Source organism: Mytilus californianus, unplaced genomic scaffold (genome assembly GCF_021869535.1).
Source record: "Mytilus californianus isolate M0D057914Y unplaced genomic scaffold, xbMytCali1.0.p SCAF_23, whole genome shotgun sequence".
Taxonomy (NCBI): Eukaryota; Metazoa; Mollusca; class Bivalvia; order Mytilida; family Mytilidae; genus Mytilus; species Mytilus californianus.
Window position 1 is genome coordinate 2525968 of NW_026262672.1, and position 138576 is coordinate 2664543.

General features: G+C 32.1%; 1 protein-coding gene and 1 long non-coding RNA gene across 2 annotated transcripts; one reads left to right on the forward strand and one right to left on the reverse strand.

The window, feature by feature from the left end:
- Positions 1 to 6618: 6618 nt before the first annotated feature.
- On the reverse strand, positions 6619 to 8051 carry LOC127732331 (uncharacterized). Its single transcript, XR_007996191.1, has 3 exons — positions 7998 to 8051; positions 7083 to 7253; positions 6619 to 6652 (listed from the first exon to the last, which is right to left on the reverse strand). It is a non-coding gene; the product is annotated as an uncharacterized LOC127732331 (long non-coding RNA).
- A 36815-nt stretch (positions 8052 to 44866) lies between these two features.
- LOC127732258 (uncharacterized) lies at positions 44867 to 79523 on the forward strand. Its single transcript, XM_052241338.1, has 34 exons — positions 44867 to 45345; positions 45685 to 45836; positions 47647 to 47775; positions 48137 to 48280; positions 49116 to 49330; positions 54490 to 54579; positions 54965 to 55320; positions 56753 to 56858; positions 57364 to 57451; positions 58034 to 58236; positions 58930 to 59592; positions 60713 to 60765; positions 61535 to 61666; positions 62515 to 62580; positions 62969 to 63099; positions 63664 to 63798; positions 64113 to 64181; positions 64977 to 65065; positions 65715 to 65832; positions 66294 to 66396; positions 67149 to 67204; positions 68784 to 68897; positions 69800 to 69872; positions 70231 to 70307; positions 71279 to 71469; positions 71974 to 72151; positions 72807 to 72888; positions 73494 to 73869; positions 74686 to 74746; positions 75431 to 75565; positions 75993 to 76076; positions 76356 to 76945; positions 76997 to 77099; positions 77202 to 79523. The coding sequence occupies exons 1-32, from the start codon at positions 45219 to 45221 to the stop codon at positions 76467 to 76469; spliced, it is 4710 nt and encodes a 1569-aa protein (XP_052097298.1). The 5' UTR covers positions 44867 to 45218; the 3' UTR covers positions 76470 to 76945; positions 76997 to 77099; positions 77202 to 79523.
- Positions 79524 to 138576: the final 59053 nt, after the last annotated feature.

Sequence of the window (138576 nt, forward strand, 5' to 3'; positions counted from 1 at the left end):
GTAGGTTTAAATTTATATTTACGATTTTGATTTTGAATTTGTATTTTGTATTCCATTTTATCGTCACTTAGAAAATTTTATAAAAAAAGTGTCAAAGTAGTCACATGTGTAAGATCTTTAGACTTAGATTTTCTGAAACAATGGGTTTAATATGCATGAAGTATTTGCCACTGGACGTTAATCAGAAACCAATAAAATCATTCCGCTGTATTTGATCCAAAGCATACAAGAAATGCTATCAGATTAAAATGACATTATTTATAGTATTCTATGACTGAATTAAAGTACCTACGCCCTATTTTAAACCTAGTATTTTAGTATTCGTATTATCATTTGATAAAGTCATGCTGATTATAAGGTGTACAGTTCTCTCTGCTTTTAAAATCTTTCAGTTTGAATCCGTCCTGGTTTTCTTACTACAACCGGAAACTACTTGTAGATATATTTTTTCGGTCAAAGATTAAATGTAGTAGTGTCAATCCCTGTATAATAACGAAGTTCATGTTTGATTATGACCCGTGTGTATAGCAAATCCCATATACACCGTTTGGTGGTGCGCCTGACAAGAGGCGGAACGTACAAATAAGGTAACAGATACTATTGGTATCGGTATCGGATTTGACCCGGAACTTGTTAATTTTCATGATTATTGTTAATATTAATTACTTGGAAAACAAAAGAGCATGGAATAGAGTAATTTTCAATCAATTCAATAAATCGTCTAAAAAAAAACCAGAGATATAATCAAAGAAATCGGTATACAGTGAAACAGAAAGAATCAAATGTTAACACTGATGAAGAACCAGTTAAAGTGTTTACACCCAAACAGAATATTACAGAGGAAAACAATTGCAGATTAAAAAAAGTTCTTTTTAGAGTCGCAAAAACATTTAAAAAAGAGTCTGACTATTGTTGATATAAAAAATATCACGAAAAAAGGAGAGTTGGTTTTGTTTTCCTTTTCCTCTTCTTTTAGTTTGTGCTCATCTTTAATTGTCTCCAGAAAATTAGTAAGACTTACATAGCGCGTGCAAGGACGTCTGCGCTATTTTCCCAAAACTGTGTGTGCGTTAACACCTTTGAAGCAAGTGCAAGTGTGCGTTTCTGGAAATTTTGTTTTTCGTCACTCAAATAACACCCCAAAAAAGTGTAAAAGTAGTCACACGTGTAAATCTTAACACTTAGATTTTCTGAAACAATGGCATTAATATGCACGAGTTATTTGCCACTAGACGTTCAGCAGAAAACAATAAAATCATTCCGCTATCATCTGTACATCTGTACGCACGGAAAATTAAGTGCTGAATCAAAAGGAGATGTGAGGTATACGTCAATGAGACAGAAACCCAACTACAGAAATAACAGAAAGATATCTAGAGGTAGACGTGTATAGTCTTCAACAATAGACAGGTGTCATAAAAAATATGTCATACAAGTGCTATCAGATTTATATGTATATATTTTTACTGGCAGAGTACATGGAAAATTGAGTGTGAACTTGAAGGAGATTCAGATGTGGGTTAAACGTCAATTGAACAGCAGCCCAACGACAGAAATAACAAAAAAAATATCGTGATGCATACATAGTCTTCGAAAAATAGACTGGTGACCAAACATTGTCCATATGTCTCGATCTTAATTGTCTCGATTCCATGAAAGACAAATATATACAACAGAAGCAATCGAAGATCTGCCGTTAACACTAAATTCTCTAAATAGTGGGGGAAACATTACGATATGACATACTACCACTAACGATACCGTTCCTGACGTGGGATACTCACAGAAAATGTACCGGGATTAAACGAAAGTGTTTTTATATATATGTCAACCACCCCTCTTATCTAACAACATTACTAGAAGAGATATAGGAAAAGTTCAGGAAAAAACCATGATACAGACTCATTTTATGATTGAGTCGTTGTTTAATTTGTTTTAATACTATTTACACTACCAGGAATTTATACAGCGTTTACATGCAATATAAATGCCACTTCAAATACAATACTGGTATAAAAAGTCATCAATTAGTACATTTATTACTCATATGTATTCAGTACAATTAATTGTATGAATGTTTTCTGTAATATTGAGAAAAAGTTGTTTTCATTACTGCAAATTTCAGTCATTTTTCAGTACTGAATATTTCAGTCATTTTTAGTACTGAATATTTCAGTCATTTTTCAGTACTGCAGAATGCAGTCATTTTTCAGTACTGCAAAGTTTAGTAGTTTTTCAGTTCTGAACATTTCAATCAATTTTCAGTACTGAAATAGTATTCATATTTTATACCCAATCAAAAAGCCATCTAAGTTCTGTACTATTGCAAGATGGTTTTTGATAAGTATTCTTTCATTTAACTTTTCATTTTACTTTGAAAGTTCTTTCGATGAACTACATGCTTACGCTGCATTTTTTGTTTTATATAACTTATTGACCTTGTTTACATCTTGTTTCATTTTTGGCTGCTACTTTAATGTTAAAGTTGAATATTCAAATAGACACTTCAGCTAGAACAGATGTGTCTCCTAAAGGTAAGGAGTGTTACACTAACAGAGATTTGGGTTTCCATGCAATGTAATATCCTCATTGTTAATGTGTGTGAAAAGCAGATTTTTCAGCAATGTCATTTATAAGTCACAATGACACAGTCTTAAACCACAGGAATCGGAAATGCTATCAATAAAATTCTGTAAATAATAAAGTCGACTATCAATAGAGCTTCTCGTAGAGAAACGACAGGAATGCAACGCCTTTTTCAAGGATTGTCCTAAATCTATATTTAAACGCTAATCAGCATGGATTAAAGTATTGAATTCTAACTCTTGAGTGTTTACACTTAATAAATATCATGTTTTTATGTACTTACCCCGGCTTTTGTAGCAGTTTTCGAGAGTTTTTCCCTTTAGAGCCCTGTCACGGAATCCATGATGTGTAAACAGGAAGTGTAGTACTGCAGTGAATTTTTGAGGTCAGTATAATGCACAAAATATTCCCGGACCAATTTTCCGGACATTTTTCACATTTTCCCGGACTTTATTTTCCAAAAATCACAGAACAATTGTCAATATGTCACAAGAAGCTATGCAGTTGGCTTTAGCGGGTCACAACTTAATTGTTACAGGACAGTGTGGAACAGGAAAGACATATCTGTTGAAGTATATTAATTAATACAATGTCAATGGTTTTATAAGTACTACGCGGCAACCCTTCAACTGTTCAGCGTCTGCAACATTTTGCAGCCAAAATTTTTGGGCCAATCGTATTTATCTTGGTACACACGAAGTTTATAACATACACTTGGTTGTCAGTAAATTTTAGTTCTTAAGCAACATCAGTTAGCGTCCCTTCAAACAGACAACCACAGTTTTTTTCAAGACTATCCTTTCAAAAAATTCATCACAATTCATTTTATTTTTTTTGGTAGGCGGTTATAGTAGAATGTCTTTGTCAATATCGTAAATTGACATGTATTGTGTCGCATTCAGAAGCTGATGCATTTGAGACATTTTTACAAATATTGTTAAATGTTCCATGTACATGTACATGTATCTGCAGTTACATACAGTCTTTCCACGTAGGAATACAAGTCGAGCATTATTTATATTCTTGTGATGAAATAACCAAACATTTTGCTGAATTTAATGTGGCAATGGCATGTTCCAGTTTTCTTGTGATAAAAAAAACAAATCATTTTGCTGAATTTATGTGACAATAGTATGTCCTAGTTTTCTTGTGATGAAATAACTACAGTTTGCTGAATCTAATATGGCAATGGCATGTTCCAGTTTTCTTGTGATAAAATAACCAAACATTTTGCTGAATCCTCTCTCTATAATATTCAAGAGATAGCTTGGTCATTTTTTTCCATATTTAGGCTAATTTCCTTTTTTTGATGTAAGTGAACTTTTGATTTGTCCCAGTTTTCTTGTGATGAAATAACAAAGCATTTTGCTGAATTTAATGTGGAAATGACATGTTCCAGTTTTCTTGTGATGAAATAACCAAACATTTTGCTGAATCTAATATGGCAATGGCATGTTCCAGTTTTCTTGTGATGAAATAACTTAACAGTTTGCTGAATCTAACATGGCAATGGCATGTCCCAGTTTTCTTGTGATGAAATAACTAAACATTTTGCTGAATTTAATTTGGCAATGGCATGTTCCAGTTTTCTTGTGATGAAATAACTAAACATTTTGCTGAATCTAATATGGCAATGGCATGTCCCAGTTTTCTTGTGATGAAATAACCAAACATTTTGCTGAATTTAATGTGGCAATGGCATGTTGCATTCTTCTTGTGATGAAATAACCAAACATTTTGCTGAATCTAATATGGCAATAGCATGTCCCAGTTTTCTTGTGATGAAATAACTAAACATTTTGCTGAATTTAAAGTGGCAATGGCATGTTGCAGTTTTCTTGTGATGAAATAACCAAACATTTTGCTGAATTTATTGTGGCAATGGCATGTTGCATTCTTCTTGTGATGAAATAACTAAACATTTTCTGAATCTAATATGGCAATGGCATGTTCCAGTTTTATTGTGATGAAATAACCAAACATTTTCTGAATCTAATATGGCAATGGCATGTTCCAGTTTTCTTGTGATGAAATAACAAATCATTTTGCTGAATTTATGTGGCAATAGTATGTTCTAGTTTTCTTGTGATGAAATAACCAAACATTTTGCTGAATCAAATGTGGCAATAACATGTTATAGTTTTCTTGTGATGAAATAACTAAACAGTTTGCTGAATCTAACATGGCAATGGCATGTCCCAGTTTTCTTGTGATGAAATAACTAAACATTTTGCTGAATTTAATTTGGCAATGGCATGTTCCAGTTTTCTTGTGATGAAATAACTAAACATTTTGCTGAATCTAATATGGCAATGGCATGTCCCAGTTTTCTTGTGATGAAATAACAAATCATTTTGCTGAATTTATGTGGCAATAGTATGTTCTAGTTTTCTTGTGATGAAATAACCAAACATTTTGCTGAATCAAATGTGGCAATAACATGTTATAGTTTTCTTGTGATGAAATAACTAAACAGTTTGCTGAATCTAACATGGCAATGGCATGTCCCAGTTTTCTTGTGATGAAATAACTAAACATTTTGCTGAATTTAATTTGGCAATGGCATGTTCCAGTTTTCTTGTGATGAAATAACCAAACATTTTGCTGAATCTAATATGGCAATAGCATGTCCCAGTTTTCTTGTGATGAAATAACTAAACATTTTGCTGAATTTAATGTGGCAATGGCATGTTGCAGTTTTCTTGTGATGAAATAACCAAACATTTTGCTGAATTTATTGTGGCAATGGCATGTTGCATTCTTCTTGTGATCAAATATTGTGACCAATTAAAATAGGTTTTTCTAAAAACAGATAAAAATTCTAAAAAGTCTAACAGTGCTTTCTGTATAGAAATTGGTTCCACTTTTTCTCAATGAACGTACATAATGTTGGTAGTCTGACTGTATGTAATGCCAGTAACCCTGCTTGCCTCAATTTGTATGTCAACCTTTGGAATTACATACTTCTGAAATACATTCTCACCATTTTTTGCAGCAATCTGTGTAATGTCACAATTTCTTCCTAAGCCAGTAGTTTCAAAGTCAAAGAATACTTTGCTTTCTGAACCAGAAATCATAATTTGCTGAGGAATCTGAGGAACATTTTCTGTGTTATCCATGTTTAGTTCAAATTGTGTCTCATAAGTGGGTCCCTCTTTAATAGTGCTTTTCCTTTCATTTATATCCTTTTTTTTCTTAAAGGAAATCCTCCTTTTCTTAATTTCTTTTTTATTTGATGCCTGCTTTCTTTTCTTTCTTTTTGCATCCATTTTTGATGTCAAAGACGTGGTAAAATCACCAGGAGAGAGATTTGAAGCTTCATTAACCTAAAAATTACAATTGATTTATAATGCAAATAAGACAAAAAGAAGATTTATCAATACAGCTATAAATTAAAGACACCGATATTATACAATCTTGAATATTTGAAGTGGTTAGAATGGTATTGACAAAAAATAACACTAATATTGACTGAGTCAGAGCTGAGGTCAGTATCTAATTTTTCCTGTCAAAAACAATGCCATGTTTCTAAAAAATGTCCTTTATCATGTTTATACAGTAGAATATGAAGTTACAACTTACCATCAGGTTAGTACATGGATAACTTGCATCAAGTTTTTATCATTTGTGGTAAGGGGATAAGGAGTTTGAGCTAAAACGATTTTTGAGGAGCAGCTTATATATCGACATCAAATAATACAGAGTTTTTATAGACATAATATATCTGATCTAAGGGATTTGTCTGAAGCAATTTGCCTGGTCAAACCACAAATAACTAAAGATTTCAAGCTATCAGAATTGTTGCAATATCTTTAGCTTTGACATTTCATAAAGTCTAGCAAGAGCTCAGCTAGGTGAGACCAACATGGGGAAATATGATCAAAAGATGTGTGTTAATAAAACATAAAACCAATATCTTCTAAATTAATCCTTACACACATAAAGAAAATAAACATAAATACACATAAAGTTTTATTTTACCTTAGGCAAGTAGCTGTAGCCTTCATTTTTTTTAAGAACTGCAGCAGATAGTCTGTTTTTAAGGGAACATGATCCTCCATAATGTCTGAAATATACAATTTCTATACATACAATGAAAGAAAAAGATATGCAGAATGTATATTAGACAAAATTTCATACAAAATAAGAGGCTCCAAGGAGCCAGCAAATTGAGTAATCTATCACCTGAATTAAGTAGAGTGGTGACCTTTCATTTTTACATAATCAGATTTATTAATAAATATAGACAATGCATGTTCATTGTTGGCAAATATAAAATTAATTTGTATGAGCTCTTTTGTCGGGTTGTTGTCTCTTAAACATATTCCCCATTTCCATTCTCAATTTGATTACTGGGTTACAAATAACTAGTTTAATACTATAGTCTCTAAATAGACTACATCGTGGAAGATAACCAGGATACCTTTTTAAGTCTACAACTGAATATAGGCTGTAAATGCACTAGTTGCAGTATACATATATTTATGTGTGTTTACCTTGACTTTGGTGCTTTTGAAGATGCCATCTGATTGAAGCTTTCATTTGCCTGTGTTGATCCTAATTCTGCTATAGCATTAGACCGAGATGTATATTTTGATACCAATACCAATAGTTCTTCTTTCAGGGATTCATTTGTTAGTGGATTACCACCTGGAAGGCTCCTATACCTATAATTGTGTTGCATGCTACATCAATACATATACAACACATGGTTACAGCCAAACAATACTGAATTAATTTGACCAGCATTAGAAAACATCTTTCTCATTTGAAGCTCCTGGGTTTTTTTCAGAGACCGTGTCAAATAAATAAAGTATTGTTTCATAACAATAAAGTAAAGGCTTATTATTATCATTCTGCTACTTTTATATTTCTTTAAATTCAAAAATTATTGCGAAAAATGTGACAGGGTTAAACTCGCGTTAATTCTAACTCGCATTCTGAAATTTTTTATATGAATTAAACAAGATATTTCTCAATATCACAAAAATTAAAATCGCATTTTCGTCTAAAATGACAAAATCGCAGTCATAAATGCGCACAATAATTTCTGAATTTTCAGTATGTTGATTATTCCAATGGAAAAAGTTTAAATAAGATTAAAAATAGTTTTGGTATTAGGAAAGTTAGAAAAAAAAACTGCAGGAAATGGCAAGAGCCTTAAAGTTTATTAGGTTAACAGGAACATGATAAATAAAACATATTTTAGGTTTTTATTTCATAGAAGTTAACACAGACTCCGGGATATCTGATGACCCTTTTTACAGAGAGAGGCTTTATTATGCTACTAGCATAATAAAACTAAAGATTTCACATGTTTTCTAAGACTTTTTGTAAAGAAGGTTTATTGGTCATTGATAATTTAGAATTTTACCCATACTTAGTACCTTGTCTGAATCATAGAATCTTACTTAAAATTTGTTGGATTCTCCTTATATTTACACCATGTGACCTCTCTGCAACTGTCGTGATTGCCAAATATATGTGGTACAATTCTGTCTAGAGATACTTTTATATCATCTTCAGTTGTTCCTCCCGTAATTGCATACATGAAACATCTTAGTATATATTCTATGGTATCATCCTGTTTAAGTTCCTTGAACCTTCAAATAAAATTAGTTATTACCTTTGTTTATTCAATTAACTAGAAAAATATCAATTTTGTTTTTGTTTTGGGTTTTTATCCAATGAGAATGTGTTTCAAAAACAATGTTTTCAATGTTGTCAATATTTTTTTTCAAATTTATCACCAGAAAATTACACATCATTCAACCAACATACATTAACCCCTCCATGTTCTGTATGTATGTGTCTGTCCCAAGTCAGGAGCCTGTAATTCAGTGGTTGTCGTTTGTTGACGTGTTACACATTTGTTTTTTTCGTTCATTATTTTGTACATAAATTAGGCAGTTAGTTTTCTCGTTTGAATTGTTTTACATTTGTCATTTTGGGGCCTCTTATAGTTGATTATGCGGTATAGGCTTTGCTCGTTGTTGAAGGCTATACAGTGAGCTACAGTTGTTAATTTCTGTATCAGTTGGTCTCTTGTGGAGAGTTGTCTCATTGGCAATCATACCATGTCTTTTCTTTATATATAGGTTCAGGAATTCTGCTTTAGGATTATAAGTCAAATCTGAACCAAAAAAAAAAACAAAAACACTTTGTTTAAGTATAATTAGTTACTAAAGTGTAGCATTGGATGCATAGTGGTACATTCATATAGCTTACTTTACAGACATTTGATGCAAACTTTTTGATAAGCCTTTTTTCAAATGATTCTGATCATCTCTCTTTTCAAGATCTTCAAAATCAACTGTCAATTTTGAAGTGGTAGCTGCATCATTGTCAGCATGTATCACTAAAAGAATAAAAGAACATGCGATCATTATAGAAATTTCATATCATTGGGCATTTTTTTTTCAAGGTTTAACAGTTATGGATGCATGAAAAATAAACTGCTTCGGTGAGCGCAGCTGGATACGCCCACAGAGGTCCAACCCTGAACAGTTTAGGCAAAAAAGGACACAATATTCAAGCTTGATACAGGTCTGAATTTGGATTTCTTGTGTTGAGCAATACACTGTGCTGTTGCATAATACTTAGTAAATCTGTTGTCAGACTATAAACAAATAAAATCTTATAACTCGGAAACATAAAATCGAATATTTATAAAAATGAAAAGGGAGCTTACAAAAATAGATATAAACAATCTAATAAAGTTTCATAAAAAATGCTGAAAGCATTTTTGAGTTATTGTCCGAAAACTGGAAAATCCCCTTTTTTGTAATGAATAAAACCTCATAAATCAGAAATGTATAGTCTGAAATTTATAAAAATCAAAAGGGAGCTCATGTCCATAGAAATAAACAATTCACCAAAGTTTCTTGCAAATTTGTTAAATTGTTTTTGAGTTGTTGTATGAAAACTGGAAAATTCCCCCTTTTTTAATGAATAAAACCCCAAAACTCAGAAACAGTAAATCCTATATTTATAAAAAACGAAAGGGAGCTCACGTCAATAGATATGAACAATTCACAAAAGTTTCATGCAAATTGGTGAAATTGTTTTTGAGTTATTGTCCGAAAGCTGGAAAATCACCCCTTTTTTAATGAATTAAACCCCAAAACTCGGAAATGATAAATCTGAAATGTATACAAAATGAAAGGGAGCTCACGTCAACAGATATAAACAATTCACCAAAGTTTCATGCATATTGATTAAAGCGCTTTTGAATTAATGTCCAACATGTTGACGACGGACGGACGGACGGTCAACGGTATACCATACCGTCTTTCTTCACCTGAATAATGAATGGATACTATTATTTGTATATAGTTTAATGTAGAATGAGCAATATTTCAGCTATAGGAACATATGTAGTGCATTGAAATTGTCTGCTGAACAAGGTTTTGTAGGCAATATAAATAGGGACATCCATATACTTCAGACAAGTTCTTCTTCTATAACCAAATTTCCCTTGTAAAATGTACATGCAATTCAAATAGCATACCTTTTATTTCACACCCTTCATTTTTTAAAGTGTGTGCCATTGATACTGCCATATCTGATTCCATGGCCTTGCTTGACCCATACCAGTTTTTAGAACTAAGGTGGTCTAGAATCTGAGTTTGATTTGCAAGATGGTATTCACAGGTCTTGCATGATCTGCTTCTTTGATCCCAGAGCATTATTTTTCCAGTTTCTTTACCAATCATAGTTGTATGGCCTGTTAAAATTAAAACCTTCATTGTACTTATAAAATGTTCATGTTAATTTCAGTAAATATAATCTATCAACTAGAAAGACATCCTCTAATCTAGGGATAATAGCTGAACTTGGTAGACACACAATTTATGTTTACATTTTTTAAGTGAGATTGCCTTAGATAATCTTTTTTTTCAAATTTTTCTGATACAGAATAATAGTGATAATGCTAAATCAATTATTCTAAACCAAGTAACAAAAAACAGTTTCCCGTATGTCTTTGGAGCTAACGACAGCTTAATAAATTTAATAAATAAGGGACTCTTTTTCCTTGCGCATATTTATGTTTTTATACTTTAAATTATTTCTATGTCAGATGTACTTTTCATGCTTATATGACAACAAGGTTGATATGACGTGTGACATCCCCTCTTCTTTTACATTTGAATTTGTGACCTTGACCTTTGACCTTGAAAATCAATACAGTTCTAGATATTACTTAGTACTAAGTATTTACAAAGTTTAATTTTTAAAAACCTATTTAAGAATGTTGATTCTAGTGTTCACAAGGGTGTTTAAAACAGTGACCTTGATCCTGAGCCTTGACATATTCTTCAAGATTAAATATGTATAAAATTTGGTCAAATCCATGGAAGGATGTTCAGTCCAGTGTTTTAACAAGGGTGTTACACACAGATGAATTGATAAGGGTTCATTTAAAAGAATAACAAAATTACATGGTAATTCATGGGCATAGCCTATAGCTATGAGCATTACTTTTTAAAATTGTGAAAATCCTTTCTTTAGTCTGTAATTAGTTATAGGCACTTGAAGTCACCGACAGAAAAGTAATAACTAGATTTCAAGATTGCAGTTCTGCAAATTATTTTAAAAATCATAATTTGAAAGCTATAATATACAAGAGACAACAACAGTTTTTGCTGATTGTCAAATTTTCCAGCACAATTACCAGTATTACTGTTATAATTCCATCCAGATCCTCTTTTCTGCCAACCACCATCAAAACTTGCTGCCACCTGTAAAACAGATTAAAACCAGCAAAATAACATAATAAATCCATGGTTAAATTTGAAACCAGAGGCTTCCAGGAGCCTTAAATTGCTCAACTGGTTGTCAGTTGAGCTGAACTATGCACAGGAATTTTAAGAAAAGTTAGATTTTAGTAACTGTGACCATCTTTGATAATGATGGGCAAGGCTAACAGTAACAGGCAATCTTTTTATCCAGTTACTTCATTTCAGATTTCAGTCAATTCCAGCTAAAAATTTAGAAGTTTTTGGCATTTCAATATATTGTTATTTTTGTCAACTGTGGCTATCTTGGATGATGGTCGGGGCTGCATAACACAATTGTAAAAGGACAACCCAAGGATCATTGTTTCTGAAAATCTGTAATTGTTTGCCATTTGAAGATAATAATAGCCACCCTCTTGGATAGAGTGTCAGACAGGGACATTTGGTTTAATTTACACATGAAAAAACGACTGCTGAGTTCAGCAAAATACATGTAGTTGTACCCGGTAATAAATTAACACACAAAATGTAAATACAGTTAAATGCAAGCATACAATGTCTACTAAGAAAATTATTTTGAAAATATTGATATATACATATATACTGGCAACACACAAACTGTACTTTAAAACAAACAATAATGTACAAAACAACTTACATGTAAATTACAAGTTTAGTGAAATCCAGTCTATAGAAAAAAAATGTACAAAAACCCATTAATCATTTTGAAGAATGTATATCAAAAATGATTGATTTCTCTGTAAGATGCAGATTATATAGACCTTGATTTACATAATTGTATAATATGTTATGCAAACAAATATACAATAAGCTTTAAGCTAAAAGCAAAGACTTTAGCAAGCATTATGTTGTACATTTGTCCCAGTAGGAATTGAACCTACATACAAAAGTATTCTCCATGTCAGATGAAGACTTTAAAAGTTGTATACATAATTGATCAAGCAAATAAATACCAAGAAAAATGATTAGTTTGTAATGGTATTTGGTTCAAGTCAGTATTTATGCTGAAGGAATTTAAAAAAAAATTTTGCAGATGAGTAATTATTTATATATTTATATAAATGACATACTTTGCCATGACTTAGAAGTTTTTCTTGATGTTGAGCTTCTCTGCAGGAGGTCATAGCAACATTATGTGTTGTCTTACTGAACTCTTTCTCCTTTTTGCGCAATGTTGTATCACTAATTGGTGGTAAGTTGCATTCTGTTAAGAAGTTGTTTACATGGGATGGTCCCATTCCTGCATGTGTCATACCTGTGTATACAAAAGTTGCATGATAAATGTGTGTATATGTGGTGTTTTGTGGTCAAATGAGCAATATTTCAGCTATATCATGATTGGAATAAGGTGTCAGGCATTGAAATAAATGTCGGCTTTGGCTATACTAGCAACCAATGCAGGTTAGTATGTCAGCAATCAAATATGTTTTGCAGTTTCCATACTTTGTAAATAAAAGACAGTGTTTTATTCTATTGAAGTTTTCTTTTTTCAGGCATTTGGCCAAACAATTAATAGGCAAAAGATATAGATAATGTTAAATTTTAAGCATGGAATTATGTTATTTCTATTTCAAATTGAAGTGAGTGTGTTAAATGTTTATAAATGCATATGCAAGGAAAATAGAGTCAGGCAGTGTTTTTAAATATTGTTTTCACAAAGAAAAAATGTTTTAAGATGGAGATGATGGTACTAGAAACACAGTCACATATAATTTTACTTGACCAAGCTTAATTAAATCTATCATGAACACTTAATTAATTTTTTGGGCTAAATTTCTTGTTGGTAGTTCCAGTTTAACAAAAAAGATGGTGGCAAAATGATAGCTGTATTGCAAATACTACTTTAAATTAGACTTCCTTTGTCTGTGATAAAATATATCTTCATACCTATTGCAACTTTGGAATTTATGCAATAACTTCCATTTGGGGTTCTCTTGCCTGTATGCACATCTGTTGTTGCTAGACATGCAGAGTTGTCACATTTAATAAGTAATACACTTGCCAAACCATACAACCTACAGATGTAAATAAACAAAGGTTAACAACAATTACAAAGCCAGCCTCTATATTATAATTTTAATAACAATTCTTTATAACCAAGCAGGTGCCAGAGATACTTATTTAGCACTAGCTACAAATACCCCATCTGGGACATTTAGAATTAAAATTATTGATCCCTGCTTTCAGTTTACTATTTAATATGTTGAAATGAACTGGAACTATTTAGATGAAATTTTTGAATATGATATATATTATAAATCCATAATTTTATAATTTTCACTACAAAACAGATTAATTGCATTGCAAAATACAATGATTGCAAAATACAATGACTGCAAATAATGTTTCTTTTTCATGTTTCAAAATAATGGAAACTGGTTAAACTTGGTCCACTACTACTACTAAATTAAGCTTACATTTATCATTGTTTATGTAAAGAAAAAAAGGTACCCAACAATTCAAACCAAACGCGGGATACAATAATTTTAATTCTTTACATGCTAGAAGTCCCTGATATATTTACATGATATACATGATATGAGGATTCATAGCCATGGCTATAGTGCCTAGCTATTTCTGATACTATGGCGTTTAAGTAATTAATATTACTACTGGGTCACATTGTCAAGCTAAGTTAATTGTGTATAAGTCATTTAGAACTCAGTTGACACATCTTATTGCAGTGACGAATCCAGAAATTTTCATAAGTGCCAGTGGGGCCCACTCCAGTCATGCTTCAGTGATTCCCTATATAATCAACCAAATTTTTCTGACAAAAGGTGGGGCCCGGGATCCCTGCCCCCCCCCCCCCCCCCAAATCCGCCTCTGTTTTGTGTTTACCTCTCACCAACTGTATTGGATAAATGTAATGGCAAGTTACAACGGCAGCAATACATTTCCTTTGCCATAACATCGAGTTCTACCACTCTTCTGCCTTCCATCCAAGCATTGCTTTTGTTAACATCAATAATTTCTTCATCTATTGTTACTTCACAACCAATGCCAGTTAAATAATGTGTGTACTGGTTGTGGTCTTGTAAATCAGGGTTTTGGAAGGAGGTGTTTTTACGGTCATTATTCAACTTATTGAAAAATGTATGCCTTTTAGATTCTTTAGATTTGTTTCTTTTAAAAAAGCCACACTTGGTCCTTTCTCTGTCTATTATGTAGGTGTCTGATATTTCTGATATTAATCTTCAATCAAATGAACAGCTGATTAATGTCACCGGCGTCTTTTGTCACCATTAGATCTTTGTCGATTAAGCGCATGAAATTGCATTATATATTTAAAACACTTCACTGAATCAATTATTGTTGTCCGTTAGAAAAGAGTTATCTCCCTGTAGTGTAAGGTACTACCTTAAATCGGTCAAATCTTAATTAATTTCAAAAAAGTTCTGACCACTTGTAAAAAATAATTATATTTGATGTAACCTATAATCAGTCACTTTTTCTAGCTAATTGTATTTAATGTGACATGAAATCGGTCACTTTTCTAAATAATTGTATTAGATGTAACCTTAAATCGGTCGCGTTATTAGATAATTTTAGGAAATGTCATCTTTAATCTGCCACTTCCCTCATTGATAATTGTACTATATTTTACAATAAATTTGACAACTTTTTATAAATAAAGGTATTAGATGTAACCTTTAATCAATCAATTTTTTTTCTTAATAATTGTTTTACATGCGACCTAAAATCGGCAACATTCTTTATTGATCATTTCACACCAAATTTGACTTCTTTTTATAGATATTTGTATTAAATGAAACCTGTAAGCAATCACTTTTTCTAGATAATTGTATAACATGTAACCTGAAATCGGCCACTTTCTTTATTGATCATTTTACAATAAGTTCGACTCTTATATTGAGATAATTGTATGTCGCCTTAAATCGGCAACTTTCTTTAATGATAATTTTACTACATTTTAAATTAAATTCGAACATTTTTTTAGATAATTGTATTAGATGTAACTTTAAATTGTTCACTTCTTAATTGTTAGTTTTATTATATTTTACAATAAATTCGACTACTTTTTCTAGATAATTGTATTAGATGTTAAAAATAAAAATTCTAACCACTTGTAATAAATAATTATATTAGATGTAACCTATAATCAGTTACATTTTTCTAGATAAATTTATTATATGTGACCTTAAACAGTCACTTTTTCTAGATAATTGTATTAGAGTTGACATTAAATCGGTCACTTATATACATTATTTTATTAGATGTGACCATAAATCGGCACCATTCTGAACTAATATCTTACATTAAATTTGGACATTTTTTATAGATAATGGTATTAGGTGTAACCTTAAGCCGGTCACTTCTTAAATGTTGATTTGGTTATATTAAACAATAAATTAGACTACTCTTTAGAGATAATTGTATTAGATGTAACCTATAATCTGTTACTTTTTTTTAGATAATTGTAATAGATTTGACCTTAAATTGATCACTTTTTCTAGATAATTGAATTAGATGTAACCTTAAATCGGTTCCTTCTCAATCGTTAATTTTATCATCTTTTAAAATAAATTCCAATATATTTTTTAGAAAATTTTATTAGATGTAACCTATAATTAGGCACTTTTTCAAAATAATTGTATTAGATGTGACCTTAAATCGGTCACATTTCTAGATGACCTGATAAGATATATTCTTAAATCGGCAACTTTCTTTATTGATAATTTTACTATATTTTACAAACAATTTGACCTCTTTTTATAGATAATTGTATTAGATGTAACCTATATTCAGTCACTTTTTTCTAGATAATTGTATTACATGTGACTTTAAATCGGTAACTTTTTCTAGATAAATGTAGTAGTTGTAACCTTACCTCAGCTAGTTATGCATTGAACATTTTACATAAAATTTGAACATTTTTTTTTTAAATTATTGTACAAGATGTAACCTTAAATCGGTCAAATCTTAATTAATTTCAAAATATTTTAAAATGGTTCTGACCACTTGTAAAAAATAATTATATTAGATGTAAACTATAATCAGTCACTTTTTCTAGCTAATTGTATTTAATGTGACATGAAATCGGTCACTTTTCTAAATAATTGTTTTAGATGTAACCTTAAATCGGTCGCATTTCTAGATAATTTTAGGAAATGTCATCTCTAATCTGCCACTTCCCTCATTGATAATTGTACTATATTTTACAATAAATTTGACAACTTTTTATAAATATAGGTATTAGATGTAACCTTTAATCAATCAATTTTTTTTCTTAATAATTGTATTACATGCGACCTAAAATCGGCAACATTCTTTATTGATCATTTCACACTAAATTTGAATTCTTTTTATAGATATTTGTATTAGATGAAACCTGCAAGCAGTCACTTTTTCTAGATAATTGTATAACATGTAACCTGAAATCGGCCACTTTCTTTATTGATCATTTTACAATAAGTTCGACTCTTATATTGAGATAATTGTATGTCGCCTTAAATCGGCAACTTTCTTTAATGATTATTTTACTACATTTTAAATAAAATTCGAACATTTTTTTAGATAATTGTATTAGATGTAACCTTAAATTGTTCACTTCTTTATTGTTAATTTCATTATATTTTACAATAAATTCGACTACTTTTTCTAGATGATTGTATTAAATGTTAAAAATAAAAATTTTGACCACTTGTAAAAAATAATTATATTAGATGTAACCTAAAATCAGTTACTTTTTCTAGATAAATTTATCATATGTGACCTTAATCAGTCACTTTTTCTAGCTTATTGTATTAAATGTGACCTGTAATCAGTAACTTTTTCTAGATATTTGTATTAGTTGTAACCTTACCTCAGCTAGTTTTTGCATTGAAAATTTTACATTAAATTTGAACATTTTTTTTTAGATTATTGTACAAGATGTAACCTTAAATCGGTCAAATCTTAATTAATTTCAAAATATTTTAAAATGGTTCTGACCACTTGTAAAAAATAATTATATTAGATGTAACCTTTAATCAGTCACTTTTTCTAGCTAATTGTATTTAATGTGACATGAAATCGGTCACTTTTCTAAATAATTGTTTTAGATGTAACCTTAAATCGGTCGCATTTCTAGATAATTTTAGGAAATGTCATCTTTAATCAGCCACTTACTTTATTGATAATTGTACTATATTTTACAAAAATTTTACTTTTATCAAAAATTGTATTTTATGTAACGTTTAATCAATCAAATTTTCTTAAGAATTGTTTTACATGTCAACTAAAATCGGTTATTTTCTTTATTGATCATTTCACACTAAATTCGACTACTTTTTATAGATTATTAGATGTAACCTGTAAGCAGTCACTTTTTCTGGATATATTTATTACATGTAACCTGATATCGGCCACTTTCTCCATTGATCATTTTACAATAAATTCGACTCTTATTTATATATAATTGTATTAGCTGTTACCTTTAATCAGTCACTTTTTCTAGATAATTGTATTAGATGTAACCTTAAATCGGTGAAATTTCTGTATTGATAATTTTACTACATTTTACATTAAATTCGAACATTGTTATAGGTAATTGTATTAGATGTAACCTTAAATCTGTTGCTTCTCAATCGTTAATTTTATTATCTTTTACAATAAATTCCAATAAGTTTTTTAGATAATTGTATTAGATGTAACCTATAATTAGGCACTTCTTCAAGATAATTGTATAACATGTGACCTTAAATCGGTCACATTTCTATATGACCTTATTAGATGTCACCTTAAATCAGCAACTTTCTTTATTGATTATTATACTATATTTTACAATAAATTCGACTACTTTTTCTAGATAATTGTATTAGATGTTAAAAATAAAAATTCTGATCACTTGTAAAAAATAATTATATTAGATGTAACCTATAATCAGTTACTTTTTCTAGATAAATTTATTATATGTGACCTTGAACAGTCACTTTTTCTAGATAATTGTATTAGATGTGACATTAAATCGGTTACTTATATACATTATTTTATTAGATGTAACCATAAATCGGCACCTTAAATCTTAAATGTTAATTTGATTATATTATACAATAAATTAGACTACTTTTTATAGATAATTGTATTAGATGTTAAAAATAAAAATTCTGACCACTTGTAAAAAATAATTATACTAGATATAACCTATAATCAGTCACTTTTTCTAGGTAATTGTATTAAATGTGACCAGTAATCGGTCACTTTTTCTTAATAATTGTATTAGATGCAACCTTAAATCGGTCGCATTTCTAGATAAGTTTAGGAAATGTCATCTTTAATCAGCCACTTCCTTTATTGATAATTGTACTATATTTTACAAAAATTTTACTTTTATCAAAAATTGTATTTTATGTAACGTTTAATCAATCAATTTTTCTTAATAATTGTTTTACATGTGACCTCAAATAGGTCACTTTCTTTATTCATCATTTCACACTAAATTCGACTACTTTTCATAAATTATTAGATGTAACCTGTAAGCAGTCACTTTTTCTGGACATATTTATTGCATGTAACCTGAAATCGACAACTTTCTCCATTGATCATTTTACAATAAATTCGACTCTTATTTATAAATAATTGTATTAGCTGTTACCTTTAATCTGTCACTTTTTCTAGATAATTGTATTAGATGTAACCTTAAATCGGCCAAATTTCTGTATTGATAATTTTACTACATTTTACATTAAAATCGAACATTGTTATAGATAATTGTATTAGATGTAACCTCAAATCGGTTACTTCTTAATCGTTAATTTTATTATCTTTTACAAAAAATTCCACTATATTTTCTAGATGATTGTATTGGATGTGACCGTAAATCGGTCACATTTCTATATGACCTTATTAGATGTCACCTTAAATTGTCAACTCTCTTTATTGATAATTTTACTATATTTTACAAAAAAATTGACCTCTTTTTATAGATAATTGTATTAGATGTAACCTATATTCAGTCACTTTTTTCTAGATAATTGTATTACATGTGATTTTAAATCGGTAACTTTTTCTAGATAATTGTAGTAGTTGTAACCTTACCTCAGCTAGTTTTTGCATTGAAAATTTTACATTAAATTTGAACCTTTTTTTTTAGATTATTGTACAAGAAGTAACCTTAAATCGGTCAAATCTTAATTAATTTCAAAATATTTTAAAATAGTTCTGACCACTTGTAAAAAATATTTATATTAGATGTAACCTATAATCAGTCACTTTTTCTAGCTTATTGTATTTAATATGACATGAAATCGGTCACTTTTCTAAATAATTGTATTAGATGTAACCTTAAATCGGTCTCATTTTGAGATAATTTTAGGAAATGTCATCTTTAATCAGCCACTTCCTTTATTGATAATTGTACTATATTTTACAATAAATTTGACAACTTTTTATAAATTTAGGTAGTAGATGTAACCTTTAAACAATCATTTTTTTTCTTAATTATTGTATTACATGCGACCTAAAATCGGCAACATTCTTTATTGATCATTTTACACTAAAGGAGTAGGGGCAATAAGGCCCTAATATTAGGATAAAATGAAAAGTTACCATACATTTTCTTAAGGGGGCTCGCGGGTTCAAATTTTCGCGCCAACTGCGCAGGAAGTTGCGCATCGATATCGCAAGTCATCCTATTGTCGTAATTGTCAATAATAATTAATTTTGATTATTATAAATAATCTATTTGATTTAGATATATAACAAAAGAATGTTGTTATCGAAAACTATAATTCTAGAATTTTAAAAACAAATTTATTGCTATTTTCATTGTTGCAAATGCACTTCCGTTTTGTGGTAATGGCATGTTCTTGCCGGCGTGAGAAGATAAACACAAGATAAATCACAATAATCGAACACGTGGGCTGCTTTTCATGAATACTGAAACAAAGATCGATAATATTAGAACACGATCTTCATTTTAGTACCTTATGAAGCAGTTTCACACTGTTTTACACTAGAAAAGGACCCGGAAATATGCGTAAAATGTATGTAATATTTTGTAAACAAACAAGGCATATAAATGTGAGTTATTCTTCTTTAAGTTTCTACCGATGCGATCCTTCGTTTATTGAAGATATATTTTACATCGTGTTCGAATGATCCCAGCACAAGAATGATTCACGACCGTAAAATCATTTGAAAGTTATTTTTTAACGGAAATGGGGGGGAAAAAAAGCAAAAAACAGGGACAAACATTAATGTGTATTATAAATTATATAAAATTGAGAATGGAAACGGGGAAAATTACATGTCAGGACAACAATCCGACCAAATAGCAGAAGATGACCTGTGGCCACTATGGGTATAATGGGTCTTCAACACAGCGAGAGAATCCAGCCCTTGGAGGCTGGGTCTAGCTAGCCCCTAAACAATAATGTATTGTCCAGTGAAAATGGACGTCACACTTAACGCCAAAACATATAAATGAACCAAAAATTAAAATACATACAAGACTAAAAAAGACTAGAATTTCACGACTTGAAAATCAGTTTAAGTCAGGTGTCTGAGTGAGTCTCTAGGTTTCATAAAAAAGGCAAGTTTTATTACAATCAAGCAAGAGATACTAAAATTATCAACTGAAACCAGTGGTATTAAACAAGTGAACGAGCAGACAAACTAAGAACTATTTGCCTCAGGGATTCCATAGTCCATATAAATATGCAGGTTCTAAAAAAAAACACACCCCTATTGTAATAGATACTGCCTGATCATTTTTCAAATAGTTTGGTATTGAATTTGAACTGAAAATTTTAAAAAATCCCAAAAATTAGTGATTTTCCATTTTGACTGCTGGTTTCCATGGCAACCAATATGCAAATCAACTGTTTGGAAATGTTATATATATTATATATGGTCTTACATGTATAGAGGGTATAACAAGTTTTTATAACCAGGTCTCTCTATATCTGGTCTCAAAATTAGAAAAATGTGTAAAAGACAGAGTTATCTCCCTTTTTGAAAAAATGCTCATTATTTTTAATGATGTACATTTTTTGTCTTAACTAGACGGTGACTTGTTGATTTTATTTTTTATTATTTAAAAAGACTATTTCAGCAACAGAAAAAACACAAACATTAAAAAATCCTATATTAGGTTTCATGAGAAATTCTTCAAAAAAGATGGCTATGCATTCATTTCCCTATCATTTCCATAGTAATCTTGAATGAAAACCAATAAACTTGAACCCTTAAAAAAAATTTAACTAGACGGTGAACCCATTTTTTTATTTTTATTTTCCACTTAATATATGAGAAAGTTCATTTATAAAAAGTATTAGCCAAATCCTATATTAGATATTTATACCACCCAGCCACCTTAACTTTGTTCAAACTACACTAAAATCAAAGGTTTTCAGAAAATGAAAACAAATTTTATATTTATTGAGTTACCATGGCAGCAAATTATGACAAAATGTGTATATTTTGTAAAATGTCTTGATTTTCCTTGTTTAACGTCAACCCTTATGTATATATACGATTGGAAAAGTATGTGCGCACCCTAGAAACAACTTTATATTTGGTTAGAATATTTCAATAGTTATGATAAAGCTTCTCTTAAATTATTTTGTTGTTTCTTGTCTGCGCACGATGTTTCCTCGAAGCAAATAATGACGGAAAACTGCATAAACCTAGCAGTTTTCTATGTTTTATTTAAATTGGTGCATTTTATGACGTAATTGTGACGTCATAACAAACATTTTGTATAATTCTATTATATTTTTTATTTTTATGCATTTCCAAACATTATGTGCAAATTTGGAATAGTTCTTAAAAACTTTATTTATATGATCCTACTCCTTTGACTTCTTTTTATAGATATTTGTATTAGATGAAACCTGTAAGCAGCCACTTTTTCTAGATAATTGTATAACATGTAACCTGAAATCTGCCACTTTCTTTATTGATTATTTTACAACAAGTTCGACTCTTATATTAAAATAATTGTATGTCGCCTTAAATCGGCAACTTTCTTTAATGATAATTTTACTACATTTTAAATTAAATTCGAACATTTTTTTAGATAATTGTATTAGATGTAACTTTAAATTGTTCACTTCTTAATTGTTAATTTTATTATATTTTACAATAAATTCGACTACTTTTTCTAGATAATTGTATCCTAGATGTTAAAAATAAAAATTTTGACCACTTGTAAAAAATAATTATGTTAAATGTAACCTATAATCAGTTACTTTTTCTAGATACTTTTATTTTATGTGACCTTAAATCAGTCACTTTTTCTAGATAATTGTATTAGATGTGACATTTAATCGGTCACTTATATACATTATTTTATTAGATGTAACAATAAATCGGCACCTATCTGAACTGATAATTTTACATTAAATTTGGACATTTTTTATAGATAATGGTATTAGGTGTAACCTTAAGCCGGTCACTTCTTAAATGTTAATTTGATTATATTATACATAAATTAGACTACTTTTTATAGATAACTGTATTAGATGTAACTTATAATCTGTTATTTTTTTAGATAATTGTTTTAGATTTGACCTTAAATTGGTAACTTTTCCTAGATAATTGAATTAGATGTAACCTTAAATCGGCCAATTTCTGTATTGATTTATTTACTACATTGTACATTAAATTCGAAAATTTGTATAGATAGATGTATATCATGTAACCTTGTATCCGTCAATTCTTAATTTTTAATTCTTATCACATTTTACAATATATTCGACTACTTTTATAAATAACTGTATTAAATGTTAAAAATAAAAATTCTGACCACTTGTAAAAAATAATTATACTAGATGTGACCTGTATTCGGTCACTTTTTCTAAATAATTGTATAAGATGTAACCTTAAATCGGTCGCATTTCTAGATAATTTTAGGAAATGTCATCTTTAATCAGCCACTTCCTTTATTGATAATTGTACTATATTTTACAATAAATTTGACAACTTTTTATAAACATAGGTATTAGATGTAAACTTTAATCAATCAATTTTTCTAAATAATTGTATAACATGCGACCTAAAATCGGCAACATTCTTTATTGATCATTTTACACTAAATTTGACTACTTTTTGTAGATATTTGTATTAGATGAAAACTGTAAGCAGTCACTTTTTCTAGATAATTGTATAACATGTAACCTGAAATCGGCCACTTTCTTTATTGATCATTTTACAATAAGTTCGATTCTTATTTTGAGATATTTGTATTAGATGTAACCTTTAATCAGTCACTTTTGAAAGATAATTGTATAACATGTAACCCTTAATCGGTCTCTTTTTCGAGATAATTTTATAAGATGTCGCCTTAAATCGGCAACTTTCTTTAATGATAATTTTACTACATTTTAAATTAAATTCGAACATTTTTTAAGATAATTGTATTAGATGTAACTTTAAATTGTTTACTTCTTAACTGTAAATTTTATTATTTTTTACAATAAATTCGACTACTTTTTCTAGATAATTGTATTAGATGTTAAAAATAAAAAATTTGACCACTTGTAAAAAATAATTATATTAGATGTAACCTATAATTAGTTTCTTTTTCTAGATAATTTTATTATATGTGATCTTAAATCAGTCACTTTTTCTAGATAATTGTATAAGATGTGACATTAAATTGGTCAGTTATCTACATTATTTTATTAGATATAACCATAAATTGGCACCTTTCTGAACTGATAATTTTACATTAAATTTGGACATTTTTTATAGATAATGGTATTAGGTGTAACCTTAAGCCGGTCACTTCTTAAATGTTAATTTGATTATATTATACATAAATTAGACTACTTTTTATAGATAACTGTATTAGATGTAACTTATAATCTGTTATTTTTTTTAGATAATTGTTTTAGATTTGACCTTAAATTGGTAACTTTTTCTAGATAATTGAATTAGATGTAACCTTAAATCGGCCAATTTCTGTATTGATACATTTACTACATTGTACATTAAATTCGAAGATTTTTATAGATAATTGTATATGATGTAACCTTGTATCCGTCAATTCTTAATTTTTAATTCTTATCACATTTTACAATATATTCGACTACTTTTAAAGATAACTGTATTAAATGTTAAAAATAAAAATTCCGACCACTTGTAAAAAATAATTATACTAGATGTGACCTGTATTCGGTCACGTTTTCTAAATAATTGTATTAGATGTAACCTTAAATCAGTCGCATTTCTAGATAATTTTAGGAAATGTCATCTTTAATCAGCCACTTCCTTTATTGATAATTGTACTATATTTTACAATAAATTTGACAACTTTTTATAAACATAGGTATTAGATGTAAACTTTATTCAATCAATTTTTCTTAATAATTGTATTACATGCGACCTAAAATCGGCAACATTCTTTATTGATCATTTTACACTAAATTTGACTACTTTTTGTAGATATTTGTATTAGATGAAACCTGTAAGCAGTCACTTTTTCTAGATAACTGTATAACATGTAACCTGAAATCGGCCACTTTCTTTATTGATCATTTTACAATATGTTCGATTCTTATTTTGAGATATTTGTATTAGATGTAACCTTAAACAGTCACTTTTGAAAGATAATTGTATAACATGTAACCCTAAATCGGTCTCTTTTTCTAGATAATTCTATAAGATGTCGCCTTAAATCGGCAACTTTCTTTAATGATAATTTTACTACATTTTAAATTAAATTCGAACATTTTTTGAGATAATTGTATTAGATGTAACTTTAAATTGTTCACTTCTTAACTGTAAATTTTATTATTTTTTACAATAAATTCGACTACTTTTTCTAGATAATTGTATTAGATGTTAAAAATAGAAATTCTGACCACTTGTAAAAAATAATTATATTAGATGTAACCTATAATAAGTTTCTTTTTCTAGATAATTTTATTATATGTGACCTTAAATCAGTCACTTTTTCTAGATAATTGTATAAGATGTGACATTAAATCGGTCACTTATCTACATTATTTTATTAGATGTAACCATAAATCGGCACCTTTCTGAACTGATAATTATATTTGAAATTTGGACATTTTTTTATAGATAATGGTATAAGTTGTAACCTTAAGCCGGTCACTTCTTAAATGTTAAATTTATTATATTATACAATAAATTAGACTTCTTTTTATAGATAATTGTACAAGATGTAACCTGTAAGCAATCACTTTTCAAGATGATTGTATGACATGCACCCTGAAATCGGTCACGTTCTTTTATGATCATTTCACAGTAAATTCGACTCTTATATCTAGATAATTGTATTAGATTTAACTTTGAATCAGTCACTTTTGAAAGATAATTGTATTAGATGTGACCTTAAATCTGTCACTTTTTCTAGATAATTTCATAAGATGTAACCTTAAATCGGCCACTTTCTGTATTGATAACTTTACTACATTTTACATTAAATTCGAACATTTTAATAGATGATAGGATTGAATGTAACCTTTAATCGGTCACATGTGACCTAAATTCGGCAACTTTCTTTATTAATCATTTTACAATAAATTTAAATACATTTTATAGATAATTGTATTAGATGTAACCTGTAAGCAGTCACTTTTTCTAGATATGTAATTATTACATGTAACCTGAAATCAGCCACTTTCTTCATTGATCATTTTACAAAAAAAAATCGACTCTTATTTATAGATAATTGTATTAGATGTAACCTTTAGTCAGTCAGTTTTGAAAGATAATTGTAATAGATGTCACCTTTATTGGTCCCTTTTCTAGAGAATTTTATTAGATGTAACCTTAAATCGGCCAAATTTCTGTATTGCTAATTTTACTACAGTTAACATTAAATTCGAGCATTGCTATCAGTAATTGTATTACATATAACCTTCAATTGGTTACTTCTTAATCGTTAATTTTATTATCTCTTACAATAAATTACACTCTATTTTCTAGATAATTGTATTAGTTGAAACTTTGAATCGGTCACATTTCTAGATAATTTTATGAAACGTCATCTTTAATCAGCCACTTTCTTTATTGATCATTTTACACTTAATTTGACTACTTTTTCTAGGTAATTGTACTAGATGTAACCTGTAAGCAGTAACTTTTTCTAGATAATTGTAAAACATGTAACCTTAAATCGGCCACTTTCTTAATTGATAATTTTACAATTAATTCGACTCTTATTTATAGATAATTGTATTAGATGTAGCCTTTAATCAGTCACTTTCTATGTTGATAATTTTACATTAAATTCGAACATTTTTATAGATAATTGTATTAGATGTTACCTTAAATCGATCACATAATCGTTAATTTTATTATATTTTACAATAAATTCGACTACTTTTTGTAGATAATTGTATTAGATGTTAAAAATAAAAAAATCTGACCACTTTAAAAAATAATTATATTAGATGTAACCTATAATCAGTCAATTTTTCTAGATAATTGTATTAGATGTGACCTTAAATCGGTCGCTTTTTCTAGATACTTGGATCCGATGTGACCTTAGATCTGTCCTTTATTCTAGATGATTTAATGAGATATAACCTTAATATAGCCCCTTTTTGATCTGACAATTTAACATTAAATTTGAACATTTTTTTTTGGAAGATAATTGTATAAGATGTAACCTTTATTTGTTAACTTCTAAATTTTTTATTTTATTTTAATTTACAATAAAGGAGTAGGGCCACCAAGGGTTAAAAACGGCCCTGTCTCAGAAATTGACGAAATTACTACAGAAGGATCACTTACTAGTGTTGTTCATTAAATGATAACCATTAGACTTGTAATTGTGTTTGTATAATTTTCTAGGGCGTCAGGAAAGACCAAGGTACAATGGTATTTTAGCCATTTACGCGTAACGTTAAATTGTTTTCATTAACGTTCTAGTAACTTTGAAATCATTTCACCACAAGAATTACAAAATATTCCTTGAATCTCGTCCATATATATTGTTTTTATTTAATTTTATTAACAGAAACTTACTAATATTAAGGTTTAAGCTGCACATAATCGCTTCAATTAAATTTTGTATAAGTGGCCCGTATACTCGTTTTCTGCATTGATATTCACGAAATAGAAATTGCAGAGACCATGTAATCAAACATAATTCTATAGCATAGATTAAATTAAAAGTCATAAATGATTTTAAAACATAAGCAATGAATGTCTTCTATTGGGCAGAAGGAATTTAGATTGAAAGCTGTAAAATATCTTGGCGAGCAATGTACAGTCGTAAAAATGTATGAGGATAGTTGATCACACCACATCATCTTATTTGTATATTGAAAGAAAACCCGTGATTCACTTAAACACAGAAAAGTTTATTTTCTAGTAAATAAGTAAAGGATGAAAACACACATAAAGAAAACAATGTGTATATACAGTACATGGCATTACATGTACTTCATAATCATAGAACACATTATAATTGTACAAAAGTCATCAGCATCATTCTCATTCCGGAGGAATACATACTTGCTGTGTTACATATTTGTTTTTCATTCATTGTTTTGTACATAAATTAGGCCGTTAGTTTTCTCAATTGAATTGTTTTACATTTGTCATTTCAGGACCTTTTATAGCTGACTATGCGGTATGGGCTTTGCTCATTGTTGAAGGCCGTACGGTGACCTATAGTTGTTAATTTCTGTGTCATGTAAGCTGCGTCCATTCAGGTAATGTATTATCTATAACTATAATTAATATACTGTGAACTATTTCTTAGATAAACGCCAATGTGACAGTAACCTAACAATGATAAAATTAATATTCTATTCTTCAACTACACTCTGCTCACTGTCACTTTCAGCTATGGCATGCTGCATCTTCAAGAGAAGCTCCTCAATTCTGGACTCCATGTGTGATGTCCAGATTATGTCTTGTATTCCCTAGATACCAAAGTATTCAGCCAATGTGCGCAAATTAACATGTTCTCGTCCGGAATATGCATTTAACTTGCGCTGGAGGTATAAACTTGCGCTGGAGGTATAACAATCATCCATCATCATGAGACAAACAACTCATTTAAGTAAAATAGTGTGTTTCTTTCATATCCACTATTCTTTTATTTTCTTTTTTCCCAAAATAATAATATGTCAAAGAGACAACAACCCGACCAAAAAGCATACAACAGCCGAAGGCCAACAATGGGTCTTCAACGCAGCGAGAAAATCCCGCGTCCAGAGGTGGTCCTCAGCTGGCCCCTAAATAAAATTGTGTACTAATTCAGTGAAAATGGATGTCACACTAAACTCCAAAACATATAAATGAACAAAAATTAAAAAACATACAAGACTAAAAAAGGCCAGAGGCTCCTAACTTGGGACAGGCGCAAAAATGCGGCGGGGTTAAACATGTTTTGTGAGATCTCAACCCTCCCCCTATACCTCTAGCCAATGTAGAATAAAGAAACACATAGCAATACGCACAGTAAAACTCAGTTTAAAAGAAGTCCGAGTCTGATGTCTGAATAGGTAACAAAAGAAACTAAGCAAAATGACAATGATACATAAATTAACAAAGGACTACTAGCAGTTACTGACAGTGCCAGCTCCAGACCTCAATTAAACTGACTGAAAGATTATGTCTTCATCATATGAAAATCAAGTACAATCCCTCCCGTTAGAGGTTTAGTATCATACAATCATAAAATATATGAGAAGAACATAACCCGTATCATGCCAACAACTGGTTCATGCATATTTATGACAGACAGAAATTTAGAGAATTTATTTCAAACAGGAAACTAGAAATTGCATGTGTTGTCATTGAAAATAAGAGAAAAGGAGGGGCGTAATAAACAATCATAAGACCAAAAATTCGTAAGGGTTCCGCGGAACCCAGTGTCTCGCCTACTTTTGCTGTTAATCGCAGGCTCAACAAAAATGAGGAAAAAAAATAATAAAAATATTCCTCTCTATACTATCTTTTGATTGTAAGTAGCTTCTGTTCAAGTTTGGTGAAAATCCAGGATAGTTTATGAATCTAATAAATGTTTTAAAAACTTAAACTGCAGACTGTATGTAATGTTAACTGGAAGAAAAACTAAGTCTATTTATAAGTAAAATACGGAAAAAATGGAACAAAATTTTAATAAAATTGCCTTCTAGATACTAGCTTTTAATCATGAACAAGCTTCTGTCCAAGTTTGGTAGAAATCCAGGATAGTTTAAGAAAGTTATTAAAATTTCAAAAACTTTAACCACAGAGTGAATGTAATGTTTCCTGGCAGAAAAACTAAGTCCATTTATAAGTAAAATACGGAAAAAATTGGTTTTTTTTTTACAAAATTTACTTTTGAATATTATCTTATGATCATAAACAAGCTTCTGTCCAAGTTTGGTAGAAATCCAGGATAGTTTAAGAAAGTTATTAAAATTTCAAAAACTTTAACCACAGAGTGAATATTTGTTGACGCCGCCGACGACGGAATGTAGGATCGCTATGTCTCGCTTTTTCGACAAAAGTCGAAGGCTCGACCATAAAATCATACAATACCATGAAGATATACACGCGACAAAAGTAAAAACAACAATAACAAAATATAAAAACAGGTAACTACAGATTGAACACGAACCTAGGGCCACCACAAAAACCGAAAAAACTCAGAAATATAAAGATATCTCATAGATAATTTATTCATAGTAAGCAGCCATTTTTGTTGGTCGCTTGTTGCAGTCTCACCCAAATTTAAAAAGACCACCAAAAAGAGACCAAATAAACAATTGTTCCTTGTATGCATTCTGACCAATTATGCACGCTATCCCGCATGAATATCAGATATTTAATTGAAGTTACCCAAGCTATATCATAACTTTGTTTCATCTTTATTTCAGTTTGCATTGCAAAAAAATATTTGTTCTGGTTGAATGTCACGGACAGACAGTATACACCATGCCCAGCCTCTCATGGCGTCGTAATTTTTATTTTTATGAAAAAATATATTGAAAAGCTTATTCCACCACTGTGCAATATGATATAACAACTCTCACGTGATTTCATATGTCTTATGTCATACGATTTTCAATGTATGTTATTGTTCATAGCTCTGTAATGTGTTGCACCATCCGTAGTAATTATTTAAAATTAAAAAATGTTAACTTGGCATGCCATACTCGATAGAAAATGCGGACGTGAAAGAAAGCACGTCATCAAAACGTCAACATGAGAAAACATCCCATGGAGGTTACATTTCGACGATTTCGTCTTTATAAAACAAAATAAATACGTGTATCTAAAAGGACATTTGTATTAAATTTTAATGTTGACACCCATATCGATCTGCTGAATGTAGAGTTTCACGGAGAAAAACTACTGCTCTAATTTAAAGCTGTCCTATATTTGTTTCAACTTTGCAAAGCATAGACAGGGCTAATTATTACAAATAACGTGGAAACCAACTTTAAAATAATTTACAAATTCACAATATTTATTTCCAATTTGTCTTTTTTCTAATAAAAACAGTTATGAGGACGTATCTATCATAGTTTATATCTGTGTTTAAAACCCTCGCCGGGTCGGCAGTTAACAAAGCTTCGCTAAAAACAAAGACTTGCTATTCCATTTTTTTCTTTTTAATTTGTAATAAAGAAATAAAAAAAAATAACCATAGCATTTATTTCTATTTATCACGTTTATAGCAAGTGTACAAGTTCTTGGTACAGTTAATTCGTAACAGAATGTATCGTACCTCGGAAATGGCGGCGTTGAATCAGGATTTGCTTGTTAGCAAAAGTTAGATTTTCGATGTGGCCACAGGCCTCGACCACGCTAAATATTGTTGCAAACTGAGTCAAAATTTCAAGCAATTAAAATAAGAGTAAAATTACTTTGGTCGAGGCCTGTGGCCAATGCGAATTTTAACCAGGAAGCGTGAAATTCTTTAAGAATTTGGACATTTTGAGCGTTCCGGTTCGATACCGGGTATTATGTCACATTAATGACGTCACAAAAATATGGTTTTATACTATAATAACAAATAACGATATACATAGATATGTTTTAGCTATAAAGGATCCACATTATTTCTCTTTTATTTTTTGTCACCTCACAGAGCCAATATCGGCAATTCGTGGCCATACTCCTTTGACCACTTGTAATACATATTTTATTAGATGTTACTTTAAATCGGTCACTTTTCTGGATAATATTTATTAGATGTCACCTTAAATCGGCCACTTTCTGTATTGATAACTTTACTACATTTTACATTAAATTCGAACATTTTAATAGATGATAGAATTAAATGTAAACTTAAATCGGTCACATGTGACCTAAATTCGGCCACTTTCTTTATTGATCATTTTACACTAAATTCAACTTCTTTTTACAGATAATTGTATTAGATGAAACTTGAAAACAGTCACTTTTTCTATATATATAATTATTACATGTAACCTGAAATCGGGCAGTTTCTTCACTGATCATTTTACAAAAAATCGACTCTTATTTATAGATAATTGTATTAGATGTAACCTTTAATCAGTCACTTTTGAAAGACAATTGTAATAGATGTCACCATTATTGGTCCCTTTTTCTAGAGAATTTTATTAGATGTAACCTTAAATCGGCCAAATTTCTGTATTGCTAATTTTACTACAGTTTACATAAAATTCGAGCATTGTTATAAGTAATTGTATTACATATAACCTTAAATCGGTTACTTTATAATCGTTAATTTTATTATCTTTTTCAATAAATTACACTATATTTTCTAGGTAACAGTATTAGATGTAACCTTGAATCAGTCACATTTCTAGATAATTTTATGAAGTGTCATCTTTAATCAACCTCTTTCTTTATTGATCATTTTACACTAAATTTGACTACTTTTTCTAGGTACTTGTATTTGATGTAACCTGTAAGCAGTCACTTTTCTATATAAAATTATCAATTGAGAAATGTGGCGATTTATGGTTACATCTAATAAAATTATCTAGAAAAGTGACCGATTTAAGGTCACATCTTATACAATTATCTAGAAAAAGTGACTGATTTAAGGTCACATATAATACAATTATCTATAACAAGTAGTCGAATTTATTGTGAAATTTAATAAAATTAACAATTAAGAAGTGAATGAATTCAGGTGACATCTGATATAATTATCTATAATTTCTTTTCGAATTTAATGTAAAATGTAGTTAAATTATCAATTCAGAAATTGGCCGATTTAAGGTGATATCTACTAAAACTATAACGAAAGGTGACCGATTTAAGGTTACATCTAATACAATTATCTTATACAAGTGGTCGAATTTATTGTAAATTATAATAAAATTAAGAATTAAGAAGTAAACAATTGAAGGTAACAGCTTATACAATTATCTATTAAAAGAATTCTAATTTAAAGTAAAATTGTCAATTCAAAAAGTGGCCAAGTTAAGGTTTCTTCTAATAAAATTATCAAAAAAAAAGTTAAGGTTTCTTCTAATAAAATTATCAAAAAAAAAGTTAAGGTTTCTTCTAATAAAATTATCAAAAAAAAAGTTAAGGTTTCTTCTAATAAAATTATCAAAAAAAAAGTGACAGAACAGATCTAAGGTCACATCTAATACAAGTATCTAGAAAAAGTGACTGATTATAGGTTACATCTAATACAATTATCTTTCAGAGTAGTCGAATTTATTGTAAAATATAATAAAATTAACAGTTAAGAATTTAAGGTTACATCTTATACAATCATCTATAAACAATGTTCGAATGTAATGTAACATGTAGTAAAATTGTCAATATATAAAGTTGCCGATTTAAGGTTACATCTGATAAAATTATCTAGAAAAAGTGACAGATTTAAAGTAACATCTATATATTTTTTTCTGAGACAAGTTCGTGCGTGGATGATGAATAAATGACAGCAAATTCAACCTCACCGTAATAACTATTATATTGTAGTGATACAAATCAGTATACACTGGTTTGTTGTTATATATTATATTAATATAACAGTAACATGTATATATAATTTTCATCCATTTGTATATCATTCTATTCTACTATTCTAATAATAGTGCAGTGCAAGTGCATGGCGGACACTCTTCTGTAAAAATTCGATTTTATAAAAGATTGGATATGAGTATGAGTTCATATTTTCCCGCAAAAACAATTATAGAGTTATCGGTCCTTGCCGGGATTGTCGCACAACGTTCTTGAAATATTCTTCCGCATGCTCTTAACACAATTTGTCGGTACGTGTGCATAGTATATACATATATATATATATATCTAACGACAAAACATTTTCATATTATTAATTTATGTTCTTAACAAAAATATTTTTATCAGTATTCAATGAAGAGATGTATTTATAACAAACGATAAGGAATGTTAGTTCGCATTAATATCCGCGTATTTATCATGTTTATAGATCGGTTACAATACAAAAACGTAAGTTACGTGTGCAAAATTTAGGCGATAGCAATACATCGGAATGACCTCACGGTCATCTCGATGTAAAAATCATAAGCACAGAAGATAAAGCATATATAATCAACATGGAAAACGAAATCAAACTTCCAATCTTGCTAGCTCAAACACTGACGAGCAAAGCATAAAAATGCTTGAGTTTCAAATGATGCAAAACATGTCCATGAACAATATGCTAGCTAACCAACAAATGCAAATGATGATGCAACAACAACAGATGATGCAACAAACCTTTCTACAATTAACTGCTTTTTCTACATGTATCCACACATGACAATACCAAGGCATATTCCACCTCATACTGCGTATGTGCCAAATGTAATACAAAATCATATTCCAAATGGTGTATATGTTCCTAATGATCATACCCAATGAAGTCGTCCATTCCACTATATCCATAGTATATGACAGTAGGTGTAACAATTCATTTTATTTATATTTACATTTAAGATGTTAATTTTGTTGGGTGTAATGTATGTTAAGTTCAGATTGCACACAAACTGAAAATAAAATAAAACTTGTTCAGTCAAAATAATCGAATTATTTTATTCCTCCATGTAGTTGTACACAGTATTGATACGGGTATGACATTATGATTGATTGATTGATTGTTGGTTGCTTAACGTCCAGTGGCAAATATTTCATGCATATTCAGGACGAGAACAAATTAACAATAAATACAATAGGTAGGTTCTGTAGTAGGGGCGTCCGGGATTAAGGTCGGAGAAATTTAGACTGCCACGGGAAATGAGGGTATATTGGATAGGGACAGAAATTTAGCCTTGCAACAGGTCACCTACGGGCCCCTCAAAGAGTTGTTGCAAGGGTTCTTAACGTGCAAAGAGCGTGGCAGTCTCTTTACACGAGGCATCGGATTCAACGTCCCCATTCTGACCGGACGTGGCTGCAAATTTGTACATCCCGCACAGCCAAACGGACGCCCCACTTTTGCACGGGTTTTACTGCCGGTCGGAGGAAGACCAATGGTGACCATACTTCTATTCCCCAGTCACCCTTGGGGATGTATGACATTATGTGAAGTTCATATAACATGTATAAATATAAGATGCTTCTATATTTTGGGTATTAATAATACAAAATTACTTAAAAGGACACACACCTGTTGTATATATACTTATTTTTTTAATTTCAGACTCAGACTTGGAGAGGAATCATGGTGATGAGCAAGAGACAGAGGATGATGTACGAATAGGGGAGGCCTACACTAGGAAGGTATATGGTACAAACAATAAGTTCCTGTTTGTACACCAAACTGAATGGCAGAGGAGACTTCTTGAGATGTATGGGAAAGAGATCTGCCTTTTGGATGCTACATACAGGACAACCAGATATTCCCTCCAATTATATTTTAGGTGTGTGCCTACGAATGTGAATTACATCAATGTTGGAACATTTGTGACAGAGACCAAGGACAGTGCTTCCCTGGTGGAGGCCTTGCAGGTATTAAAAGAATGGAATCATTATTGGTTACCCAAGTTCTTCATGTGTGACTATGCCACTGAAGAGATCAATACCCTTGAAAACGTTTTTCCAGGTTTGCAACTTTCTATTACTTTATATAATAGTATGCCAAATTTATATCAACCCCAGGAGGGCAAGAGGGAGAGGTCCCAGAAGAGGAAGAGGAGCCAATCAAGTAATCGGATCAAATAGGGCAGGATTGTAAAAGATCACCCTGGGTATGCTTTTGATGTCATTGACTATGATGACACACATCATGGTAGGCATCATCCTTCACAAGACAGTCTAGCCCCTGACTGGTGTACTTGCACATACTGCAGGGAGATGCCGACTGAGAGAGAGACGTTTCAATGGCAGAGCAAGACAGAACTGCTGCTCTAGGCTACCAGTATGTTCTAAACTAACACCTAATAAATTGTATACCTGAACCAGATTTCAAGGATTGTGCATTCACCGTGTGTGCATAATATAGAAGTTTACAAACCAAGTTATACTAAGACAACTCTATATAATTGAAGTTAATAATTAGATAAAATATACACATTTTTTTTTATGTTTTTCCGTAACAACATAACTCATCAAAGATATGAGATAAAATTTAATTTTTTTTCAGGATTTCAATTTGATTGTCCTAGATGAGGCAGTCATGTTGCAAGAAGGCTTAGAGAGGAGTTGATGGTCATGTCCAAAGATGAAGATTTTAACAGATCAAACAGATTTGCTTCATTCAGACCATTTAAGGTGTGGGTTTATGGTAGACTTTGGGCTTGGGATCGACGTGTGATCCCAAGCTGTTGCGTATGGCGCATCAAGGGTAAATATCCCAATCCATTTGGACAGTACCAAGGTTTTGTAGGGGGAGGTTTAATTAAATGTAAAGAAAACATGTCTTAAGTTCTGTTTTTAAGCCAGGAAAATGTATATAGTAGGTATTTTATTGTGTTCCTAAAAAAAAATATTTTGGGATTTGGTCATTGTGATGAAATTAATGTGAACTCTTGGTTTTCAATTTTTCACTGTTATCTTAGGTGATGTTCTGTTTTTGCGGCTGCCCCATATATTTTTTTTACCTATCAAGTTATTCAATATAATGTATGACATATCAACTAAGTTATCCCTACAGAGCCCTAACTGACCACAGCAGTGCCAAGAAAATACACACATGATAGCAACAGAGGTTCACATTATTGGCGCTTTTTATAAAAAGTTGATTTGATCATGTTATTGTCAGAGGCAGAAGCTATCATAGTTTTCTGGCATATAACTATCAAGCTTTTGGGTTTTCACCAAACACACCTGTTATTTTTAATGGATAGGATGGAGATTCAACAGAACTTAGATAGCTACCATTTGTTTTTGAGTTTTGAGTAAAAAAAAAAGGCAGGATGACAATTTATGTAAAAAAAGCCAGGATAAACTAATAAAAAAAGGCAGGACGGAAAAGAGTGAAAAATAAAAAAGGCAGGACAAACATGTTTAATCCTAGCAACCCCCTCCCCTCCCCCCATAAAATTTAATCAAATGTAGCTCCCTGGCTCGTTTTTTTGGGGGGGATTTTTTTTAATTGTTATGAATTTTGGTCCAAGTAAGCTGTTTTCCACAAAGACAAATAAGTCAGCAAAAAAATAAAAACCCTATTCATATGGTTACCGGAAAGAAGTGATGGCCAGATATAGCTACCCCGAAGAGATGAGTCTGACTCAAATAGGAGACTATTTGTCCTGGTCTAAGTCATACTCGTCGTCTAATGGATATCAAACTCGGAAGGAACTTGCCAGGCTCTTGGGTCTTTTAAGCAGATCACAGGGAGAAAATGACATGTTAACTTGAAATCGGCCGGGACAATGTTGACAAATGGTAAGTTTAATCTTTTGGCTTTTGTAGGAGTTGGTTGGGAATAGAGGAACGTATTGAAAAGGCAATTACACGCTATAATCACATTATTTTATATTTTTGGTCAGGAACATGTGACATAAGTGCTTAATTTGGAAGATATACATTTGTATTGAAATTCGATCTACAAATTCTTCTGTAGTAGTTAGAGTCATTGAACAATATCACAAAGCAATAGGCATTTTAATTAGATAAAATTTGTGGAATGCCCAACAATCTCATTTCATAAATGGAATACAATCATGGAAAATTTTATTCTGAATTCTTCGGAATTATTTAAATCAAGAAATCAGAGTTTTAAATGGAACAGTCAAAAATTAATTCAGCATTTAACCAGTATTTCATAAGGAGCAGGAAAAATGAAAAAAAAATAACCATTCAGTAAATGCCTTATTACGAATCATGAGTCCAGTTAATATGTAAATGTGATAGTAAGAGCATTGCATGGTGTCCGTAAACACATTCTTTTCTTTATATATTGTATAGTTCTTGAATATATTGTTTATGTTTACATGTTAATCATATTTTTACAAGATTTCAGTCTTTATTTATTGGTATGATTGATTTTTATGATCTGTTTTTAATTTACATGCATCACTTCCTAATAGGCACACTACACATTCTATATTTATATATATTTGCTATCAGAATAGTTGTAAGAAAAATAGATCGGGAAAAAAATATTAAACATATAATATATATTTTCAATATTTAGAAATACAGAAGCAGACGACTGGACAATTTTACGGGAGAGAATTGAAATTATAACTGAGAATTCCCTGCATTAAATGAAGCAAATGAGATGCATATACCTCACAAGTACAGCTCTAAATCTACGTTAAAATCTGAAATTGTAAGTGCATGATCATAGTAAATAATTATCAAAGGTACTATTAAAGTGCATGAGGCCGGTGCAATCTATTCCAATCTCACTTGACTAGGATTGTTAGTACCAAAAAATCAGTTTATCATTTACACTAAACATCTTGGTCTGACAAGAATTTAGTGTTCTCTGTCTGACAAATATGTGTTCAGTGTCAATTGATTTTGATATTTTTATTAACTTAGCATTGCGTAATTTATATTTACATATAAATACTACATTCTTTTAATATACATATTCATTTGATGTAAAGGAGAAACAATGTAAACATATCTGACTTATTACTTATTTGACGCAATATTATCACATAACCTGTTCCTTTTTTTCCATTTCTTCCAAATTCTTTTTAATTTATGATTTATACTTACAGGTCAACCTTGGAGTGTTAAAAAAGGAAATCCATCGACTTGAAATGGTGAAATAGAAGTTATAAGATACCTACACAAAAACTATGAACCTGTAACACCAAATGGTATTCCATACACAATTATATGCCATGTGGACCCACGCAATATTGAATGAATGGTTGATGGAAAAGCACCAAGTACTGGTATTAGCTAAAACATGGCGCTATATTTCTTTTTCTTTAGTTTTATATGGAATTCATGACAGACGAAAACATTTCATTATAATTTTTGTATTACTGCCGACTCATCTTTATATGTATTATACTTTTGACATTTTCTCACTTGACATAAAAAAGATTTAACATTAACTTAAGTATCACTTTTAATGCTTCAGCAATTCAACATGGAATACAATTTAATAGGTATTGTGTTATCCAGGGAGCTGGCCAGAGATAAGGCAGGTCAGGGATGCTCCAAGGGACCCCTGGGTGACCTCTGTGGGCATTCACCCAAAGAAGGCTAAGCAACTTGATGACAGCACTTTTGGCCAACTGGAGATGTTGGTCAGGATGCCAGAGGTAGGTGCCATAGGAGAGGTTGGGGTAAACATAAGCCAGGATCCCCCTGTCTTGACAGCTCGGCACTCTCGGGTGGGACCTAACCCTATGTAGGGTAAGGGTACAAATGCATGTAGTGACAGCAAACCAAAGACACAAAATATATACATAATTTACACAATTTTGCCAACTGGGGGCGATGCTAAATGGGGCACACAAAATAACGAAAATATTGATTTTTAAATAGTTACTGGAAATTTTAATTTTTGATTTTTGACACTAAACAGTTATTGTCTGTATTATTTCTATTTCTTTTTGTACGAGCTATGACATTACATAAATATATTTTTTAGTTTTTTATATGATTTCACATTTATAGTTAATATGAGAGATAGTGGCAGTATTTGTCTTATTTGTATTGCTTTAAAGATCACAACTGGCTTCTAACTTCAAATAAAAGGCTGCTTACTATAACAATATTTATCTATATAAATAATGATTGATTGTTGGTTGCTTAACGTCCAGTGGCAAATATTTCATGCAAGAGTTGTTGCAAGGGTTCTTAACGTCCAAAGAGCGTGGCAGTCTCTTTACACGAGGCATCGGATTTAATGTCCCCATTCTGACCGGACGTGACTGCGAACTTGTACATCCCGCACAGCCAAACGGACGCCCCACTTTAGCGAGGGTTTTACCGACGGTCGGAGGAAGACCAATGGTGACCATATTTCTATTCCCCAGTCACCCTTGGGGAATATATAAATAATGTGGTTTGTCGATGTGTTTTTTTTATTTGTAATCATTTAGAACAAAATCAGTATTTTGCATGACACATGACGAATGTATGTATCTTCAAAAAAATATTTTCTTTCAATTCTAGCCATAGTGAAGAAAATGCTCTCCCTTTTAGAGGAAGTAAAGAGTCGGGTGTCCCATAACACCAAACTATTAAATCATGCCATTAAAAAAACAGAGCAAAATGAGAAAGATGGTTCCAACAATGCAGCCTTACCAGAAGGTGTCGCATTGCCAATTTGCTCAACTGAGCAGTTTCATGTTGTTGAGCAAAGGATGGATAACGAGGCAACTGTAAAAAAATTGGTAAGCCTGAATTTTCATTAGTTGTGTGATATCTGTTATACTAGACACATGTTCAGTGAAATTTTCTTAAATCGAGAAATGTAAAAAATAAACATTATACAAAGACCAGTTTAGATGTACTTCTGATTTTAGCAACTTAAACTTGGTTTTCAGAAAGGGATCATTGTCTGGTCTGCAATAAATATTTATTTTTTTATATTATGCAATTTTTCAGGAAAAAGGGGACATGTGTCATGTCTACTTTGCAATTCTTAATTAAATAGTTCTTTTGGTGTGACTGAACTGTTACAGTATCATATCAAAACAGCATAAATAGGAAAGAAATATGTTTCATGAAGAAAAAAAAAAGAAAAATGTAATCAACCCTTCTATGTTAAAAACAGTTCATTTGATGTATCGCGGAACCATTGAACTCTGTCAATTATATTTTTTATTAGAAGTGCTTAGGTATTCACACTTAAGTTAAAGTACATGTATCTCGCCAAATGAAGGTGTTATTTTATTTGTTCAAATTAACATGTCCGCAAAATAAAAGCATACAGAAATGAAGTCTTTATCATGTTCATGATATTGGATTGAAAATATAAGTTAACCTATGATAAATGCATTCCAAATCGCTAAATTTACTTAACTGGAAGGGTTCAGTACAAGAAACTGAAAAGCGTACAAACTTATTCACTGATTAAGATATAAATACATTATTTTTTTTCTTGTGGTAAAAGTTTGAAAAATTTCATTCACTTATTTAAGCTACTTTTTTTTCTGTAGGCCAATTTGTAAATGTTTTAGTTATTATCTTATCTTTCTCTTTCCGACTACACATCTTGGCACCATTGGAGGAGACAACGTTGCTGTCTGCACACGCAGAATAATGAAATGTGTCCTGTCTCATGAACTTGCCTTTACATTCAGCTGGAAAGGGCAGGGGAATAAGACAGGATGTTCATCAGTAATTCAAAGTAAGCTTTGTTTCTTTAACATGTTTGAACAAATATTAAATTTCTGATTACAAATGCCAAGATATTACTTTGGTCAAAAGTATGAATGTAGTAGAGTATTTTTTTATGATGCATACTGCTGATAACTCAATTCACATAGCAGCTGTCTAATGGCTCATTGATTTTGATGTATAATCAACCATTTCTAAAACAATACAACTCATTTTAGATTTCATTTTGATTTTTTACTCATTCAAGTCTATAATATTTATTGAAATGTGACTGAAGCATGGTGTCCTATGGTCATGTATTCTTGTTTACATTTTTTTCAAAATTTTTGTATTGTAGTTACTGTTAGAAAAAACAGATTAACTGCAACATCAGTGACAAAGCATAATCATTCGAGACTGGCTAAGATATGCAAAAGATAGAGAGGGAGGCAGGAAACCAAGGGTAGCAGAGGGAAAAGGATGCTGAAAATATAACAGCTGCTGCAGAAAGAGCTAGATGAATCTGTGCTTTAACAACATTATTATGTTAATCAAAGAAAACATTGATATGTAATTTTTGTTCATTTTACTTCAATAATGTTTTAAAAATAATAAACATCACAGTACAGTTTTAATTCTTTTCCTGTTTCAACTCTTGTTAAGTCAATAAATGACTGATTGATTTTTGGGTGTTTAATGTCAATTTCAGCGTTCCCTGCTATATTTATTTTATTTCATTGTTGTGTCCAATCATAGTCGGTGTGTATAAAGACATTAGATGTAGTTCGCTGAAAAAAACATTACTGCGCACGTCTTTCAAATAGACAACTTTCGTCAGTTTTCTTTCACTTTTACAGGTAAATTTTTTCTCTGATGCTGATAGTCAAAGCCAGCCAATATTCAGCCAAGACTCGGAGGTTTCTGTCTGTGGCATTCGAAAACTTGAGCAGCTTAATGCTTAAGACAACACCTTTAAGCACTTCCTGTGAAAAAAAACAAGAAAAAGTGTGTTTCCAAAGTTTTGGAGTGCCTTACTGCCATTTGCAGTACAATATGCCCAGATGAAGGGGAAGAATTAGAAAATATAGTTTTACAAGCAACACAGACTCTTCTAAATGAAAATGTAAAAATTTAAACTGTTAATATGGCAGTTTAACATGATTCATTAAAATCTTTAGTTAAAACAATTGTCCCTGAATACAGAACAAATCAAATGGAAATTAGCCTCCTAAAAGCGACCTATAATTGCTTACATTACTATATTTGAAATTTGGTGGATATGTCTCATTGGCAATCATACCACACGTCCTTATTAGTCTCCTAATGACAAAGGGGACTTTAGGTCCGTTCGTCCATCCGTCCCATAAATATTGTTCTTTCTCAGGAACTACAATACAAGGATTGATTGATTGATTGTTGGTTGCTTAACGTCCAGTGGCAAATATTTCATGCATATTCAGGACGAGAACAAATTCACAATAAATACAATAGGTAGGTTCTGTAATAGGTGCTTCCGGGATTAAGTTCGGAGAAATTTAGACTGCCACGGGAAATGAGGGTATATTGGATAGGGACAGAAATTTAGCCTTGCAACAGGTCACCTACGGACCCCTCAAAGAGTTGTTGCAAGGGTTCTTAACGTGCAAAGAGCGTGGCACTCTCTTTACACGAGGCATCGGATTTAACGTCCCCATTCTGACCGCACGTGGCTGCAAATTTGTACATCCCGCACAGCCAAACGGACGCCCCACTTTAGCAAGGGTTTTACTGCCGGTCGGAGGAAGACCAATGGTGACCATACTTCTATTCCCCAGTCACCCTTGGGGGTACAATACAAGGAATTCTGAAATTTGGTTTCAGGGTTTACATAAGTCACCTATACCGTGTGATGCGTTTTCATATTCATCACTAAACAACTTCCTGTTTACTGTAGACTTTTAGCGGGTGGGGGTATCATTTGTGAGCAGTAGCTCACAGATTCACTTGTTTTGTAATAATTTGATTGAGAAATGTTTTCATGGACATTATTTCATAGTATACATATTGTCCTCCACAGATTATTGTCCGTCGGACAAAATTTCATAAACATTTATGATTGTTTTTTTAACATAAATTTATAATTAATTGATTGATTGATGGTTGCTTAACGTCCAGTGGCAAATATTTCATGCATATTCAGGACGAGAACAAATTAACAATAAATACAATAGGTAGGTTCTGTAATAGGGGCGTCCGGGGTTGAGGTCGGCGAAATTTAGACTGCCACGGGAAATGAGGGAATATTGGATAGGGACAGAAATTTAGCCGTACAACAGGTCACCTACGGACCCCTCAAAGAATTGTTACAAGGCTTCTTAACGTGCAAAGAGCGTGGCACTCTCTTTACACGAGGCATCGTATTTAACGTCCCCATTCTGACCGGACGTGGCTGCAAGTTTGTACATCCCGCACAGCCAAACGGACGCCCCACTTTAGCAAGGGTTTTACTGCCGGTTGGAGGAAGACCAATGGTGACCATACTTCTATTCCCCAGTCACCCTTTGGGGGAATTTATAATTGAACTCTTAAAATATGTTCTATTATATTGTATTGTATTACATTGTGTTTAAAATGTATAATTGTTTGTTTGTATTGCTTGACCTTATGGGTGTAATTTTTGCAATAAAGATTATTTATAAAATATTGTCCGTGGACAGAATTTCAAAGTGAAATATTGTCCAGAAGGAGGTGACAAAATTTCATGGACTAGGACACTATTTTATAATAAAATATTGTCCTGGACAGTATATCATTAAGAAATAGTGTCCGCCGACAATATTGTACATGTAGTTTTGTCCGATGAACAATACATCATGGGGATATATATTTTATTTTTAACATTTAAAGGTTATTTAGAGTATCTTTCAAGAATATAATTGCTTAAATTTCATTGTCGGCTATAGAGAAACTTCAGCGGGGTGTTTAACGACAACTCAAATGGCTTCGGTCGTACTATCAACGACAAAATTATTTTACATTCACCTGTGCGACGTCACTAGACTTTGCTGTATTACTTCTTTTTGGGGTCAACAAGGCTTCAATACTGAAGAATACATGTTGTAGCGCATGCGTGATTGACAAAAATTTATATAAATTCAGGTTGGTGTTGGAAGGGATAGCATAGGAGTAGATATGAATATTCATGTTCATTCGGAAGTTCTCTGTGCAGAAGTAAATATGGGTCGTTCTAAAACAAGTAAACACAATAGAAAAACGCACGCGCACGTGCACGTGGTGACATCTATGCGAAGAAAGACTATACTACTTATGATTACAACGATTATTTTTTAGCATGAGTTAACAAAGCAAATAACATTTTAAATAAAGATTCTAACTGGTACGATGGTAAGGTAAGTTACGTTAGACGTTAACTAAGTAGTATAATTGTACGGACTTTATTTATATTAGATCAGCAGAAATTATTATGATCTCCAAATGTTTCCAAATATCAATGCAATGTACAGTCATAGGACAAAAGTGAGTTCCCACACAAAAAATGTCCTATCATTTCAACTAAAATTAATATTTTTCAAAAAAATATTACCAAATAACTTTATGACCGATTTTTATAAAATAGATAGGATACCATAAGATGCTGAAATGTCTGAAGTTTCATTGTTTATTTTGCCATAATTTTCATGAGGTTCGTTTTCATTATCTGATGGGTTAAACACAAATGCAAATTTTTACGATTTTAATTTGGTTAGAAAACATAGCAAACTTTTCAAGAAATATTTTTCATTATGTTCACCTTGTCAGAAAATTAAAATAAGTACGAATAATATCATGACCAAATAAACAATAAAACTTTAAACATTTCTACATCCTATGGTATTTATTTGTTATAAATCAGTCATGTAGTTACTTGGTAATATTTTTTGGAAAAATATTGATTTTAGTTTAAAAATATAGGACATTTTTTGAGTGGGAACTCATTTTTGTCCAATGACTGTACATACAAGTTTACAAATGTTCTAATAACATCACCTAAAACCAAACCTTGACAGAAAGTTAACAATTGGACGTATTGTCTCTTTACTTTTCATCGCTTTTTCAAACTTGTGTTTTCATTTTTCAACACAGGCCGGAAAAATTTCTTACATGTCTTAAATGGTAATAGTCAGCTTGAATCAATGTTACCTTTGCATTATTTTTTAAAAAATTCTTTGTTTGCATGATGGTTTTTGCGTTAACTTACACCATGTACACGAAGATGTATATATTTTGTTTTTCATTTCAGGTTTAAAATTAAATAAAATGTCTACCATAAACTTAAAATATCATCCAGATATTGAATCTGCTTATGCTGCAATTAGAAAGTATGAACTGGAGACCACTTCTAAGTACATATTATACTATAGAGAAGCTGGTTTCAATCAGAAAGGTAACTGTTTTGTCCCCTGCCACACAACAGCAGGAAATATACTTAATATTTGTTAAGCTTTTTTTCCATCCTGTTGAATACAACAATACTCAGATTTACACCTTTACTTATTTGTAATGACTATATATGACAGTTCACAGCAGTTAGAAACATTAAGATATGGCATAGTTATCTTCTTTCCTTTCATCATGTTCATACAACAGGCATGTTCTTGTTGATTTTGTAAATCCATTTAACTACACAATTGTGTGCCCAACAAAAGAGATATTGTGTTAAATTCTTTTATATATTGTGTGCTGGCAATATTGCATGTGCTAACATGTGCAGTTTCTCTTGTAGACTTGGATAATTTGGACAAGAAAAAAATTTGGTGGGATAACCATATTCCCTTCGATGGTATTCCATATTGCATTTTGGGGTCTGAAGTGTTGGACTGTCATCATGGGCCAGACAGACACGTTAATGATAAAAAGAAACTTGTTGCCAAAAAGGTATTTAAAAATTTTCTTTTACCAATAAAAAAAATTTCTTATTTATATCTTGAAATACATTGTACATTTTACAGATTGATGTTTTTAAATACAAACTTATATGTACTTTTTATGTCTTCACTAGTTAATATATTTTATCAGATTTGATTAAAATTAGTTTAATAATACTCCTATCTCTTACATAGGTTTGGTAGATTTTAGGAAGTACATTGTGCAACCTTTTTATCTCATATTTTATTCCAAATTCATTGAAAGTTATATTAGACAAGACTTTTTTGTTACTATAAAATTGAGAATGGAAATGGAGAATGTGTCAAAGAGTCAACAACCCGACCAAAGAGCAGAAAACAGCCCAAGGCCACCAATGGGTCTTCAACACAGCGAGAAAATCTCACACCCAGGGATAGGCTTCAGATGGCCCCTATACAAGAACATGTACTAGTTCAGTAAAAATGGACGTTACACTAAACTCTGAAACATATAAATGAACTAAAATTAAAAAAACATACAAGACTAACAAAGGCCAGAGGCTCCTGACTTTGGACAGGTGCAAACATGCAGCGGGTTAAACATGGATAAATAACAATAGGAAATGAAAAATCATCTCTTTAATTGTAAATTTTGGTATTAAGCTTCCTGTTAAAGATATAGATATCAAGATCCAGGAAAGAGCAGTGTACATTGTTAGTATAATTAGCTTTATTTACAGTCAGTTCAGCAGGATAGATCTCTTTAGTGTACATACTGATAAATGGAGTCAATATTTAGAAATAGTAAATTGTAAAAAACTCATGGTTTCTTCATTTACTTTATAAGATATCACCTTTACAATACACTTGCATGTATGATATAAAAAATCACATACATGACATAGTTCTCCTGAAAACAGTGGGATTATTAATCAGAGGTCGAAATTAGCACTTGTCCGGTGGTCCAAGACCAGTAGAATTTGCGTTGGACCAGTATATTTTGTCAGCTGGTGGTCCTGCGGACCAGTAGAAATTTGCCGATAAAAATCACTTATTGCATTGCAATCTCGGTTTGTTTACAAAAAAATTTACCTGTGAAATCAATTACACGGTACTGGCGGTACTAATTAGTATTACAATGATCAAGCTAATTAATATCTCGGGTAAGCGTCCTTCACAACAACACAAAATGTGGAAATTTTTGGAAGGAGTAAAACCGCTGGACAAAAAAAAATTAAATTAGTGACATTCAAAAGGAAGATCGGAATACAGTTTATGAAATTGACAAAAGGAAATGTGAATATCAAAAATCCTGGGAAAAAGTATGCGAATGGTTAAATTATATAGTCAATCGCAATGTAATGGATTGAATAACCTGTAAAATATTTGCAGTGACAAAGAAAGCATGAAAATAAAAGTAAACATCTATCATTTATATAATTTAGTGTTGGTCAAATGAATATCATTTTTGCAGGACCAGTAGATTTGGAGTCAGACCAGTAAATTGTTCAGTCCACTAGTACGGCTGGCCGGTTCACAAAAAAGGTTAAATTCGATCCCTGGATATAATGGATAAAAGTGTGAAGCCTGTTTTATTCAATTTATACAAGAGACAAATATTTTTAATTCCTTTTTCCAAATTATCTTTAAAAAAAATATGTTATTTATCATTTAAATTTAAATTAGTACCCTCACCATGTTATAGCCTTTTGGTACTTAAGGAGTCAACCAAAATCAATGAATTAAATTTAGTATTTAATTAGTTGTTTTAGTTGAAACAGCTATAATTAATTGTGGTACATGCATGGATGTTGTATTTGCATATTTCAAAAATTTTACAGGATGAGATGGAAGAAGAACATCCATACACCAACAATTCAAAGAAAAGGTTTTTAGTTCAGAGTACCAAGAAGATGGACTGCCAGTCCCAGATTATCCTTAAAGCTATTGTTAAGTTTCCTGACTTTAAGGTAAACTTTTCTTTTTCTCTCTTAAAGTAACTATGTTCCTTAATTTGAAAATACCAAAGTGTTACCAGAAAATAGTTGTATATGTTGCTTAAAATGGTTAATACTCAATTCATGGTATCCTGAACATGGAAAATTATAGTACGAGCATTCATTTTGTACTTAAGACACATATTCTTTTTCTACATCTTCTTTTCTAATACATTGAATTACAGGTGGGGATATAATTAGCACTACGGTAGAGTTCAGTTGTAGTAACTTTGAATAGTACATGTATAGCAATGTTCATTGTCCTATTATGACAAGAAATGTTTTTAGTTAATATTCACTTAAATCAATATTAAAAACTGATCCAATGTTACAGGTTGATGGCCCTGATAGCATTTACAGGAGAAAAAAATGTGCAGCCAACCTTAGAGCGGCCAATTTCAGTCATGTAAAGAAAGACTTGAAGATTGTCTTATTTCTTCCTGATGCCAACTCTCATCAGAATCATCTAATTGGTGAAGTAATGCATACATTTATCATTTTAATACAGTGCATACAAATAGTGTAATAATATTTCAAAAGTTTATAAAGTCACTGTAAATTTAGAAATTAATGTGTACATTTATTAATATGAATCCATGACAACTGACAAAAATGTGAAATATAATTAGAGCAATTACAAACAAAAAAAATTACAGCTGAAATTATGACTGCAGATTTTAATAAAGTATACAAATTTTGCAATAATTTACAGTTCTAAGTACAGTTAATTTGTTTGAGTTCTATTATTTCTTTCCTAAGGTCATTCTTTTTTGTCATATGTTGGTTCAGATGTGCAGTTTCATATTTGATTAAATATTTCATTCTTTATGTGCATATCTGATACAGTTTTACAGATAATTATAATTATTACATTGCTTGCAATGAATTACATTGATTTCCCAGTGAAATAAAAGCCGATAATTTCACATGTGAAATAAACTTGGTTATTTCATTCCTTTGATGTCATACAACTATAGGCGTTGCCAAGAGGTTTTGATGTGGCATCAAAGCAACTATGAATGTGTAGAAAAAGATATAGTTCCTTACATTTTCTAATTTAATTCCAATAAATATCCAATTGTCAATGTATAAATAAAGAGAGTAACTAATCAAAGAATTAAAATATCGAAAACATATTCAATGAGTGACCAAACAACACATTAATTCTTGAATACACTTAGAATTAATGTGTTGTTATGTTCTCATTGAATATTTTTCAATATATTTGAATTCTTCGATTAGTTATTAGATATATATGTTATGACATTCTCCTTTACTGTATACTATTTGATAGTAATTCCTATCCATTTCAGTTTTCAGGATATTCCCAACCACTTGATAGCCTTGTGAAAGAACACATCAGGGAATTGGTTTTTGATGGCGTAAGAAAAGTGTCTGAAATGAAGAGGCACCTGAACATCTTTGTTAAGAGAGAACTTTCTTTGGACATTCCATTAACCAACAGAAGATTTCATCCAAATGAGAGAGACATAAGAAATCATATGTATTTAGCATTAACCAAGACAAGGTAGGATAATAGTCAGTCTTATGGTCATGTGTTTGATTTTAAGTTTATCAGTCCCCTACCGAAAAAGTTGAAGGGGACTTTAGGTTTGCACTCTGTCTGTCTGTCTGTCATAATCAGTTTTCCACACTTGTTTTCTTTGTGCTTGAAGATATTGATTCGATAACTGGTAGTTTTTTAATGACAAGTTACAGATCAAGTACTAATTTTGTTCCAGTGTGATGATTTTGTGCAGAGTTATGGTCCTTTGACGGAAAATTCACTCAAATAATCAGTTTTCACACCTTTTTCATCATGCTTGAAGATTTTGTTATATTCTTTACATCGTGACAAGTTATAGATCTAGTATAGCATTTTGTTCCAGTATAATGAAATTTTAAACAGTAGTTACTAAGAATTGCCATGCAGACTCTCAGAATGCTTGTTTTAACATATTTTTATTCTTATCATTTTTTATTTTTTCATCCTTTTTCTTAATCATTCCAGTATTTTCTATAATTTAACAACTGAATATTGTTGAAGATATGGTTCAAGAATAAAGTCTCAGCCCAAAAGGGGGATACCATTGAAAAAATTGCAGTTTTTACCTTCTGATTAGTTTTACCTTCTTGGAACCAAGAAAACCTCATCAAATATAGGAGTGAGATTAGAATTAGGTAGACTTCCAATTGAAAATTTTATTACAACCCAATCTATTTTATACCTTGCTAGACTAAGTATTGTTTATTTAAACCCATTATTGAAAGGGACCTTTGAACTTTCAAAATCCCTTGATTTACAAGATGTATATTCTTGGTATACATATGCTAAAAATGTCTTACCAGACAATAACCTCATAGACAAAGCGGCCAATTGTAAGAATATTAAAGATGTAAGCCATTTAAAATCAGAAATTAAAAATGAAATATATGACTATTATAAAGATTTATATAAAAGTAAAATAGAAAAAAATTGTCGAAAGTAGCAAACTTTTTCTGTATAAAAATTTAAAACCTTCACTTGAAGCAAATTTTTACTTTTTGCTTAACGGTTTTTCTATCAGGAATATTTTTACTACACTTCGTATAAGTGACCATGGTCTTGAAATAGAAAATGGTCTTCACATTAAAATTCCTCGAGAACAAAGACTGTGTAAAACCTGCAAAGCCATCGTAGATGAATTTCATTTTATTCTCAATTGCAAGGTAAACAAAAATATCAGACAAAATTTATATAATGATATACAATTAGATGATGAACATTTAATTCATTTCCCTAATGATGAAAAATTATTTTATATATTAAACCCCACTTCCTTTAGAGATTTTAGAATTATTGGATTCTTTATTAAAAGTTCATTAGAACTGAGGACAGAAGTCTTATTATTATACCTTACATATATTTCAAACAATTCTATTGAGTAAAACGTTATCACGTGACATGGAATAATTCAGTTAATTTTCATTCAATTGCAAGGAAGAACGAATAACCCTAAAAATTTACACGAGCGTTGAATAACCCTATTATTCACCGGCGAATAACCTTTTTAGTTTGTTGATTTGTACTCATGAAAATGACGTCACAGACGTAAATAAACAAAATGGCAACGTTCAAGTTACAGGAAACCCATTGATCGAGAGAAGAGGAAATAAGGCTTTTGATGTGCATCTTGTGCTGATGATATCTCTAATAACGGTCCTTTTCAGGGCCATCAATATTTTACAAAAAGAATCTACCTTTGTTGTACATACGAGAATTCTAAGACAAAAATTACATGTATTTTTGAACGTCAACTTGTGTTTGTTACTGACTCAAATAAGGGTAAGTGCTTTTACAATGATTCAAAATGCCCTTTCACAGTTAGTTCGGTATAATAAAACAATTGTGGCCCCTTAGAAGCGATGAATATCCAAAATTGTCAACCCTTAAAAGTTATTTCACTTTGGGCTGCGCCCTCAGTGAAATAAAATTCTCGTGTTGACAATTTTGGATATTCACCTTCTCTACAGGACCTAAATTGTATATTGTAACATGGACATTGAATATTGTAATATTGTAAATTAATCACTTATGTTTTGTGTCTTTTTGATTAATTTTTGTATACTTTTTATACGACCGCAAAAAAATTTTTGTGGTCGTATATTGGTATGACGTTGGCGTCGTCGTCGTCGTCGTCGTCGTCGTCGTCGTCGTCCGGCGTCGTCGTCTGAATACGCATTAGTTTTCGCACTCTAACTTTAGTTTAATTGACTGGATCTCTATGAAATTTCACCATAAGGTTCAATACAACAAAAGGAAGGTGGGGATTGATTTTGGGGGTTATGGTACCAACAGTTAAGGAATTAGGAGCCAAAAAGGGGCCAAAAATAAGCATTTTCTAGTTTCCAGACAATAACTGTGGAACGGTGTATGGATCTCTCTGAAATTATACTACAAGTTTCCATACCACAAAGGGATGGTTAGGATTTGCTTTGGGGGGTTATGGCTCAAACCGTTTAAGAATTAGGAGCAAAAAAGGGGGAAAAACAAGGTTGTCCTGGTTAATGGACAAATACTTTAGTACAAAACATAATTTTAAGCAGTGTAAGGGAGATAAATCAAATACATCATTGAAATTATCTCCCTTACACTGCTTTTAAATTATGTGTAAAGTAATGGTTAATGAACAATTAAGATAATTTAAAACAGTGTAAGAAAGGTAATCCAACTACAACATTTTGGTTACTTCCCTTACACTGCTTTTAAATTATGTTTAAAGAAATGCATATTTATAAAGGAAGACCAGTAAAAATATCTGCAAATGTTGCATCTTTTTTATTTACAAAAAAAATCCATATGAAAGATTTGACACTATATTTTAAATTCTATTATAAAATAGATTAAGTTAGCACTATGGTAAATTTAAATGGGTAATTATGGTTTGGGGAAAAAAAGGGGGGGGGGGGGGTAAAAAGAAATTGTGGGGGGGGGTCAATTTTTTCTCATTTCAGATTTCAGAAATTAAAAAGAATTATTCTTCAAATATTATTTTTTTTTCAAATTTCAAATATTGAAAAATTTCAAGAAGTAATCTTTAATTGCACAGTATGGCGCATTAGATTTGTAAAATCTTTGACCACATTTATTTATTTGTTATGCCGAATCTAACCGTGTATTTAGATTTTTAATTTTGGATCCAGTTTTCAAATTGGTCTACATTAAGGTCCAAAGGGTCCAAAATTAAACTTTGTTTGATTTTAACAAAAAATGAATTCTTGGGGTTCTTTGATATGCTGAATCTAAACATGTGTTTAGATTTTTGATTATGGGCCCAGTTTTCAAGTTGGTCCAAGTTGGGGTCCAAAATAAAACTTTGTTTGATTTCAACAAAAATTGAATATATGGGGTTCTTTGATATGCTGAATCTAAACATGTATTTAGATTTTAAATTTTTGGCCCAGTTTTCAAGTTGGTCCAAACTGGGGTCCAAAATTAAACTTTGTTTGATTTCAACAAAAATTGAATATATGGGGTTCTTTGATATGCTGAATCTTACCTTGTATTTAGATTTTTTATTTGTGGGCCCGCTATCAAATTGGTTCATATTGAGGTCAAAAGGGTCAAAAATTAAACTTTGTTTGATTTCATCAAAAATTGAATTATTGGGGTTCTTTGATATGCCAAATCTAACCGTGTATTTAGATTTTTAATTTTGGGTCCCGTTTTTTAAATTGGTCTACATTAAGGTCCAAAGGGTCCATATTAAACTTAGTTTGATTTAAACAAAAATTGAATTCTTGGGGTTCTTTGATATGCTGAATCTAAACATGTGTTTAGATTTTTGATTATGGGCCCAGTTTTCAAGTTGGTCCAAGTTGGGGTCCAAAATAAAACTTTGTTTGATTTCAACAAAAATTGAATATATGGGGTTCTTTGATATGCTGAATCTAAACATGTATTTAGATTTTAGATTTTTGGCCCAGTTTTCAAGTTGGTCCAAACTGGGGTCCAAAATTAAACTTTGTTTGATTTCAACAAAAATTGAATATATGGGGTTCTTTGATATGCTGAATCTTACCATGTATTTAGATTTTTTATTTGTGGCCCAGTTTTCAAGTTGGTCCAAATTGGGGTCCAAAATTAAACTTTGTTTGATTTCAACAAAAATTGAATATATGGGGTTCTTTGATATGCTGAATCTTACCATGTATTTAGATTTTTTATTTGTGGGCCCGCTATCAAATTGGTTCATATTGAGGTCAAAAGGGTCCAAAATTAAACTTAGTTTGATTTTAACAAAAATTGAATTCTTGGGGTACTTTGATATGCTGAATCTAACCATGTATTTTGATTTTGGACATTGGACCATAATAGGTAAATTAAAAAAATTGAAGTTATTAGACCACATTCTTTCTGTGTCAGAAACCTATGCTGTGTCAAATATTTAATCACAATCCAAATTCAGAGCTGTATCAAGCTTGAATGTTGTGTCCATACTTGCCCCAACTGTTCAGGGTTCGACCTCTGCGGTCGTATCAAGCTGCGCCCAGCGAAGCATTTTATTAGTTTTTATTTTGTTGTTTATTGTTTGTTAAAACTTTTATTGCCACAAACATTGTAAATGTTTAATGACAATAAATAAAATTAATTAATCCTAAATAGGCCCAATGGATGCTAGAAGGTGTGGGTTTTCTTCTTCTTCTATGATAGTGGCCATTGCGACCACTTTATCCATAATGTGATAAATTTGAAATAGATCAATTCCAATTTCAGTAATGTACACAGATAAAAATTGTATGTAAAACCAATGTGATAAAATATGGTAAAATTTCTACAATTTTTATACTGAAGATCCTCATGAAACTAGAATAGGCCTTTTCATAGTCGCTATCTTCTCAGTTCACTGACAGTTGATGTATTTCTGCATTCTGGAAGCCATTTTTATCTTCAGTGTGTGAATGAAAACAGTTCAGCATTCATTCCAGTATTTTGTTCTTTTAGTCAGCTGAATGCCATATAAAAAAGCATACACTTGTTGCAGACACAATATCTGTGAAATTAAAGTAGAAAAGCCTCTTTGAAAGTATGAAACACCATTGAAGGCAAAACATGAAAATGTCACATTGCCCATTACAAGACCAGATCCTAATGGAGTTAAGTATGAAATTTGTATTTATGAAATTTGTATTTATGAAATTTTTCAGGTTTTCAAAGAATGATCAACAGAATTTACAATGTCTGGTGAGGAGATGGGAGGCTGAATATAAACTTGATACTTTTTTTTTAAGACTTGGGTAAGAATTATTAGTTACCTTATGAATATAAGAAATAGGAAAGATTATCAATGTGTATGATTTCTGTCTTTTTGTTTTGTTTATAGGAGATTGAAGGTTATGATATTGTTAGTTTTGATAGGAAGATATTCAAAAAATATTTGAGGACACATCCTTTATGTTCGATAGATTTAATTTACACTATTAAAGTTCCATTATACAGTAACATATCTTTTGCTACCTACACCCATTTCTTAAACTAATAGATAAGGGAGGGTTACTAAGCTTCTTCCTTTGACAATAAGTATGCTCTTTGTGAAAAAGATTAGTGTTAGATTGAGGTAAATGAGAGACTGCAATGCCAAATGGAGTTTCTAATTCTTTCTTTTTCTCTTACAAAATGCAGATCAGATGGTAAACAAAAAGAAAAAAGTAATGATGATATTGAGGAAGTTCCCCAGTTTCTTTTTGTACATCAATCCGAAACGCAGAAGAGGCTTCTAAATATTTATGGCCAGGAGATTTGCTTGTTGGATGCAACATATAAAACATCAAGATATGACCTTCCTTTGTTCTTGGTTTGCGTCAACACAAATGTTGGTTATAGTGTTGTAGCTTCTTTTATAGTTGCTAATGAGAATCGCTACACCATTCAAGAGGCACTCATCAAATTGAGAGATTGGAATCCCATGTGGAAGCCCAAATATTTCATGTGTGATTTTGATTTGAGAGAAATTTGGGCACTTGAACAAACATTTGAAGGTAAACTCAGGAAATACATTGTAACTGAATTATTAATTTCATTCTTTTACAAATTACCTTCTATATCACTGCTAACATATTTACTTTAATAAAAACAGAAAATTTTTGACAAAATCAGCAAAATTATCCAGAATAAATAGATTTTGTACAAATTGAAAATATTATACAAACTATTGATCATTTTTATTTGAATTTATGATTAACTTTAATTTTTGAATATGTTTCTAGATTATAACTGCTACTTGTTGGTATGTATGATTTGGTAAGTGGGTGGTTGTGCTTTTTAATTGTTGTACTGGCATTTATATCACCATATATTCACATACATACATACATACATACATTGTACAGGCTTTTTTTTTTATCACACACGCTTTTTTATCACCTGCTTATTATTTTCTTTAGATTCATGCTCTTTTCTTTATATCATGCAGACCACATTTTCATGTCAATCCTTTATATTAAGGCTGAAAGTTATTATAATGTTGTATACATATACATTGAAGGTAAACTTTTATAGCTTGGATAAAGAATTAGGACAGTGTTATTTTTCCTGATTAATTTATTAGCAGTTTTACCATTACTTCCTGTCTTAAAATTTAAAAATACTATAGATCTTGAATCAAACTTTCCCTTATTGTTTTCCTTAACAGTATAAATTGTTTATTTTATTTCTTATGATTTTCAGTTCTAGTTATCATAAACAAATTTATGGACACATTATGGAAATCTTTCAGCTTTAATATTTTTATCTTAATACTTTTCTTATTGGTGGCATAATGTTTCAATATATGTTGTAGATATATATATAGTGTACAGTGTTACATTCTTATTTTAAATGATTTTTAAGGGAAATAATTTAGTATGATTCCTACTTTATTTCTGATAATTTGATGAACTAACTATCAGAAAAGAAAACCTTCATTTTTTTTGAAAGTTTTTAAAGCACATTAAAATTGAGAAGTTTTTATATTCTGGCATATGGTTTTTATAAACACATTAAGGATTTTATTTAATTTATGTCAATATAGTTGTATTACATGCTTTTAAATAAAAAATTGTAGTGCTTGCTATAATACAAAATAGAAAATTTTACTGCAATTATATGATTTGTCTACCTTTGTTGCATCTTACTTTAAATTCCTTTTTACAATTATAAGCTGATATTTTAAATGAATATTATTCCTTAAAAATAGAAATAATTTTTTTACATGAAATAAAGCCATATAATTTACTCATTGCATTGATTTTTTAAAAAGGAATTTATTGTGTTTGCCAAATTAAAGTACGAGTGCATATTACTTAGTTTCAAGTGTTTAGATGTGTTGATTATGTGAAAAATTATTTCGGTTGTGTTATTGAGCACCTAAATACATAGCCTAATAAATTTTTTAGTTTGTAATTAAATTGGAAAGATTTGTATATGTTTTAGGTTTGATGGTGTATCTTTGTGACTTCCATAGGGAACAAGCCTGGCACAGATTGCTAAGAGAAATTAAGCATGATTGCATTGATGAGAAAGATGAAATTAAAAGAATGTAATGCTTATTTATGAAGCTAAAAAATTTTTATTCATGGTCACATGTTCTTCTGAATTCATAAAAAAATACTATAACTATATTATACAGTTGATGTTACAAGATGGTTAAAATTAAATGTTAGTTATTGCATTTTACCAGCAACATGCACACGTTAAGATATTTAATATATTGCCGACAATCAAAGTATTTAGTTTGCATATAGCACATGACTGTGACTAACAGTTTTCACTCCACGACAATTCTTTTAAAGTACATAAAAGTAAAATGCTCATGATTTAACAAAAGTAGGCTCCTTGAAAACATAGCCCTCAAGTAGTAAACACATATTAATTTATTTAAAAGTGCTGTCTAACAGTCAGTTGTGAATAAATTCTAGAATGCATCAATGAGGCAGTGAGACAAACATTTCAAAGTTATCAAATTGTGACATATCCGTTTGTTAGATACAAGATTTAGTTACATATTTTTTTCAAATGATTTGATCGAATAATTTTAATTTCAGGTTAAGAGAAATAGCTGATGCTGATTCTGCAGAGTCACATACAAATGCTTTGCAACAATTAAGAAGCAGTGATATTTTCAAGGCAAAGGTCTCCTTGAGAAATTGGCTCGAAAACAAATGGCAAGGTTTGTTAATTTAATATCAAATTTTGAGACTCCCTTTACCACCAGCTTAATTTTGTTGCATAGTATATTAAAGGTATAGTAGCTACAATTTTGACAAAAATTATAACCAAGTTTTATAGCTGCTATAATCAAAGATATGTACTTCAAATTCACAATAAGATCATTGAAATGTTAACATGAACTACAGAAGTGTTAATAATTCATTATAAATATTGTGTTGTGTGCCTAGTCATCTCATTAGTTACACATCGGGTTTACTTCCAAACCATGGCATTATACTATTATCAATTTAATTTGAACTTTTCATTGTAATTGTGATAGTTGAAACTAGGACCTTTTCATTTGTTTCAAAATTTATGATGTGCTTGTTGTAAACTTCTATATCATTTGGTCTCTGGTGGAGAGTTGTCTCATTAGCAATCATACCACATCTTCTTATTTTTATATTATCAAAAAACGGTTGAACAGTACAATTAACTTGCAACAATATCAATATCACACATTTTATGCTATTAAAAAGTTTTTTTATTACACAATGTTATTAGGTGTCTGTTTATTTTAATTTTTTTCAGAGATGGTCAAAACTTTTCAGAAATTCACTTTTTAACATCCGAGTGAATACAACCAATGGTCTTGAAAGACAACATAAAGAACTAAAGGAAAACTACTTGACAGAGTATATAGATAAATCTTTGTCAAGTATGGTGACATCATTGGTAACCAAATACTTACCAGATAGTTATGAGAGGTATTTTTTTACTCTAATAAGAAATTAATTTTATTGTTTGAGACCATTTGCAACCACTTTCAATCCCCCAAAATGATTACCCTTATTTTTTATCAGTAGTAAGGGAATACCTACTTAATGCAATCATTGACTGCATACATTCGTTTAAAACAATATGAATTTTTTGGTCAGTTTTTACTTGGTATATATATTGTAATTTGAATGCTTCTTTTGTAATCTAATAATGTTGTAAAAGGGTTGACTGAAGCACATTTTAAGAATGAATTGTTCTATCCTTCTTACACTTCATAATGTGTGTGCTTCTGTCAATGCTATGACTCCAATAAAATTACAAAAGAAAGCTTTCAATTCTTAGATATATCAAAGTGGGAGATGCTGATTAGACCAATACAGTAAATATTAATGCACATGAACAGTTCCTGTTATTCAAATTGGTTAACTTTTATTCAAACCACGTTTGTCCCCTTCCTTAAGTGGTTTTGACTGTATTTCAAATTAATAGTTTTTACACAATTTTATTTCAATCAAATAGATTGGATGAAACTTACAAGTCAAAAGTTCTAAAATTTTAATTTTGTTCATTCATTTTATTTCTTTTTATATGAAAATAGTTGGCTAAACTAATGTTATAAAATGTCATTCTATCCTGTTTGCCAAATCCCATTCATCTTTAAGGATGGTACTATTTTCCAGGTATAAAGAATACAACATTCAGTCCTTGGATAACTATAGAAAGTATTCTAATGATGTTCCAGAGTTTTTAAGGAGCCGTCCAAGAAAATTTGTGGACCATTGTTTAGCCAGAATTCCACCTGCGGCTACATTGATCCCCATTGAAAATATGGAAGAAGTTAACCATGATATGCTGGTTAGAAGTGTTGAGTCTGACAATGTATACCAAGTTAGACTCAATGATGATTTACCGAAATGTTCATGTCCAGATTGGAGGAAACATCACTGGCCATGTAAGCATATGCTGGCAGTCATGATGAACATGCCAAAAAAAGATTGGAATACACTGCCAGAGTACTACAAAGCAACCCCTCATTTCAACATTGATTTTGGACTTTTAGAAACAAACAGAAAAGAAACACTGATTGATAACAATGCAAGCAGCTCAATGAAATATGAATGCCAACAAGATTTAACTGCTTGCATTGATAACACAGTAGAAACATCCTCCACTAAGGCTCGAAACTTATGTTTAGACAACATTAAACAAATTACATCCAATTTATATTGTATTAATAATAGCCAATACCTAGAAGAATTCAATAATAGACTAGCAGTGTTGGTAAAGGAAACGGACAGGGAAGCACCACATCAAAATGGTCTTCGATTAAATTTGCCAGCAACCACAGGCCTCTACAATAACTTTTTTTTCAACTTGTCCTGTAGGACAAGTACATACCAAAATTTACTTGTCCGAATGAAATTGTTACTTGTCCAAAAAAATTCTATTAAAAATAACCTTTTTACATTTTTAGTTGATTAACGGAGCAAAACGAATTTAAACAATATAACAGAATTTGATGTATTTCTTTTGAAATACTTTTCAAAAATATGAGTCAAGTACAACTGCGAAACTAGTCATGTCACATGAATTAGGTTCTACTTTTCATCAATGCTAGTCTCACCAGACTCTAAACATGAGGCACCATCTGATAGGCCTGTACATTAATTGGATTTGTATTCTGTTTTGTTTTTTAAGTTGAAAAAAGTTTATTCAAATGCAATCAATAAAAAGACGAAGATAAGCCATCATAAATGAGACAACTCTCTGCAAGAGACCAAATGACACAGAAATTAACAACTATAGGTCACCATTTTGCAAGAATTGTTTTTTTTCTACTTATGATCAAATATGATTTGTGAATTTTATGGTAAATAAAAAAAAAAAAAATTGTGAAAAAATTACGGTATGGTATTTATTATAAGGAACAGAATAAGGTAGCAAAATGAGGTACTGATTTGTCTTGGTCCCGAAATGTGTCCTGCCTTGTCAAACTGTCTATCAATCATGTCTACTAAATATGTCTCCTACGGTGTCAAACTGTCTATTAAACTTGGAGCTGAATCTTTTGAGGTGACGAACTGTCCTGTAAAGTTACCTTATCTACAAAGCGCATCATTGATTCGGATCAGTAAGACTGGTTTCCCAAAATAGTATACCTTTTACCTGTTAAAAAGTACCTGACAAAGAACTAGTTAAAAATTATCGATTGCAAGTAAACATGTTGAAAGAAAAGGTTTTGCATTTGAATAAACAGAATACAGAAACATGTCAAATAAAGATTTGTTTTCTTGTTTTTTGTTTATAATAAATAACTTTGTTAATCAAAGTTGGATTAAATTTATTTTCGGCAGAATAATTGTACTTGTCCCGACGGACAAGCTTGATACAGCTTTTACTTGTCCGACCTTTTTTCCCTTTGGTACCGGACAATCGGACAAGCATTATTGTCGAGGCCTGAAACAAAAGGAAGACCATATGTAGAAGACAGAAAAACAAACTTCACTTAAAGAAAAGTAAGTGCACCCTTATAATTTTGTTTTGATAAACTTACGATTAAATGGTTGGTTTTAATGATCATCTATCTAAAACTGCAAGAAGTTGTTTGTATTTAAAGTTCTGCTAGGAAAAAAGCAAATAAAAAGCAGTAAGAAACAAGAAAACGTATCCACAGTACACTGATGCCCCGATCACACAATTCTGTTCATGTCTTAATAAATAAAGTGTGTTTAAAACGAAAAAATCACCATTATTTTCCATATTCATTGAACCATGAAATTGGGGTCAAAATCTTAATTTGGTGTACAATTTACAAAGATCACATCATAAGGAAGAAGTGTAATAAGTTTCAAGTTGATGCCACTTCACCTTGACCAAAAACTTTGACCTCATACAGGATAATGAACATGATGAATAGATGGACACACAGACCAGCAAACATAATGACCTGGTACTGTCTATAGTAGCAAGGGCATAAAAAACACTTCAAATTTAAGTGTGTAAAAGCGCTTCTTACACAAAAATTATTTCATTGTATAAAGAAATTTATGATTAAATGTGTTTTAGCATAGATGTGTAAGTATCTATGGTTTGTTAAGTTTTAATTGTGGGCTACCTTCACTGTTTGGAAGTCATGGCTTTTGAAAGATTGGAAAATGGCAAGACACAAATTAATGTAATAAAAATCTTGTTAACAGTTATTTTGACAGCCTTTTGTTTAAATTTGACTAATGTATAACAGTTGAAGCAATATTAAATGCTTATGAACTTTAATACAAATTGCAGGCAATATCACAAGACGTCTTACCAAGAGATCTGCAAGCATAAAAAAAATGCCATTTATGCGAAGACCACATTGGAGAAAGTACACAAAGACACTATCACCGGTTAAAATGAGTTCAAATGTATATTCAGCAGGTAATTGTACATTGTTTGAATTTAGTTACCCTTTTATATAGCCATTGTACAAAGAATTCAAGGGAGACAAATCTTACATTTATCAATTATATATTGTGTGAAGATCTTTTCTAGACCATTCATTGAGGATTGTTGTGTAACCTTCCATTTATTTTCTTTATATACCACATATTCTCAAATTATTGTAATATACAAAGTTACATATATGTCATCAGACAGCTCAACATTTATGTCCCCCTATTAAAAATATGAGAATAGCCTATGCACATTAATTTCACTCCATAGGTTTTTTTTAATTGAATTTCCAATGGAAAACTTATATTCCACCACTCATACAAGTGTATTACAATATATCTCCTCAGTTGAATTTTGATATTTAAAGCGTGAGGCTTTCTGAACTTTTTAATTCAATAAAATGTAACTGTTGAGAGTGGAGAAATATGGTACTGTAAATTCAGAAATTATTGCAATGTTTTTATTATTGCAAAAAATGTGACAGGGTTATAATCGCAATAATTAAAATTCGCATTTTGAAATTTTTTATATGAATCAGCATTTTTCAGAATATCGCAAAAATTAAAATCGCATTTTAGTCTAAAATGACAAAATCGCAATAATTAATGCACGCAATAATTTCTGAATTTACAAATCATTTGCCAAGAACAGATATTTCACTAGTTAGGAGAACAATTTTTTCACAATCGGTTGGGAAATGTAAAACAGCAAAAAAAATAATTTCCTGTGACACATACTTCTATTATTTGATATATGGTTCAAGGAACATACCTTCCAATGCATAAGTGAATTTAACAGAAAATGAATACTACAGCTACCATTGCTTTTTTCAGAGCCATGCAATGAAGAGTCAAAGAAATCAATGGCAATCACCCTCACAGAAATAGATCGAAGAAATGGTAAGTATGAATTAAATTGTTCGGACAATAATTTATATTTTCCAAAACAAATAAATGATTGTGTAGGCACAGGAAAGCATTTTGAAATTTTTCAGATGATTAAATTAAAGTGCTATTTGATTCTTACAATCTATTAGTGTTTGTTGACAATATACTACTTAAGAAATAATTCCTAAATTCATAAGCCATAGATTTGTTGGAAATTTACACATGGCCTGGGCCGTGATATTCTAATTTTATCATAAGCATTAGCGCATAGGTTATGAAGCATGTGGATTTACGTGGGAGGTATATTGTAACAGTCATTATTATGTTCAGATCTGTGTCCGCTAAGTATTAATGAAATTGGAATTCAACTTAATCATATGTATACTTATTTCAATTTCAGCAACTGACTTGTTGAGAAAAATTCAGTCAATTGGAAATGCATCCCATTATATTCTGGCCAAGGTTTATGGGGTAAATGTAACAGACATTGATATCACATCACTTTTTGGGAATTGTTGGTTGACTGATCAGGTAAGTTTTAAAATATTCAAATATTCCAGGTTTATTCTATTATTTTCTGTATTACATTTTTGCGTTTAAACCTGTCATGGTCATGAACAAGTTTTGTTACTTTGGTGGACATTGAAAACTGAAAATGGCCACCATGGAGGTCAAAATTTTCATAGAATCTATGAATTTTTTTTAATTTTTTTTTAAATTTCCAATTTCTATTGATGTGGTTTTATGCAAACTGTCTTTGTAGGATTGATCATTAGTAAGTGCCTTCAAAAGATCTAAAAGGGTAAAATTGATGGATATTTTAATGACTTTTTTAACAACATTGTGGATTGAAAATACATACTAGATTTACTGTATATACTAGATATATTCACTTCAAGGTGTGGAAGAATATTGGGACTTTGGTGGTGTAATACTATAGTAATAACTGCATTAAAACTTACCAAGATGCTAGCAATTAAAAATTGTATATTTTTTTAAATTACAAATACCATTACCCTAAACTAAGGCATTATGTTCAACAGTAATTTAAATGCTTATATATTTAAATTTTAAAAACACCACATTTTTATTAAGGTTATTGATGCCTACTTGGCTGTACTTTGTCAAGCTCAACAAGACAATGGAAGAAATATTTTGCATATTCCTGCTGCAATAATGACCAACATATGCAAAGGAGATTCGATTGGAAATCAGAATCTATACCAAACGGTAAAAGTCTATCACTTTAATTTAGTTTAATGAACATTCAGTGCTGATAAGCTATTATAATATACCAGTGCTAATAATCTACAGTATATTACATTAACTACAGTCAAATGATTTTAAGATAAATTTAATTTGGTGATTTTACATGCTGAATATACATGATACACTAGTTAAAACATGGTTTGTTTTATTTGTCTACTTTTTTAATGATTGATAACCAAAAAAAGGCAAGGATCAAAGAGACTTAAACTTAAAATCTATAGAAAAAACAACAAACCATTATCTACCTATAAGACATTTTTTTTTATATATTGTAGAAAATCTTGACAGATTATGAAGTTATATGTGGAGTGTATAATCAAGCAGGGAATCACTGGGACCTAGTGGTAGTTTAAATTTTATAACATGCATGTCAGCTTCTTGTGAAACAGGGGACTCACTGTATCAGTGGTGTATGTTGTAATCTATAATAATTACTAGCAAGTCAATATTGAAGTTGTGAGTTTGATTTCTGCTTTTTGGGTTTGCTCAAGTTGAGTTTTCCTGTCATAGATTGATGGTTCTCTTTAGGCACTACAGCTTCTTCCACCAAAAAAAACTGGCCATCACAACATACCCAAAAATACTGACCTTGGCATTTACAACCAACAATCAACCAATTTACGAAGCACAGTCTTTCTATATATTCTATCAAATCACATTCGTTTTGTCATATTTATGGTTAATTATGTTGGAGTTTCATTTAGGAAACCCTCAGCTAATCCCTTTGCATATATTGAATTCTTTTCCTGTAAGGTGTTGTTAGCTCTTATCGTACGTTTTGAATTACATCGCCTTTATCATATATATACATGAATGAATTATTCTTAACAATCAAAATCTCATTTATATCATCAAAGATCTAAAGTTTAAAAACTGAAATTTAAGTATCTGTACAGCCTGGTGATGTGTTTTTTCATTCAACTAATGTTTGTAAGCTTGCATATTAATTTAGTCCATCTTAGGTTATATGAATATGTGTATGTTTAACAAGTCATTAAAAAATCCCATCCTCTAAAATCCCTTTGAATTTACATGATGTACCCTCATTTTTTTTAATTGCCTATTAAGATGATATTGGGTATAGCATGTAACAGTCATCACTGGAATTCTAAGGTTTTTTTTTTTGGTTTTTTTTTTAGATATTAACACCAAATGATGGACGAATACAGTTTTACAATCCAATGGGTTTCCAGGCCCCAGTTGCCAATCAAGTTCAAAGAAACTGGAGGTACTATATGTTTTATGTACTGATTGTTATATGGCTGTTTATTGGACGTATTATGGTATACTGTTGTCTGTCCATCTGTCTGACTGTCCATCCTCAACATGTCGGACTATTTCTGATATGACATTGAGGAGTTATGTAACTTTATTCTTTCAAAGAGCAAGGAGCTTATCATGCGATCATGGCAAAGCTGTATATTTTATGAGCTCCAACTAGTTTAATATTATCAACAGCATATTTAGAGCAAACTACAGATGTATAATATTTTTACTGCAAATGTATATACAACATGAAAATAGTTATATATCTAGTCAAATAAGTGAAAATTGCTATTTTTGCCATATTTTCAACACCATAGATCCAGGTGAGTGAGTGACTCAGACCAGTGGCAGATCCAAGAGGAGGGTTCTGGGGGTTGAAACTCCTCTTTTTTTTAATGATCAATGCATTTGAATGGGGACACATAGTTGGAACCCCCGCCTCTTTCTCCTGAGTTGGGAACCCCCTTTTAAGAATGGCTGGATCCGCCCCTGCAGGCTATAGTAAATTAATTCTATTATCAGTTTGAAAACAGCAGACAACATATCTTTTTCTTTTGAAGTCAGAAGGAATTTTTTTTTACGATTTGACAACATATCTTAATTTTTTTCAGCGACTATTTGGCATATAGAACCAACTTATTTGCAGAAAAAACAATAGAATGGAAATTGTATGTTGAAAAACATGCTTTGCAGTTAGATGGTTACAACTGTGGTGTATATTGTTTAATGGTAATTAGTCTGTTATCTTTTTCTCAATTGTTATGCTTAATTTAATTCATTTAAATGCTTTCGATACAGCATCTTGATTTCTTTTCAATGAATTAAAATTGAATCAATGTAGAAGACCAAAAGACACAGAAATTAACAACCATAGGTCACCATACGGCCTTCAAGAATGATCAAAGCCAATTCAGCATAGTCAGCTACAAAAGGCACCGAAATGACAAATGTAAAACAATTCAACGAGAAAACTAACAGCCTAATTAATGTACAAAAAAACAAAACCAAAAATAAATATGTAATACAGCAACAAACGACAACCACTTTGTACAGTTATCAATAAGGGATCGATGATAATGGAGATTTTTATATATATGTTTATTTTCATGGAAATATGCCCTCTTTGAAATATGTGAAAAAAACACCATGAAAAGAAATACAATTACTATAAGTTATGCCAAATATTATAGTTTGCAGAGAGAATACTGTCAAAAAAAGAATTAACAGGCATTACACAAGTAGAGGTCCAGGAAAAAAGGAAAGAAATTGCAGAGACCTTGTTACTTTATGAAGGTAATTATGTCTCTCCTTCTTGTACAGAAGTTAAAGTTCAAATTCTTTGTATGTATGTTTTTGTATAACCTGACGGAAATATTTGATCATTTTCACAAATTCAGATGCATACATCCATCATTTTTTTTCAAAGACAAACTTTAATATGATTATTTTATAATCCACAGTTTTAGGGGAAGAGATAAATTTATTTTCTTTTACCATCTAATATATAATTTTTTGTAAACATTGAAAATTTTTATTTGGATTCTACAAATGTGTTACAGTCTTGTGATTTCAGAAAATATCAGTGTTTATCATCAATCGCTCAGAAAATTCTGTTTTGGAAGTTAGATCTTTACAAATGTAAATTGTTGTGTGATTGGTTGGTAAACTTGGCCATCAAAAGATTTCATTGTTATCAGCATATTTTCAAGATAACTTTAATGACATTCTTTCTTTATTTCATAATTGAACCATATGAGCACACACTCAACCTCTCTTCAACTAAGAGTGTCACTCAAAGATTGCATGAATAACCCCATGCAGTTGAACTATTGCATGCAATTCAAATATATGTCAACCATTTGGCTGGTCTGAAATTAGCAACTCTGACTGCTAATATAGAGTTGTCCTTTATAATTCTGATTACAAACATTTGAAAACCAAAATTATTACTATAATTGTTTGCTTTAATCTTAGCCAATTGAATTTTATATTTTTGTAGAATTTTTATTTTGTAATAATTAAAACTTTCAAAAAATGTCTTGCAGTTTATATGAAAGATGCTTGTCCCTGCTGTGGATTTGATGTACAAGAACAACCTTGTGTAAGTAAAATCATATGGTATAATCAAGACATTCTTTTACAACAGACTACTGTAAATGTAGAAATTATTCCTGCATTTATTCTACTGTTTTTTGAAGATTGAAAAAATATGCGAGATGAATTTTTTGGCGATTTCATGTTAAATCTGCATTGAGATATATGTAGCAGATATCAGAATGAGAGTTCTAATAATTGCCATAATCACCAAGTCACATTATTAGCATTAAAAAAGTTGTAATAATTTCTGAATTCACAGTATATATAAGGAAATATTTTCATTTTTATGCCCCCGCCGTACGGGAAGGGGGAATTAAGTTTTACCCTTGTCCGTCTGTACGTATGTCCGTACATCCCAAAATTGTTTTCTGTTCTCTAACTTGAGTTTGCCTCAACCAAATGTTATGAAACTTATTTACAATGCTAATTACCTCAAAATACAGATCAAGTTTGAATTTTGGTAGCGTCACTCAAACCGTTTTAGAGTTATGCCCCTTTATAAATGGAAAAATTACAAAATTTTTAGTTTCCGTTCTCTAACTTAAGTTTGCCTCAACCAAGTAATTGCATGTAATGTGTAATGCAGCAATTTTTGCATTACATGTAATTGTAATTTAATGCATTACTTGAGAAAAAAGTTGTGTAATGTCATGCATTACAGGGCATTACTTTTTTCACATACTAATTCTTTCACAGATTGTTGGGAATTTAGCTAAAGCAGAATTTAAGAAATTAAATCTTTAAAGTGTTTTGTTGTTGTCAAAACATCCATGAATACCTTGTCATGATTAAATAACAGAAAATTGACCATTGTCATAAAATACTAATTAGTTTGTTTTACAATCAATCTTTTCACCATTTTGACACATGGTCATAAATTAAGCTCTTTGTTTATTATTTAATTAGGAAAGAAATTATCAGTTAATATTTTTAATTTACATCCAGATTCAAGATTTATTAAAAAAACTTTCAAGACATCATAATTATTTGCATTTGTTCTGTTGATTGACAGTGGTATAAGGACTGGAATGAGATCTAATATATATAGTTCTGCTCAATAGTTTCATGTTAAATCAGTTGTAGTAGGTTGTTTGAAGTTTGCAGCATATTCAACTTTGAACATCTTTTTCAGGTCTGCAATCCATATAAAAAATCAGAATATGTGGTATGATTGCCAATGAGACAACTATCCGCAGAGGTTCAAATATCAAAACAATTATAGGCAACCATGCAGCCTTCAAAATTTAGGAAAACAGTCCCGACATGTAAAGTATGCAACAATTCAATTGAGAAAAGTAATGGCCTGATTTACAACTAAACAACCGGTTGGGATGTTGGGAACACCCCCCCTCCTCCCCCCAAAAAAAAGGTGTTAAAAAGGGAAAAAAGGAGATGTAGCCTTTTTAACTTATAAAAGGGGGGGGGGGGGATTCATTACATTCGAAACAACAACTTTTCAAAAGGATGGATCCATATATGTAATGATTTTAACATACTGATGTCAACATATTACAATTGTTTCATTTTCAATTTGGTGTATGCTTTTAATAATTTTTTTAATTTTTTAATTTTATTTCATGCAGATTGGTTGTTTAATTTGCGGTAGACACTTCCATAAACTTCCTTTCTGTGTTGGTGAGAGCCTGGCCAAAGAAGATGCTAATTTTTTCACTTGCAAGATGTGCGAACACAACATTGTAAGTAACAAATGTCAATTTTGAAGTTCATATGATATAAAAATATGAAGATGTAGTATGAGTGAAGGCTAATGAGACAACTCTCCATCCAAAACACAATGTCGCTTAATGTTAGCAATAATACACCTTATCGCTATTTGGAAAGCTGTCCTGCTTGACCCGAGAATCTGTCCCTCTTGAACTTTTCCCGTCATACAACAATCACTTTTCCATTGTGGCGTCAGATATTTTCTATTGTGACGTCAAAATTTTATGGAAACTTTTGTGATGTCCAGTAATGGCGGACAAATAGCGATAAGGTGTATAGGTTAAGTTACGGCCTTCAACAAGGTATCTAGGCTGATGATGTATGGCAAGCTATAAAGGACCCATAAATGACCAGTGTATTGAATCAGGTGAATCCATAACACATTAAGTTTTTTAAATTAATAGGCACATGCCTCTCTGATATCAATGTGCAATTGGTATACCAAAATTATTTTATATTCATGAATTGTATACTAAGATCTTTATTAATTCTGGATTTGAATAACAGACCCTTTTAACCTTTTGTGAAGTGTCATGCATTCTTAATTTTTTCAGCATTTAGATTTGCCAGATAACTGCTGTTGTATATCAGTATACTAAACTTAATAATTTTTTGATACGTTTATGTTTTATCTTCTGCAATTTAATTTAATTGAAAATGGAAAAAAAAGTTATCATATTAAAGAAAAAAAATATAAATAATTTTATTTCATTTATTTTATAATTGTTATTATAACCAGCAATTTAATTTGTTGTTAGATGTCAATAAAAAAAAACAGAAAACACTCCAAAAACAAGTGTTATCATTATTAACCAGACATCAAATAAAAGTAAGGTTGAAAAATTATTTAAAAAAATATTTTTTTTGTATAAAGATTCCAGACACAATAGATTTAGGTGGAATAATGGAAGAAAAGCCTGTTAAAGATACAATAAATCCAGATCCATGTAAGTAAAGCTTAACAAATCTACAAAACTTTTTCTGCTTCATTGATCACTAGTTATTTTCATTTCATTGATAATTTGTTTTATAGATTCCATCATTTTAAAAGGCAGACACATAGTGTTCAATGTAACACTTATGTCTTTATACAATGCTACATTTATGACTTATAAACTGTCCTTGACATTGTCAAAACAATTTGTAGGATTTCAAAAAACTTGAATATGTGCTTAATATTTTCTAATATGTTTTTATGCTTGGCAAATAACATAAGGAATTACCAATGTCTGTTTATAGATAACTTTTACATGTAGGTGTATTTTAGCCTTTGTTCTCCTGTTATTTTTTATGTACATCTTACAGACTGTGGACCAAAAACTGAAATAAAGAAGACTTTTTCAGGAACGACGGCCCTGTTTGTGAAAAACCTCATTGAATCTGTAAGACAAATAATATTTACTTCTAGTATAAGTAACATACTGTTTAATGGGCCATAACATATTTTATATGATACTATATAACACCTAAACCAATTGATTTCAACACATGTCTTATTACCACAAAACATGGATCAAGTTAAAATTTGGGTAACATACAACCTTCAACAATGAGCAAAGCCCATACCACATAGTAAGCTATAAAAGGTCCCGAAATGACAAATGTAAAACTATTCAAACGAGAAAACTAAGGGCCTAATTTATGTACTAAAAATGAACAAAAGTTTGCCTCAAACAAATGTTATTAAACTAATATACACAATGCTTAACTTACCACAAAAGGTCAGAGTACACAGTTATCTTCCTTTGATTTTCGTTGTCCACGAATATAGTCCCTAGTGTGGACAGTGGACAGTGTGTTACTTGCCAATTTTTATTATACCCCTTCCAAATGTATTTCTTCATGTTTTATGCCTCAAATAGCAAGTAGGGGGATGAAATTACACTGTAAAAAAATTTGGGTCATGAATTTTAGAGTAAAGTAGTGATTTGGTCCAGCTGAAAAAGGTTAAAAATTAGCACTTCGGAAGCTGTCGAAAGTTTTCAAGACCCCCTTAACATAAAATTGTCCATATTTTGAGTTAGAGCTGATGAAGTTTTCTATAATTTGTCCCAAAAGTAGTACAACACACTGTAAAAATATTATTGAGAAAGCGCAGGTGGGATTTTTTTTATTTTCATTTATTGTCTAAAAGAAATGCACTACGAAATAACTGTGTACTCAGACCTAAGACACAGTTCAAGTTTAAATATGGATGACATCTTTTTCACTGTTCTAGAGTTATTAACCTTTATAATATTATATGTAATAAGGGGCATCATCTGTGTGCCATGGACACATTGTTAATGGACACATTCTTCTTATAATTTATATAAAAGTATTATTTAAAAACCTATTATTCTTTTTTGTGCAGAAATTTTCCGAGGAGAGTATACATAACTTCTTTGATAAAATATCAATCCTTGATGTAAGAGATTGCTGGCTCTCTTTAGTCGACACATTCAAGGAAATTAAAGAAAATCTTCCTTTCACTCCTGAAGATGTCAAATGGAAAAAACCTGAATGCCAAAGAAAACTATTTTCGATGGGAGAGTTTGGTGATGGGTAATTTATCAATTTCCAATTATTTTTATAACAAGTTTGTAATTTAAATTAGAATTGAAATTTGATAATAAATTGCTGTATCAGAAGTGCTCTTTCTGAATTTACCTTCATCAGGAACACTTACACCCAAAAATAATATAGCCAATAATGTAAAGGTGCTTATATTTACTCATGATTTAATGGCTTATATTGGTATAAAGGCTGATGAAAACAGGGTCCAGTTGTAATTGAGGACAGTTTTTTTTTATTTTTCTCCATAAATTAGTGTTAATACATTTATCTCTGAACATGGTTTGCTTTTTGCATGAACATTTGCAACTTGCAGTACCAATAACTAGACTATTGAAATGTTTTTTCTTTAAAATATGTGATGAAAAGTTATATTTAATCTAAACCCTATGAAATTAAAAAAAAATCTGTTATAAATTTAATTGTAATTGATATATGAGTATTTGAAATTCATATGGAATACTCAAAAATACCTTTTTATTATTTCTTTACTAGATACATAGATAAAATTCCAACTAGATACATAAGAGACTATGTTTATCCAATTAAAGTCCAAACCAAAGCTTCTTGGACAATTTTCAGTGGACTGTCTGTCTTCATTTTTGGAACTGAAATGAAAGCTCAACAAATTAGACTTGCCATTGTCTGCAAAGAGTTTTCAGAGATAGATAAGGTAAATACATGTACATTTCTGTTTGAAAAAGTTGTTGGCCATTCAGCGGATAAAACCCATAACTTTGTGTCTGTTACTCAGAAATATGAATACAACTGATTTAAAATCTGCATAAAGCAAGTGAAAGTCCAAGTTAAACATAATATATCAAAGCTACATCTAGTCATTTGTAACCCCTTGGTTATCCTGTTTTAGTCTGAAGTGCAGGTCATGGGTTAGAACTCAATTCAAACTAAAGACTTGCAAATATGCTATTTCTCAGCTAATTACATAGCATCAAGAAGTAAAATTAAGGATTGTTCTGCTCAGAATAATGTGTCTAGGTGACTTCCTGTGGAGTGTTTCCTTGTGAACTAACATGTTAAAAATCCAGGACAGCATATATGGTTCTAGAAAAATATAGGTTCAATATTATTATTTCATTACCATGTTCTCATCATGAGTGTGCATTTAACTAGCACTGGACCTTAAACAACCTTCCATCCATACATCTAGTCATTTGTCCAATCTTCATACATCATGAATATTGTTGTTCTTGATGAATATCATATAGGTTTATTGGTGTGAATGCTTATGGAGGTTTTTGAACATAATGTAAATATAAACCCTTTAATTGATTTATTGTTATTGAAATGATTTTTGAATATCATTGCAGACACAAAATTACAATGAGAAGACAATAATTCAGATGGAACTGAATAAAATGGATAATTTCTGCAAAGATGAAGATATCTTAGGTATTTCTTGGATAAATTGAGATAAAATTACATATTTTGAATTGACAAGTTATTCATAATACTAAAAACCAACTGGATACTTAATATTATCTATACTGTACTGAAAATGCCTGAATTTTGGATTATATTTCTACTCATTTCATAAAAAAGAGGTCTTGATGATTCACACCACTTTTCAGTGCATTCAATATAATTTCACTTAGTATTGTGCTTTTAAACAATCTTTGAAAATTCAGACATCATTGAAATGTTCTAAAACTACTATTAATGGGAATGAAACAGCTAAATTGATTTGAATCTATAAGATCTGATAACAATGTAATGTAATTAGAAAAAAACTTAACATGTTAAAAATGTGTTTTGACCTTCCAACATTGTATTTTGATGGATGTCATACAATAGTCTGAAATGTTGTCTCCTGCTAGATAAGCAGTGCAAGCAAGTTTAACAAAAATACTAAAATTTTTCTGATTTTTTATTGTGAAATGAAAAAGCATAGGAGTAATATTACTTTATTTGAAATTGCAAAGTAGTAAACAACTGGGATACACAAGAAAGGAGAAGAAAATCTAAAATCTGTTTATTAATTTTTTATCTGATTTTAGGTTCATTTCACCTTAAGTTTATTCCAATGGCATTCAAGTTGAATGTCTGTATTCACAAACGACTCAATGGAATTGAAGAAACACTCAGACATAAGTGCGAGGAACCAAATGGGACTATTGAATTCTTGTCTATGCACCTAAAAAAGGAACCTTGTGTGTCATACCATCTTCTTGTAGATGGTATTTTTATCTTAAACAGAGGAGTGGCATTAAGAGAACAATGTGGGGCAAACCAGTTTGGGCTCTGTCAAGGTCAATCAGAGTCCTACATTCAATGTAGTAAATGTTTACAAAACTACCATAGACAGTGTGTCATTGTTGAAGTTGAAACTTTTGCATGTGGTTGCCACATAGAAAGGCCACTGAAAAGTAGAAAGTAAGTCTTTATGAGTGTTGTCTATATATAGATTCTTACATTGATACCAGTGGATTATCGGATTTATCCAATAGAGATCCGATAATCCTAGAGTAATTATGTAAGCATCTTTTTCTCTAATGATTATCAAAAAGTTTTCATTTTTGATCAACTAAAATCCCCTTCATGTGCCTTTTACATTCCAAAAAGTTGTCAATTTCACCTGTTAGCATATTTTAATTCATCCAGCTAGCTGATAAAGGTTAAAACCCTTCAACTCATCCAATCATCTTCTGAGATCATCGGCAACCACATGTTGATTAAATATTTTTATGCAATTAGTCCGGAAAGAGTTAAATTGCCAAAGTATTAGAGAAATATATTTTCACAAAGATGTCTTTGAGTATAATTGAATACCCTGCATTTATTATGCTTACAGTTATTGAATGTTGAATTGCATGCAAGTACTGAAAAACTCATTTGCACATTTATAAAGACACTTATTGAAAAGACGGGTTTTATTTATTAAATTTGGTTTTAGTATTTCAATTCAATTCAATATTTTATTTATAATTTGTAATAGACCTTATCACAATTACTTATCCACTAAATCAAATTTAATCTTTTTCCAATAAATTTATATTTTTTATTTGAATTTGATCACGTTTTATTTTTTGTAGATGATGTCATAACACAAATATCTTTTTATTGTCTCAAAGAATATGAATGCTTTTGCTTCTTTCTCTTTAAACATGTCATACATGTTTTTTTAGCTCAGGTTAAAATGCATACTATATATTAACTATTCACCAAAATCCTCAATTTCTTTTGTTGTAGTGAAAGAATTTATAGGTGCAAAGAAGAATTTATGAAACAAGTAAAGAGTCTTGATATTAAAGTAAGACATGTTACTGTAGATCAATATGTATTTCTACTTCTCAAATCTGTTCAAATTATTAAAAGAACAAGAAGAATTTAAAGTCCCTTAAGAATGAATATTTTGCAACTATGTTATCTGAAAAGTAATTATGAAATGATTTAAGGACAAAATCAGCGCATATACATATATGAGTTTGAATTTGAATTATTCCCTAGTTTTCTCTAGTTGAAATTTCAATTTATCATCACTGTGTTATTTCCATTTATAAAAAAAAAACAAGAACACAGATTTAATGAATGGTAAATATGACTTATGTCTGATGTATTCATCCCAAGTACTTTATGTTTGCTAGCATAATTGAATCAAATTAAAATTAAGTAGGTACCTGAATTGGAAATAAGAAATCTCATCATTTTTTACATTATAAATCAGCATGACTGAGAAAGGAAAAGTACATGTCGAATTTTCTGTACCTATTTTCCAGTATTAAGTTTCTTTTAGTTTTAACAAAGATCTTAAATCATTTAATGAAAGTTATCAGAAAGACACAGAGTATAAAGGCCAATACAGTTAGCCTTTAATCTATTCCAGGGGCAATACAGAAACAGCCAGTTAATTACACTTTATTATTACATTTCTTCTGTAGATATAAATAGAAATTGATGTAAAACTTATTGTATATTAATTTACTTTTTTCTAAAGAAATTGGTATCAGATATTTCTTGTGGAAAACTTAATTCTGCACGGTGGCAAACCATGATTGGAACAAACCCCAAAGTAAAACAGATGTGGAAAGATGAAAATAACATGGTTCTAACATTGACTGGGGCACCTTCAGTGAGTCTTTCAATTTTAAAGAACATGATCTAACAATCATATATATATATATAAATAGTACTAGGTAATTATTCTTGAGGTAAAAAACATAATATAACTGAAAGTATACTACTTTTTTTAACATTATTCCTGCTTGATTTATTATCATCAAAACTGGTTACTATTTTAATTGTTCACAAATTAATTTTAGCTGAAAAATTTAATTCATACAATGTTATTCGTAAAGCAAATGCTTTTTTCCTTGGTAGGGGTCATATGTATGTGTTTAGTGTAAAGTACATGTTGCATATGTATGTGTTGAGTGAAAATAATAACCATTCATATGTTAAGTTAACCATTATCAAATAAATGAGTAACAGTATAAATTTGTTTGAAGTCAACATGTACTGTATCAAAGCTAAAGTAAAAATGGCTTATTTTTTTTCAGGAAATAACAAATTATGTAATCCAGCAAACTGATTCCAAGTCATTAAGTGCAAAAGGATTTGTTATGGATGTCTTTGCACCAGAGGTTGGTTATACTTGATACATTACTATTATTTTATTTTGTGGAATGGTATTAACATCTGTCATCTCCTATAACAGTGCTTTCATAGTATCGATAGGTCACTCTATAACCAGGTGTTACTCATTACCAGCTATTGATGAAATTTTACAATAGAGTACAATGCTAATATAAAGATTAAATAAGCTATTACAATCACCTGGTGTCTGTCATAAACTTTAGATTAAATAGCAAAAATAATCATATATTTAAAATTTTAAGAATAAATCTTTTTTTTTCTTGCAGGCAGTGGTAAAAGTAGTTATGATGGTAGAAAACATCAACAGAATGCGTGCAGAATTATTCCTTCTAAAAGATATAAGTGCTAGTCATGATTGTAGTAACCACTCAAAGATATGAAGGCCTCATTATGTCATTGTATTTCAATAGGTTTACAGTTTGTGACTTAAATGAATTGGTAATGACAGAGTATTTCAATAGGTTTACAGTTTGTGACTAAAATGAGCCAGTAATGACAGAGTATTTCAATAGGTTTACAGTTTGTGACTAAAATGAGTCAGTAATGACAAAGTATTTCAATAGGTTTAAAATGAGTCAGTAATGACAGAGTATTTCAATAGGTTTACTGATTGTGACTAAAATGAGCCAGTAATGACAGAGTATTTCAATAGGTTTACAGTTTGTGACTAAAATGAGTCAGTAATGACAGAGTATTTCAATAAGTTTACAGTTTGTGACTAAAATGAGTCAGTAATGACAGAGTATTTCAATAGGTTTACAGTTTGTGACTAAAATGAGTCAGTAATGACAGAGTATTTCAATAAGTTTACAGTTTGTGACTAAAATGAGTCAGTAATGACAGAGTATTTCAATAGGTTTACAGTTTTTGACTAAAATGAGTCAGTAATGACAGAGTATTTCAATAGGTTTACTGATTGTGACTAAAATGAGCCAGTAATGACAAGAGTATTTCAATAAGTTTACAGTTTGTGACTAAAATGAGCCAGTAATGACAGAGTATTTCAATAAGTTTACTATTTGTGACTAAAATGAGTAAGTAATGACAGAGTATTTCAATAGGTTTACAGTTTGTGACCAAAATGAATTGGTAATGACAGACTATTTCAATAGGTTTACTATTTGTGACTAAAATGAGTCAGTAATGACAGAGTATTTCAATAGGTTTACAGATTGTGACTAAAATGAGCCAGTAATTACATTTTATTTCAATAGATGTACAGTTCGTGACTAAAATCAGCCAGTAATGACAGAGTATTTCAATAGGTTTACAGTTTGTGACTAAAATGAGCCAGTAATGACAGAGTATTTCAATAGGTTTACAGTTTGTGACTAAAATGAGTCAGTAATGACAGAGTATTTCAATAGGTTTACAGTTTGTGACTAAAATGAGTCAGTAATGACAGAGTATTTCAATAGGTTTACAGTTTGTGACTAAAATGAGTCAGTAATGACAGAGTATTTCAATAGGTTTACTGATTGTGACTAAAATGAGTCAGTAATGGCATAGTATTTCAATAGGTTTACAGTTTGTGACTAAAATGAGCCAGTAATGACATTTTATTTCAATAGATGTACAGTTCGTGACTAAAATGAGCCAGTAATGACAGGGGATTTTAATAGGTTTACTAATTGTGACTAAAATAAGCCAGTAAGGACAGCGTTCTTCAATAGGTTTACAGTTTGTGACCAAGATAAATTGGTAATGACAGAGTATTTCAATAGGATTTCTGTTTGCGACTAAAATGAGTTTGTTATGACAGAGTATTTCAATAGGTTTACTATTTGTGACTAAAATGAGCCAGTAATTACATTTTATTTCAATAGATGTACAGTTCGTGACTTAAATGAGCCAGTAATGACAGGGGATTTCAATAGGTTTACTGATTGTGACTAAAATATGCCAGTAAGGACAGAGTTTTTTAATAGGTTTATAGTTTATGACCAAGATCAATTGGTAATGACAGATTATTTCAAAAGGATTTCTGTTTGCTACTAAAATGAGTTAGTTATGACAGAGTATTTCAATAGGTTTACAGTTTGTGACCAAAATGAATTGGTAATGACAGAGTATTTCAATATGTTTACTATTTGTGACTAAAATGAGTCAATAATGACAGAGTATTTCAATAGGTTTACACTTTTTGACTAACATGAGCCAGTAATGACAGAGTATTTCAATAGGTTTACTGATTGTGACTAAAATGAGTCGGTAATGACAGAGTAGTTCAATAGGTTTACTATTTGTGACTAACATGAGTCAGTAATGACAGAGTATTTCAATAGGTTCACAGTTTGTGACTAAAATAAGCCAATAATGACAGGGTATTTTAATAGGTTTACTGATTGTGACTAAAATGAGTCAATTGTGAAGGAATATTTCAATAGGTTTACTGTTGGTGACTGAAATGAGTTAGTAAAGACAGAGTATTTCATTAGGTTTACAGTTTGTGACCGAAATGAGCCAGTAATGATATATATGAGTATTTTAATAGATGTACAGTTTGTGACTAAAATGAGCCAGTAATGGCATTATTTTTCAATAGGTTTACTGATTAAGACTGCAATGATGTATTTTCACATGAAAAGGTTTACACTATGGTTCTGAAATGAGTCAATGATGACACTATGTATCAAAAGTTTTAGAGTGTGACTGCTTTGTATATTAACGGGATAACCTAATATGACCAACATGAGTCTGTGGTGATATTGTATATCAATAAGTTTAGAAGTTAAACATTAAAATGAGTTGATGAAGACATTATTGTAAATTCAGAAAATATTGGGAGGTTTTTATTAATGCAAAAAAATATGACTGGTTGAGTATCACAAAAACAAGAACTCACATTCTGATATTTCATCAGTATTTCTATCTGAAATGACTGAATTGAGTCAATGATGACACTATATATCAAAAAGTTTACTCTTTGTGACTGAAATTAGTCAATGGTGAACCCCGATCATGCTGGTGCTTGACTCTCTTAAAAGACTAGGATTGTTAGTTTTCCTACAAAAGGATGGTGGTTATAGTACAGATATGTTCAGTATAGATAATCTGTTAAAAATATTTGATGGTTATTGTATATAATCTGTATAATTATTGTTTTAACACAAATACTTGCATATATGGCTCTAGTCTGATTGTAGCTTTAGATCGCAAGAGAAGGTGATTATAGTGTTTATATGATTGTCAAAATTATTTTTTGTCACCCAATTATAAAATTCATTGTATTAAATTACTTTGCTCAATATCAGCCCCTTATTTCAGAATAAAAAATCAAATTGTGATTCACCTGCTTATTTGGTGTATTTTATTTCATATAATCTATCATGTTTATTGCTGATATGTTCATAACTAATTATAATTGTTGACTGTTAATGCCACTTGAGGGACCTTGATTGATATAATAAATATTTGATTTATTTTATATATTGTGCATGTTTTCTTATTTATTTTGGAATACAATTTGTGGCAACCTGTGGGATTCCTATTCATCTATATATTGACAAGTGTGTCATTGTCATGTCAAAGATGGAACCATTTTACATAAAATTTACTCATTTCTTTTTATAATTTAAAATCGACCAAAACTTCAGGATTTGATTGATCCTTACGTCATGTGGGTATAATTTACTGTATATTTTTCCCTTGGCTCAGTGCCTATTTTGTTTCTTGTATTTAATTCTATAGAAATGCTATCTTTACTCCATCCTTTTTTTGGTTCTTCATATGTCCTATCAAACATTTGGTCCAAGGACACAGTTATCGTCCTTAGGTTTTCATTGTCTACGAATATAGTCCCTAGTGTGAACAGTGTATTAATTTATTTCTTGATATTTTATGCATGAAATATTAAGTAAGGGGATGAAATTACATGTTAAAAAAATTTGGGTGCTGAATCTTTATGTTAAGTAGTGGTTGGTCCAGTTAAAAAAGGTCAATAATTAGAATGTCTGAAGCTGTCAAACTGAATTTTAGCCCCCCTTAACACAGAATTGTCAATATTTTGAGTTAAGAGCTGGTAGAACTTTCTATAATTTTGATATTATTTGTATCAATAGTAGTACACTACGGGCCTAAGAGTTTGTTCTACCCCTTCCTTTTAATCAAGGTTAATTTCATTCAATAGATGCATTTGAGCTTTTGATTTTGCAATTTTATAAAGGACTTTTGTTTTTTATACGCCCGTTTACAGGATGTATTATGGTATACCATTGTCCGTCTGTCCGTCCGTCTATCTGTCCGTCCATCATCAACATGTTTGACATTAACTCTTTAACGCTTTAACTAATTTGCATGAAACTTTGGTGAATTGTTTATATCTATTCACATGAGCTCCCTTTCGTTTTTTATAAATTTGAGATTTTACGTTTCCCAGTTTTGGGGGTTTATTCATTAAAATAGTGGGATTTTCCAAGTTTTAGATATTACTTATACTTTTACTTCATAAAAAAGGGTGGATTTTCCAGATTTCGGACGATAACTCAAAAATGCTTTCAGCAGTTCTCATGAAACTTTGGTAAATTGTTTATATCAGTTGTCTTTCGCTCCCTTTTGATTTTTATATATTTTCTATTTTAAGTTTCTGAGTTAAGGAATTTCATTCATAAAAAAGGGGTGATTTTCCAGTTTTAGACAATATCTTTAAAGGGCTTTGGGCAGTTTTCATTAAAGTTTGTGACTGATTTATATCTATTAAGATAACCTCCCTTTAGTTTTTCGTAAATTTCTGATATGACATTGAGAAGTTATGGAACTTTATTCTTTGAAAACAGGACGGGCGTATCATTGCACATCTGTTTATTGAGTTTTCCTTGCAGTTCCATATATTTGTTATTTTATTGTTTGATACATATAACTGGATTCCTCTACCTTTACTCTTTTGTTTTCTCATATACTAATGATTTAACAGAAAGTAAAATAACAAAAATACTGAACTCCAAGGAAAATTCAAAAAGGAAAGTCCCTAATCAAATGGCAAATTAAAAAGCTCAAACACATCAAACGAATGGATAACAACTGTCATATTCCTGACTTGGTACAGGAATTTTCTTATGTAGAAAATGGTGGGTTAAACCTGGTTTTATAGCTAGCTAAACATCTCACTTGTAGGACAGTCACATAAAATTCCATTAAATTTACAAAGATATGTGAACAAAACAAACAGACATAATAGGTGAAATGTCAAAATAGGGGTACAGCAGTCAACATTCTGTTAAAATCTTTTTTACTATAAAATCAAAACATTATGTAACAAAGAAACACGAAAAGGCACATACACAAAGCACATTAGCAAAAATGAAAGACAAAAATACAAAAATTTAACATAGCACAATAACACAATGACAGGATGTATAAATAAAATGACATTGCAAAAAATTGACTAAACAGTAAAAATTAATATTCACAAAGACAAAGAAAATAATACTATAAAACGTTGTTAAGATGATAAACAACGTCAGTACCTAGAATCTACACTTTTCAGTTTTCAGTTTCAACCTATCATGTTCATGTAGAGTTCGGGATTCGATTCTTGAACGGGTCAGACCAAAGATAAAAATTTTGAATAAAATATGCCACTTGTTTGCAAAACAATGAAAAGCGAATTTGTGTAGTTCAGTCATAATAACGTGTTTTGTTAGCATGAGAGGTCCTCATGTGTATTAACACGCAAAAATTGAAAATGCGGTTATATCATGGTCAAGTACAATGTAGACATCATGTACATACACCTGTTGTCCTGAATTTGTGTGTAATACTCGCTGCTGGACGAGAAAATCAGTTCAAATGCTATAATGTCCTTATAATGCATATAAATTTCCTTCTACCCCAATCGACTAGAAGGATGTCTCCATTTCTCTGAAACTAGCCTGCCTGAAACCCTTTCACACGAAGCTGCATATGTCTACCTTTGCTCCATCCCTTCGATATGAAGTTGATATGTTGTATAGTATACATTTACCATTTGCCCCCAATCCCTTCTGTTGAGGAGAATGTATCATCTGTACTTATCTGATTTGCATGATACATCTTATCGATCATCTGCTTTTGCTACACCCCTTGAAATTATATTCTTATATACCCATCTACGTTTGCTCGTTGCATTAAAAAATGTAATTAGTCTAATGGATACTTTATACTTGGTCCCCTTCACGTAACAGATATAAATGATCCGTTATGTGCATATTCCTTAAATCCATGTTATATTAAACATATTTCCCTCGATAGGTTTATATATGTTCAGGTATATCAGTACTCTATACCCTGAAGAGAACTTTGATTTTTCAATCTGTATAACTATCTAAATTTCTTGTACTCCCTTAATGAGTTGTCGAATTGCCTTACTTTATTTATATATATTTGCTCAATCCTCTTCGCATGATGTGGGAATAGGCGACTCTGATTTGACAATCTTAATTACATTCCCTTTACGGGGCTTGGATATAACTTACTGTATACATCTGCCTTTACTCCATCCCTTTTTTTTGGTTGATACATATAACTAGAAAACCACTACCTTTATTCTTTGGTTTTCACTAGTACAAATGATGTAACAGTTTCAACCCATCATGTTCATGTAGAGTTCGGGGCTCGATTCATGAACGGGTCAGACCAAAAATAAAGATTTTGTATAAAATATGCCACTTGTTGGCAAAACAATGAAAAACAAATTTCGGTAGTACAGTCATGAAAAACGTGTTTTGTTAGCGTGAGAGGTCCTCATGTGTATAAACCTCTAAAAAATACAAGTCCGGGTATATCATGGTCTAGTACAATGCAGACTTCATATACACACATCTGTTGTCCTTAATGTGTATGTAATACTCGCTGCTGGACGTGAAAATCAGTTCAATGCTATAATGTCCTTATAATGCACTTTTACAAATTGTGACTTGGATGGAGAGTTGTCTCATTGGCACTCATACCACATTTTCTTATATCTATATCAATTTCCTTCTACTCTAATCGACTAGAAGGATATCTCCATTTCTCTGAAACTAGCCTGCCTGAAACCCTTTCACATGAAGCTGCATTAGTCTACCTTTGCTCCATCCCTTCGATATATAGTTGATATGTTGTATAGTATACATTTACCATTTGCCCCCAATCCCTTCGCTTGAGGAGAATGTTTCATTTGTACTTATCTGATTTACATGATACATCTTATCGATCATCTGCTTTTGCTACATCCCTTGAAATTATATTCTTATATACCCATCTACGTTTGCTCTTTGCATTAAAAAAATGTAATTAGTCTCATGGATATATCTTTACTTGGTCCCCTTCACGTAACAGATATAAATGATCCGTTATGCACATATACCTTAGATGCATGTTATATTAAACATATTTCCATCGCTAGGTTTATATATGTTCATGTATATCTGTACTCTATCCCCTGAAGAGAACTTTGATTTTTCAATCTGTATATGTATCTTAATTTGCTGTACTCCCTTAATGAGCTGTTAAATTGCTTTACTTTATTTATATATATTTGCTCAATCCTCTTCGAATGATGTGGGAATAGGCGACTCTGATTTGACAATCTTAATAACATTCCCTTTACGGGGCTTGGATATAACTTACTGTATACATCTGCCTTTACTCCATCCCTTTTTTTGGGTGATATATATAACTGGAAAACCACTACCTTTATTCTTTGGTTTTCACTAGTACAAATGATGTAACAGTTTCAACCCATCATGTTCATGTAGAGTTCGGGGCTCGATTCATGAACGGGTCAGACCAAAAATAAAGATTTTGTATAAAATATGCCACTTGTTGGCAAAACAATAAAAAGCAAATTTCGGTGGTACAGTCATGAAAAACGTGTTTTGTTAGCGTGAGAGGTCCTCATGTGTATAAACCTCACAAAAAATACAAGTGCGGATATATCATGGTCTAGTACAATGCAGACTTCATATACACACATCTGTTGTCCTTAATGTGTATGTAATACTCGCTGCTGGACGTGAAAATCAGTTCAAATGCTATAATGTCCTTATAATGCACTTTTACAAATTGTGACTTGGATGCAGAGTTGTCTCATTGGCACTCATACCACATTTTCTTATATCTATATCAATTTCCTTCTACTCTAATCGACTAGAAGGATATCTCAATTTCTCTGAAACTAGCCTGCCTGAAACCCTTTCACATGAAGCTGCATTAGTCTACCTTTGCTCCATCCCTTCGATATATAGTTGATATGTTGTATAGTATACATTTACCATTTGCCCCCAATCCCTTCGCTTGAGGAGAATGTTTCATTTGTACTTATCTGATTTACATGATACATCTTATCGATCATCTGCTTTTGCTACATCCCTTGAAATTATATTCTTATATACCCATCTACGTTTGCTCTTTGCATTAAAAAAATGTAGTTAGTCTAATGGATATATCTTTACTTGGTCCCCTTCACGTAACAGATATAAATGATCCGTTATGCACATATACCTTAGATGCATGTTATATTAAACATATTTCCATCGCTAGGTTTATATATGTTCATGTATATCTGTACTCTATCCCCTGAAGAGAAATCTAATTTTTCATTCTGTATATGTATCTTAATTTGCTGTACTCCCTTAATGAGCTGTTAAATTGCCTTACTTTATTTATATATATTTGCTCAATCCTCTTCGAATGATGTGGGAATAGGCGACTCTGATTTGACAATCTTAATTACATTCCCTTTACGGGGCTTGGATATAACTTACTGTATACATCTGCCTTTACTCCATCCCTTTTTTTGGTTGATACATATAACTGGAAAACCACTACCTTCATTCTTTGGTTTTCACTAGTACAAATGATGTAACAGTTTCAACCCATCATGTTCATGTAGAGTTCGGGGCTCGATTCATGAACGGGTCAGACCAAAAATAAAGATTTTGTATAAAATATGCCACTTGTTGGCAAAACAATAAAAAGCAAATTTCGGTAGTACAGTCATGAAAAACGTGTTTTGTTAGCGTGAGAGGTCCTCATGTGTATAAACCTCACAAAAAATACAAGTGCGGATATATCATGGTCTAGTACAATGCAGACTTCATATACACACATCTGTTGTCCTTAATTTGTATGTAATACTCGCTGCTGGACGAGAAAATCAGTTCAAATGCTATAATGTCCTTATAATGCACCTTTACAAATTGTGACTTGGATGGAGAGTTGTCTCATTGGCACTCATACCACATTTTCTTATATCTATATCAATTTCCTTCTACTTCAATCGACTAGAAGGATTTCTCCATTTCTCTGAAACTAGCCTGCCTGAAACCCTTTCACATGAAGCTGCATATGTCTACCTTTGCTCCATCCCTTCGATATGAAGTTGATATGTTGTATAGTATACATTTACCATTTGCCCCCAATCCCTTCGCTTGAGGAGAATGTTTCATTTGTACTTATCTGATTTGCATGATACCTCTTACCGATCATCTGCTTTTGCTACATCGCTTGAAATTATATTCTTATGTATACCCATCTACGTTTGCTCTATGCATTCAAAAAATGTAAATATGATATATGCATATATGATCCGTTATTCACATATACCTTAGATCCATGTTTTATTAAACATATTTTCCTCGCTAGGTTTATATATGTTCATGTATATCTGTACTCTATCCCCTGAAGAGAACTTTGATATTTCAATCTGTATATGTATCTTAATTTGCTGTACTCCCTTAATGAGCTGTTAAATTGCCTTACTTTATTTATATATATTTGCTCAATCCTCTTCGAATGATGTGGGAATAGGCGACTCTGATTTGACAATCTTAATTACATTCCCTTTACGGGGCTTGGATATAACTTACTGTATACATCTGCCTTTACTCCATCCCTTTTTTTTGGGTGATATATATAACTGGAAAACCACTACCTTTATTCTTTGGTTTTCACTAGTACAAATGATGTAACAGTTTCAACCCATCATGTTCATGTAGAGTTCGGGGCTCGATTCATGAACGGGTCAGACCAAAAATAAAGATTTTGTATAAAATATGCCACTTGTTGGCAAAACAATAAAAAGCAAATTTCGGTAGTACAGTCATGAAAAACGTGTTTTGTTAGCGTGAGAGGTCCTCATGTGTATAAACCTCACAAAAAATACAAGTGCGGATATATCATGGTCTAGTACAATGCAGACTTCATATACACACATCTGTTGTCCTTAATGTGTATGTAATACTCGCTGCTGGACGTGAAAATCAGTTCAAATGCTATAATGTCCTTATAATGCACTTTTACAAATTGTGACTTGGATGGAGAGTTGTCTCATTGGCACTCATACCACATTTTCTTATATCTATATCAATTTCCTTCTACTCTAATCGACTAGAAGGATATCTCCATTTCTCTGAAACTAGCCTGCCTGAAACCCTTTCACATGAAGCTGCATTAGTCTACCTTTGCTCCATCCCTTCGATATATAGTTGATATGTTGTATAGTATACATTTACCATTTGCCCCCAATCCCTTCGCTTGAGGAGAATGTTTCATTTGTACTTATCTGATTTACATGATACATCTTATCGATCATCTGCTTTTGCTACATCCCTTGAAATTATATTCTTATATACCCATCTACGTTTGCTCTTTGCATTAAAAAAATGTAGTTAGTCTAATGGATATATCTTTACTTGGTCCCTTTCACGTAACAGATATAAATGATCCGTTATGCACATATACCTTAGATGCATGTTATATTAAACATATTTCCATCGCTAGGTTTATATATGTTCATGTATATCTGTACTCTATCCCCTGAAGAGAAATCTAATTTTTCATTCTGTATATGTATCTTAATTTGCTGTACTCCCTTAATGAGCTGTTAAATTGCCTTACTTTATTTATATATATTTGCTCAATCCTCTTCGAATGATGTGGGAATAGGCGACTCTGATTTGACAATCTTAATAACATTCCCTTTACGGGGCTTGGATATAACTTACTGTATACATCTGCCTTTACTCCATCCCTTTTTTTGGTTGATACATATAACTGGAAAACCACTACCTTCATTCTTTGGTTTTCACTAGTACAAATGATGTAACAGTTTCAACCCATCATGTTCATGTAGAGTTCGGGGCTCGATTCATGAACGGGTCAGACCAAAAATAAAGATTTTGTATAAAATATGCCACTTGTTGGCAAAACAATAAAAAGCAAATTTCGGTAGTACAGTCATGAAAAACGTGTTTTGTTAGCGTGAGAGGTCCTCATGTGTATAAACCTCACAAAAAATACAAGTGCGGATATATCATGGTCTAGTACAATGCAGACTTCATATACACACATCTGTTGTCCTTAATTTGTATGTAATACTCGCTGCTGGACGAGAAAATCAGTTCAAATGCTATAATGTCCTTATAATGCACCTTTACAAATTGTGACTTGGATGGAGAGTTGTCTCATTGGCACTCATACCACATTTTCTTATATCTATATCAATTTCCTTCTACTTCAATCGACTAGAAGGATTTCTCCATTTCTCTGAAACTAGCCTGCCTGAAACCCTTTCACATGAAGCTGCATATGTCTACCTTTGCTCCATCCCTTCGATATGAAGTTGATATGTTGTATAGTATACATTTACCATTTGCCCCCAATCCCTTCGCTTGAGGAGAATGTTTCATTTGTACTTATCTGATTTGCATGATACCTCTTACCGATCATCTGCTTTTGCTACATCGCTTGAAATTATATTCTTATGTATACCCATCTACGTTTGCTCTATGCATTCAAAAAATGTAAATATGATATATGCATATATGATCCGTTATTCACATATACCTTAGATCCATGTTTTATTAAACATATTTTCCTCGCTAGGTTTATATATGTTCATGTATATCTGTACTCTATCCCCTGAAGAGAACTTTGATATTTCAATCTGTATATGTATCTTAATTTGCTGTACTCCCTTAATGAGCTGTTAAATTGCCTTACTTTATTTATATATATTTGCTCAATCCTCTTCGAATGATGTGGGAATAGGCGACTCTGATTTGACAATCTTAATTACATTCCCTTTACGGGGCTTGGATATAACTTACTGTATACATCTGCCTTTACTCCATCCCTTTTTTTTGGGTGATATATATAACTGGAAAACCACTACCTTTATTCTTTGGTTTTCACTAGTACAAATGATGTAACAGTTTCAACCCATCATGTTCATGTAGAGTTCGGGGCTCGATTCATGAACGGGTCAGACCAAAAATAAAGATTTTGTATAAAATATGCCACTTGTTGGCAAAACAATAAAAAGCAAATTTCGGTAGTACAGTCATGAAAAACGTGTTTTGTTAGCGTGAGAGGTCCTCATGTGTATAAACCTCACAAAAAATACAAGTGCGGATATATCATGGTCTAGTACAATGCAGACTTCATATACACACATCTGTTGTCCTTAATGTGTATGTAATACTCGCTGCTGGACGTGAAAATCAGTTCAAATGCTATAATGTCCTTATAATGCACTTTTACAAATTGTGACTTGGATGGAGAGTTGTCTCATTGGCACTCATACCACATTTTCTTATATCTATATCAATTTCCTTCTACTCTAATCGACTAGAAGGATATCTCCATTTCTCTGAAACTAGCCTGCCTGAAACCCTTTCACATGAAGCTGCATTAGTCTACCTTTGCTCCATCCCTTCGATATATAGTTGATATGTTGTATAGTATACATTTACCATTTGCCCCCAATCCCTTCGCTTGAGGAGAATGTTTCATTTGTACTTATCTGATTTACATGATACATCTTATCGATCATCTGCTTTTGCTACATCCCTTGAAATTATATTCTTATATACCCATCTACGTTTGCTCTTTGCATTAAAAAAATGTAGTTAGTCTAATGGATATATCTTTACTTGGTCCCTTTCACGTAACAGATATAAATGATCCGTTATGCACATATACCTTAGATGCATGTTATATTAAACATATTTCCATCGCTAGGTTTATATATGTTCATGTATATCTGTACTCTATCCCCTGAAGAGAAATCTAATTTTTCATTCTGTATATGTATCTTAATTTGCTGTACTCCCTTAATGAGCTGTTAAATTGCCTTACTTTATTTATATATATTTGCTCAATCCTCTTCGAATGATGTGGGAATAGGCGACTCTGATTTGACAATCTTAATTACATTCCCTTTACGGGGCTTGGATATAACTTACTGTATACATCTGCCTTTACTCCATCCCTTTTTTTGGTTGATACATATAACTGGAAAACCACTACCTTCATTCTTTGGTTTTCACTAGTACAAATGATGTAACAGTTTCAACCCATCATGTTCATGTAGAGTTCGGGGCTCGATTCATGAACGGGTCAGACCAAAAATAAAGATTTTGTATAAAATATGCCACTTGTTGGCAAAACAATAAAAAGCAAATTTCGGTAGTACAGTCATGAAAAACGTGTTTTGTTAGCGTGAGAGGTCCTCATGTGTATAAACCTCACAAAAAATACAAGTGCGGATATATCATGGTCTAGTACAATGCAGACTTCATATACACACATCTGTTGTCCTTAATTTGTATGTAATACTCGCTGCTGGACGAGAAAATCAGTTCAAATGCTATAATGTCCTTATAATGCACCTTTACAAATTGTGACTTGGATGGAGAGTTGTCTCATTGGCACTCATACCACATTTTCTTATATCTATATCAATTTCCTTCTACTTCAATCGACTAGAAGGATTTCTCCATTTCTCTGAAACTAGCCTGCCTGAAACCCTTTCACATGAAGCTGCATATGTCTACCTTTGCTCCATCCCTTCGATATGAAGTTGATATGTTGTATAGTATACATTTACCATTTGCCCCCAATCCCTTCGCTTGAGGAGAATGTTTCATTTGTACTTATCTGATTTGCATGATACCTCTTACCGATCATCTGCTTTTGCTACATCGCTTGAAATTATATTCTTATGTATACCCATCTACGTTTGCTCTATGCATTCAAAAAATGTAAATATGATATATGCATATATGATCCGTTATTCACATATACCTTAGATCCATGTTTTATTAAACATATTTTCCTCGCTAGGTTTATATATGTTCATGTATATCTGTACTCTATCCCCTGAAGAGAACTTTGATTTTTCATTCTGTATATATATCTAAATTTGCTGTACTCCCTTAATGAGATGTCGAAATGCCTTACTTTTTATATATATTTGCTCAATCCTCTTCGCATCATGTGGAAATAGCTACTCTGATTTGACAATCTTAATTCCATTACCTTTACGGGGCTTGGATATAACTTAATGTATGCCTTTACTCCATCCCTTTTTGGTTCCTCATATGTCCTATCGAACTGTGTATATTTGCTCTATCTATTTAATCGAAGTTGATACAAAAAACTGTTTACCTCTATCTTACCTCTATACTACTATATTAGGATTTGACCATATGTTACAGTAATTGAAAAGCATCGGAAAAATGCAAGGTATCCAATTTCATTGAACGACATATTTGGTGTTAATATAAAAAGAGGTCCGAGGCTTTGAAAGAAAGGTAACCTCAATATTGTTGAAGATGAACAAGATTTTATTATTAATTGTCCAGCATGAAATAATGATATAGATTATTTTTCAAAGAGATCAACAATGTTTGTGATAACTTTTCAGATCTCTCAAATGAGGCAAAATTAGTTTGATTATTTAGTAATGAAAACTTGTCTGTCCGAGCTTGTTTAAGGAATCATATTATTTAATTGCCATAAGATGTTAGACATATATATACTTAAAATTATTTAATTTGTTATCGATTTTATGGTTCTGCTCCTGCCTGGAATAAAATATACATGATTTATATAGGATAAAGAAATATATTTAGGTTTATAATTATATGAGCAAATACTAGTAAAATGTTTTACAAAATCGTTTGTTTTGAGGACCTTAAAAGTTGATTTGAAACATTCAATATTCTATTATTCTTAAAATAATAATGCAAAATTCATATTCATATACATACATATGATCATGAATTGTTATGTAATACTTGTTGCTGGATGTAAACACCTGGTTGAAACACTTGATATTTGATATTTTGTAAGTGAACATGATCACCTGTTTCAACCAGGTGTATACATCCAGCAACAAGTATTACATACTTCGACACAAGTCAACTATAAGGATATGTCCAATACTATGAAACTATCTTTACTCAAACCTTGTCACGTTAAGTTACATATTTCTACTTTTGTTCCATCGCCCTCGATATCAAGTTTTCTATAGATAAACATCTACATTTTTTCAATTCCCAACAATTCTATCAGTATATTCTTTTATGAATATTTACCTTTGCCACATCAACTCAAAAAATGCAAACATGTTAAATGTATACATTTGCTTTTGGTTGATCCCTCCAAAGGTATCTTTCTGTGTTTGTCGATATGCCTTACTGTATTTGTAGTTATAGCTTTAGATATATGTTGATTCATCATATTCAGGCCCGTGATGTGGGTATAACCTTATATGTCTATCAATATTCATGAATCCGATCCCCTTTATCGGATGTGGATATACATTTCGGCATCTATCTTCCTTTGTTCCATCCGTTTTCTCCCTCGTTATGACCTATCATAGTGCCGATCTTTGCATCGTACAACTACTATAATTAATTTATAATGCTCTTCACATACTAGTATACCGTGTTGTTTTATAAATCAGGAAATTGGATTCCTCTTTATAATTATATATACTATTTAGTCCACTTCGCGGCTATTTAATTTCGCGATTTTCAAATTTACTTGTTGTAGTTTAATAAGGAATGATCCAAGTTTTACATATTCGCGACGATTTATATTCCCGTTATTTTTCTACTCGCGAAAGTCGCGAAAATAAAACGCTCGCGAAAATAAGTTGGTTTACAGTATTATATTTTGTCAAACCTGGTCCTTTAAAATATAGCTTAATCTATAGAATGGATTTTACTAATTTTTGAAGGTCGTACAAAACAATTAAGCGGAGATGGTAAGCAGGTCGGTCTAAAATGCTTGTGAGCACCCAACAGCATAAAGTGTTTTAAATCTGAATACAATGGTTGATAAATAAAATGTGATGTTTGATATACGTCTGTATATATAGGAAGACAAACAAAATACAAAACCCATCATAGCAACATACAGTATTAAGCAATGTAAAGATCACTACACATAATTTTAGAAGCGGACAATAAGCTTCAAACTGGGGTGTGTGTGTGTGTTTTTGAAAATGGGAAAAGGGGGGGGGGGGGGGTGTAATATATTTTTTTCTAGAAAAACCTGTTATGGTTTAACAGCTAGGTCGTTTACCCCACATCACTTTCTTAGCACTGTTTGTTCCTCTTTATACGACAATCCTGTATAGAAGGAGATAAAAAGAAACTTAAAGAGAAGAACATTGGGAAACTCGGGATTTGAGGAAAATGAGGGTGAAGCCATTTAGCCAAGTGGAGCGACGCGAAATTTTGTACATGGTTTATTTTGGGACATATAATCGGATATTTTCTAAATCGATAACCTTAATTTTGAATTTTATTAGTGAGTGAACACATTGTGTAAATTAACAAGTTAATTAAGACACTTTTATTCGTATAGGTTATAATGCGCTTTCAATTTTTTGTTAAATTTTGACGTTTTTTTTTATTCGTATGACTTTTAACCAATTACGCTTTTGCCATATTGAAAGAAAAAAAAAACTGATTCGTGAAAAATAATGACAACAATTAAGTGGATCACTGGATATAAAATTTGTAATTATCCGCAATAAAACTGTTTTAATTTCTTTCACGACCAAGCCTTTTTTAAGGAAACTGATTCATTACCATCTGTCATAAATATATTTCTTAAATTTTGTAATGCAAGTCATGCGAACAGTTCTGAAAAAATAAAATTTACTGCTTCCAGAGATATGCGTTTTCTTAAAAGTTAACCAGTGCTCGACTTTTTAACTGTGCTTTAAAGATAATTCGAAAAATTATAATTATGCTTTTAAGAATGACATAATTATGCTTTTAAGAATGACATTATAATTGTGTTACGCACGCATGTAAGTTTCATGGGCAAGATAAAATTAATAATTTATCGGAAAGTAATAATCTATTAATAAATAATACTATGCAACATGCTGATATGATTGTCGGGATTGCTATCCTAATGTTATCTACTTCATGATAAACCACGATGCATTCCGCAAACCGATGAATATACATAAACCGCTTTTGCTCTATCCCTTTTAACATTATCCTAAATTCATAAAAATATTTAATAACAATTTAATTTTGATAAGGGACTTTCCGTTTAGTATTTTCGGAGTTCAGTATGTTTGTTTTGAATATATAGATAGTGATTAAATATAACTTTTATGCACATGTTTTGGTTTGAATTTGTATATTTGAAGCTAGAGAGAACAGCTGATGTTAGCTGATCTCTGAGGCTGTCTACAGAGGTGGTTTCGATAATAGTTCGAGGTAGCAAGTTCCATTGTATGATTGTTCGCGGGAAGTATTTATAGAAACCATTTGTATTTGTAAGTTTGGATATGTCTGTGTATGGTTTTGTCTTGTTCTGTTGTCTGTTTGGTCAAGAATATGCGTTGGAATGGCTACAAGACAGCGTATTTTCTTTTTTATACTAGTCATGTCAAATTTATTCTCACCTAACATTTCTAAAAATGTCTTTGACCCTTTGCAGTATGTCTGCTGTCTCCTTCTTTGGTCTGTTATATAACTATCAGGTATTGGACCAGAGTGTTGGTTTATTTTCAAGAAATAAATTAAGTTAATATAAAAAGAATCAAAAAGGTCCATAAATAAAAGTCAGTTTCAAAGCAAACTCCTTAAGGTTAGTTCTAAAGCAGGCGCCTTAAAGATTATTTCAAGCAGATGCCTTAAAGTATAATTTTTATCTAAGAGTACATGTAAGGGAAAGTAATAAGTTTTGAGGAAGGAAATATATATGCATGAGATGGTTTTATCAATTATATTGAAGATATATTAGTATTATCAAAAGAAACAATATATGTATATTAAGGTTGTAAAATGAATGAAAAGACTATTTATTGTTAATACCGGTAACTCATTTCTGTTCTATAACAACACGAATAAAGAAGTATAAAGTGAAAAGTACCCTTTTTGTTACTGTTCCACAACTGAAATTTTCATACGTCATGCTTATTTCTGCTTCATCCTCTGTGATGGAAACAATATCTAGCTCCGGTGCCCCATGAATAGCTGTGCAAAAAATCTCAGATGGATTCTAATCAAAATCTGATATACCATTAGCAAGAAATTAAGAAACTTTATCCTCAAAAAGTGCATTATTCTAAGGCTTTAAAAATATTATACAATTTTATGCCAGGTGGATGTATATTAATTAAATTTTTCAACATACATGTAAGTCCTTGGTTTAGATCAACATCTCATGATTTCTCCCCTTTTTATATGGGATTTGTGTTTCCCAGAAGACTTGTCTTCCATAAAAAGACCATTCAATTATATTGCATAATGCAGCATAGGTATCCTGTTGGCTCATGTTTTACATATGAATGACTTGATTCGATAAGGTTATATACATGGTATGTGACGTCTAATTAGAAGATGCCCTTTCCATTTTCCAAGTAAATGTTTGGTCCCTTAGAAGTTATTTATTATGTGGTTCATGTATCTATTGTTGACTTATCCAGAACCTTAAAGACATAAAAGCTAGAATATTACCACGCAAACATAACCATGATCATCTGATTCATTCTCTGCAATTGGCGATGACGACAATATATATCTTGGTCAATTTCTAATGACATATCTAAAGTGCAAATATATGCACATCAATTATAAAAACAAATTACCTCGCTTATAGTTTTTTTTTGTTCTTATGTCAGCATTAAATTATACATTGCTTATATATGTTTGTTCTTTTGTCATGTACATGTATACAATGCATACTTTACTTTAAACTGGAAATTTTTTATAGATACTTGTGTTTATGGTTGACATGTGTAATTGTCCCTATATTTATAATAAGAACAAAACATACTTTAATGATATTTTGGTTACTATGGTGCAAGAAATAGTAATTTTAATTCACAAATATATTTTAAGCCTATGACTTTATAACCCCCACCCCTTTTCCTGTTTGTTGTTGTTGTTGGTGTCATCAAGTATTTATAAAGCTAGAAATGTTGGGTGCCATTAATGTGCTATATCTGCAGCCAGTGTAGGTTTGTCTAAAACTCATTATGTTTTATTATTTATTATAACTTTTCAATGTAAATGCAAACAAAACTGATGACCTTTAAAAAAACAGCATAATCACATATATATTGTGGCTTACATCCATTATATAGTTAACCACCCACCCCCTTTTCCCTGCAAGTTTTTTAATATTATTTTATTGAATAATATAAAACAAGTTATAAGGATGAAATTTCATTTAATGTTTTATTTCACGTTATTTCAATCATTTTATTTCGATTTATTTCCTTTCTTGAAGCACAATTTCGGGTCTTATTCGGATTCGGTCCCGTTTTAATGTTATCAGTAATGGCTTCCGCAGATGTGCTCACCAATGTCAGATCTATGTAAAACAGATATTGAACACAGTTTGGTGTTATATTTATACATAAGCACATGTTTTAGGTGAGAATATTGTTAAAATTAACATGTTTCAGCCTGTAGTTCAAAAATTCCACGGTGCACCTTTTTGAAACCACGATAAACTTCCCTTTATTCTTATACGACCGCAAAAATATTGTTGCGTCGTATAATGCTATGATGCCGTAGTCGTCGTCTGCGTCGGCGTCGTCCGAAGACACATTTGGTTTCCGGACAATAACTTTAGTTTAAGTAAATGGATCTCTCTGTAATTTTACCAGAAGGTTCAATACCAGGTTTGGATTGATTATTGGGGTTATGGTACCAACAGTTTAGAAAATAGGGACCAAAAACAATAATTTTTTGTAGTTTCCGGACAATATCTTGTGTGTAAGTGAAAGTATATCTCTGAAATTGTACCACAAGGTTCCATATCACAAAGGGAAGGCTGGTATTGAGTTTGGGGGTAATTGCCCCAAACGTTCAGGAAATGGGGGCCAAAAACAAGCATGTTTCTAGTTTCCAGACAATAACTTCTGTTTAAGTGTATGGATCTCTCTGAATTGTGTAAATTATTATATATAACAGATTAAGTATTGTGCAACAGCACAATATTGCGCAATAGCAAGAAATTTGTAATTGCACAGTATTGCGCAATAGCATAGTATTGTGCAGTAGCACAGTATTGTGCAATAGGACAGTATTGCGCAATAGCAAGAAATATTCAATTGAAAATTAATACAAATATTTTAACACTTTTCAATTTTTTAAGATCTTTCACCACATTTATTTTGTGTCAGAAACCTATATTATGTCAAAAATTTGATCACGATCCAAAATCATACAGTATCAAGCTTGAATATTGTGTCAATACTTGCATAACCTGTTCAGGGTTTGACCACTGCGGTCGTATCAGGCTGCGCTTGGAGAAGCGTTTTATTTTGTTCTATCTCTGAAATTGTCTTTTCAAAATGCGCGGATGTAAAACTTTTCCCGCTAAGCCCGCTTTTGGTTACGATGATCACCTCTGTTTCCCGATTGGGCATTAATTGCCAAATCAGGATACAGCGATTCTTGCCAAATTTGGCTACATTGCCCGATTTGGGGTATTTTTCCGATGTGGAAACATTGCCTAGCTGCCGGTGAAGAATAAGACGTCAACAATATACCAACAACTGGAGTGTGAAACTCTTCAGACTGTTTCTTTATTTTTTTTACTTTTTTAGTTCACCTAGCCTGAAAGGTCAAGTGAGCTTTTCTCATCACTTGGCGTCCGTCGTCCGTTAGCTTTTACAAAAATCTTCTCCTCTGAAACTACTGGGCCAAATTTAACCAAACTTGGCCACAATCATTATTGGGGTATCTAGTTTAACAAAAGTGTCCGACGACCCCAACTGCCACCAACATGGCCGCCATGGCTAAAAATAGAACAAAGGGGGTAAATGCAGTTTTTGGCTTACATCTCTGAAACTAAAGCATTTAGAGCAAATTTGACATGGGGTAAATATGTTCATCAGGTTAAGATCTATCTGTCCTAAAGTTTGCAGACAACCCGTAGTTGGGGTTGCTGCCCCTGAATTGGTAATTGTAAGGAAATTTTGCATTGTTTGCTTATTATCTTGAATATTATTATAGATAGAGATAGAGATAAACTGTAAACAACAATAATGTTCAGCAAAGTAAGATCTACAAATAAGTTAACATGGCAAAAATGGTCAAATGACCCCTTTAGGAGTTATTGCCCTTTATAGTCATTTTTTTGTAAATTTTTGTAATCTACTGGGCCAAATAGAATTAAACTTATCCACAATTTTCAGTAGGGTATCTTGATTGAAAAATGTATCCGATGACCCTGCCATCCAACCAACATGGCCGCCATGGCTAAAAATAGAACATAGGGGTTTTACTACAGAAGTCTATGGGAAAATTGTTAAAAAATATTTCAAATGGTCACAACTTGAACACTAATTTAAATAATGATAAGGGGTCTTCAGTAATTATTGCAAGACTACACAGGGATGACCTGCTTTTAATTTAAGTACTGGACCAAATTAAACCAAACTTGTTCTCAATCATTATTGGGGTATCTAATACTAATTATTATGATTTTAACCTTATTTTACATGATTTCCAAAACCACAGTAGATACAGGTGAGCGACACAGGCTCTTAAGAGCCTCTAGTCTGTTCACTCTTTCTTCTTTCCAAATTTGCCCCCACGGGTGACTGGGGAATAGAAGTATGGTCACCATTGGTCTTCCTCCGACCGGCAGTAAAACTCTTGCTAAAGTGGGGCGTCCGTTTGGCTGTGCGGGATGTACAAATTTGCAGCCACGTCCGGTCAGAATGAGGACGTTAAATCCGATGCCTCGTGTAAAGAGAGTGCCACGCTCTTTGCACGTTAAGAACCCTTTCAACAACTCTTTGAGGGGTCCGAAGGGGACCTGTTGCAAGGCTAAATTCCTATCCCTATCCAATATACCCTCGTTTCCCGTGGCAGTCTAAATTTCTCCGATCTTAATCCCGGTCGCCCCTATTACAGAACATACCTACCGGTATTGTATTTATTGTTAATTTGTTCTATTGTTATTTTGTTCTCGTCCTGTATATGCATGAAATATTTGCCACTATAAGCAACCAACAATCAATCAATCTTTTCAAATTTTATTTCGTTCAAAGACTTCGACCAGCTTTTTATGTTCAGCATCTTAAAAAACCCGAAAGAAGACCGAACGTTCCTCTTCGCTTGATGTTTCTTCAGCTTCTACTGCCTCTGTTTCACCATGTTACTGAAAATTCTGTTTGACGATAATATCTGGTTCGGTTTGGACGGCCTGATCCCCTGCTTCGTTTGCTCAGTGCTATCTTTGGTTTTCTGGTGTAATATCACTCGGTCATCCTTGCCTTGCTTCTTGTGTTCTTTTGTTGCTTGCCTTTTGTTAACCATTTCTTTAGCTTTGGTTTCCTGATGTAATATCAATACTAGTAGGTCATCCTTGTCTTGCTTCTTGTGTTCTTCAGTTGCTTGTCTTTTGTTTACCATTTCTATAGCTTTGGTTTCCTGATGTAATATCATTTGGTCATCCTTGTCTTGCTTCTTGTGTTCTTCTATTGCTTGTCTTTTGTTAACCATTTCTTTAGCTTTGGTTTCCTGATGTAATATCATTTGGTCATCCTTGTCTTGCTTCTTGTGTTCTTCTATTGCTTGTCTTTTGTTAACCATTTCTTTAGCTTTGGTTTCCTGTTTTAATATCATTTGGTCATCCTTGTGTTGTCTCGAGTGGATAAATATCGTATCACACTTGATGCAGTGGTAGAATCTATATATACATGTATATGTACTAATTAAATGTTACAAGTTATTTTATATACCCCACAAAAAAAATTCCCTTTCTCTGAAGAAATACATGCATGTAGAAGGTTATACTCTAACCAATTCAAACAGAAATAAAATCTGAATGTGTTTATTTTTTTCAGAAATTATTTCTTTTCTTTTATAATTAAATAACCTGTATAACAGAATAATTTACAGATTTGATAGTAAACTGTTAACAATGTTTACTACATGTATATGTATCAGAATAATTGATCCTTTGCATTGTTTATATGTTTTTCTACTTTTACACAATATGTTTTTCTACTTTTACAGGGTAACATCAACTCCAAAACCAGACTACAGACAAAAAAATGAGTTGCACAACTATGCAAGCAGCACTTCAAAGAAAACCAACTGTAAGAAAACTTGCACCAGAAAAGAAATTAATGCCTTACACACAAAACTATTTGAACAATCAGAAATCTGTTACATTTTGTCATCAGAGGAATTAAGAACCATTATTTCAGTATTGCGAACTAGATCACGAAATAGTTTAGTTAACTGCATACTACAATTCCCTGAAATTAAAACCCTTGAGAAAGAAGAGATAGGGGCTGAGACCTATTGCTATCAGTCTTGAACCGAACGGTGGTCCGGATTAGTTATAGTGTCCTCACTGGAAGCAGAAGAGCAGGTAGGTCAGGAAGTTCCTCTGACCGACAAACATGATATAGCAGAAGTACATCTAGAAGCCAAGCTGGCAGGAGAACAATTGACAGAACAGGAAGCTGAAGGCTTGAAGTCCCTCCCCAAGCTGAGGAGGCAGTAAAGACCGAAACAAATTAGTACAGGTGTCAAATGGGCCGTACTCCCGAACGACCTGGCTGACAAGTTAATGAGACTAGCACTGTACCGCGAGGGGGGCTCAGTGCCTCGTTTGATATATGCCCTCCTCTCATAATATGGTTTCAGCTTTTATGTTTTCCTCTAAGTCCAAGTTGGTACCCTCTTACAAATAATGGGTTTCTAACCAGATTAAAACAGTTTTTAAAATCTCTTCGATATGACATTTCTACATGTAAGTACTCGGGTCAGTTTTCGTAGAGGCTGGGCAACATTTGCATTAGAATGTTGCGTCTCTTCAGAAATGATTCAGACACAGGGGGATTGGAAAATGATGCATACAAAATTTATTTTAGACCCCATTTACGCCCAGCTATCCGAAAACATCCTGCTTACCGGTCCAATATACTTCTGAATCAACGGAATGAGAACATCAGCACCTCTACTGGATAAATAACTATTTTGTTGGAACTTCCCTCAATTATACCAAAAATCCATATACGGTTTTCCGTGGGCTTCCCTCTATTGTACTTTATCTACCAGACAAGTTCTCGTCCAGCTCTACATCATCTTGAAATCAGGGAATATATGCATTGTCACATCATAGTATAACTATTTTTTAAATGTTTTAAACTCATAATATGCTGTTGTCAATTGTATCATGTATACACATGTATGTAAAGCCAAACTCATTAAACTAAAGTATAAGTTGATACATGTCCTCATAAAACAAGTAAGATTTTATAAAAGGTTGGTAGGTAGTCAACTTGTGCCCCATAAATCTATAAATAAAAAAGGTGTACAGTTTCTTTTTTCTATTCACGAATACTTCTTTTTTGCCTATCATTCATGGTAATGTATCAAAGTCGAATTTTTACATACATGTATGTTGAATAGAGAAATCAATATTCATTGGTATACATGATACATGTATAATCAACACATGCATCACATATTTTATTTGGTTGTGTTTTCATTGTTTATGATTTTACCATATGTACAAATATATATGCTACTTGTGAAGATATCACATTATTTTATGTTTTATTCAATTAAATTATGTTTCTTAATTGTCTTTCTCTGTTAAAACTGAAATAAAACACTTTTGTGAACATTTTATGTGAGAAAGTAGATATGTGTTTGCAAATTATGATGGAAATTGGAAATTACTGATAAATGGCCAAAATTACTGAAAAATCCAATAAGGATTACTGAAGTTAACAAAACGGGGTAAACACCTCTGCAATATAGGTTGCACTTCTGTAAAAACTGTGCCACTTTTACTTTGAAGTTTCTTAAAAAAATATGTCCTAGAATGGATTGATATGCACTACTTTTTCATTCCAAGGTCAAAACATAGGGCTGTGCGGCACATTTTCAACATTTATATGCCCCAAACTTCTACTAAAATTCTGTACTAGCCCTCCCTTCACGTTTGGTCTTCCTCAGAATTTAATTTCGCCGCTATCCATGTGAATTTATACTGGTAACATTTCCAAGTTATGTCTCTATGAGATGAAACACAGAGCTCATATCTAGGAACCAGTACGTTGACAAAACAACATATCTATGAATATTATTGATTGATTGATTGTTGGTTGCTTAACGTCCAGTGGCAAATATTTCATGCATATTCAGGACGAGAACAAATTAACAATAAATACAATAGGTAGGTTCTGTAATAGAGGCGTCCGGGATAAAGGTCGGAGAAATTTAGACTGCCACGGGAAATGAGGGTATATTGGATAGGGTCAGAAATTTAGCCTTGCAAAAGGTCACCTACGGACCCCTCAAAGAGTTGTTGCAAGGGTTCTTAACGTGCAAAGAGCGTGGCACTCTCTTTACACGAGGCATCGGATTTAACGTCCCCATTCTGACTGGACGTGGCTGCAAATTTGTACAGCCAAACGGACGCCCCACTTTAGCAAGGGTTTTACTGCCGGTCGGAGGAAGACCAATGGTGCCCATACTTTTATTCCCCAGTCACCCTTGGGTTCTATGAATATCATATATCTCCGCAAAAAAGACGTGACTTGTAAAACAGCTGTTTCAAAATAAACCATGAATAACTATGATGTGATAATGCAACTATTCTCTGATTTCATGATTGACAGGAACGATTCGGATCCAATACCGTTTTGTGTTTAAAATTTGTAAGTAATGACTCTTTAAGAGTAAGGTAAATAAGTTAGATCTGCCAGCAAAGTATAATTTTTTTGTTTTGAATATATCGACTATTGTTAAATTGTTTTCCGTGTCTAAAATAATGACAGCTCTGCCTGAATTAGCAATTACATGGTAATTCTAGAATTTGTTACTTTGATTTGTTCATAAATGTACATTGGTTGGCGATATATAACTTAAAATTACCTAGTTTCTTATGGTAATGAATTGTGCAGAAAAGCTTACCTTGTAATTCTAAACAAGTTTGAACAAGCTTGTTTACTATCATGAATATGGGGAGTATCATTTGCCTCATATATAAGTTTCTTATTTTGATTGATTGATTGTTGGTTGCTTAACGTCCAGTGGCAAATATTTCATGCATATTCAGGACGAGAACAAATTAACAATAAATACAATAGGTAGGTTCTGTAATGTAGGCCATCCGGGAAGAAGGTCGGATATTTAAAATGCCACTGGAAAATGAGGGTAAATTGGATAGGGACAGCAATTTTGCCTCGCAACAGGTCACCTACGGACCCCTCAAAGAGTTGTTGCAAGGGTTCTTAACGTGCAGAGAGCGTGGCATTTTCTCTACACGAGGCATCGGATTTAACGTCCCCATTCTGACCGGACGTGGCTGCGTACTTGTACATCCCGCACAGCCAAACGGACGCCCCACTTTAGCGAGGGTTTTACCGTCGGTCGGAGGAAGACCAATGGTGACCATATTTCTATTCCCCAGTCACCCTTGGGGGGTTTCTTATTTTGTCTTTAGATCATATAGATTCCTGATAGAGAATTTGCTGCAGAAATTTAAATCGTTGGAAATAGGAATTTGTGGCATATATCACCGTGTAGTGATCCACTATGAAAGCTGTTATTGGACCATGTCAAATTGCCAAGACGGCTGGTTTAATTGATTGATTGATTGTTGGTTGCTTAACGTCCAGTGGCAAATATTTCATGCATATTCAGGACGAGAACAAGTTCACAATAAATACAATAGGTATGTTCTGTAATAGATTAAGGGATTAAGGTCGGAGAAATTTAGACTGCCACGGGAAATGAGGGTATATTGGATAGGGACAGAAATTTAGCCTTGCAACAGGTCACCTACGGACCCCTCACAGAGTTGTTGCAAGGGTTCTTAACGTGCAAAGAGCGTGGCACTCTCTTTACACGAGGCATCGGATTTAACGTCCCCATTCTGACCGGACGTGGCTGCAAATTTGTACATCCCGCACAGCCAAACGGACGCCCCACTTTAGCACGGGTTTTACTGCCGGTCGGAGGAAGACCAATGGTGACCATACTTCTATTTCCCAGTCACCCTTGGGGGCCGGCTGGTTTAAATTCTTTAACTGACGGTTACAGTAGATGTTCCTTTATTGATTATTCACAGCTGTTTATAACCTGCTGTAAATCTTGGAAAGAACTTCATGTAAATAGAAAGGGAGATGTAATTTTGAAGATGACTCTAGAGAACTATTTAGCAGAGAGATCGGAGGGTGTTACACCCATGACTGCAACCTCACCATCTCACGTACAGGTACCTTGTGTAGAATCTTTCTCACCAATGTGGTGTCCCTCAAGGCATTTCACTGGGTCCACTATTGGTTTTGACCTATGTCAATGATGTTCAAACTAGCATTTACTCAGATTGTAAAGTTTTGATATATGCAGATGATACTGCAATTTCGTTTCCCATATAGACCCTGGGGTCATCTCGCACAAATTATCGAGAAATCTGGAGTCATGCATTGTCCCTACATTTGAGAAAGACGCAGAGTATATTTTTTGGTCCTACTCGAAAACTTTTGCTGTCTCCTGTAATGGTATTAATATTGAATCCAAAACTTAATATTTGGGAATAATAATTGATCAGTTTCATACAGCCTTAGACTCGTGTGGAAAGTGTTCCAACTTCTTGAATAAGTACATTTCTCCGACTCCTGCTAAGGTTCCAAGAATTGCATATGAATACAAAAGGACAGAGTGGCAGTGTGTTGTGGAAGGATGCCAGAAAAATACGCCTTACAGCTAGCAGTGCTAGCAAGGTTCCAATAAAGGAAACCACAGATTGCTCTGCTTTTATCAGAGAACATTTGTACCCAAATTTTACACGGTATGGTAATGAGCAAGAACCTATTGCGAAAAAATATTTACAGAGAGAGGGCCATAACGTTATTGATCACGGGATGTATGTGTCATTTACAGAAAATTGGCTATCAGCTAGTCCGGATGGCATAATGAATGGGGACACAATACTCGAACCTAAATGCCCATTTCCTATTGCCAACAAATGGAATTGTTTAGATGAACTAATTGCCAATATAAAATATGATGTAGAAAGAAATAGTGAGGGGATTTATGTATTGAAGAAAAAAGGAAGACGGGATAAACTTTATGCAAAAAAATATAACAATGTTTTGTACCGGGTTACATAAAGCTAAAATTTTTATTTGGAGAAGTCCAGATGATAATATTCTTATAGATATAGCCTTTGATCAAGAGTATATTCAACAACTAGTTAGCAGATTGAGGACTTTTTATTCTAATAAAATGCTAAACAGATTAGTCGATGAGATTGACAATGATCGTCTTGTACTAAGATGAATATTTAGAAATTTTATGAAGTAATTAAATTGCACAAGTTGATTAAATTATTTCTATTCTTTCATTTAAGTTAACTTAATTAGTTAAACCTTTCACATAGATATAGGAAGATGTGGTATGAGTGCCAATGAGACAACTCTCCATCCAAGTGTACATTTTAAGTAGTGACACTTTCTTTTTAAAATATGGCAAATATAAACGCAAAACAAAATAATGTTGGATACAATTTGGAGTCAATAAGAACCGGTTTTGTGCATGTACATTTGAATCATTAAACAATGACAAACAAATGTAAAGAAGAATAAAATTATGTTTTATTTTAAAAAAAAGTAATCAGGTGTGGTGCATGTACATGTACAGGTGTGATTGCCAATAAGACAACTACAATATGTATCAACAAAAATAGCAAAGGACAACTATGTTAACAAATATATGTCACCTAGTTAAACAGTCTTCAACAATGAGCCCCCACCCCACAGGGGAAAAACATACTTTGAAAAATAATTGTACTTAAAGCTAAATGTTTTATTAACTGATGAATTGTTCTGCATTATACAACTAACATAATATCTATACATGTGTATTTGCATCTGAATGTGAAAAAAAATAGAATGAAACTGACAAATTAATTGTTAAATGAAGTTTGTACATCTTGCGACGTTGTCAAAGGTATTTGGTAAATCTTGCATCAAATCTTTAAAGCAATGATGAAAGAAGCACGTGCTGATACATAAATGTATATGTGTGGAAAAACAGTTTACAGAGATTGATCCAGAGACGGCATACATGAACCTTGCTTTTGGCCTCCCCCTTTTTTAACTATATATATTGAAAGAGAAACTCATTCATGCACTATTTAGTTTAGTAAATATCATGTCTACATTTGTAGATAAATGTATACATGTTTCTGACTGGTATTACACCTGATGGTGATTGATTGTTTCTTAACGTCCAGTGGCAAATATCAATTGAATACATTATAAGATGTTTAGATTGATAACAAAATTGTATATATGATGAAATACATGTTAATTGTACACATGAGACCAAGTAAAAAACAAACTATCTGAATAAAGAGCTTAAATTTTAGCAAATTCATCAGGTTCTCTTATTAAGTCTGTTCTTAAGTTCACAAGGGCTGAACATAAAAGAAGAATGTCATCAAAGTTTTTCAATGAGGACACTGGAACAGTACTGCTTAGAATTTAGAAAACTTTAAGTCTACGAATCGCACGCTCCACATGAATTCTTACTCTTGCTATACGCCTGGTTGTTGTTAAATCCTCATTACTAAGTTGTGGTTTGCATTTTGTAAAGGCTGGAATATTTAGTTTGACTCTCAGTGGTAAAAGTAAATCATCAATTGTGAAACCCCTATCTGCCATCACCTCGTCTCCAATGCCAACAAGATATTTTGCAGTGTTATGCTTGTAGTTACTATAAGTCTCTGACCTACTCTTCAGATTCGTTGGTCTCTGTATAAATGTCTCAGCACAATCAATTATCACAGTTGTACGAGGATAAATTTCCCGAAAAGATTCGGGAATACCAGCTCGAATTGTCTCTCATGGAAGCCAAACAACCAAGCCTTTAAGTTTTTCAGCTAGAACTGGCATCCAAGAATTAAATAATTTACATGCCGAACTTTTTGAAATACCAAAGCGACGTCCTAAATCATCAAGTATCAAATAAAGTTTTAACCTCATCAGTACAAGCAACAGCTGATCTGCAATATCCAGTTGAAAATTGAATTGATTGTCTGCACGAACTAATTCCACTTAAGTAAAAAAAAACTTCCTTGGTTACACCAGTATATAATAAAGCGTCACTGTCAGTCACAATGTTCGTATTTGCTGACATGGTCCCCCCTTCTATTTTACTCTGAACACTTTTCTCCTCTGTCAATAAAAGTTTTGTCTGAGTTGATGTTGTCTGCATGTCTGACCATTTTTCAGCATAGGGATGGCCGTCATGAATAAGAAAGTCCGTCTTATCATACTGGGTAGATTCGGTAACAGTTTCAGGATAAGCTACATTAAAACTACATGTAGCCTCGGGATACGTTTCATTGTCATTATTTACAGAAATGTCTAGAGCTTCAAAACCAGTAGAGTCAGATACATTATCCTCATCAGAATCATTCTCACAATTTAATTTCAGCTTTTTCACAGCCGCCCCCAAGGGTGACTGGGGAATAGAAGTATGGTCACCATTGGTCTTCCTCTGACCGGCAGTAAAACCCTTGCTAAAGTGGGGCGTCCGTTTGGCTGTGCGGGATGTACAAATTTGCAGCCACGTCCGGTCAGAATGGGGACGTTAAATCCTATGCCTCGTGTAAAGAGAGTGCCACGCTCTTTGCACGTTAAGAACCCTTGCAACAACTCTTTGAGGGGTCCGAAGGTGACCTGTTGCAAGGCTAAATTTCTGTCCCTATCCAATATACCCTCATTTCCCGTGGCAGTCTAAATTTCTCCGACCTTAATCCCGGACGCCTCTATTACAGAACCTACCTATTGTATTTATTGTTAATTTGTACTCGTCCTGAATATGCATGAAATATTTGCCACTGGACGTTAAGCAACCAACAATCAATCAATCAATTTTCACAGCCGTTTCACGACGTTCCAACTTGCGTCTGCCGGGTGTAACTTTACTGTCATAATCAAGTTTTAATTTGGGAAACGGATTTCTTTTTGTCGACGCACCATCAAGAAAATGTTCGGAACATACATAAACATGTTTTGGTAAAGATTTTCTGTTAATAGCTTTGATCCACTCGAGTTTTGTTAATTCGTTAGAAGGCATCAAATGAAACTTGTATGGGATTAAACAAGGACAGTCATTGTGCAACTCGTTGTGTAATTCACACATTGATTTTTCCACAGCTGAAGTTTTCTACGATTATTTGTACTATTAACTGCACAAGAATTGCTCCACCCTTTTTAATAACTTTCGACGCTATCCATAGTAAAACAAATAAAAAAAACGAAAGAAATACAAATGTAAACAAAAAATCGATAATGTTTTGATCAATGCACGTGCGTTATTTTTCACGGTTGTACTGGGTGACCGGTCACGTGAGAGGTTAATGGATGCGCCCATTTTTTCTAGGTCAGTTGTAAATAAACCCGTCAATAGAGGCACAAATATGTGTATCATGACTAAATCCAAAGCTTGTAAACGCATGCCTGTACCTTTACTTCAATTATCTAGCAACGACAATATCATTTACTTGAGGATTGTCAACGACAAAATTATTTACTTGAGAACTATCAACGTCAAATCGATTAATCTGAGCACTAACAACGACAAAATAATTTACCTGCAGGAGTCTTACTGCTAATTAGGTCATAAACAGAGTCCTTCATCTCCTATTTGAACATGATCAAATGAAAATTCTGGACGGCAATAGAGAACACAATAAAAGTCAAAACAACTACTGAAGCATAAAATGAATTTAATCTGCAAATAACACTTCAAATTAGACACAAGAAGGTACAAATATACTTGTGAAACATGACAACAATGAAAATTATGCTACGAAAATATTAGCCATGCCTTGCCGCACAGGTAAAAGCAATTAATTTGTCGTTGTAAGCACTTAAGAGTAAATTATTTTGACGTTGCTAGCATTGAAGATTTTGTCGTTGCTGGTTTTCAAGGTTGCTAGCAGACAAGTAATAATCTTGTCATTGTTAGTGGACTGGAGTTAATGCTAGATATGGCACAAAAGTGAAGCAATTATTACATTGGATACACTGGAAACACAAAAGTACTGTTAAATACATATATTAAATACTTGCTCCCCTATTTATCATACCCGGTGCAGACTGTACAACCGATTACTTATTGGAAAAGCAGACGAGGACAACTCCCTATACTACTAATGACACATTTACTCTATAAATGTATCTACGCGACAGAGATGTTAAACAATGTTGCCACACAGTATGAAAACATACATTGAACTATTATAAGTGGGTTATGTTTTTTTCCCTAGAACATATTATGATCCCCATTTTTTATGAAAAAAATATTTTGGTCAAGCAGATGACAAAAAAAATATATTCTGAATCCAGATTTCCCCATACCTTATAGTGGTAAATAAGTGAAAAAAATGATAGATAGCGTTGAAAAGGTAAATAAATTGTTCGTGCTTTGCGCGAAAAAAATTTCTGCCTCAGACACGATCCTTATATCATCCTCGAGTAATGTTAGTGTATCCTCTCGAGCTCCAATATGTATATCTGACCCAAATTGTACTGAATATTGCCTTCTGAATCTTTTATTAAGCATCCTGATCCGATAAAATTTGGCAAAACGGCATCATGCTTCCATGCTGCCAGTAAATACTGTATTTGGCAGATGATTAATTGAAGAAGTGCACTTTTTGGAGGCATCCATGAAACAAGTAGTCGGAACGGTTTATCTGGATATTCAATGGAGAGCTGGCCGACTTTTGAAATTGAAATTTGGGAATATAATAATTTCCTCTAATACAACACGCAATGGCTATGTTCCCTCCAATTCCTTTCGTTAAACGATGTTTAAGTATTTCAATTATTGAAGTAATGTTAAAAACCTCGGATTTTGGTTATTGAAGCGTCACATATACAGTATTTTTGAAATTTCCTGATGTTGTACGTGGCTAGTGAATTGAGAGAGCAAATAAATGAATAACTATACTATCAATATCTGCAGATGTGACAATACTAACTACAGATTCACCTTCCTTTAACTCATCTTTGATATTACTCAGCTAATCTACTTGCGACATTTCTACTTCACCTTTCATTTCTTTGCTTTCTTTTTAAAGTGTGGTATTTTGGTACCCCTCATTTGTAAAAGTTGCTCTTACTGGGGACATAAGCCTTCATCAGTTGACGTACAGTCACACTTACTCATAACCAATTCACTATCCACATCCAATGTCAGATTGCGTTTTATTTGTAGCTTGCTGATGTTACGTGCAAGATAGTTACTAATCATCCCTTTTCCCAAGTTCAGTGTTCAATACTGCTGACTTTGATAATTTTTCAGATCACAATATTTTCATCTTTTTTTAAATAGGAAATTGAGAATGGCATAGACTTCCGTCGCTTTTGTCTTGTGGCTGCCTTGAAATCATCTGGAGTGAAGCTGTACTTTTCCTCACAGATAGCAAATGCTTCAAATTTTGGAACAGTTTGTTAACACAAAATAACTATTAATAACAACCTTATTGATGTTTTCCATGTATTCATCTCCCGTTGAAGCTCTAGGTTTGAATTTTATTAACTTAACTTTGACCACTTAACCATGAATATGAGGTCAAAGTCAGATAACGCCTTCCTGATGGAGAACCATTAGAATTCAGTTTTTAATGAAATCATTTACTAAGTTTGGGCACTCAGTATATAAACTGAAGAAGCATGTACATGTACTATAAAGAGTTGTCACGATTTTGCAACAATCTTAGACATATACAACACTTTTCACGAAGCTCTTCTGTTTGAGCTATTGCTACATTTAACTCGGCAGACTGTTGTTCATCAAACAAAGGTGTTTCATCTTGGTATTCTGGGAAAAGACCAATATCTATTTCAAATGCCGCCAAGGCTTCAACTAATGTAGCTTCTAAGGAGATACCATCAAACACTTTTGATATAGAACATGAATGTGAATATAATTTATCTAAAACACCGCTAATCCAAACCTCTTCTGGACTTCGACTTCCTCCACTTCTGACTTTATGTTTCTTGTGAGATTTCATGAACTTTTCAAGATTACAGTTGATAATCGGTACAATCACAAATATTAAGGCAGTGAGATGCACATTTGACTCATATCAACAAGACCTTCATCCTCCATCGAATAAATTAAGTTGGTAAAAATATTCAATCTCTTGTTTATATATGTCTTTCCACAAACGTTCTATTCTCTGGTTGTGAACAGAACGACCAGCAATGATGTTATTGGGTTTATCTTTGTTGACCACATTCATAAACAATCCAACCATCAAATTTTCACCACCCATATCTGATCGAACCATATTAGGGACCCCAAAGTGCAAACATGCAGGTACAAACTGTCTTAAAACGGTTGAGGCCCTGTTATTTGTACTTGCCATCAAATATGTTATTAGTCTAGAATAACCATCAATTCCACCGAGTGTTGCTATTTCTCATCTAAAAAAGAGAAAAAGTTCAATCAATTATAAATAAAAACATCAAGAATACATAGTATAGATTCTGGTTTGGGAGAGGCACAAAATGTTTCATGCCTAACATCAAACTAAAAAGTTGTGAATTTATTCATCAAAAATCGGGTTTCAAAATATTAAGCTTCCTTACTTGTGCAGTAAATCTAGTCTAAATATAAGCGTGGGTATCAACTTAATTCTTAAAATTAACAACTAACCTGTTTAACTTCATATGTCTATCTACCCCCAAGGGTGACTGGGGAATAGAAGTATGGTCACCATTGGTCTTCCTCCGACCGGCAGTAAAACCCGTGCCAAAGTGGGGCGTCCGTTTAGCTGTGCGGGATGTACAAATTTGCAGCCACGTCCGGTCAGAATGGGGACGTTAAATCCGATGCCTCGTGTAAAGAGAGTGCTACGCTCTTTACACGTTAAGAACCCTTGCAACAACTCTATGAGGGGTCCGTACATGACCTGTTGCAAGGCTAAATTTCTGTCCCTATCCAATATACCCTCATTTCCCGTGGCAGTCTAAATTTCTCCGACCTGTATCCCTTAATCTATTACAGAACCTACCTATTGTATTTATTGTGAACTTGTTCTCGTCCTGAATATGCATGAAATATTTGCCACTGGACGTTAAGCAACCAACAATCAATCAATCTATATTATGACAATTGTTGCAAAAGGTATAGTTGCTCCTGAACCACTTTTTTGGCGTTTCATGGATTTGTATTTGACTGGGTACAAAGTTTTTTATATTTACGTGTACATCGATTTCATCTGAATCTTTTTTTAAATGAGGTCAGTTGAACTCGTGTCTGCACTGTTTCTGGTCTCTAAAAACTACTATTTTAAACCTTGATTTGATAATTTTTTTTAATAAAAAAAATGTGCGCCGACATGAATATGAAGTTAACATTTTTAATCAAATCCACAAGGTATAAATATAGCATCATTTTAGGATGATGATGTATGGCTGGTTAACATCCAGCGGCAAATTAATTAAGATATGAGATGGAGAGGCATGTTAAGATCTTTGTAAAAGACCTGTTTGGGAAAGAAAACTTACCAAAGTCAACTAGCAGGCATTTTAACCCAAGTCGACAAGATTTAAGAAAGATCTCATTGTTATAGATATTTGTCAAAAACGTCATCACAGAAATGTTGCCGTTTCCTGCCTTAACGCATCACTTTACCAGTAGGTAAATAAACAATTACTTTGGACAGAGAATGATTTGAAAAAAAGAACATCCAGCGTCAAATTAATTAAGATATGAGATGGAGAGGCATGTTAAGATCTTTGTAAAAGACCTGTTTGGGAAAGACAACTTAACAAAGTCAACTAGCAGGCATTTTAACCCAAGTCGACAAGATTTAAGAAAGATCTACAGGGAGCGTAAACGACTGGTGAATTGTCTTCTTAACTAAGAGAGATTGCAAACTTGGTCAAAGGGCAAAGTGTTTTTCTATGTTAAGTGCCAACAGTTAAAAAACTTGTGGTAGAATATGAGACTAAATATTCTGAAATCATTATCACTGCAGGACAGCAATCTTTCCTCTTTGTTTATCAGACAGATTGGCAACAACACTTTCTTCAGGAATATGGCAATATCAACATGGTGTTCTTGGGATGCAACATACAAAACAACAAAATATGCTTTGCCCCTTTTCTTTCTGTATGTTTTAACCAAACCTGGATATGCATTTATATGAACCATGGTCATGGAATCAGAAGACTCTTGTCTCGTGTTCAAAGCACTCAGTAAACTTTCAGAGATGAATCCAGGATTCGAGATGAATGGCACCAAGACAGTTTTCCAGTAGAAAAAGAAAAACACTACAGAAAAGGATATTAAAACAAATCAACAGAAACTGGAAATGTAAGAGAAAAACACAAATAAAAAAAACCCACAAATTTCATTGTTTTAAGTAAAATATAAAGTAGATAAAAAAGTGACCCAACCCTTCCATCCTGTTGTTTATTAAAAGAAAGATTTCACAGTTGAGATAATAATAGAAGTCAAGATTTGGTATATATTTTTTGTTTTCATTTTTTCTTTAGTTAAACCGTTTTGTGGTGAAAATTAAAAACCAAAAAATTCTGTTACTAAAAAAACATGCAGTACATCAAGCTAGTAATATTCTAGGAAGATTTAGCAGTACAAAACTTTAGTCGATGGAAAACAAAAGCAAGTGTTGGGTTTTTTATTGGCACTCAATATATAAACTGAAGAAGCATGTACATGTACTATAAAGAGTTGTCACTATTTTGCAACAATCTTAAGACATATACAATACTTTTCACGAAGCTCTTTTGTTTGAGCTATTGCTACATTCAACTCGGCTGACTGTTGTTCATCAAACAAAGATGTTTCATCTTGGTATTCTGAGAAAAGACCAATATCTATTTGAAATGCTGCCAAAGCTTCAACTAATGTAGCTTCTAAGGAGATATCATCAAAAAAATTTGATATTGAACATGAATGTGAATGTTAATTGTCTAAAACACCACTAATCCAAACCTCTTCTGGACTTCGACTTCCTTAAGTTCTGACTTTATGTTTGTTGTGAGATTTCATGAACTTTTCAAGATTACAGTTGATAATCGGTACAAACACAAATATTAAGGCAGTGAGATGCACATTTGACTCGATATCAACAAGACCTTCATCGTCCATTGAATAAAAAAGTTGGTAAAAATATTCAATCTCTTGTTTATATATGTCTTTCCACAAACGTTCTATTCTCTGGTTGTGAACAGAACGACCAGCAATGATGTTATTGGGTTTATCTTTGTTGACCACATTCATAAACAATCCAACCATCAAATTTTCACCACCCATATCTGATCGAACCATATTAGGGACCCCAAAGTGCAAGCATGCAGGTACAAAATGTCTTAAAACAGTTGAGGCCCTGTTATTTGTACTTGCCATCAAATATGTTATTAGTCTAGAATAACCATCAATTCAAACGTGTGTTGCTATTTCTCATCTAAAAAAGAGAAAAAAAATCAATCAATTATAAATAAAAACATTAATAATACATAGTATAGATTCTGGATTGGGAGAGGCACAAAATGAGCACACCTCCCTGTTTTTAAAATGTTTCATGCCAACAGTTGTAAATTGATTCATCAAAAATCGGGTTTCAAAATATTAAGTTTCCTTACTTGTGCAGTAAATCTAGTCTAAATATAAGCGTGGGTATCAAATTAATTCTTAAAATTAACAACTAACCTGTTTAACTTCACATGTCTAACAATATGCCAAAGGCTATTAGGTGTAGGCACTGAGTATGTTCGACGTTTTGCAGTTTTACCGCAGCGTTTCTCTCATGATGCAGGGTCATTACGTCGAAGGGAACTGCGAACTCTACTTCGCTGATATTGTTTGCTTCAAGATAACCTGCCATCATCTTCAAAAACTATCAAATAGAAACTAGATGCATACATGAAATTTTGAATGATATACACATACAAGAACTTACAGTAAGAGTAGAGTAAAAAAAATTGGAACAGATTAGCTGTACAAGTTGGTTGCTTAACGTCCAGTGGCAAATATTTCATGCATGTTCAGGACGAGAACAAGTTAATAATAAATACAATAGGTAGGTCTTGTAATAATAGAGGCCATCCGGGATGATGGTCGGGGAAAACTTGGACTGCCACTGGAAAATGAGGGTATATTGGATAGGGACAGACATTTTGCCTTGCAAACAGGCCACCTACGGACCCCTCAAAGAGTTGTTGCAAGGATTCTTAACGTGAAAACAGCGTGTCACTCTCTTTACACGCGGCATCGGATTTAACGTATCCATTATGACCGGACGTGGCTGCAAACTTGATACATCCCGCACAGCCAAACGGACGCCCCACTTTGGCAAGCGTTTTACTGCCGGTCGGAAGAAGACCAAGTGACCCTTGGGGTCAGAATTTTAATAAACATTGTTTCAAGGCTATCTCTTGCAACAAAATGTGACATTAACTGGCAAAGTCAATACTTTCTCAGAGGACAGTAGTAGCTTGTGAAGAAACAACGACCACCATCGGAAACATGTGGATTCCAAATGTGAATTGTGACTTTTTGTCCTGTGACTTTCTGTCCTATATTCACTACTAGACAAGAAACGTCGAAATTTTACTTGGAGTACTGATGTGATTTCCGAGTATTATCACTCAATACTAATACTACTAATACAATTCAACGCCTCTAATTGTACTAACTCACCGAATATCTTCTAATATAAGTTTGCTCTGACAATATTACATGCGTTCTTATTCCCGCCAACACGCCAACTCTCGTTACCTGGTAACTATCTGAGATCTTATCCTGAGTTAGGTAGTTTACAATGGATCATTCCGGGAACCGGGCTACGCGGTATATCTAACTACCGGACTGTCTACATAGTAATGTCACGTCCATTATACCATATTACACAACACTCCCCCCCCCACTTTGAAAGGAGTGAGTTTACTTCCTATTCGAATATTCACTATCTTCATTTAGTCCACCCTGTCTGGTCGCACCACGGGGATACAAATAAATCTCCATATATATAGTTATATATATTTTCCAATGTTGACATATTAACAACATACATATATTTTAAAATTCCACAATTGCTCCGTCTTCGCTCTGCGGAGTTGATTTATAACTATCATATCATTCCTTGATATATATATATAGATGTATTAAACACAATCTATTCACATCTGATGTAATTTCCAATCACAATTTACAACTGATTTTCTATATCCACATGAATCTGCTCTATATGTACATTTCAGAATAAACCTGTCTCCTGCAGGCTGCTTAACTAATATATAACACAGTTCACTATTTAGCCATAAAGCCTTTGCCATTCTCCATGGTTAATGCAAAAATTTCAGCCACTGGCTGACCCCTTAAACCTGCCAAAATCATGGCAACTTGTCCAATTCTCCGCGGATTATTAATCCGTATGTTGGAAGGAATTGTGCAGTAGGGCGAATCAGTCTCTATTAAAATACGATGATTTGGAACATTCCTGGAGACTGTTGTTGCTGTCTTGGGGGCAACACATACTCAGTTCCAATTCTGCGGAATTCCGCCCTCCTACTTGGAGATAACTGTGAAAGCAGTGTTATTAGGATACGCCACTGCATTAGAACTGCTGGCGAATTCACAGGATACATCGTATAAATGTCCTCTGCTGGTGGGTACCAGTTCATTACCGCAGTTAAATTCCTCATCTGGTCCTGGCATCTTTGCATCATTGTGCAATTTCGTGGCAAGATATTGTTACTATTTATGTAACGCACCAAATCATACACTGTAGCACGTGGACCAACAATCCACGAAGCCAATTTCTGGATGGCTGCTCCTCTTAGTTTTTGAAAACCTGGCTCCTTCTCAAATTGATCCAAGGGACGGTCTTTAAAAATATATGGCAAGTGATACTGCCAGCAGTGGTGTTTTAACTTTTTGGTAGATTCTCCACACGTTAATATTGGGCACGTAGAATGTTTGTTGCTGTCATGGTATTTTCTAACATCAGGCTGTTGAACATCCTGCTCCTGACTCGGCCCTTTTACTTCCGGCACCTGTACCTCGGTCCCTTTTGCTGCTGGTACTCTGACGGATCTGGTTCCAGAACCGTCAGTTGATATAACTATGTCTGCCTGGTGTTCTTTTTCAAGAATAACACGTGACGAATCACGTTCTTCTTCCACTGGGGCAGTAGGCTCTTGTGGAACCTGAATATCTGTCCAGTCTATATAATTTATGTCATGTAGATCAAGAACATCTTCTGGACTTTCTAGTACATCTCCCCGCTGTTCCCCCGGGGGGAAAGGCAATGGTGTCCCTTCATATGCCTCTGAAGGTGTAGGCCAACTGTTCTCATCACCCTTACTTGGCCTTTTACTTTTGATTAATCAATCCAAAATACACAATCTGAAAAACACAATAAAAACTATTTATAACATATGCTAAAAATGTACATCATACTACTGGTATTGTCTTAAAATATAAATTTACCTTGCGGTGCCAGAGTCCTGGCACCGTGGACATCTAAACTTTACCATAGTGTCCGCCAGCTCTGGTGTCAAATCTACACAAGCTCCATGGTACCACTCATGACAAAAATCACATGTGTATGATGTATGTATCATTCTCCTAGAAAAATATGGTTATGTAATGATGTGCACTTTTTTAACTCCTTTGAATAGATATTGTTGTGATGTTTAATTATCAGGGAAAATGTGACAGGATTGTGATCGCAAAAATTTAGAACTCACATTTTTTATTAAATAAAAATCACATATTGGTCTAAAAAAACCTAACTGCAATAATGTATGCAGGCAATTATTTCTAGAACACCATTGTCAGTATGTCTGTCCCAAAAGGTTTGTATATGACATAAAACTTCTGTCCAATATATTTTATTTTTAGTTTGCAAGTACAAGCTATGTAGTTTTCATGTGCTTGTTTAGTACTTACTAGAAGATGCCCGCGAAATCGCGGTACAATTACGCAAGTGTTTCAACAAATAGTTTTAAAATTTCGCGGGCAGTACGTCGACTGAGCACGGGCGAAAGCGTATAAGACACGGATCGATAACGGTCTCCGAATTGTGTTATTTTATCAAAAATTTGCGTTTTCTGTGGAAGAAGATTGTTTCAAAAGACAAATTAGGAAGTACAAAACACTGCATTTATACGTCATATCACAAATGGTTTTCCAAATATTTAAAGTATGGGAGATTGCAACTTCCGGTTTAAAATTTTAACTTTTGGTACCATCTGATAGATCGCTTCGCACTTATTCCAAAAATATATGGATCTATGTACTTTTGAATGACAGCAGTCCAGGAAATCACCGTTTCCGGTTTATAAAACGTCACTACCCCCAAGGGTGACTGGGGAATAGAAGTATGGTCACCATTGGTCTTCCGCAGTAAAACCCTTGCTTAAGTGGGGCGTCCGTTCGGCTGTGCGGGATGAACAAATTTGCAGCCACGTCCGGTCAGAATGGGGACGTTAAATCCGATGCCTCGTGTAAAGAGAGTGCTACGCTCTTTGCACGTTAAGAACCCTTGCAACAACTCTTTGAGGGGTCCGTAGGTGACCTGTTGCAAGGCTAAATTTCTGTCCCTATCCAATATACCCTCATTTCCCGTGGCAGTCTAAATTTCTCCGACCTTAATCCCGGACGCCTCTTTTACAGAACCTACCTATTGTATTTATTGTTAATGTATTTATTGTTAATTTGTTCTCGACCTGAATATGCATGAAATATTTGCCACTGGACGTTAAGCAACCAACAATCAATCAATCAAAACGTCACTTCCGCTAACCTTTTCAACGTCATCTGTCTACAGACTAATGCAAAAGACCCCATAGCTTTATCCTGTTTAAATATGAATCTATTGCAAAGGTCAAGATCTATAACGTCAAACTTACCTTTGACCTTGATCTTATTTTCAAGGTCATAAAGCAAGGACCTAAAAGTAAAATACCCTGGTCTCCTCTATATGGTTAAAAAATTATTTTAAATGTCAGCGTACCCTTTCAACAAAAATTTAGGTGATACAACATGTCGCACCTAACAATTTCTTCAAATTTTTTGTCGATGTCATATACAGTTCCCGAGGGAAAGCCAATATAAGCTAAAATCAAAATTTAGAACATGACCTCGACTTTGACCTCACTTTCATTATGGTGGACCAAGGACCTCAAATAAAGAGACCCTAGGATTCCTAGCACGGTTACCGAGTTATATTTACGTATCACCTAGGTCAAATGCAAAAGGGGAAATAACTCTCATTAGTTCAGTATCGCTTTGGTTAAAATTGACCCAAGCGTCCTGAAGTTTCAACGAGCCATTTTGGTAAAATAAATTTGTAGATTTCTTGTAAGATTGCGATGGAGATACCTACACAAGAAAAACAGTGTTTGAGGAGATAACCATACCAATTTTAAGTGTTCGGTTCAACAGGGTTTCAGAAGCGCAATAACTGATTGGTGGAAGAAGACAAAATTTAGTAATCAGAACAGATATAATAGGACTTTCCACAGGTGTGGTCTAGTGGTTAAGACCGATGGCTACAGTGCTGAAGGTCCCGAGTTCGATTCTCACTCGAAACGTCGAATTTTCAGTACATCAGTAGGGTGATTTTCACCCTCCCACACACATCTCTGGTATCCAGACCGGAGTTTAAATTAGATTGGATACTTCGGGGGCCTCGGTAGGTCTAAGTTGTTCCCAGCTTGACCTGGAGATCAATCTTCTGAAATCTCTTCGGGTTGTCTGTTCCCGCCGAGAAGCCCGGTGGTTCTCTCCGAGTACTTCGGCTTCAACCATAATAACAGACTTCCCGGTGTCCTACACGCTCCCTTGGGCGGTGTTGGGGTGGGGATTGTTCTGGTGGTGGGTAAATATTGTAAAGGACACATCTCCATTAATCCTTAGGGAGTGTACATGGATCCGCTGTACCCTTGCAGTCAATCAAGGGGTGCGTCTACACTGGCGGAATCTCGAAGTACATACATACACAGAAAAGTTTACCTAATAAATACAACAGGAATATTCTGTAATGAAAGCTATCCGGGATCAAGGACGGGAAAACTTTAATATTCACTGGAAACTGAGGATAATTAGATAGGAGCATACATTTAGCCTTGCAACAGGCCAACTACGAACTCATCAAACAGTTATTGTAAAGGTTCTATATGTGCAGAGAACGTGACATCGGATTTACCGTCTCCATCCTTGGGTAATACAAACGACAAAATTATTTTTTGTGAGGTTGGCTCAAAACCTGAATTAGTGAATTTAAAGACGATCATACACTAGTAGGACGATTTCAGTCTGAAACGGTCATTTTGGTCTGATCATATCTTAATCGACTGGATTTACCGCTAGAGAAAAACGTCAAGACTTTTAATAACTTTAAGACGCCGTTCCGATCGATAGTCTCATTAGGTAAATCAGTCCGTTAAGGCATGTTAAGATAAACAAGACTGCATCTTCTAGCAAGCTGTTAAGATCCGTTACGACGGTGTCAGACCAAAACAGACCAAATCTCAAAATTAACGTTCAAAATTGTCAGACCATGTTTAGATCCGTTCAGTATGCCGGTATGATACTACGAGTTACGCCCCTTCTGCTTGATAATGCATTTTAGATTAATATATATATTTATTAGAATTGAAAGTATATCTCTCGAATAAATAAAAAGTAATTAAAGATTAAATCCTCTGTAGATTCTTTATTTCTGTTGTTGTTTTGTTGAGGAACTAATAAATTATTCGTCTATATATGTTGCTTATTTTTTAATAAATGTTAGTTTATTTATTTATATACTTATTAAATGCAAGGACGTATGTTAATTGTATACTTACAAAAATGATTGCCATACATTTAACCTAAAAATGTTGTGAACCCTGTGTGAAAATGTTTTTCGTATTTGAAAATTAGTAACGGAAAATCTTAAACGTAACCTAAAAAAATAAGGAGATGTGGTATAATTGCCAATGAGACAATCCACAGAAATGAAGCGGATGCAAATTAACACATGCGTATTTTTGTTTTATGTCAGTTGGTTTAATTCGTTTTCTGTTGATATGTCCTAGTTTACTATTACCGTTGGAGCTGTTTTTTTTTTTATTTTCATGCGAGTTACTCTATTAAACTTGGAAAAGCTTTTATTACCATAGCTTTGTACTGTATAATATAATTTTATATTATTAAACAATAATTTATTTTACATAGTGGTGCGTCTAAGCACCACCAGGGTCGCCATAGTACATGAAGCTGATCATGATACTGCATTCAGTCTGTGTCGAGACAGTGTTAAACTATAAATAAAGTACCACCGTATAAAGATTTTCATTCAAACAATGTATCCTTATATTTATTTTCTAACCCATATAATATATATATATATAGTACTTAGTGTATGGCGTAAATTTAAAATTTTCCGTTTTAGTTAAAATGATTGAGTTCAATGGCACGTGCTAGTAATCAACCGGGTCAACAGGTCACAAAATCAATGATCCATAACGTAAGAAAGTACTATTTTACAATTACACTCATGATTCTTAATAAAAAGGTGCCGTAGGGCTAAAAGTTTATAAAGTATTAATGAATTTATGTATACGTATTAGTAATTAAGCTGTTGATGTTTGACCGTCAGATTTAATATATGCTATGTTTTATATTCAATAAAATAATGAATCTGAATCTATGATAGCTTAGTATGTGTAGTTTAAGGTTCTTACAATATTATATATTTCTAAACACTATACCAAAAGATAATGCAAAATATTTGAGCGCTGCATGGTAAACCATTAAAAACATGTACAGTTCGGAAGTTTGTTTAGTATTCATAAGAAACTTTTCGCTTCTCTACTTATATAGTTTAGAGAGTATTCCTTTAAAATGTGTAAGTTATATAAAGTGGTGTGTATTTGTATTCTATTTATTTGGCAAAATTGTATCACTATACATACATATTGTATTTCACAACTATATATACTATAAGTTGTGAATTGTGATTGATTGTTGGTTGCCTAAAGTCCAGTGGAAAATATTTCATGCATGTTCAGGACGAACTGTGGGTTTATGACATGGAACCCACCAGTGTAGGTTTCATGTGGTATAATATTTAAAAGTAACTTAAATTTAATTAACATGAATTTTGAATAAATCGAAACATAACGGGAGCTAGCTATATATAGACGCATGGATCACCCGGACCTATCAGTTCTTTTCTCTGTTTTGTCTTAAAAAAAATTATTTTTTTTTTTTATATTTCGATTTTGTACTTTTATATAATTTACGATAACTGTGGTTTATACGTGCTGCCAGACGAAAGATCTCTATGTGTCCTCTAGATGTCTTTTTTGTGGATTGGTTGCTTTGTCATTGACGTTTAACACAAAACTTTTATTAATTAAGTGTGATCTATGTAGAAATTCAAACGTACTTAAGAATGAAGGATGAAAATCCAGGCTTTAAATAAAAATGGTCATTAAATAGCCACACAATTAAAAGAATAAGAAAAATGTAAGTGTTGGAATAACATATACAATATATATGTGCATTGTCGGAAAATATAATTTTATTTTACGAACTTTGGTAACTGGACAAAACGCACCAATCTTTTCTCCTTTTGTGTAGCGAGTACAAATGAACTGATCCTAGTTATTTCGTATAGCATTTTTTTTTAAATAATAAAATCGCGCGTGCTCTATCTCAAAAAAGATGCTCACAGTGCAGTGTACTACTTTTGAGACAAATTATATCAAATTATCAAAATATCAATCTCTAACTTAATATGTAAACATAATACATGTAACAGAACCCCTTCTAGTCCTTAATGGCATAGTATACGTCCTTAGTGCATTAAAGACTCCTTAGCAGTGTTTAGACGTACCGAAATTATAGAGCAGTCTAACAGCTCTAACTCAAAATGTGAACCATTCTATGTTGCGGGTTGGGGTCTACAATTTAGTTTGAAAGCTTCAGTCATACAAGTGTTTTATCCTTTTAATTTGGACTTAATCACTACTTTACCTTAAATTTCATCACCTAAATTTTCAAACATGTACTGCTTTTTATTTGATGCATAAAATATAAGGAAAGAAATTTGGAAGATTATAACCTGTATTATATACACCAACAACTACCAAAGGCTGATAACTATGTGTCACACACGAATGTAGGACAGAAAGTCACAGGACAAAAAGTCACAGACAAAAAGTCACGGACAAAAAGTCACAGGACAAAAAGTCACAATTCAGTTTTGAGATTATTTTTCTTTTAACAAGGAAACACTAATTTAAAAAATAAAATTTTTGTTTTTTCTTGAACTATTATATATGAAGCAACTTTGTAATTAAAATTTATTCAATAAATATCAATAATGATCAAAAAAATTTTATGAAAACAAAATGTCAAAGTGGCTTGGTACTTAAATGGCTTCATTGTGCCAAGAAATATATCCTTTGCATGATTAAAATTTAATAAATTTTCATTTATCAAGGCTTATGAACAATTTCCTAAACTTAAAAATGAATATATGTAATAAAAAGAAAATATTTCATGATCTTTCTCTTATATATTCAAACAATTGTCAACAAATTATTTGTGACTTTTTGTCCTGTGACTTTTTGTCCTATCAAATTTGTGACTTTATGTCCTGTGACTTTTTGTCCTGTGACTTTCTGTCCGTTTACCGTCACACACACACACAAAATATTCACACTGCCGTTTGCTCAATATGGAAGCGAAGTAACAGTATAGATAGATATAAGAAGATGTGGTATGAGTGCCAATGAGACAACTCTCCATCAAAGTCACAATTTGTAAAAGTAAACCATTATAGGTAAAAATAAGTCAAAGACTTTATTTAGTTGTACAATAATTAGCTGATTGCAGGGCTTAGATTCCTATATTTGTTCCAAGTTTTTAAAATCACAGGTTTTGGATGTCATCGATTTCACCGTTCCCGTTGTAAAACAGTCCCTGACTACCAACGTGGACTTATGTTGCGAACTAAAACCACTATCACACAGTTTTTACAAGCGGAGCCCGTGTTATTACTAATAATGTCATACAGGCAGTTTTGTATTATCTGTCTTTTGTTCTAGCCGGACTCGTTTACGGACAGAAGAGCCTAAATATTAATATTACCAAAAAATACTTTATGTACAATTATTTGTCATGTATTTGAAAAATATTTTTCTTCTTTGCCTTACAAATTTATTCATACATTTTGCAAATATAGATGTGGAAGTCACCACTTGCCGATTGAGTCTGGAAGGTGGCAGGGTTTATGTTTATGTTTTTGAAATAGGCTTTTAATTTCCATTCTCAATTTTATTTTAATGTAGAAAATATGTCATTTATATATAAAGTGCATGTAATTCTTTATGCTAGTAATCCATAAATGAAATTGCATAAATCACAAAGGTCTCTAAACGAAGATTGCCAAATCAAATCTATACTATATATATTTAGAAAATGTTAACAAGTCTAGAAAATGTTTATACTGTACATTAAATAAAGTTGAAGATGAGATACACTTTGTGACTGAATGTCCACTACATGTATATGTTGATAACATAAATGAGTTTTTTACTGAAATTTCCCTAATTTGTAATAATTTGCAATCTTTAGACAATTTTTCAAAGTCTTCATGGCTATTTACACAAGAAAATTGTTATTGCAATGCCATAAAACTGGTAATAGAAAGCTATCTGTTAGTGGCGGATCCAGAGGGGGCGTAGAGGGCGTTTTGGATAAAAATTGCTTTTTTGTCTTTCTTCGTGTCGTTCGTATTGTAAATTTCATTGAATGTCCGTATATCTTGTTTACAACAAGAAATCTGTGAGGTCATTCTAACTAACCATACAACAAACGATAATTTTTCCATGTCCATTTTTTATTGACAAATATATTGGTACATAGCTTTGGATCCATCCAATCATTTTATGATAGACATTTAATGGGGAGAATACGGCATCAAAAATGTCTAACCCTTACACTTTAACTGCAAGAATATACATGCCCCACATCAGGAGCCGTTGAATTAGTGCATTTTACACTTATTTTATGTTTTTTAGCCAAAAAAAGGTCTAATTTTTTTTCGCCTCGCTACGCTCGGCAAAGGATTCCATACTTCGCCCCCACTTTCCTAAATCCTGGATCCACCGCTGATCTTGATACATAGGAAAATGAATCTTAAAAAAATTAATTCTATAAATTCAATTGTGAAAAAAAGTCACAATACCGTGCATTAACCCGGGGAAAAGTTATATAGAATGTATGATATCCCGTATGTATATAGTGAAACTGATAAAAAAAAATCATTTTGATGTTAACAGTTTACTTGTCACATGTCTTTTCTGTGACTCATCAACAGTCCAGGGGGGGGGCGATTGAAGTCTAACTGTAATTATAAAAAAGATCGAGATGTGGTATGATTGCCAATGAGAAAACTCTCCAAAAGAGACCAAATTACACAGAAATTAAGAACTATAGGTCATCGTACGGCCTTCAACAATGAGCAAAACCCATACCGTAATTCTCTTCTATATTCATTATAATTTCATAAAATTATAACAATAAAACCTGTTTAAGACAGACTTGATCATCACCACGTCTCAAGTGATATCGGTGACGAATATCATTATATCATGACTTGTAAAGTATGTTTGTATTCGTTGCAAGCTGTTTATTTCAGTGGTAAATTTTGGTAGATTTTAAAAACGAACTTCGAGAGATATTTATCATTTTTAAAACAATGAGGGCACGTGTCACTGATTACACAATTACTCAGCCGTGAATTATCCAATTAACAAAATTGTTTGGATTATCCTTATTGCTTATGAAAATCATGTTATTCAGTGTTTTGAATAAAATTAGATTATACACGTTATACGATATTTTGAAGTTGTTTAGGAATTGTTTCATGTTGTTAAATTTACTTTATGCGTTGTGCATTTTTACGATTATGAAGAAGAAAAAAACTCACTTTCACTGCATTTTAATACAGTTTCTCTTATGATCTTTGCCTGTTATATATTTCTTGCATGTAGAGATATTTCTAGTATCACACTGCACGCATGGAGTGTGATACGAAAATGTTTTACGCAAAACTTAATTTCGATTATTAGAAAAATACCCAAATATGATGAATGACAGAAACTGAGAGGAAAACGGAGATAGATTCAATTTCAGAATTTATATAAATTCCGTCAAGGCTTGTAATACTGGACCCGTATGCATCAAGCTACTTAAGTTAAGATTTGTTCCAAACGGACGGATGCATGCAATTATTTTGGCTAGTAGTCCATACATGAAATCGCATTAAACATAAAGGTTTCAACAAGAAGATTTTTAAATCAAATCTAGTCCTCAATTCATCTTTTCATCCTTTGCAAGTGATTCGGACACTTTAAAACAGCGTAATGGTACAAATGTAACATGTCATCTGACAGATGCTAATTACTTACAAAATACGGCATCTTAGAGAACAGGAATTAACAAATACACTATTTTCAAATTTGCAAATCCCATTCACACGGAAGATCACTGTCACAATCCCTGACCACTGATTCATCACTAGATTTAACACAGATCACATTCATACGATCGTCAAAATAGAAATATATTCCAACAATATCATACAACTAAGGCACGCATATGCTTATGAAGCCTTTTCGTTATTTTAGAAATACGTATACAAAATTGTGTGCAATATTAATATTGTATATTTAATACTACTGTTCTGGCATAGATATATCTCTCACTTATCCGAGACGTTTTTGAATCTCACTTCCAATTTGCAATTTGGATTAACTCTGTATTGATACGGATGACAACACAAGACTAAAGTAAAGACCATAAATTTCCATGGGAATTTCAAGTGGAAGCCCAGTGGTGTTAATAAAAACAGAAAACTTTTCGTTTGTTACAAAACAATCTTGATACATTGGTAAGATAATATTGATTGATTGATTGTTAGTGTTTAACGCCACTTTCAGTACTATTGTGCCATATCGTGACGGTCAAAAAAGGGAGTTCCCCCTCCCCCCTTTATTTGTAACCTTACCTATTTTTTTATCATTTGTTTTCGTCCAGAAATGTATGGAATATTTGCTGCTGGACATTACGCAAACATCAATCATAAATCACCTAACACATATCTAAGGGAAGCCTTCTATGCATGCATTTACGTGTTTAGAAATTGAATAATCAATTGATTACAAAATATATTGTGTTGCCAAAAAAAAACAACTTTATAACGTTTATACATTTAAACCATTCGTTGATTTATATTTAAATAATATATATAAGTAGCAGTAAACATAAAAGAAGAACTTAGAAGAAAAGAAATATATATATATAAGCGTGCATTGTGGATGCAACATTGCAGATAATACTTTTTAAAAAATCATTTTATAAAACTTAGTGCTTTTTTTTGTATTTTTGACGGGAAAATGAAGTTTCGAGAACTTCCCGGCCCATAGAAAATACTTAAAAGACAAAAGAAAACCCTCTTAGATAAACAAAACGTCTTAAATGGCCATTTCATTTAATATTATTTCAGAATTTGAACATCTGTCTCCCTGGATCTGAACAAGAATTTGTTCAATCTAAATTGTATCATGTCATGGCATTGTAAATTATTACTTATTAAATATGATATCATGCTACATAATGTCATTTCCGTACTTGATATAAAAAATCAAATAACTATTTAATTAGTTGGCACGCGCCGATGTTGTCGACACGATAGGTATGTTTATCAACGAATACGCGTTATCTCTGTGGTCAAGCGTAACCGGGAGTTAAAACATGCGTTTTTAATTGGAAAGATAAAACCCAACCCGACGGTCCCTAGATAATTGCATATAACTAAATTGGAACTATTTAAAACAATGACAAATTCAATATAAAAAAAATATCTTTGGACGAATTTTCGAGAATCGAAATTTAAAGTGTAAAATAATTAATCGTTTTATTTCTATTACAAGGAGTCTTTTTTTTAAATAATAAACATTTAAGTGGTTGTCATTCTCTTTCGCTCTCTCTCTAAGATGTTTTTGCAATCAAAAACAATTCGCTGAATTAATCTTAATAGTCAGACATTAAACTCTCTCTCAGAACTTTTTGCATTAAAATTTAATTGGATGAAATTCAATAAGTATGTTATCATTCTCATCACTTTTAAGGATAACCTTAATAATGTTAAGTGATGATTTTTGACAGAATTTTATATATTGTAGAATTCGTTCTTTTTATAGACACTTATACTGTATGAAGATGATTCGTTCCAACTTTTATGAAGAAATCACCGACGTTTTTTTTTTATTTAAACTACATAAATATACATAAAAGAATGCCGTTTTTTTTCTAAAATCAATTTCTTTTCATAAAAATGAATTATTAACAAAGAATTGTTACACAAATGTAGAGGCTTATTTTGTAACGAAGATATTTCAAATCTCTTTACCGAAATCTGCATATGCTTATCTTTTGAAACAAAAAAGTTAAGGATGTCTGTTCAAAGGACAGAAATGTCCAAGAAACCGAAATTTTAAGTAAATATTGAAAATTTCGAACCCATTTATCTTTTAAATCTAGCACACGAAGATATGCTTTTTATTTCATATTCAAATTGATTGGGTAAGAAATAGCTTGTATGCAAACTTTCGTAAAAAAAAATCACCGTGCATGGGATCAAAACTGTATCGTATGCCCATAATTGCCCTAAAGCTTAATGTCATCGGCAGATTATTAGGGTCTGGAGAGGGTTTATTATTTCTGTATTCTATTATTTACATGGAGATATACTTTTTATTTCATATTCAAATTGATTTGGTAAGAAGTAGCTTGAATGCAAACTTTCGTAAAAAAAAAATCATCGTGAGATCAAAACTGTATCGTATGCCCATAATTGCCCTAAAGCTTAATGTCAGACTATGAGGGTCTGGAGAGGGATTCATTATTTCTGTTTTCTATTTTTATGCCATTTTTCTCTATTCTGTATACTTTTGCCCATTGTTCTTTATTCCTTTTATTTTAGTACCTCTTCATTTTCCATTTTTTATTTGTTTGGTCATTTTCTCTATTCTTTATATTTTTGTCAACTATTCTCTATTCTGTAAACCCCCATCCACACCCTCGTGTATAAGGGAAGACGATAAACATTTTAGTATACATACCTGCCGTTGTCACTTCTCACCTGACACAGGATTTATATATATATTACGTAATACTAACGAATGTTATATTATCGATATAGAAAATTCAATAGAATATAATCTGTATCAATGCACTGGCATGTTAAAGGTATTTTGATCTGACAAGAATACATTTGTTTATTTTATTTTTAGTTTATTTAGTTATATTTGTTCATGTTTTAGGTTAGAACAATGCACAAAACCATCGTATTTTCAAAAAATCTCTAAAACGTGCTGATTTTGGAACCTTTATCAAAAGATTGGTATTACTTAGCTTTTGGGGTTTTAAAAAATATCCATTTAGTAATCAATTTGTGGCTTTTTTATATTTATATCAAAATTGAAATTCAAGGCCATATTTGCCAAAGAGAACAAGGTTAACAATTACCCAAAGTGTGACATGCGAAAAGATGTTTCATTTTCCCTAAAAAAAAAAAAATATTGAAGTAACGAATCTTTAAAGGTTACGTCACGTTAATATATTTTGAATGAAAAGGTGCAACTGGATGCACCCCTAAACAAAAAATGAAAAACTAAAATGGCGGGTATGCGTCAATCAGACAGCAATCCAACACAAACAAGAGTAAGTTATCTGACATCTAGAATTAAGAGGTTTAAGCATAACCTGTGCTGGTATCAACTTTCAGAGTTCTGAGTAAAATTCTATATACGCATGTAGGACTTTGAACCGTGAAATAAACGCATTCCCTAAACACATACGGGTCCACAGACTCTTCTTATTATAATATAACGGTAAACGAGGATCTCAATGAGAGGAACAAGTTAAAGAAAAATGTTAACGCAGAATTATTTCCACATCCAGAAAATCAAAGAGGACGATCTCTCATTTAGTATGCAACTGTAACTAATAGATAAATAGACAATAACACTAGTGAATGCAAATGTATGTACTGAATTTGAAACAAATATACTGCACATCTTTAGATTTTAATCTAGCTTTCACGCGTTATATATGAGACTGCTATATGTGTTATAGTAGTCTCAGGTCATACAGACCATCGCACACCATCGAACGGCCCACTGCACTTCGGCGCAGACCATCATACTTCAGCGTGACAATCAGACTTCAGGGTCCCCATTGCACCTCCGACTGATACATATATATATTTACACTTCTTTTTACTTGATTTCAATAATTGCAAACACTTTTCATACCGATTTCCTGATAATGGTTTTTATTGTACTAAAGTATTAATTGTTATTACCGCGGATATTGCCCGAGAAAAATATGAGTTTATTTAAGGGTATAAAAATCTTCATAGCTGATATATTTTGATGCTTATGTCACAAACAAAAATATATAACAAACATTTCGTAAATTGTCAGTATATAAATTTAGAAAAAAGTATTAAGAAATGAAGGTTTCAGGTCCCTCAGACTAAGCTGGCCTTTGATGAATTTAGCTCTTATGTAAAAATAAGGAGATGTGGTATAATTGCCAATGAGACAACTATTCAAGTAAGTTCAATCAAGAGGGTGTATAAGCAGTTACATGTATATAAAGGCAACCGTGCTTAAAGTGTTGTTTTGTGAGGGGATCAAGACGTAGGGATGTGAATGAGTGGTTTATGTGTGCAATAATTTCGGCCTCCTAATTATAGTGTAAATTTGCAGTTGTTTCGTGTAGTTGATATACAAATTATCACAAACCTAAATGGATAAGATGAATGAATTAATAGTTGGTTGTTTAACGTCCATTGGCAACTGTTAGATGGATTATTAGGGGAGAACATTAATCATGATATAATTATGATCATTGGCAATCATACCACATCTTCTTTTTTATAAGAACATACATGCATGTGTAGATTTTCGTCTTAGCTGTAAACGACAGTGTCCCCGGGCGTCCAAACCGAATTTAGACTTATGTAAATTTCTGAAACATACATTTCATTATTTAACCAATGTAAAGTGTTCCGAATTCACTCCAGATTTCTGAATTTATTCTCATTATGAAATCAAGAAGAAAGAATCATCAAATGCTCAGGCAAAACAAATAATACCGTTTTGAGCTATAAAGCCGAAGCGATTCACACAAGACCTAACGTACTACATTTTATTTTATATGCCACAAAACGTATCTAGCTTAGTTTAAATTAAAATAAAGAACAGAGAATAAAAAAGTTGCTAAAGAGAAAATACATATCCGTGTTAATTTCGCCGCAGTTTGTTTATTCAAGTTTGACATCCAACTTCTTAATCCGCAATCCACGTTCACCCGACAACCTTGTATATTGTATATTCTTGATGAAATACCCTCATGTACATGCATGTGACCACCAGGAACTGGGACAAATCTGATATCTTTTATGGTATTTATCAAAACCTAAATGATTGAAAATATCTAAGTAGAATATGAATTTGCCAAATAAGCGTTCAGAATTATAATCTAGCATAGTTCAACATTGGAGAAATGACTCAAGTTGAACGTTATTAATAAGATGTCCAAAATATATATATACATGCATATTGCGATTGGTGCTGCAGTGTATCAAAGGTGTGAGTTCAAATCCCGTTGAGAGACAAACATTTGTCAGCTTAAAGATCTAATTCTTACAGTAATGGGTTTAATTTTCAGACTCAATTATAGACTTATAAGTTAAGTAAAGTTTTTAACCCAAAATCGAGAACAAGAGATTTGATTTTTGCTGTTTCAAATATATTGCAATTGAATAAAGATAAAGTTACATAATAGTAAACCCATTTCTATAACATCATGATATACATGTACAAGTAGATGAAAAAATGAGTATCTCGCAATTAAAAAAAAAGTTTTCCAATCAGTTATGGTTATACAAGACTGTAAAGTCATCTTACAAAATGCACTAAAGACTGAATGAATATCATCCGATTTAGAATTAACACACGTTGAGTGCACATTACACGATTAAGAATGAATGAACGTTGAGCGCACTTTACACGATTAAGAATGAATGAACGTTGAGCGCACTTAACACGATTGAGAATGAATGAACGTTGAACGCACTTAACACTATTAAGAATGAATGAACGTTGAGCGCACGTTGAATGGAAAACACACAGAATGATGAACGATGAGCGCACGCACGTTGAATGCACGATGAATGAACGATGCACGCACGCAGAACGGACGATGCACGATGAATGCACGGAAAATAGGTCAGTTTGAATTTTAGAAGGTCTGTATATATACATGTTTTATTCCACGAGTTTTTCCGATGCAAGGATATTTTATTAAATTTCATATTTGTTTTTTCTCCGTTTAGCATGAATGGAGAATTTAGAAATAAGGTAGGAAAATAGATTATAGACTACAATGTAGCGTGCTGTCGAAATATACCTTGTGCGCTAAATTGTAGAAAAGGGAATTCGGTCCTATAAAAATTACAAATACGAAAATGAAGAATTTTTTATAGTGGCGGGAATTTGTGTTCGATCTCTGTAAAAATACAAGGCACTTATTTTTGCTAATATTTCTTTAGTTTACATGTAAAAATCATTGCAATTTATACTAGTAAAAGAATATATTGTTCATACAACTTTGACCATAACTGGTCTCATTAAATCATTCTCGTTGCTGCATAGTAAGCCTATAAAACGTTTTTTTTGGTGTTTTTTTTTGTACTGATAAATGAAACAATTCCAATATTGATAATTTCGTATCAAATAAAATGTTGTCCCGAATAAAAACTGAAACTCAATTTAATGAATAAAAAAAAACGAGTATTTGATTTATGTACATGTCGTACGAAATAAGTCCACCGGATTTAGCAGTTAAATAACTGGAAAAATTAATTGAACAGTAAAAGCTACAATTTAATCCATCATTTGGTGTCTGTCGTCTGTTTGTATTGTAAACATACTGAATTCTTTTTTTTCAGAAATATATCTCTTAAATGAGTTCAAGTATATATATATATATATATATATATAAATAAATCCATAGGGTATCTTGTGGTAGTTGAAATTATTCAGTGCAATCATTTAGAGTCCGTCGTCGACTGTCATACATTTCAAATTGTTTGCTGTTGGTCGTCTGTTGTTAATGGCAGTCGGCCCTCTGTCTCCAAATTTTAGCCCCCACTTAGGTCAATGACCAATATTCTTTGGAAAAGGGGGGGGGGGTATTTTTTTCGAGACAAACATTTTCTTTACTTAAAAAAAACTAAACAATTTTCTATGTTTTATCATTAAATTAGAAGATGTATACTCAATTTAGATTGCAACTATAGATGTTGAATTAAAAAAATCATTTAATCTGTATGGTTCGGGTGACCCTACTTCTGTTTTAACACATGACGCCATCAATCTACACGACCGTTTGGAAAACATGCGGACGATATAATCCATGGCTAATTCTCTTGTGGGTTAAAGAAAAGGAAAATTATGCCTTGAAGTAGTAAAATATTGTTACCTTTCAAATTATTATTTTTATTCTTATATTCAGATCTTTAATTGTTTTGGTTTTATGTATTCACAATTTTTATAGAAACTCGTGACAATTTAGAACTTGATATATTGTGTAAACACCTGTTTCTTGTTGAAGACTATACATGTATATGTTGCCCTCTTGATGTTCTGTTGTTGTTTTTGTCGTTCGATTGCTGTCATATTGACGTGTAACCCACATCTCAAACAGTGTGAGTTCCGTTTGATTACTTTTTAACTCAACTTTTCAATCAGTTTATGACAAACTGAAAGGGTTATCGAGTTAATTAATTGCTTTCTTTCCCTCAATCCATGAATATACTCAGTGGAAGATATATATATATATATATATATAGGTATAAGCGTTGTCTATTTTTATATGACAAGACCACAGTAGCAACAATATCCTTTTAATGTAGAATTCAGTATAAAAAAAACTATGCCGACAATGTTCAAGCATCATCGCATACAGGTTTGTTTTATAAGACAGCTGATTGGATAAAAGTGATACATTCCCACGCCTACATTAATCTGATGTCCAATCAAATGCCTCCAGAAACCTGTCAATAAAACAATTACTGCAATAATTGATAAGTTAGAGATTTCATTGTGTATTCGATATTTGAAAAAAGTAAGATAGCTTCTATTCGTTCAACATCAAATTGCGAAGAACGTGTCGTGTAACAACCCTCCCCCTTTCATGTTTACACCTTCTTATGTTAACACTTTCTTTTTAAAGGGAGAAAATATAAAATATAACCGTACTGCAAGTTTCTGAATTTTGCAAGAATTCTATGTAGCAACGTGTGATTCACGGAATTGTCATATTTTCAAGTTTTAACACACCTCTGAAAGAAGTTAGATCATACAATTTTCATCAACCATATGCAAAAAAAAAAAAAAAAAAACCCACCGAATTATATTTGCAAATTGGAAAAGATTAAGAATTGTTTTATATCCGTACTAAAAATCTTCCGTAATTAATTGAAATAAAAAAAAAAAAAAAAATATGCATGTTTCTCTCTGCCTGAATGCAATCGAAAACAAATTTTCATTTTATTCTTTATCTATAATTTGCAAAAGAGGAAAAATGATCAAATTATTAAAAGAAAGACTAACGATAATATTACCATCCAGGTAAATGAGTTTTCCATAAAGTAACTAATCCTTAATTCACAACCGTCAATGTACTTGAAAAACTCTGGATTCATTTTTGATATTTACCTGATAGATAGATAAAAAAAAAAAACATATCTATCAGGAATTTTGATGGCAAAAATGAAATAATAAATGTGTGTTTTTTTGGTAGACGAGTAGCAAATTGAAGTAGGAAATTTTGTTGAAAGAAAATTAAAATATATTCACATCTTTCTGAGTAAAGTGTCAAAAATGCAACAGTATAATTGTATTAATAGTAACTGATGACTATTTTATAGATTAAAGGATTATAAGTCGAACACGACACTCGCACAATGTACATAATTTAAAACTGGTTTACTTTTTTCCTATAGATTGCATTCCGAAGTGCATATGCTTGGCTAAGATAGTTGAATGTTCAGCGAACAATATTACGTGATATGCAAATGATATCAATCGAAAGCAACAGCGGAAGATTTAAGTTTTGAAATCAGAGCATTCCTTAAATTAAACATTTGAAACAGGTTCTTTTAAGCACCAGCATGCATATTTTGATTATATAAATATAAAATTGAGAATGACTGATGTACTTATTATTCTATCTAACAATTAGCATTGGTAGTCTCGGCAGTTTTCTCTCCCTGAGTGCGGGAGGTCCGTTTTAACGGACAGCGGAAAGAAAGTCACAGGACAGAAAGTCACAAATTTGATAGGACAAAAAGTCACAAATAATTTGTTGACAATTGATTGATTATATAAGAGACAAATCTTGAAATAATTACTTTTTATTACATATTTTCTTTTTACAATTTGGGAAATTGTTCATTAGCCTTGATAAATGAAGATTTATTAAATTTTAATCATTAGAAGGATATGTTTTCTGAAGCACCATGAAGCCGTTTAGGCACCAAGCCACTTTGACATTTTGTTTTTGAAATGAGAAGTAACACGGGTGCTATATAAAACAAATCTGCTACGAAACAGAAATATAAACCGTAAACTAGATGTATAATTATGTACATTTTCTTTTTACCAATTGTTTCATAACTTATTCCATGTTATATTTTCTATAATATAGTTTATTCTTTTTTTTTTTAGTTCTTGTTAAAAAAGACTTGATGCTTAAAAAAGGTCAGAGAAGTATAAAAATCGGGGTTTATAGGTACCTATACTAAATATAAACTGTTACCTAGATTTTTGAAATATGCTTGCATTCTTGTTGCATATATTTTGAAATAATGTTTTATAATTTGTAAATGTAATAATTTTATCCGGTGTATCCTTATATATGATAAAACATGGCAACATATTTCACATAACTTCCATGGATAAAACAGTCACAGCGTAGCACGGGTATTTATGATTATTAAGATAGTGTTTGACAGTCCGTTTCGGTTGAATGCTCAGATAATCCGTATATTGAAATGTAAATAACTTTCACCAAACATCTGTCATCTGTCAAAATTTAGAAAAATATAAAGTAAATAAGATACTCAGAATATATTTTCCTTGACTAATTTTATATGGGTAAGAACAATTATTTTAAATCACAGACGAAAATGTGTTTAAGAACATTTTTGATATTTATTACTAATCATTATATCTTTACAGACGGAACGAATAAATACTAAATTACTTAATGCAAGAAAGCACGACTGCAAAGTTTTTATGACTTACACACTTTTCCGGTTACACCAATCATTCTTTTCTTATATAACCAATTAAATGTTTACGTGAAATAACATCGGAAAAAAATGAATTGAAACTTTGCAAACGTTATTTAATTAATAGACATACAGCATAACATTAAAAGACCACAAAAGAATACCCTCCATTCTTTTCCGATTTTATTCATGAAAGGGAAACAACCCCTAATAAACACAGAGAAAGTGTCGCCCGTTTTGCATCCGAATATTTAAAATCTTAACACGACTGAACACGATCTTACAAAGTCTAAACAGCATTTTTACCTTTAGTCTGATTTGATCTGAACATGGTCTGATCAAGTCTTAATCGGATGCAAGAACAATCTGTCTTGTTTATCTTGACATGACTGAACGGACTTAACACGGTATATCGTGACAGCGTCTGAAAGTCTGAAAAAGTCTTGACGTTTTTCTCTAGCAGTAAATCCAGTCGATTAAGACTTGATCAGACCAAAATGACCGTTTCAGACTCAAATATTGCTACTAGTGATAATAGGTACAACCAATACGATACAAAACCAGGTAGACATGTTAATTTAAGTTATGCTAACCAATGATAATTCGATTTTAACCCTGATCAAAGTGCAATGAATTATAACTATTTGTTCATCGAAAGTTTTCCTAATATTCGGTTGCTCTTTTCCAAGTTTCCTATCGCGAGAGCAGCACTAGAAACACATTATACTGTTCTGACATGTTATCTTAATATGACCTTTCATATCCGATGTACATCGGAATCCGATATTCTGTAGGTAGTTATAAAGTTATTTTGTCGTTGGTAGTACGCTAGATTTCATAGCTTGTGTATTTTGACAGATGTATTTATTATTACAGCAGAAAGTAAATTTCATACACTATTCGTTAAAATAACCAATTTTTGTATACCCAATTTTCATTTCAAATAAGTATTTTTATCAGTTACCAAGCTATTGAAATAACCAAATTTTGATGATGGTTATATATATGTCAACACCAAACAACCACGAATGCCAACGACACGTCAGTACTTTTCGTTCCTTATAGCAATCTAAGATTCGCCAAGTAAGAAAATTTCGGTAGATACTTTCTTACTGTCAAGAATTAAATCTGATAAAACAAAGTACATATTGACGTTTATGAAATACGGATTAAAAAAATCATGTTTATTTCATAGCCTTAAGTGTTGCCATACTGATCCTTTTTGCGTCTTGTCAAACATTTTCCTCGTTTTTTGCGTCTTGTCAAACATTTTCCTCGTAAATCTGATAGATTCATAAAGTAATAAAAAATTTGATAGATACTTTGTTTTTGTCCAGAATAAATTTTGATATAAAAAAAGGTATATTTATATTTCTGAACTACTGATTATTTTAAAATTATGTGCTATGGCATATACCGGATGTAAAGTCGGTTCCGATCCTGTACCGGTGATTACACCATGTCGTTCACAATAGAAATCGCAATTTTCATGATTTTCAAATTTTTTTTTACATTTTTCTTCAGAAATTACATTATTTCCTTGCAAAAAATACAATTTCAGTAATTAATGGAATTGCATGCGCCTGTCGCACAAGGTAAAAAAGACAGAAAATCACAAATTTGATAGGACAAAAAGTCACAAAGAATTTGTTGGTAATTGTTTGAATATATAATAGAAAAATCTTGAACTATATTCTTTTTACTTCATGTATTCATTTAACAGATTAACCTTGTGTATAATTTATGTTATGTTCAAGATATTCATCATCTCTTGTCATTTGAACTTGCTTTGCATGTTCTTAACTTTCAGCAGCACAAACGACAAAATTATTTTTCAAAAAATTAAAGATGAATGTTTTATACATAAATGATAGTAGCTTAATGTTTGTATTTTGTAACTCAACTATTGATGCATTGAGCCAGATATTTTCCAACAAGAGGCCCACAGTTGGGAGGCCCATAGGAGGAAGTTTTTACTTTTTTACTTTATTAGATTTTTGATCATATAAACAGAAAAAATCATTATAGTCCTCTGTATATCAATGAGAAGAAAACAATATGTCTTCAAAAAGTAAAAAAAACCATTATAGTCCTCTGCATATCAATGAGAAGAAAAACAATATGTCTTCAAAACTCCATTTTGGGCGACATGTGTCTTGCTTGCAAACACAACGATTTCTTCTTCTTTTTCTTTCTTTCTTTCTTCTTTCTTCTTCTTCTTCTTCGGAGTCCCCGGGGGTCACTCCCATCCCCTCCTGTTTGATAATTTGTAAACGGTCCAGATCCCCACCCCTAAACCATATATATTCTTGTATGGGTCAATAAAACAAATCAAATGAAATATAGGGCGAGTCCTGGGGGGGTCATCCCCACCCCCTCCTGCATGATAACTTGAAACAGTCGAGATCCCCAGCCCTAAACCATATATATTCTTGTATGGGACAATAAAACAAATCAAATGAAATATAGGGGAGCCCCCGGGGTGTCACCCCCACCCCCTCCTGTTTGATAACTTGTAAACGGTCCAGATCCCCACCCCGAAATCATATATATTCTTGTATGGGACAATAAAACAAATCAAATGCAATATAGGGGGAGTCCCTGGGGGTCACCCCCATCCCCTCCTGTTTGATAATTTGAAAATGGTCCAGATCTCCACCCCTAAACCATATATATTCTTGTATGGGACAATAAAACAAATCAAATGCAATATAGGGGGAGTACCCTGGGGTCACCCCCACCCCCTTCTGTTTAATAACTTGAAAACGGTCGAGATCCCCACAC

What these genes read in the sequence shown, in the direction of transcription:
- LOC127732258 (XM_052241338.1), top strand. Translation starts at nt 45,219, where the DNA reads ATGTCTACCATAAACTTAAAATATCATCCAGATATTGAATCTGCTTAT. An exon ending in ATGTACAAGAACAACCTTGT is followed by an intron (nt 67,205 to 68,783) that starts GTAAGTAAAATC and finishes TATTTCATGCAG; the next exon opens with ATTGGTTGTTTAATTTGCGG. An exon ending in TGGATGTCTTTGCACCAGAG is followed by an intron (nt 76,077 to 76,355) that starts GTTGGTTATACT and finishes TTTTTCTTGCAG; the next exon opens with GCAGTGGTAAAAGTAGTTAT.